At 29.3% G+C, this 117,928-nt stretch overlaps 2 protein-coding genes across 5 annotated transcripts; one reads left to right on the forward strand and one right to left on the reverse strand.

The window, feature by feature from the left end:
• Nucleotides 1-33,842: 33,842 nt before the first annotated feature.
• Nucleotides 33,843-113,709, reverse strand: LOC127277854 (histone deacetylase 6). Of its 4 annotated transcripts, none has more exons than XM_051299248.1 (12): nucleotides 113,435-113,708; nucleotides 69,231-69,648; nucleotides 68,127-68,224; nucleotides 67,091-67,264; nucleotides 66,813-67,005; nucleotides 66,439-66,498; nucleotides 39,006-39,095; nucleotides 38,353-38,459; nucleotides 36,102-36,242; nucleotides 35,927-36,033; nucleotides 34,165-34,334; nucleotides 33,843-34,015 (listed from the first exon to the last, which is right to left on the reverse strand). In XM_051299248.1, the coding sequence occupies exons 2-12, from the start codon at nucleotides 69,630-69,632 to the stop codon at nucleotides 33,989-33,991; spliced, it is 1,569 nt and encodes a 522-aa protein (XP_051155205.1). In that variant the 5' UTR covers nucleotides 69,633-69,648; nucleotides 113,435-113,708; the 3' UTR covers nucleotides 33,843-33,988. The 4 variants fall into 4 exon arrangements, with proteins under 4 accessions (XP_051155205.1, XP_051155204.1, XP_051155202.1 ...); XM_051299245.1 differs by lacking the exon at nucleotides 33,843-34,015 and adding an exon at nucleotides 113,201-113,309 and having other exon boundaries at nucleotides 34,084-34,334; nucleotides 113,435-113,709; XM_051299247.1 differs by lacking the exons at nucleotides 33,843-34,015; nucleotides 113,435-113,708 and adding an exon at nucleotides 82,958-83,126 and having other exon boundaries at nucleotides 34,083-34,334.
• Nucleotides 98,781-100,581, forward strand: LOC127277857 (rho GTPase-activating protein gacO-like). Its single transcript, XM_051299251.1, has 2 exons — nucleotides 98,781-98,805; nucleotides 98,972-100,581. Exons 1-2 carry the CDS (start codon nucleotides 98,781-98,783, stop codon nucleotides 100,579-100,581), a joined length of 1,635 nt encoding a protein of 544 aa, XP_051155208.1.
• Nucleotides 113,710-117,928: the final 4,219 nt, after the last annotated feature.

Genomic DNA, 117,928 nt, shown 5'->3' on the forward strand with positions numbered 1-117,928 from the left:
TTTTTTTGGTACCCTAATAATTAAAATGTAAATTAATCAAGAACTTTTTTTAATGAGCTATTTTTAACCTATATTCAATTCTAGAAATTTATTGAGATTTTTTTACATTTATTCATATACCCCTTTTCCCCAGATTAAACGAATTATTTTTGGCACCCTAAGAATTTAAAAAAAATTAATCTATAATTTTTTTGATTTAATTAGATATTTTTAACCTGTTTTTAATTTATTGTTTTTTTAATTACTTAGGGCCAGTTTCACCAACTCCGGTTAAAAGTTAATCATCGATTAAAGCTAATTTAAGCACTCATGATTGGTCAATTAGGGATTTAATTGATGATTAACTTTTAACCGGATTTTGTGAAATTGGACCTTAATATGATAATTTATTTATTGGTTATTTTGTTTAATTAATTAATTTATTTATCCAATTTACATATATAATATATATATATATGTCATAGATACATAATAATATTATTACGAACCTTTAATTCAATTTCTTTATAATTTTCTAATATTTACACTAATCGCTCTATCTGTAGATCAACTTCTTATATCCTACCTAATTTTGAATATTTTTTCTTTAAGAAATTTAAATCTGATATATATATATATATATAAATATATATATATATATATATATATATCAATTGAAATTAAAAAAACAAATGTGTAATGTTTAAACTTTGTCAGATACGTTTGTCAATATTTGTTTCTGTTTTGATAGAATGTTGTTAAATATTTTGAACAAAGCTAACAAACGCTAAAACGAGGTAAATTTAATTTCTTTTTAAACTATTGATTTTTAAAAAATTTTACAACTTGTCACCTATCTTAAGTTTTTTTAAATGTGAAAATAGGGTTAAGAATAATCATAATTTAAATAAATTTTTTTTTATTTTATTAAAAAGAATTATTTTACTATTGCATAAATGTTTGTATTACTATATATTTTTTAACGTTTTAATTTTATATAATTAATAAATAAAAATCGATGAATAGTAATATAAATTCAATATTTAATGAATTATCAAATTCTTTACGTTTAAAAATAATGATCTAAAAATATTTTCAAATTTTAAGCAACATGCAGATAAAAGTTCTATTTTATTAATGAATCAGAGTTTATTACAGATTAAAAAATTTGAAAATTTTGAATTTTTATTATATTTAAAATGCCTATTTTCATTGATGGATACAGCTATAATCCAGATCCCAGAAACGAAAACATCCTTAGGTGAATATTAAAATTTTTAAAAATATAGTTTTACAATTTAATTAAATATTTCTCAAAATCCTGGTTGACACCTAAAATTTCATCTCATTTTATTTATACCTCAGTTACCATAAATATAACACAATACAGGCCTTAGATTAAATGACTTTTATAGACTTTTTTCAATGAATGAAACTGTTTTCGACATTTTTACAATTTTTTTTAACAAGATATTTTTATTATAAAATATACGTTTTGAAATTGAATTATGTAAAAAAATGAACTATGATTTCACTTAAAAGTAAATATTTAAAATGACATTATTCAAGTCCTTCTAAAATTCAATTATTTAAAACATTTTTCAATTGAATATTCTCTAGAATTCAATTATTATCTAAAACTTATAAATAATCATCAGTAATTCATATTTATGAAAATTTTAGTTAAAAATCTCCTGAAATTTTTTTATTTCTAAAAGTATTAAATCGAACTCTACTTAAAATTTAATTGTTTTTATTAAAATTTTTATCTAAAATTCTTTGCTAAATTAATTATTATTTCTTATAATTTTAATCAACATCTTTAAAAATTTAATATTTAAAACATTTTTTGAATCAAAAATTCTCTAAAATTAAATTATTATTTCAAATATTTATAAACTCTTCGGCAAATAAACTGTACGAAAATTAAAATTATAATTTCATGAAATTTATTTATTTTCAAAAATGATAACTCCAGCTCTTGCAAAAATCAATCATTTCTCAAATTTCAAACTAAAGTTTATTGTTCAATTAATTATTTATATAAATTTAATTACATTTTTCTAAAACATAATTATTTAAAACATTTATCAATTAAAAATTCTTTTATGAAATAATTAATTTATCGATAAATACTGAATATTACAATAAACCTAATACTAATAAAAACCACCTTAAAAAAGTATTTTTATTTGTTTATTTAATTTCACTTATTTCAAGTTTTAGTCATACAAAAGAGCAGTTTCGCATTATTATATAAAATATAAAATTAGACATAAAATTTAAATTTTCGTTAATTCTTTTAAAGCGTGCTTTTCACGCAACAACCCCTATAGCATCCAAACTTTTTGATAATATTGCAAAATCATTTCCAACATTGATGAATGTTTGGCAATATTACTGGGTTAGTCCTTTATTGGTATAAGTAAACAAAAAAAATTTCATAATAAAAAAAATGTTTAAAGATAACGAATATATGATTCTAACCCTTTAATTATGATAATTAAAGCCGACCTACATTTTATCACTTACACTTAGAATTTACTAATTTAATTGCAACACTAAAAAAATTATATTCTAGATTTAAAAATTTCTTCTTAAATAGGCGCCAAGAATATATTATTTACTGTAAGAATATTTCCTCACTTACTTTAATTCGGCACTATTCTTGGCGCCTATTTAAGAAGAAATTCTTAAATCTAGAATATCATTTTTTCAGTGATATAGTATACTTTTTGATTATGGCAGGTGTTCAAAAAGAACAGGAAGGACTGCATGTAAATTTTTATTAATAAAAGAAAATGGGCATTTTATTAAAGGGAAAGAAGAAAATCATACATGCAGTATTTTTAAAACTTTTGGAGAAAATAATAGAAAGGCTAGAAAATTAATGGTTGAAAAGTGCAAAGACATAACTCTTGAACAAAAAACTATTTTCGATAATGTCGTTACTGAGTAAGAATTTAATTATTATATTACCACTAATTTTTAAGTTTCTCAATTATTTATTTTATTATTTATAACAAGATAAATAGTTTTAATTTAAACTGCAATTATTAATTTTAAATTGTATTGCTTCCTCATGGAAAGCATTTTAATATGAAAAGTTTTCAAGTTATATTTTATGATGTAACTTTGTATTTTTCGTCCTCAAGAATCAAAAAAAGTCGTTCCGTATGTGTGAGTGTAAGTGTATACAGAAAGAAGGATTCTGTACTAATCACTTTCATTATGATTCAACTAGCTGTCGAACCGCCTACGTCGGGTCTCGACATCTAGTGGTGCGTGTCCGATAGTATTTTCGTACAAAAAGTATTAGTATTTTCATCAGGATCGTCTGTAAATTGTTCAGAATTTATTTACATTGCTTAAAAATTATATAAATATTTGATTGTTATTTAACCAATGTCAATAAAAACTTATATCTTCCTTAAATTTAAATTATGATTTAAACTAAATTTTACCAAATTAAATTTTTTTATGAAATTTAAACATTTCAATGATATTGTTTCCAAGATGCACCACCAATTTGGTTGGGCCACCAAGAAAATTTTGTTGGTATTTTAGTAACCAAATTATTTGTTTGAGTCAACCAAAAAATTTGGTTGAGTGTTGTTTATTGGTATAACAAAAATGTTTGGTTAGCTCAAACAAATTTTTTTGTTAGGTCAACAAAAATATTTGGTTGATCGAACAAACAGTTATTTTGTAAAATTAAAAATGTTATTCTACCTTATTTCTTTTTTTGTATCCTTTTTATTTATTTTATTATTTATTTATTATCAATTTAACGTTTAATTTATATTTATCCAATTGAAATATTTGTGGACTTTGAAAAATCTCATCTCCGCCTGGGATCGAACCTCTGTTTTAAAACTGAAGGTCGGGAGCTCTGACCACCGGACTACCCATCCTTGTGAGTTCCATCCTTGCAAATCAAATTATTTGGTTGCCACAACCAAAATTTTGGTTAGGACAACAAACGATCATTTGGTTTTTTAGACCAAACTATTTTGTTGTGTTAACCAAATTATTTTGTTGTCGTAACCAAATTTTGGTTGGAATTTAAAAATGTTTAACCAAATAATTTTGTTGGCCTAACCAAATGTTTGGTTGAGATAACTCTACGATTTTGTTTCAGCCAACAAAAATTCGGTTACAAGAACCAAAATTGTCTAACCAAACAATTTTGTTGCAACCACTAAATTTTTCTTCTCAGTGTAGAGGTAACCAGTCATACATCTCACCCACACAGCACCAAAAATTTATCGAATAATCCATCACAAAAATACATGTACTCAAAAGAATACTATGATTAAAAAACGATAATATACTACATTTTCTATGGCTCTTCTATAATATATCCGTCGAATTTTTGCAGTTGTGTTGTTACAAATCTGTAATTTATAATTATATATATAATAGATATAGATAGATAGATAGATTTGTACAAACAAAATAATTAGAGACGTATAAATTCAATTATTACAATAATTTTTATTGTTCGATTTTTTGATTTTCAAATTTTTGAACCAAATACTTTCAATTTGCAATTTGGAATTTTCTTATTTTGACGTAAAAATCTTAATCAGAGATCCCCTAAATTAAGTTTGAAAGCAATTGGTTACAATAATAGTTGTTTCGATTTTTTAACCCCAAAAACTGTTTTATAGCCATATTTCAGTTTTACCTTGTAATTTTTATAAAATTATGCTAAAATGTGACTAAATAACATTTAATACCGAATTATAGAAAGTTTAGAAACAATGTATTAAGAAATAAATAATCTGAAAATTTTTGATTTTTCGAATTTTTAAAAAAGTAGCATATTTTCCATACAAATTAATATTTTTTATTCGGATATGACAAAGATTTTAAGTTAGGCTTATACCTAAGAGACCACCAAGTTTCACTTTAATCTGTCAAACCGTTCTTACGTAATGCTGGAACAAAATATTGCGGACATAGATACCTACAGACACAAATTTTTTTATGGCCATTTTTGACTCCTTGTTATTCATAACGACAAACTATGTCAAAAATTTTGGATTCTGAGGAATGTACTGACAAAATTCTGATTTTATTAATACAGATTATGATTGATTATATGATATTTATATAAAATGTACTATGACCCCCACATTAATTAAGATTAACTAATTTTTTTGCATTTAAAAATTTTTTTAAAATCGTTCTTGTCCATAACTTTAAAAAAAGGGGTAAAACACCTACAAATGTTTTTCATTAATTCAGTGTGTCCAGCGGTCAGGGAAGTCAGGGAAATATTTTAGTCAGTAAAAAGTCAGGGAACTTTTTAATAATTTGCCAAAAATAAACATTTTTTTGTACTTCTCGCTAGACACCCTTTTAATTTTATAGTCTATTAAGTCTTATCATCTTCTGAACTATTGGCAAACATTCCACTGTAATTCAATCCAAAGTTACTGACGTTTTTAAAATTTGCAAAAATCTTTTTTCCCCATAACTTTTAAAAATGTTTAAATATCTAATAGTATATTTTTATATATGCGGAAAAAAGAAATTCATGACTTGATATCCAATGGTGGTAAAATATAACAGCTCTTACTTTGTTAATCGTTTATTTTAATGTCACTTATTATCTCATTATTTTATTTTTATAACATTGGACAGTGATCATGGAATGAACACAAAAAATACTTCTCCCATTAGGAAGCAAATCATACTTCAACTTGTCAGCGGTTTTTCTTTATTATTTTAAATAGTAGAATATATGAGAGGTTAGGCCACTGGGAACTTTAAAAACAAATCGATTTCTTCTATAAAAAGATTCCGGGTCTCAGAAATAAGAAATAATTATTATGAAAGTAAAACATTTTTAAAAGCTAAAATTTTAAATCTGTGCAACGCTCTATTGTGCACTCTTAATACATACGCTGAAAAAACGATATTCCAGATTTTAGAATACCTACTTAAATAGGTGCCAAGAATAAGAATATTATTTTTATTGTAAGAATATTTCCCACTTAATTTAAGTAGGCAATACGTACTTCTCTAGCTTTTGAGTTGTAAATAACGTTTTTTTAATTCTACCCCCACAGCACCGAAACTTTCCTAAAGATTTCCCAAAGATTTATTTGAAATGTTTGGAATATTTAATTGCAATGTTTAGTGAAAATTCTATAAAAATTTAAATTATTAAATTCCTGAACATTTAAATGAAATTTTCGCCTATAATTATAATTAGGCAAAAATTTCATTTTAATGTTCAGGAAAGTTTCGCGCGTTATACAATAAAAATACCTTATATTAAAGAATGATGGAAAATGAAAAAGGAGAAGGTAATTATGTACATTGAGAACATTGCTTATTTGCCTGCCCAGAACGATTTTCGTCATCCGGTCGCCACGTAGGTAAATGTCTAGACCGCGCTGAAAGAAAATGTTTGAGAAAACTTCACATTACGAAAAACGTAATTTACACTTATAAAATTTAGAATTCTGAAATAAGGAATATTCTGAGTACAACCTAATTAGAAAAGTGTATTACATTATGTGTTATTATAAATGTGTATGTTTGTGTGAATGAAATATATTTATAATATAAATATTAATTTAATTTTAAGAAAACTTGATAATGATAAAATATATTATAGAAAAAATTTTTATAGATTGTGGCTAGGGCTGTAACTCTATCTCTACAGGTTTCTTAATAATTTCATTCTACTTCTACAAAAACTTTTAAATTTGAGTCTTTTTTTGTGTTTCACAGTCACCTAACCACTTAATACATTCGCTCTTAAATATAAAAAGATAACAACTAGTATATTTAAAATGAAATCAAGAGTCTCCTTAAGTATACAATCGGCGAAACCGATTGAAAATTGCTAATAACTTCTTTAAAGAAACATTTTTAATTATGCATTATGAGGAAGCCTTAGCATCATGAAGAAGTTTTTTGGCCGTCTTTTAATGAATATAATGTTTAAAAATTACAATAAATTTTTTTTAAATAATTCACATTACAACTTTGATTTTAATTAAATTTCCATAAATTACCTATAACTTTCCAAAATTAGTTTTAAAACTTTTATTTTATGTATCATAAATTACCTTAAAGTTTCATAAATTACCATAAATTACCCTATAAATTTCCAAATAAATTTACAAAATTATATTTTTCTTTTTAAAATTTTGTTTTTTATATTAAAATTTTTTTTATATTTTTATTATGTACAAAAATAGATCATTATATTACATGGGTGCAGTTGCATTTAATTTGTTTAAAATATACCAAAATTATAGACAATTTGTCTGGTCCATTACAGATATTTCATTCTTGACTATCATACTTGAAAGTTATATTATGATTTTCATTTTAATTAAAAAAAATTCTATAATAACAGAAACCAAATTGTACGCTACGCGAAGATTCACCCATATATATATATTTGCCCTATATGTTTTCGAAAGGTTTTTTCCTGCTCTTTCGAATGGTGTAAAAAAAATTTTTAAAAATTCAAATTTTGACCCTTTTTTTGGAAATTAAATCTTTTTTCAAATTTTTTTTTAAGTTTTATTTTTATTTCCTTTTTATTTTTTTTTATTTATTTATTTTGAAAGCTAAAAATGTATATTTTCATCAAAAAAAATATTGAGATGTCCTTTTTTGTTATTTATGAGATATTAGTTAATTAATTAATTAAGGTTAATAAAAAAATGATATATTTTATAAACAAATAAAGTTATCGTAATTCTGACGTTACTAAATGAAAGTTAACAAAATTCCGCATCCAACGAGCCTTATATGAAGTACTTTGGGTTACTGGATTGTTAATAAACAATTGGCTAACACGGCAATTGCTTTTAAAAAATCCTCTAATCCAAAATAGTCCGTATAGGGCTCGTTGGATGCGGAATTACGTCAGCTTTCAATGGGTACCTTCAGGATTGCAATAACTTTATTTATTTGTAAAATATTTCATTTTTTATTAAAAATAATTAATTAATTAATTAATATCTCGAAAATAACAAAAAAAAACATCTCAATATTTTTTGTGGTGAAAATGCACATTTTTAGCTTTCAAAAAAAAAATAAATAAAAAAAATAAAAAGGACCGAACTTAAAAAAAAATTTGAAAAAGGTTTAATTTCCAAAAAAGGGTCAAAATTTGAATTTTTAAAAATTTTTTTTACACCATTCGAAAGAGCAGGAAAAAACCTTTCGAAAACATACAGGGCAAATTTTATTTCTTCTTTCTGTTTAAAAGTTACAAGTCTTCAAAAATTTACTATTTAAATTTTTCAAAAAAATTTAACTTCCTCCTTCTCCGACAGTTTTTGAAAAAACCTAACAATAATTCGTGGTTAAATTACTTACCCCTATGGGTAAGCTATGTGAAAGTTAAAGCCCGATTCGATCAACTTTTTTTTCACTTAGTTCCCTACAGGAATTTTACCTTATATATATATATATATAGTTGATTTTTTAAAATTCAACAACAAATTTAATGAATTTTCATTTGAATAAGATTTTCTGAGAACGGGTTGCCAAACAATCTAAATTACAAAAAGGAGAAGCAGGCAATGCTTAGAGTGAGACATAAAATGGGTTACAGACAGCCAAAATCATTATTAAATTTAGCGGAATTAATGTTCGTCGGGAAAATGTCTTCTTTACAACTATTACAATCAGTTGTAATAAGTGGAGAAGAATCAGCTCTCATTTTCTCAAGTCAAATTCTGTTACAGCAATTGAACACAGTGAAAGAAATTTTTTTAGATGGAACATTTAAAGTAATAATTTAATTATATTTCACAATTTTATTTACTTATTTAACTTTAAACTTTCATTGCCAGTTCAATTGGGCGTTTGGATCATAGAACTTAAGTTATTTCGCATGGAGTGAGGAGGCCCCGGAACGTAACTGCACCCGCTACTTCCAGGGGACTCTGCTTTTCTTTGAAATTTTCTAAACAAAATTATGTTAAATTTTCATTCACAATTATAAATAAATTTACGTGCCATTCTACGATCTAGGCGCTCAATTTTTTTCAAAAAAGGTTTGGCATTCATTGCATAAAAACATATTTTTTAAAAATAAAACTTTTTATAAACAAAAAGAAACCAGTCAATAAACTAATTCTTTAATATGCAAAGTTGTATAAATTTTCCTCCTATGTTTTTATCTGTATTGTTCAGAACTCTTATACCCTCAATTAACATACACTGGAACTTCTGACAATTGCATCTCTGACGATTGCAGCAGCTCACGTAAACGTAAAGACGGCGTCAAGGTTATACCTCTATCTATTCCACATAAGACTCGAGTACTGCAATAGTTAAAGGTTCCAGTGTAGTTTCCACACAGATTGGACAAAAATTACGTTTACCACAATCACCTATTTTACATCCTTGATATAAAAATAACTCTTTTATAAATTTCACTGTTCAAATTATAGGTTACACCTAGAATACCAAAAATGTGCCAATTGTACACAATCATGATGAGGATAATGGACAAGGTAAAAATTTTTATTCAAGAAAAAGAAAATAAAAATTTTATGGGAACATATATCCAATGTGAAAATGATTCGTACGATTTTTAAACAAGTTATAGCGGATTTCATGCAGATTTCGCAAGAATTTTCAATTAGAATTTATATGACGTTTTGAAATGTTTTTTCGTAGAAATTATGAATTATGAATTTAATTTCGTACAATGTTTCATTTGAATATACTAAATTTTTAAGTTTTTCTACATATTGAATCCGCCATTTTGAATTTTTAAAAACTGACCTAAAATTCGTAATCAGCGACCCCAAAAACCCCCGAATAAGGAATACTAAGTAAATTTATCGATTCAATTTTGGGGAAATAGTTTTATCTATTTAGATTCGGATTACAGATCACTGTATGTTAGAGAGAAAAGTTATCCTTCTTGGGGTATCACGTTACCATCTTGGAGGAATATGTGGAGGGATAAATATGTGACAACCTACCCCAAAATTAAAAACATTAATTGTGCACAACAAAAAGTGGACTTCTAGTTGTGCGTGCTGTAGGAAAGCATTTTTTATTACTCTGGGATATGTAAACAAATGATCTAAGGAGGTTTTATTTAATAAAAGAAAAATAATTTTAAAAGAACTGCTGAACTACACAGAAAAAACCTGAACTCAAAATGATAGCGTATGCTACTCATTTTGATAAGCAGCAAAAATGAGTCAGGTTGGTGGCGCCACTGCCTATGTCGTTTAGCATTGACTCATTGTTTCTGCATATCAAAATGAGACTAAGTTTTTTCTGTGTATCACGATAGTAAAGTGAAATATTCATTTTCTATCCTCAAAAATTTAAGCCTCCATTTTTCTCCGTGATCCCATATGAAATCCAATATAGGTTGGATATTGGGAAAGAAAATTCCCTACTGAAAATCCCTGCACAAGATCTTGTACAATTTCCTGTACAGGATCAGCAACTGAACTTGTACAAGTTCTGACCAGTTCCTGTACAGGAAAAAGCATACGAATTTGGAACAAGTTCATGTGTGAGATCTTGTATAAGATCTGGTGCAAGATCTTGTACAAGAAAGATACTTGTACAAGAAAATGCCAAATAAGCAGGCTTTCCAAAAATACTACTCGTTTGCAGATACAAATTCAGGTTTGGTCGCTAGATTCGAAAACGTCTTACCTAACTATCCTTGCCCCATCCTCCCCTAATAAATAAATGTTATCAGGATAGATATATATCTTTTTAATATTTGATATTAAATTTTAATATTTATTTATTTCTATTTAATATTTTGAGATGAGAAACAATTGCCTTAATATCTAAAATCAGACACAAGGATTTTCTAAAATATCAATTCCATTTTTGTAGGTCATTTTTTCAAAATTTAAAAAAAGGTTTTGCGAAAAAAAATTTTACTGTGTAAATTTGATTTTGTTTACAGAAAAAATGTATTCCCTCGATTAAAACTAAATTTTAATTTAAGTTTTAAGTTAATTTAAAAAAAAAATTTTATTTATGGTGACAAAATGACTAGCCAGTAGTAAAATTAAACATTTTTGGTCAAAAAACTACATTTATGATGGAACAATCTCTGAAAATTTCAGCCCAACCAGTTAAATAATTTTTTCCAATCATGTTAATCAAGTTTTTGTCATTTTCATTTGACATTTTGACGCTATAAATAAAAAAAATTTTTATTTTCATTTACTTCAATGTATATGAAATAATGTATAATTATTTGAAAACATTTCAGTAAATTTTACTATGAAAAAAAATTTAAAAATTTTTTTGTAGTAAACTCAGACTGTCCTCCCCACGTGAAAAGATTACCGGTAAACTCCGCGAAGTAGCTCCGCGGAATTTCCGCAGAGGAGCTCCGCGGATTTTCCGCGAAATTTCCGCAAATTTTTTTTTGAATAATAATATATTTATGTTAATATTTAAAATAATATAAAATTAAATTGTGTATATTCTACTTAAAATTACTTTTTAATTTTTAGTTAACAAGTGAGAGAAGACTTTGACACTAATTTTGTTAACAAAAAATTGAAAACTATAAAAATAGGTTCACGGTTATAGCCGGTAAAGATGTATGTATTTTTCTTTTCTACTTAAAAAAGTAATCCCAAAATTGATATCAGATTATTGCATTAAAGAGAGTTAAATATATAATAGATTAAATAGTTTTTTACTTGTATTTATCCTTTTTATAAGACAATAATAAAATTCATTTCATATAAAAATTTTATTAATAAAAAAATAAAAATGCATTTGCCATATGATACTGATTTCTATTTATTTAATAAAATTTATTTCACTCATTATATATTTTAATTTTTAGTAGGGTTAAATTAGGTTACAATTAAAACTTTCAGAAAATAACTTTATAATCTAAATACAGGTTATAAGCTTTTAAAAGGTTTGGAAAAAGAAATGATTTCCCGGTCGTTACCGTTACTTATTGATGGCTTCGTAATATGAAAATTTTATACGACATGTTTAATTTCCCCAAAAAATTGTATTCTTGCTGCTGCCTAGTTCTTGAGTGACATCGATTTGTTATTCTTCTAATGCTTCGTATTTTCATCATGTCTTGAAATGTTAAAATCCTTAAAAAATCCTTACTGATTGTAACCACGAAACTATCCTAAAGGTTATCAATATTTTTTTTCAAAAAATTGACGTGTCTAACAGTAAATCTTATCTCAGTTGTTAACTAAAGTATAAAACGTAATTTAAATAGAATGTATTAAATTAAATATTATATTACTTTAAATAATAACATAAATATATTAATATGCAAAAAAAAAAAATTTGCGGAAATTTCGCGGAAAATCCGCAGACCTGCTCTGCGGAAATTCCGCGGAGCTACTTCGCGGAGTTTACCGGTAATCTTTTCACGTGATCTTAATTAATTGATTTAAACAATTTTAAAGGCTGTGGGTGCTGTGTTTATATTAATGACAAACAGATCAAGCAACTTATATAATGAAATTTTTGGAAAAATCAATTTACTTTGTCCAAATTTTAAAGTCGCATTAAAAGATGTAACAGGAGACGCGGAAGCAGCAGTAATGAAAAGTATAAAAGATACTTATTCAGAGTGTGATTACCATATCTGCTGGTTCCATTCAAAAAAGGTAAATCATTTTTCTCTCTAAATGAATTTTTGGAAATTTTCAGGCAATTGTCGGTTCTATAAGATATTTTCTTTTTCTATTTCCCATACAAACAAATGTATAATTCTTGTTTTCAATATACAAATGTTATTCACTATTTGAAAGATGGCAAGTGAAAAAGGAGTCATACGCCAGTTTTCTGTTTTTACAGAAATCGAAAAAATATATTTAAAAAAATTGTATTGGTCATTTAAAAAAATAAGAAAAACACCCTATTAAAAGTTTCTATAGGCACTCAATTGAAAATCTATACGGGAAACCATCGAATTTTCCATATGGAATTCCATAAGTTTTTACATAGAATCTTATATGGTATTAAGTAATGTATGGGAAACCGCATGTGATTCCCACAGGTTCCCATATGTATATATTTTTATGATTTTGTGGCCTTTGGTCTGAATCCCTTATAGCCATCTTTGTGGTATTTTCATTTTAGAGAAAGGAATATTTTAAACCTTATAAAGTTATTCATAAAAATATTAAATTAAATTTTCTTCTGTTTTCAAGTCCAGTTATAGGGTAAATGAGAGTAAATTCAGCCACACACCAGCAGCCGACAACTTCTTTTTATTATTCTTAAGGGTGCAATCGCAGTTGTAACATTCAAAAAATCGATTTTTTTGCATTTTCTTAAAGCATAATATGTTTTCAGACATATGTCTACAAATTTTTATAATGATTCGGTGAAAATTGTATGAAATATACAAGCTGAAAGGTAGGCGTGTCAGGTCGGTCGAGAACAAGCTAACAGCCATGTGGGTCTTTAAACCTTTATATTTGAATTGGGATTTTAAAAACAGCATCATCTGCCAAAGAATTACTTATATGGTCCAATAATTGATGATTTTATCAGATTTCAAAAAAAATCCATCTTTATAAAAAAGTTAGTTAAAACTTGAAACACGTTTTTCTCAAAACTACATTTTGAAATAGGTGACCACTCTCACTTGAAAACCCCAAGTAGCACGATATATCAACCAGATGTCACGGTGATATCACCGGGGAATGTCACCGTGACATCAGGAAAATGTCAAAATGTCCGCCTTACGGTGATATCACACGGTGACATCAAGGTGATATCACAGTCATATCACGGTGATATCATGGTGATATCACCGTGATATCATGTTGATATTTTACAGGGATTTAAAATTTTTAATAATATTTAACAATAAATATACTTTTTAGTTAAAAAAACAAGAAACTAGCAAAATGGTTAGTAAATATATACTTTTAAATTAGTTTTATTTTATTATTAAAATACCATGTTATAAAATACCAATAAGAAGCGTCGATGGAAAATTTGATAAATTTAGACCTTAGAATGATAGATATATATTTTCAAAAATGCTTCGTTATGAAAATTGGAGAACAAAATAAAAAGAATTAAGTTAAAATTTCATTATTTTTCTAATAATATGATATCACCGTGATATGACTGTGATATCACGGTGATATCACCATGATATCACCGTGATATGTTTGTGATATCACCTTGATGTCACCATGATATCACCGTAAGGCAGACATTTTGACATTTTCCTGATGTCACGGTGACATCTGGTTGATATATCGTGCTACTTGGGACTACTAAACCGACTGTCATGAAATTTAACATGCTTTTTCAATACATAATAATCTAGTCCTTGATCGAAGGATTAATTTTTTTATGCAAAATTTTTTTTTTTACAGCTGAAAAAGGACCAATTTTTTTTTAGTGAAAATTGAAAGGTAAACTTTGACAGGTCGCCATTTCGTCAAATTTTTTTTTTTTTTTAAATCGCTCCGTCAAGGATTAGATACCGTAAAATGGGGTAAAGTCGGCCTGCGCTTTAAATCATTTTAAAGTTTAACTATTACTTTTTTCCAGAAGAAATCCGAGTTTTATTAAAAATGTAGTTATAGAATTAATGTAAATTAATAAATGAAATACAATATTTAAGTGTTTAAAGCGCCGGCCGACTTTACCCGCAAACGCCGACTTTACCCCATTTTACGGTAATCTTTCAATAAATGTAAATCCGTTTGAATTTTTGATTTCAAATGAGCCAGATTACCATAGTCGTGGTTACCACAAATCATATTTTTTAAAAGGACATCACTTTGACAGGATATAACTTTAAAAATATTTAATATTTTTAACTTTTTTTTTTAAATTCATGTTCAATATATGTATTTTTAAATAATAAATCAATATTTTGAAAAAATTTAATGGTGTACGAGAAAAAAATTCATAAAAAAGATCAATTTTTTGGCGCTACAACTGCGATTGTCCCCTTAATATTAAAATAAATCATTCTTAAAACAATTTTTATATCAAATAACATATAAATTTTCGGAAATTAGGTAATGTTTGTATTGAGCTACTACAATAACTTTGTCAAACTATTAAAATAGGTGACCGACTACTATAGTTCTATGTTTTTCATAATTATTATAATTAATTTTACAATGAGATTTTATTAAAAAAATTAACAAATTTTTCTCTTAAAAACCATTGTGTACAAATTTCGTCAAGAATTAAATAGTATAAAAATTTATGCATAATTATAAATTATTAGCAAAACGTAAATGTTAAAAAATTACATTAGTTTGCATTTAAATTTGAACAATATTTAGAATCATTTTAATTTTTTCAATCGACCTCTTCTTACTAGATATTAAAGTTATTTTTTACGTAGTAAAAATAAAAAATATTAATGATAAATAGGTATATAGCAATAATTATAAACATTTTCTTAAAGTCTTTTAGGGAATACTATGAAAGCAAGTGTCATTTAAAAAACGCAGATGATACAGTATTGAAAATGGCTTACAATTTACCACTACTTCCAGAAGAAAGATATTTTGAAGGTCTTAATATCATATATGAAAAAATCAAAGAATACCCTTTTAGAATTCACACTAAATTAATGAAATTTTTTAATTACCTGCAAAATTACTGGGGAAGAAGAACTAAAAGTTTGTGTATAGGTCATTTAGTCCATAGGACCAATAATCTAAATGAGTCTGCTAACCACAGATTTTTCACAAGACTGGGTGGTTTACACCCAGGTATTTGGAAATTCATAGGTAATATCAATAATTATAATTTAAAATAATACTTATAAAATAACTTTTTCTTATAATAAAAATTTTAATTAATTCTTGTCAAAATTGTATTCCTGGCATGAAAACGAATCGATTGATGTATATTTCTATTGTATAAAGTCAATTGAAGACTTATTAAACTAAAAGCTTATGTTATTTATATATTTGAAAAAAATTTTAACTTTATAAAAATTGATTATTTAAACAAATATGAAAAATTAAAACTAATACCGTAATTTTCTATTACGGCGCGTTTGTATCAATTTCGGTGACTAAAATTACGTGTATTTTGAAGATACCTTGCCCGCCGTAATTAAAGCCAATGGAAATCTTAAAAATGTTTTAATTACGGCAAGGGAAAAAATTTGATCTCAAATAATTAAATTAATAATTATTTAAATGTGCATCTTTATCAGTAATTGTATCAAAAAAAGATTAAACAATTTTTTTTAATCATTTTGCAAGAGTTATATTAAATATAATAGTAATAATAGTTATTTTTTATGAACACACCGTAATTGCTACTTTTACTGCTACACACTTAGAATATATAGTAGTGGTCGAAGTAAATTCTTTAACTGTATCGAGGAATCAATACATTCGTCGTCTCTCAACTAACCTCGGAAGTCACACTTAATGAGGAGATGTTAAAAAAATTATTAATTTAGAAAAAGATTTCCCTTTTTTGAAAATTTTTTTATTTTCCGAATTGCAAAGTAAAATTAATAACATTACATCGTTTTCACTATGTTTTTAATGCAGAGATTAGAATTGATAAGAATAATTGTTGTTTTAAATGTACATTTCTTGAATAAATAATCATTCATTTTTGTTTCTAATTTAATTTTCCATCTTTTCTGCATCCATTTAATTGCTTTTCCTTCATTAAAAGCCCTATAAAAATCATCCGTTTCAGTGCGTTTACAAGCTTATGATCATTTCGGATACCAAAAAGTACTCATATTCAACCCAGATAGCACGTAAGCTTGCAGCAACATTGCGGCAAGCTTGACGCGCAATATTGACAACCTTGCATATCAAACTTGCCGCAGGATTACTGCAAGCTTCAAATGTCCCACCTGACCCAAGCTTGCACATGTTGCGCCTGAAATAGATTTAAATGAAAATTGCTTGCACCCTAAAATTTCTTGCAGATTTTGAGTCTCTGAGGTTCCCAGAGTATTTTCAAAGGAAAAAGAAAATAATCGCCGGAGCCATTTTCGCGAAAAATAAATTTCAAAATTTTTTCATTGATAACACAGCCCTACAAAAAAAGTATTATGTAAGCTTGTAGCAAGGTTGCTAAATAACCTTTATTTATACGTCTAACAAAATTTTTTGTTATGTTTCGTCTAATTTATATAATTTATATAAATTAAACGAAATGTTAAAATAAATTTTTTTTTTAGGTTTAAAGCACGGTTATTTGACAACCTTGCATCAACATTGCTACAAGCTTACCGTGCAAGCTTACTGAGAAATCTTACTATAATCTTATTATGCAATCTTGCGATAATCTTATTGTGCAATCTTGAGATAATCTTATTGTTCAATCTTGCAGTAAACTTACAATGAAATCTTTCGGTAAGCTTACCATGAAAGCTTGGGTCAGGTGGGACATTTGAAACTCTGAGTAAGCTTGTGTCAAATTTGCCGTGCAAGGTTGATAATATTGAGTGGCAAGATTGCTGCAAGCTTATGTGTTATTTGGGGAGATTCTCACTATAATTCGTTTACCAGCTATCGAGTTCGTAACTGAAATCCATTGTTCTGGTATCTTTTATTTTTTACTGGGTAGCGCAAGGTCTACAGTTTCCACAATTATTAATATTTTTTAATAAAAATACATATACAAGTACATTGAAATATGTACTATTTGATAAAATAAACGTCGCTTTAAAAACATTTTAAATAACGGCTGACAAATTTTTTGAAAATTTCAATATTTTTGACTCATATAAAGGTATATAACCCCTTACCCAAGAAGCACGTAATATAACCTCAATATCAAGGTAATATTACATGTAAGATTCGTAATATAACGTTGTAATATTACAGTAATCTTACAGTGATCTTAAAATGTCCGCCTCAAGGTAATATTACCGGTAATGTTACTGTAATATTAAGGTAATATTACAGTAATATTGCAGTAATATTATACCGTAATATTAAGGTAATATTACAAGAGAATATTACAGTAATATTATGGGAACATTTCTTTACGAAAAAATCTACCCATCCAGGGAATCGAACCCCGAACTCAAAGCACACGAGTCCAGAGTTTTACCAACAAGCCAAATTGACTTATAATATATTCACGTTTTTTATGCTTTATGAATAACTCAAATCAGTCTGTAATATTACTGTAATATTACCGTTAATATTACTGTAATATTACCGTTAATATTACTGTAATATTACCGTTAATATTACAGTAAATATTACTGTAATATTACCGTTAATATTACTGTAATATTACCGTTAATATTACTGTAATATTACCGTTAATATTACAGTAATATTCCCGGTAATATTACCTTGATATTGAGGATATATTACGTGCTTCTTGGGTAATTGTTCTTAAAAAAGTTAAATCTGAAACTAATAAAAAAATTTAATTAATATGTAGATTCATTGGAAAATGTGATAAAGAACGAACAAATTCGCATGAATAACCTTCTGCAAGGTTACATACAAGGAGAATTTATGCGGAAAATGGATATCGAAAGAGACCTAAAGATTCGTGAAGCTATTAGAAAATTGGAAAATGGATGGTAAAATTTCAATATAAAATCAATTTTTACAAATTACTTTTGTAATTCCGACAAATGTCTAATTTCTTACTTCATACATTTAGTATCTCCCCTATTGAAAATTCCTATATAGGATAAGAATAAGAAAAATTTATATCGTTGAAGTTTTTTCGCACTTTGGTAATCAACTTACTAAAAATACATAGTGAGTTTACGAAAAAATAGTATAAAAAGTTTATCCGTGTGGTAAAATGTTGTCTTATTTAAGGAGAGATTGTGGTGATTTTTTTTGAAAAAATTGAATTGTTTTTTTTTCATTTTTGGTCAGTATAACTATTTAAGAACACGGTGAAATTAGTCTAAAGTATTTCCAAGGTTTAAAAAGGATATAATTTGAGTAGCTACATGCAAAAACTCGCCAAACGCGTAAACACATACGTTCTTACTAGTCAATTAGTAGTAAATGACTCAGAGGCACTTACTGCAACTTGACTGTCATTAGATAACTTTAAAATAATCTTTTAGTAGCCAAAGAAGAAACTATGTATTGAACCGCTATCGCCGATTGTGTAAAAATCACTTTTTTGTTTAATTTATACTTAAAACACTTCAAATGCGTTTTTCTCAAAAATGCGTATTTTAAACTTTGTGAAGCTATTATTTTAAATCTATTCAATCAATTAACTTTAAAATTGGACAGAATGTTTCTTGAATATATAGGTTTCTTGTGAAGTAGGATTTTTAAAATCCTACTTCCCTTTAAAAACTTTTTTTAAATTTTAATATTTTAAAAAATTATAAACAATTTAAGTTGCAAAACTTTTGTTCTACTTTACACAATAGTTAAAATAGTGGGTACACATTAAGAAACATTTTGTTCTTTTCATTTCAGATTAACTGTTGCACTTTCGGCAGCCATTTATCGTTAGTTTATTAAAAAAATTGTTTTTGACTCTTTCAGACATGTATTATTTTATAAAAAAAATTGTAAGAAAAAAAAAATTTTTTTTACTATAAAATAAATCTTTAAAAAAACCTCAAAATCACCTTAATCTCCCCTTAAGAATAACAAATCTCTAAAATCTTATTGCATTTTAATGAAAATTTTAAAAAGTGGGGGGATTGAATTTTGACGTTTATGCGAAACTGTTTCTCTCAAATCCTTATAACCAGCACAAAAGTTCTGCTCATGAATATAGTTCTGGTCGTAATCCTAGAAGAACCAACTGGGCATCATGTTGTGAAGACCTCAGAGACTCCATGGAATGCTTTCCTACTTGTTATGGTACAGAAGAGAATAAGGCTACCTAACGGACATTTCGCCTGTGACAGAGCTGAATGTGTGAGGCATCTTGTGTAAGTTAACTTCCCAGACTTTAGAGAATCAAAGCAAAACAATGGTGATTGGAATCCAGGTAAATCTCGATTTGGACGATAAAACTGGAAACTAGCGTTTAACATCGTGACTCTGTAAAATATTGATTGGGCCTTATACTCGTTTAAGCTATTTAAGGCGCGAGGAGGACGGCATATATCCAATTCTCTTGCAGAAAATATTGCAATATGTTCGTCTACCTTTGGTCAAAATCATAAAAGCACGTATAGTTATTGGTTACACTCCTGAGGCATCGAAAGTGACTAGAGTGGTGTTTATTCCGATTTCATACCGATTGGTTTAACCTCCTTCATGCTCAAGACATTGAAGAAACTAATTGATACATTTATCAGACAGGAATGTCTGATAAATCAACCTCTACATTCAGGACAGAATGCCTATAGAGCAGGCTGTTCTGCAGAAACAGCCCTTTATTCAGCAATAAGCAGAATAGAGAAAGAATTAGACGCAGGAGTTTATAAGGTGGGCACTTTCCTAGACATAAATGGTGCTTTTTTCTAACACCTATTGTCAAGCAAAACGCAATGTGGCTATAAGATGCATACCAGATCCATTGATTAGGTGGATAAGAGGTATGCTCCATAATAGAGCCCTGCAAGCAGAGTATGGAGAGGCCAAAATAAATGGCCTAATTTCCTATGGTTGCCCACAAGGCGGAGTTTTGTCACCTCTATTGTGGAGCTTAGTAAGAAATGAGTTATTAGTAGACCTCAATAGCGAGGAATTTTATACGCAAAGCTATGTGGATGACTTCCTGATTGTTTTAAGAGGTCTGTCGTTAGATACACTCTTAGTGTTTCTTAGAAAAATGGAGAGCTAGGAGAAAACAAACAAAACTCACATCCTCTATCTGAAGATCCCATAAATTAATATGGGCTATAAACGCCTTGAGTAATCCGACTACAGAATCAAAACAAGTTCCCACACACCACAAAAGCTTACTACAAGTTTACATCAGACTTTCATGTAAGTTTTGTAATATTACAATGTAAACTTATAGTAAGTGTAAGGTAAACTTAAAATATCCGCCATACAGTTACCTTACACAATAAGGCTACAGTAGCCTTACAAGGTAAGCCCACTGCAAGCTTACATGGTAAGATTACTGTAAACATACATAGTAAATTCTTTGTAAGTTTACAAGGTAAACTTACAGTAAGGTTACAGTAAGCTTACATGGTAAGGATAAAATATTAATAAATTAGTTTTAACAATATTTATGCGCAGTAGCTTCCTAGGGCACTTAAGGATGAGCAGTAAATTTTATTAAGCCGAACCCTAATAGGGTCTCTCACATATATAAAGAATACATGATTTATTGTAAATAATATTTATCATATAAAGTATAATTTATTATATGTATGTTTATAATATCGTAAGCTTACTGTAACCAAACTGTAAACTTTTAACGAATTTACTATGTATGTTTACAGTGACCTTACCATGTAAGCTTGCAGTGGGCTTACCTTGTACACGGAAAGAAGGTTGCACCTTTAATCTCGGTGTACGAAGTGACAGGTTAAAACAAACTGTAGATCATCGAGAAAGAAAGTGCTAGGCACGGGATTTTGCGCATGGCACGGAAATACTTTGCACCAGTATTTCTTGTGCGTGCACTTCTAATATTCTGCTCTCACCATGGTTTCAAGTGAATACACAGGGATTATAGGTGCAACCTCCTTTCCGTGTAAAGTTACTGTAGCCTTACTGTGTAAGGTCACTGCATGGCGGACATTTTAAGTTTACATTTTAATCTAACAAAGCTTACATGCAAGTCTGCTGTAAACTTGTAGTAAGTTATTGTGCTGTGTAAACTGGCAAATGCCTGAAGGTAATGGACCAGCTAGGTTTGAAAAAAGCTCTCATTGATCTGGGTACTAGGACACTCAGGAATCAGAGGAAATAAAGAAATGAGTATCCCGTAGAAGGTCTGAGATGACTATGGTAGACCCGGAATCTGCGGTAGTAATTATGCAAGACGCGGTGAAAGGAGTTATAGGAAGATGGTGCAGAGGATGTCATGATAAAGAGTAGGTGGAAACTATTATATGTAGATAGGTCAAGGTTCTGTTAGGATTAAAACGCAACAGAAGCTTTGCTGAGTCCCTTCTGAAACTCAACAAGATCACTGGTTAAAGCAGTGGTTATGTGGCTGACAGGACATGACCTCCTAAACTATCACCAGCACAAAATAGGTAGAAACGTCTCACCTAGGTGCAGATTGTGTGATGCAAAAGAGGAATCTTCTACACATATTTTATGTCAGTGTCCAGCTTATGCTGCAATGAGACATCAATGCTAGGGTCATGCCTTTGTAGACCCAGATTGAATTCGCAACCTCTCTGTAGAACAGTTACTGAACTTTTGGAATAGGACAAAACTCTAGGGAAGGAGACTGGGGCTGAACTTGCTGGAATTAGGTGCAATGGGTCTTGTAACTTAAGTGCCAATAAGTACTCGTACTAGGAGAATTCGGTATAACCTCGTTTTAGATTAGATGACAAAAATTAATCCCATGTAGGATCCAAAACGGAGATTTTGAGTAAGGTATTGTGGTTAATTTTTATATACTTTTATTTGGGTTTTTACATATGAAATTTACATGGATATTATTATAGGGAAATGACAAAGGGAAATATATAGGAAATTGATATAAAATAATGTAAAAGAAAATTTATAGAAATTAACATGTAATTGTAAATGATAAACCCTATGTAATTTCCTACTCCAAATCGTGTTTCACTGTTTTAAATAATCTTTGATATGGTTCTATGTGGATTCCTATAATAATGTGGGATTTTATATGGGTTTCTAAGGAGGAAATAATATGATATCCTATATAGGATCCTGTATGAGAATTTTCAATAGGAAATCTACTGCTAAAAACTAGTCTCGTCAGAGCTAGCACACGAAACAAATCGAAACCACGGCCATCTAAAAAATTCATTCATCTCACGAGTAACATATTTTTAAATATATACAAAAATGAATTTTTTATAAAATGTACTGAAAATGTTGATTAAGGAGAAGCACTAATCTTATTTTTAGACTTTTAAATTTTACCTAATTACAACAGAGAGTCTATTTAGAGGTGCTTGATTTAATGCCATTTTTCAGATATCCCACTTTAATTTAGTAGCGTACATACAAATTTTAGATCATTACAATGATTTCACATGTAAGCGAAATCAACAATCCTTACGATTGATTAAGCATCCTTTAATTATATTTAACACTTATCAACTCTCTTAAACTTCTAAAAATGCTTATGTCTTCAAATCTACATAGTTTAATAACTCAAAATGGGTGAGATATTAGTGACTTAAAAAATAGTTTAAATTTTGGATCAGTTGATGTCATTTTCAAATTTTTGACCAAGAATCAAACTTAAATAGAATCTTTGATGTAATACTACTCATAAATCGAATATATAACAATATATTTTATTTCTAGGTCAATTAAAGAATTCTTAAATCTTTTCCATGAAGATTAATAAAAGAAAGATGGCAAAGAAGATCTTAAAAATAAAATATTAATCAATAATTTATATCTAAAAATGATTAGGTAGGGGAGAGGGCTCAAAGATGGACATTTGATATAAAATTTTCGTATAAGTATATATCGCCTCGTGATTTTTTTTTTACTGATTTAGTTTATTTAGATGAAGCTTTCTATATAAATACGGATCGGAAAGAATTATTTTTCTTCCTGTAACACATATCACGTGAAGTTTTCGTTGTAAAAAGTTTTGTAACAGTTTTTATTTCAGTAGGTAAAATTATCTATATTTCTGATTTCGAATAGGTGCATATCACACTTAAATTTATTAATTTTATTTATTTTCAATATTACAGTTTCTTAATAAAGCTCTAATCCTCATAATTTAAATTTTTTCCTTTTCTGCTTCGAAATTGTGTTGTTATCAATAGAGAATATGATTGCGTGCCATAACTGTCAGAGAGAAGTACTCTTAAAGTGCCCAAAAATCTGTCGACCCTGGTACGAATGTCCGAATTGTGGCTCAGACAATTCAGCTTAGAGCTGGATTTATTGTTAATTTCTTTTAATTCATTAGAAAATAACTTATCTCTTATTAAATAAATTATAAATTAAATAAATTAATTTAATTTAATTATTCTCGTTAAAATTAATTTTCTTGCAATATTATTTAATTTTTAACATTTAAAAAATGTCAGAATTTTTAAAAAATATACTAAAGAAACAGAAAAGTGGTTTAAAAATCCTTACTTGATATTTTATTTTTATTTTACTCGTTTTTTAATGCATTTTATGAAGGTGTTGATCTTGGGGCCACTTTTTTTCAAATTGAAATTTATAACAATTTGAAAAAATTCTTTAAAAAATATTTTGTTTGCAACCTAAAATTTTTTCTTTATGGCCAAAGGATACCTTATTTATTGTACTTTCATACAGTATGCACAATTTTTAAATACAGTAAAAACCCGTTTATCCGGACTAATAGATGCAGGCAGTTGTCCGGATATGCAAAAATCCGGGTAATCGAAATTACAAAACACACTAATTTTCTTTATATAATCTTTGATATGTATTTATTTACAAACATGAAAAAAGAAATTCTTAGATACTATACATATAAATAAATTCATAAATATTCATTAAAAATTATTTTAGAAAAGTTTGCATAAATATTTTTTTAAAATTTTTAAATAAAAACGCTCTAAATTGAGGAAAAAAATACAAAAAAGGAAATGAAAATTTGTCCGGAAAAGCGGGTTTCTACTGTATCCTAAAACGTTTGAATTCTAGAGCACAAAATCAAAACTATGTCCATCTTGGAGCCCTCTCTCCTACTTTTCTATTTATCATTTCGTTGCAATTAAACTGTTAATTAAATCTTAAATACAATTTATCATAAAATAAAATCTTTAAAAAAATGATGTGTATAATTAACAATATTTAAATAAAGAAAACATTTACCAGATACAATTTTTTTGTAGATTTATAAACATAATAGATAAGAATTTACTATACGTCTTATCTTTTTTAAAAATAGAACGTCCTTCCGAAAAGAAGAAAAAGACACAGGTGAGGTTGACAAATCTTCATTAATAATATGAAGAACGATACATCCAACGCTGTTAATAAAGTTTCACCGTATTAACCAAATGATTAACCGATTTTGCTAAATAGAATTTTGATTGAATCTTATTAGTTAACCATATTGTAAATATTTGGAAATTTACCCTTCTTACCTAGAAATATTTCTAAAACAACAAGTATCAACTTTTTTCATTCTCATTTTTAAAGCATCCTGTATATTTTTATAACCTAAATGACATAAGAAAAAAAATTTAACTTCCTACGATAATTAAAATTTAAAGGACTCAAAATATAGGCGGTGACTTCCCTTAATATGTAAAAAACAAAAACATTAATTCTCAAATTAGTTTCTTTCGTAGTAATTCACTGAAGACAGTTTATTGTTGCATTTTACTAATTTTGATTGACGATTTGATATTTATTTATTATGAAGTAATAAATTATTTAAATAATGCAATTTTATAAAATTACCATTGGGTAGCGGTCCAATCATAAAACTCACACCCGTTCGCTCCAAAACACGATAAATTCGCCCAACATGAAAGTGTGCTGCTTGCTTTCATTTAACACAACTCTCTAAATCTGCATAAGTGAAAATTCACTTATTAGAAGAGAATAATCACTTATTTCAAAAATTGTAAGTCGCTCTTTCTGAATAAATGAATAATTACATATTACATAAATAAAATCTTTTCACTTACGAAATAAACGTAAAATACATTTTTCATTAAGAGAAATAATGTAGGACTCAAAGCCCTTCAGTATAAAGTACTTAATAATGAACTTAAAACTAGCTAACAATATAATTAAACGATCAAACAAACTTACCTAAAAATGAAGTTCGATCGCAATTATGTGAATAATTCTTATTCAAAAGATTACATCACAACTGTGGTATTTCGATCGATGTTGCTAGAAGCCACTAATTTTAGAATTAGAATTTTAATACTTACAAGCCTTTAAAAAATTCATGATTTAAGTGGAAAATAATGTTGCTTGTCGCGCGGAGGGCACAAGGGGGCGTAGTTTTAGTTTTAAAAAGATTAGGTTGGGTAGATGATTTTTGAGGTTATGTCTGCGGATATAGCCTCGAACCCAGTGGTCTACCTAAGTTAGTTTAGGTTGATTAGATAAGGTAAGGTAATTTTTGAGATGATGTTCGTTCTTAGTTAGACCAGTGGTGATCCTGCACTGTAAAAAATTCCAATGTTAATTTGCAACGTATCACGTTGGAAATTTTTCGATTCACCTACAACGTTGGATTTTTACAGCCAGAATGTTGATTTACAAACTGTTTGTATCATAACCACCCGTTTGTAATTTTTCAGAATTTTAGTATCAGAAATATATTTTTTTTAATAAAATAAAAGTTAACAAATAAAATATTATTCGTAATTTTCGTTTAACAATCTAGACAATAACAAATAATTTAATAATAAACGGATAAGATTAAACATAAATAAAACAAAAAAACATTATTTGAGATGCTTTTTAGGTTAGTTTTGACTTGTCCGCCTATGGATATTACAAACTGGCAGTACATGAACAACCTGTATGTAGAATTACAACAGAATTGGTATTTACATTCAAATGTTAATTTACAACGTTATACGTGAAGCGAAAAGTTTCGAACGTTTCACGTTGTAATTTAACATTGGGTTGTATAACTACTAACAGGCGACATTTTTACAACTATAAACATAGTAAATTTACATTTTAATTGTAAAATTTCTGTCAGCATGTTAAATTATTAGGTGTATCATAGTGAAGTTATAAACCGGAAATATTTTAATTATAACCCGATTGTAATTCAACATTGACCTTTTTTACAGTGTGGGGAGTTGCAGCTATATTCACGCTTAAAATTCATATCAATTTTGAGATTATGTTCGTTTGTTTGTGGGTGGAAGGTATTTCCTGAAAAAATTAAAGCTAAGTTTGAGGTTATGTTCGATTCTTCGGTTAGGGGACCTTCCTGCCAAAATTTGACCTAAATTTGAGGTTATGTCTGTCAAACATATCCTCGGCTATATTCATAGTCTTGTTGGTGTACATATATTAGTATCGATGGTCTCGCCTACCATTCAACACGCGAAGCATTCAAACTTGCGTACAGTTCAGAATTAGTCTCGAAAATTTTAGAAGATTGCATGCTTCGTGGGAATTAACTGTAAAAAAGCTTTGCGTTGCAAATATAAAAAAATGTCACTTGGAATAATAAATATTAAATTTTCAACTGTGAAATTATTCTCTACGTAGCCAGAGTAGTAGTAACTGATTTAATATTAAAATAAATCATCGACTTTATCACCGAATATTAGCTGAAATTAATAAATATCATACTACCTCTATATCAGTATTTGCGTTCGAACTTTATTTATATATTTCTCCTGGACGCAAATAACATCAGCGGCGCAATTTACAGATTGGATTAAAGAAGACAAGAATTTACGACGGCGCAATTTACATGATAAATGTAAGTAGATAAAGTAGATAAAATTCGGGTCGAAAAAAAATGTTTACATGCGTCCAAAAAAATCTTAAAATTTAAGTTAAATTTTAATATTTTCAAACCTTTAAAAAATTAACTCTTAAAGTGAAAAGTTGGAATGTGGCGGTTGTCGCGCGAAGCACACAGGGGGCCTAGCACCCATAGTATATATGTCATATAATTCCTGTTCCCATGCGTTATTTATTCCCTAGGGTAAAAATGAAAGCCATTTTCATGCTCGTCAAACAACTAAATAACTTTTACTCAGTCTTCTGCTATATGAAATCGACACTTTTATGCATTTGGAATAAAAAATTTCGTACGTTATACGGAAACGAAGGCAGCCCAATTTGTGTATGATGTTTCTTGTGACACTCCTTTTGGTTTTGAGGCGCCCTCGAACTTCATTTGTGTCAGGAAAATTACCAAAAACAAATGGCTGCCTTTCAAGTGAACGAAAAAGGATTGACGTGAATTGTATTGAATTCACGAAGAGCTTTGGTAAATTCCGTTTAGCGACAAATACGAATTGGAGCTATGTTGCAATTCTCCTGAATTCGACAAGCCTCTATTGAACTGACAAACCCTCAATTCGTTCGATTTGAGTGAAGTAGTTTTCTAAGCTTTAATTCTTTCTAATTCGTCTGCACGAATGCAATAAATGCGTCAATTCGTTTGAATTTTGTGAGTTTTATCACTTTAGTTCGCTAAACGCCGCAAAGGAATGGCGATCATCTCTCTTTCTCGCAGTTGCCACACAGTGGTCGGAGAAACCAGGTTTTACGCGAAAAAAGGGTAATTTTAAAATTGTAATAAATTAACCGGGATAAATGGATTCTTATTCACAAATTTATTGATAAAATATCAACACCTTTATAACATAAGTTATTTTTTTAATACATTATTCTATTAAAAGGGTATAAAAAAGTATGTCCGGGTATGTTCGTACTTTTCTTTTACACGTAGTGCAAAGTGTATTTTAACGATCTACGCTTAAATAGCTGCGCATGCTTGAGCCAAAAAAATGGCGGCCATTTTTGTTTCACTACTCCAACAACAGTGGTTTATAATGACAACAAGTGGATTATAACATTTAGTATTATTTTTATTTATGGTATATTTGACATCATGTGATGTCTATAATCTATAAATAAGTCAAGCCTATTGCTAAGTTACTGATAAAATAATTTTTAAAATTAATTATTAATTACTTTTATTATAGATAGTATAATAACTTACTTTAACTAAAAATAACAAAAATATAATTTAATAAAGCAAAAAACGAGTTTCTAATATAAGAAATGACTAAATGTTTGACACCATTGGCACAAAAATATTTAAAGTTATTAATATTGAAAATTCTAAAAATCACAAATAAATGATTTTTTAGTATCACATTCATGTTATTTACATACGAAAGTAAAAGAATATTACGTTTAGATCGATAAAAAATAACCACATACTTTAATAATCCAGCGAAAGTTTTGACTTTTTAGTCATTTTTGCCGTTCTGGACACGTCATCGCGCAAAGTATTTTTTAGCGTCTTACCGGTTCACCGGCACTGCCGTGCTAAGGAAAAAAGTCTATAACTACACAATCAGTGAAACGGAGAAAATCGACAAAAACTGTCAATAAAAATTTTCCTTATGTACAAAAGCATAGTGTATGAAATAAATACATTTTCTGACTAAATCGAACCCGCTCTTTTTAATTATGCAATAAAAAACAGGAATTACAAATGTTAGCAATTAGAAAATTAAAGATAATGCTTTTTTTAAAACAAATACAAGATAAAAAGTCGTTAAGAGTTCTTAATGCTTTTTTGTTTTGTAACATTATTCGAGTGCTTATATGTACTGCAAAAAGAAAAAGTCTATATCTTCTTGACAATCACATATACAATATGCATGACAAAAGGAGTCAAGCGCCAATTTCAAGATTTTATGAGAAGCAAAAAATTATTTAAAAATGTTGCTGATCGTTTAATGAAATAAGAAAACCATTTCGAGTTATTGTTTCACTAAAAAGAAAGAACTACTTTTTCAGATAAGAGAAAAATTGAAAAAATGGTGCCTCTTTCAGGTTATTTTTAATGCGCAGATTTTTTTTAAACATGAATTGCGAAAAATATCTACGTTTTAAAGAAATATATTTACACTATTAATGCTTTTCTTCTTGCAAATAAAAACTCCACTTGAATATTTTACAAAATAAGAAAGTCCTAATAGCACGATGCTTTTTTATTTTGTAACAAACCGCGCTCCCGGATGATTTTACATAATGAAAAAGAATTAACTGCTTTTAATACATTTCGCTGGGTTAGTGGAAAAAAAGGACACGTCTTGGTTAAATCAAACGGACGTGTCCTTTTTTCCCACTAACCCAGCGATTTTTCATTTGTATTCTATATCTATTTCTTGGCATTTTTAATTGAACATACAAATTTTTTGACAGTTAAGGCTTCTTCATTTTAATATTTTAACCTCTTGTAATGTTTTACAATTTAATTTAAAAATCCATTATATGATTTTTATATTTTTTTCAGCAGTACTAGACGCAGAAAATTCAGACGAATCGATTGGTATAAAAAACACAATTTTCATAAAAATGTCAGTTAGAGACTTTTTTCCTTAGCACGGCAGGGCAGACTTCACCGCGGCGAAGTGATTAATTTCCATATTTTCTTTATTGCTTGACTTCGCATACATCACTGATTTTAAAAGTGAAAAATGACAGTTACTGTGACAGGTGTCAACTGTCAAAGTTTGAAGTTCACATCAAATTCGTGATCACTGAGTCTCAAAATCTAATAGTTGAAATTTTTATAAACATTTTCATATTTTTAGAAAAAGAGACAGTTACTTTGACAGCTGTCACATGTCACAGTTTAAGTTTGATATAAAATTCATGTTCAGCTAGTCTGAAAACCTAATTGCTGTCATTTTTGTGGAAACTTTCCAACTTTTAGTAAAATTAACAATTACTTTTACAATCGTCAACTGTCGAATTTTAAATTTGACTTAAAATTCGTGTTAAGTTAGTCTCAAATCTTTTAAGGTATCATGTTTGTGAAGATCTTTCAATTTTTAGTAAAATTGACAGTTACTTTGTCAGCTCTTTCCGAATCAAGTTTTTTATTAAAGCATTTAAATTTCCCACACAACAAAAGGATATTCAGGATATCCTTGGGACGTCCTGGGGATATCGATTTGTTTTCGGCGGTTTGGATATCCCTGGGATATCTTAGAGATGTCCATGGATATCCAGAGGATATCTTAGGGATATCCGAATCGCCAAAAGCAAATGGATATCCCCAGGACGTCCCAGGGATATCCTGAATATCCTTGTGTTGTGAGGGTTCATGTATCGACAGTTCAACTGCCCTAACTACAGAAATCTGCTTATTTTCTGAAAATATATTTTTCGAAATTAATTAACAATTTCTAGAATATCAAAGAACTTAGAAAAAACGAGAAATTGACTTTACCAATAATGGTCCACTATTGGGTGCCATTATTAAAATTATATTGGCATCCCTGGCTCCCATCATTGGGCCATTAATACGCCAATGCTATTTTTCCTATTGGGAATTCATTTCTATTCATTTCAATTCATCACAAAAAATTAAAAGGCATTAAAATAAGCTGCAAAGCTTATTATTTTAATCCAATTTTGCTTATTTTAATCCATTTTGGTATTAAAATAAGCAAAATTGGATTAAAATAATAAGCGTTGCAGCTTATTTTAATACCTTTTAATTTTCTGTGATAGTGACAAATTAGTAAGTAGGATTCAAAAGAATTCAACCAAAAGTCAATTCATTTCAATTCATTTTAATTAGTTTTTTTACTGGGTTGTTACTTTGTTGCTTAATATACTATTGTTGAATGATTTTTTTATTTAAAAAAAATTGCATGTCTGTAATATAAACAAGTGCGAAAATTTTCATATTTGTAAAATACACCAGTAGTAAATATTCAAACAATTACAAAATTTGATGTTCGTAAAACACACCAGTACAAAATGTTCCAAGAATTGAAAAACTTCAAAGTTTGTAAAATACACCAGTACAAAGTGTTCCAACAATTAAAAATTTTATGTTTGTAAAATACACCAGTACAAAATGTTCCAAGAATTGAAATAATTTAAAGTTTGTAAAATACACCAGTACAAAATGTTCCAACAATTAAAAATTTTGTGTTTGTAAAATACACCAGTACAAAATGTTCCAAGAATTGAAATAGTTTAAAGTTTGTAAAATACACCAGTACAAAATGTTCCAACAATTAAAAATTTTATGTTTGTAAAATACACCAGTACAAAATTTTAATATGTAATAAAAAACAACTTACCTGACAAAAATTTTTACTTCTGTAATATACACCAAAAAATATTTTTATGATATGTATTAAAGACATATGAAAAATATCTTTAATGAGAAAAAAATACTTTCTTCAAGATCTGTTTAAAACACACAATATAAAAAAAATTTTGTGTATAAATGAGACTGATTCAATTTATTGCCGTGCGGTAGGCACCATAACTCGGTCCAGAATTGAGCTAGATTAAAAAAGCATTAGTTTCTGCAACTCAAAATTTAGAGGAATACGTAGCCGTTTTTAAAAAAATGCATTTTTCGCAAAATGGCATCGATTTTAAGGAAAAAGTACTTATTTTTACCAAAACTTCGTTTTTTAAAGTTGTATAGAAAATTTAAATATTAATATTTCGAAGAATCCATACGTGTTCCTCTAGATAATTAAATCATAAACAAAAGTCAGCTAGAGTACCCAGAGATTTTTTAAATGTAGTTTTGAGAAAAACGCGTTTCAAGTTTAATTAACAGCTTGGTCGTGATTATCAATGATTAATTTAAAAATTACCTGTAATCAGCAACGCCGGGTCCATATAGCATATCATTTCTATGCCTCTATGGTGTACTTTATGCAAAAATTTTTTATTCCAAATTTTTAAAGATTTCAAATTGGTGTAACCCCTTAACTTGAAACAACCAAATATTTTTATTTTTAAATATGTCTCTCTCCATCCTAGACTCTTTTCCTCGTACAACGATCGCTGTTATAAGGATTCGAATATCCCGCTAACCGCTAGGTGGCGCACTACTCGCGATCCGATCGTCAGATCACGCGTCCTCAAATCTAATCAGATGCGAGCTACGCACGGCTACGAACAGCTACTTGTCACGCGTTGCGTATTAATATTTTTGTTAATACTAATTTGTTAGAAAATAATAATAATAAACATTTTTTGTATATAATTTGTGCGAATTACTATTTTTACTGCCTTCAACGTGATTATAATTATTTTACAAAGTTATTGTGCGAAGAGATTATTTTTAGTAACAACACCGACGCTGTTCTGCTGATACTAGGATCGAGTAACGCTGTCCATCGCCGGTAAGTTCTTTCGTGTTATCATTATCTTTCTCTCGTCACTAGTGAATGCTGCAGTCGCTGATTTCTTTTACAATTGAGAATAGCAAGTTTTGCTCGGGTAAGTGTACTCCCTCGCTAGAGTCGAACCCTTTCCCTACTTTAATTATTGACTAAACAAATCTCTCGCGACTGGGTTGTCACAAACTAAACAAGATAGAACTTATAAATTAAATATTTGCATTTAACAAACTGCTGCCAGCTAGGGATGGGTACTTCACGTATTTTGTGTAATGTGAAAAAAAATAATAATTTTTATTTTAAACAATAAATTTTGAGAAACTAACACTAAAATAAATTTTGAGAAACTAACACTAATTACATCCTTCACATAAAAATAAAATTCAACTTCCAGTTCGTCAAAAACATTTATTGATTGATTTTACCAATATTTATAGATATAGTTCGACAAGTCGCCCAAAAATCCCAAATTTTTTTTACAATTCGACCAAGTTGCGACTTGTCGCAATTATCTAATAGAAAGTCGCATTTTGGAGCTTTAAATCGCTCAATTTGCGATATCGCCCAATCTGGCAACCCTGTCCACGTGTTTATTAAGCGGTGAATAGTTTAAACTGGAATATTTCAATTTAAAAAACATGAGTATTTTGGTCACCTTCGTATGCTTATAAAGAAAATTAATAATTTCATGCTCTTAAAGTATAGAAAACTTTACACTGAAAATTAGAAAATTTGAGTGTAGAGATTTAACTTAACGCAAATATGAAATTATTTAAGGATATTTATTTAGGTATTTTAAAACTAGACATGTTGAAAAAAAATCAAATAGCCCTGTATATTTTCTCGCTTAAATTCCATTTCTGGTTCCATCTAGAGTTAGGCGTTCCGTTTCTCCAATCTACACTACCTTGAATTTATCGTATTCCTCAATAAATAAAATAAATAAAGTATGATAATATGATTAAAATTATAATTGCTTTTTTATTTAAATATAAGAAATTACAAACTATACTTATCGCCATTGTAATAAATACGTTTTTTTCTTTTTGTAATCCTGTAATTGGTCTCTGACTGTTGTATTTATTGAAATAAATGAAGTATTTAACTTTACCATCGTGTATTAAAATTCCACAGCTTTTAAAACATTTTAAATAAAAAGATAAATATTTTAAGTTTCGAGCAAATTTTTACACAGAAGAAATGCATTCTACTAATTTCTATCTTGCCTTTTAAAATTTAATGGTATTATTTTTAAAGCATACTAAAGAAACAAAATAACTTACTTGAAGAATTAGACATCGTTTCAACACACCATATTCTTGAAGACTGGCATAAATATTTGCAATTCTGCTAGGTTTTTCAGGATGACAATCGTCAGAATTATCAAAATGTTTTAACATTCTGGAGTCATAAACTATACAGAGTTTATATTGCGATTTATTTAAATTTGTACCTAAAATAAATAAACAAATTTGTAAATATAAATTTTAACATTTAAATGTCGATTATTGGGCCTAGTCGACAATGTCTGAGTATTTTTATTAAAATTTGAAAAAATGTGCCAGTGCGCCATTTATTTAACTTCGCGCGTATCCCTTTGTAGCATACAGCTACTTAATTATTCACTATAAATAAACTCATTTTTCAAGTGTATACTTTCTTAATAAAAGTAATCATTCTATACGTCAATTTATTTAAATTTCTGTTTTCATTTCTTTCCTCGTTTGTGATTTTAATAATAAATAATTATTAGTTATAAATAAAATAATTATTACTAATTAATATAACTTTCGTAATAAAGTATCTTGTATGTAGGAATCATCCCCTACTCCACACGGAAAAAAACATTGTGCTAAATTTACATGAAGCACTGCTGCTCTTTTCGCTAGACATTATGTGATGTAAAAATTTGTATTTGAAACAAGAAATTCTTTCATGAAAACGTGTATTCATTACATGAATTTACTTGTTGAGGTAATAGAAAAGGTATATACTAATTCAGTTCCATCAGTATACTATAAACATTTAAAACTCATGAAAGAAATGCTCTCCACCTCTATATGTAAAATTTACTCGAAATCCATCCGCTTTTCGGATGGATTTCTTGCAAATAGGACTAAACCCGTGAGGCATGCGCACTGCATTTGTATCTCAATTGCAAGAAGTCCATCCAAAAAGCGCATAGATTTCGAGCAAATTTCATAATGAGTGGTGGGGAGCATTTGTAGTAAGGTTTTAATGAAATCGGGGTACATGTTTCAACCTTTTTCACATTAAAGTAAGGGATACTATGAGCGCATGGATTTGTCCAATAAAAGCACGTCTCATATGATGTAATTAACGGACGATAAATGCTGGTGCGTTATTAGCAGCACTTTTCTTCCGTGCATAAATTGCAAATTTTATACGCGATGTTTCTCTAAACATTGTAGTATTACTACCGTGGGTTTTAGATCACTACCGTGGTAGGACTATTTTACTATGTCTACAATATCTTTGTGAATTTTAAGTTTCGTGTAGAATTATTTTTACTGCTTATTTTTCTAAGAAATAGAAGTGAAATAAAGTTAATACACATTGATTATTCCAAAACTAAAAAAAATTAGAGCCTGAAAAATCACAGTTTGAGGAAAATCACCCAGATATGACATATTGGACATACTATTTAATTAGTATTAAAACGAACATAAGCTCAAAATTCAAGGTCTCAGGTTTCCAGGATTCAAGGTCAGAGATAAAAAATAACCTCAAAATTTTAGGGTGTAGGCGGCTGAAAGAATATTCCCGTGAAATTCATGTAATATTGAGGGGATATCCCTGTGATATTGAGCGGAATATTTCTGTATTCGTATGATACTGAGGGAATATTCCCGTGAAATTCATGTAATATTGAGGAGATATCCCTGTGATATTGAGCGGAATATTCCTGTGATATTGAGGGAATATTCCTATGATATTGAGGGAATATTCCAGTGATACTGATGATGGGGCATAGCCCCTCTAGTTCTATTGTTAATATATTTCAAATAATAAATCATACTTTACATTGTTTTAAAGTTGATAAAGCTTCACGAATCTCAGCTTTTTTTTCTATGCTTTGCGCAGGATAACAGTTCCTTGTTTCATGTGTAGTTTGAACAACATTAGAATTGCTGAAAAGTGATTCATGATTTACAATTATCCTTAATAATAAATGACTCAACAATGGAATTAAACTTACTTATATATACATATTGGTAAGTATCTTTTTTCACATTCTTCATCAAATATTTTTGAACAAATACTGTAAGATCCTTGAAATTGATAGCATTTCCAATAAGATCTATGCGTGTATATCACATTTAAAATGGTTTTACATATACTGAAACAAACAATAAGTTCTTTTTATTGATTTTACTATTTTCGAAATTGTTTAACTTAAAAAAGGCAAAATTTATTATATCTATTCACTTTTAACTAAATAAAATATTTTAAATTTCTAAAAATATTTTGACATTATTATTATTTATTCCAGCTGGTCTCAGAAACATCTTTGACTTTTAAACGATTAAAAAAATTAGTTGCAAATTAGTTGCCTGAAATGGACTTAAATAAAAATTGCTTGCACTCTAAAATTTCTTGTAGATTTTGAATATTTTTTGATTAATAACACATGTATACTACACATTGTTTTTATAAAAACTGTATATTTACGTATTTGTTCAAGTTCAAAATTTTATTTTTTTGAACAGGGATCCGGCGATTATATTCTTTTTTGTTTAATAATCGAAACATGCTTCAACCTAGGTCTATAGTTTATTTGGAAAGAAAACTATGCCGTATTAAAAAAAAATTTATAAATCGGTATTTCAAAATTATTATTATGTATTTCATTATCCAGATTCCATCAATCAGATAAGCATAAGGAAAAACTTCACGCGCTCGTTATTCTTCGTAGATTATAGTTAGTTTTTAATAGGGGAGGATAAGGCAAGGATAGTTAGTTGCTGTTATGCTTAGATGGCTTGCTCAAAATTCGCGTCATTCATGATGCATTTGCGTCTTAACACCAATAGATGATAGTAAAAATTGGATGTCAATCTGCCATTATTTGCGAAGTCAGGAGTTTATTTTTGTAAAAAGTCTGTTTTGCTAAAATGTCAACGTAGTGTTTATCATATTGTTTTCTATATTAGTGCTTCACTTCTTAGTGAACACGAATATCGTATTTATTTTCAAATTAATTCACGTCGTTCCTTAAAATTTAGAAAAAACTGAAATATGGGCTCATAGGGCAAGAATAGTTAGAGTTATTACGGTTCGATAAAATCCTGCTAATGCGACTGCAAATTATAAAAAAATGTTTAATTATTCTTTTTAGGTAGATATACATAATGGTGCGTAATTATATAGGGAAAACGAATTTTATTGCCCAAGAAATTGGTGATCATCTGAAAAAAAATTGGTTAAACATCAGATTCTAGTTCAGACGAATTTTAATGCAACAATTGATATTTAGAAAATGTTCTAAACATCCCAAGAAGCACGTAATATAACCTCAACATCAAGGTAATATTACATGTAAGATTCGTAATATTACGTTGTAATATTACAGTAATCTTACAGTGATCTTAAAATGTCCGCCTCAAGGTAATATTACCGGTAATGTTACTGTAATATTACGCGCTAATATTAAGGTAATATTACAGTAATATTGCAGTAATATTATACCGTAATATTAAGGTAATATTACAAGAGAATATTACAGTAATATTATGGGAACATTTCTTTACGAAAAAAATCTACCCATCCAGGAAATCAAACCCCGAACTCAAAGCCCACGAGTCCAAAGTTTTACCAACAAGCCAAATTGACTTATAATATATTTACGTTTTTTATGCTTTATAAATAACTCAAATCAGTCTGTAATATTACTGTAATATTACTGTAATATTACCGTTAATATTACAGTAATATTCCCGGTAATATTACCTTGAGGCGGACATTTTAAGATCACTGTAAGATTACTGTAATATTACAGCGTTATATTACGAATCTCACGTGTAATATTACCTTGATATTGAGGATATATTACGTGCTTCTTGGGATGTTGTTGATACTTGATATATCAATATCGAATAGTCTAAACGCAATAAAATAAAGAAAACGAAAATTTACTGATTTTCTATGACATTTTAAGCATTTGGATTCTTTCTACTATCCTTGCCACGGTACTGGGGCAAGGATAGTTAAAATTTTTTTTTTACTTTTTTACTCGTATCTCGTAGGGATTGCAGTCTACAGCAAAATTATAGCCAAATAACCAGGCTTTCCAAAAATACTACTCGTTTGCAGATACAAATTCAGGTTTGGTCGCTATATTCGAAAACGTCTTACCTAACTATTCTTGCCCTATCCTCCCTTATATATTTATAGTTTTTTTGTAAAAGATATGATAATATTATTTAATACAATGATTTTTCATATCATACCTGTCACATGGTTCTAAAATTGGAAGAAGTCTTGGGCATGGATCACCCAAAAGTGCTCGTAAAGTTAATGCAGCTCCTTCGGATAGTGATTCCAAACAATAACCACCCTATAAATATTAATAAAAATCATAAGAAAAGTTAATTAACCAAAATAAGTAAAAGAACTGCTGTAAAGTTGAAGATAATATTTTTTGTGTTAATTAAATAAATACTTAACAAAAACCTCTGCCGTCTAATGTGAAAATATACATAAGTAGTAGCTATTATTTAGGGAATTAATAAGTGAAAATTTAATCTCATCGAACTATTTTGTCCACAATCAGTATTTGACTGGCAAAGGCAAGCTGCATTTAAGAAATTTTTGCTGTTCCTGAAATATGTTAAAAAATGTTCGAACATGTTTTTTTACAACCTAGCAGCGAGGCGGCGAAAAGTGATGATTGACGGCTGAGTTGTAGAAAAACATGCTCGGACCTTTTTTAACTTATTTTAGGAACCACAAAACATTTTTTAATGGTTTTTTTAAATTTAAAAATGTAACATAATCATGAAACATGATTGTTTTATAAAAATATTAAATATAAAAAATATATTTAGTAATTAAAAAGTTTAGTTGTATCGATTTATACATAATATATGTTTCATTCACTTACCTCCAATATAACAGCAACTTTTCCTTTTGCCAAACTCATCAAGGACCACAGTAAATGAGAGTAACAAGCAGGCGTTATCTCCATTTCTCCCTAAAAAATAAGTAAGACGATTGAATATTATAGGAAAGGGTGGTCATGACGTCATAAAAACAAAATTGCCAGAGAGAGAGGGTCGTTTCTGTGAGAGCTGATGACAGACATATCGAAAACAAACCGAAATTAACAAGTTTAAAGCAAAATAATCTAAAAATGCGGCTCTTTGTATCCGAAATGTGTGCTTTCACAATTTCGATACCCTTAAGTCGCAATTTTATTGAAGAGGAAAAACTTCTAAACGCGGAACATATTATTTTCTGTGGCAAAATAATGGTGAGTTCCCTGTCAATAAAATTTATCGCGTTTTGCTAATTTCGTTAAATTAATTTATTACATGATTTTGTAAATAAATTTCATTAAAGAATTATGTGATTTTACTATATTTACTATACTCACTACGATAATATTAATGATTTTGAGGTTAGAAATATAAATGAACGCGCGGTACAAACGACGTCAATTTTGAAAGTTTGCGCAGTATAGTATACATTGAATTCAAAATAAAAAAAGAAATATTCATAAGAAAAAGGTACTACTAACCGTTAAAGTTAATTTTCTAATAAAAAATCAAAACTATATACATTAAATTAAATATTTTACTAATTAAAATATTCCCAGATAACAATCATGCGACGTTCGTTCCGCACGACACGTGCGGGGCACGAAGTGGTGGTCAGAGCGCTCGCACAAGAAAAGACGGAGCAGTGTGCAGGATATGATTCAAATGAATTAGAAAAGGACAGAAATATCACTCCTTCCTTTTCTACCTCATTTAAAACACATCCTGCACACTGCTCCGTCTTTTCTTGTGCGAGCGCTCTCATAATGCATGTATTTCGTTTGCACTTTGCAGTCACGTGTGAAGGCTATTTCAATGCAAGCACAATGCATGCTACTTCGCTGGAATTGAATGCGTGTCACCACGCACAAGCATGAAGGCATTATAAACCTTCATAAAATTTATCTATGAAATTTTAAATTCGGTAAATATATTTTTTAATCTTCATTGATGTTTTGTCCCGATTAATAATAAATTATAAAATCTTCAAAATTTTGCAAATTTTTAGGACAGGAAAGATATATCAAAAAACATCTTTAACGTTTCGAAACCGGTTAGAAAACTACCCTACTGAAAATTCTCATGTAGGATCTTATATACGATCTTACATAAATTCATATATTAAAATCCACATAAAATCCTCTGTGTCATGTGAGAATCTATACAGGATCTTATGAAAAATCATATAGGAAATTGAGACATGATTTGAAGTGGGATTCGATGAAAATTTTTATAAACGTATTCTTAAGTAATAAATTATGTAAATTCCTATGTGAAATCCTACAATTTTTTCTGGTCCCATTTTTCCCTTCAATTTCTTATGTCAATTTCCTTCGTGTTTTCTCATTAAAAAACATACTAAAATTCATTGCTCAATCCTTAACCAGAAATTTTCCTATATCAAATCATACATCAAATCTTTTTTCGATTCTTGAATAAAAAATTATTACAAAAATCTGCCATAAAATCATATTAAAAATCCTCACATGGGATCATATATATGATTGATTTGAACATAAGAAATCATATAGGATTTCATGTAGATTCTGAAATATCTATATCTAAGATTTCACATAGAATTATATAAAGGAAACAATATAGGATTTCATATAGGAATTTTCAGTTGGAAGACGGCAATTTATAAAAATTAAAAATTATTTAATTAAATATCAAATAATATTACTGCAATTCATCTGAAAAGAAAAAAAATTGTGCTTTGCAATACACCTTCTGAGTTAGAGTCTCAGCTTTTATAGTACTCAAGACTGATCTCAACTGTGAGAAAAAAAATTATCACCATCTGGCTGCGTAAGAGTGGAACTATGATGATCTACATCTATATTGGTATTTCCCATATAATTTCTCATATAATTTCCGACTTGGTATCTTAGATGGACAAATAAAACAGTGAAATCCACAAATGACATCCCACATAAATTCCTATATCATTAATTCTTACATGAATTGACAAATTTTAAAGAAATTATAAATATATTTTTCTTCCATCTTTATATAAAAAAAGGTGTAGGTATTTTTTTATAAGTGCCCAAATTTTATTATTCTTTTCTTTAAACGGAGAAAAATGGTGCTGAGATTCTAATAAAAATTCCTATGGAATAGTAATAATTATACTTTTCTAGTAAAAATTACTATTAATTGTAAAATTTACTAAGCATTAAGTAAATATTACTATTTCTGGTAGTAAAAATTACTAATAGTAATTATTACAGTCGTGTTTTTAAAAATTGCTACATATGTAATAAAAATTGCTTTAAGATTTTTAAATTTTATAACGCCATTGTAAATTTTATTAAATTTTGTATTACTTTTTAAATTCGACACTTTTTAAATATTAGTCGTAGAAAATGTAATAAGTGCGAAATATAAAAATAGGAAAAGAACTAGGCGCAATTGCGCCTACATCTAGGGTTTCGTGGCGCTTTAAATTTTAATGTCAACTAATGGGACATGTCAACTATAGGGACATGTCAACTATATGGACATGTCAACTATTGGGACATGTCAACTATTAAACATGTCAATTACTGAGACAGGTCAACTACTGGGACATGTCAATTATAGGGGCATGTTAACTAATGGGACATGTAATGTCCATTCGGGAAAATGTCCATTCAGTAAATGGAGATTTGGGATCTGTGGGGCCCCAAAATATGAATTTGGGAGCTATGGTGCCCCAAAATTTGAATTTGGGATCTGTGGTGCCCCAAAAGTTTAATTTGGGATCTGTGGTGCCCCAAAATTTTAATTTGGGATCTGTGCCCTAAAATTTGATTTTGGGAGCTGTGGTGCCCCAAAATATACTACGGACAGACGGACGCCAAAGTGAAACTATAAGGCTTTCGGCCATGGGCCACAAAACCCTAAAAATTGATTCTGCAAGAAACAACTTTTACTATTGCAGATCAAACTTTTTACTCGAAAAATAATAATCCGTACCACTACTACTGTACACCTGTGTGTGTGACGACGTCACTACGGTCATGCGCAGCGTTCGTACCCCGGCGTCAAAGTATACAATTCATGTATAACGAATAAATACTTAATTTCTAATTAATTATTTATTAATCAATAAAAATAAATATTGTAATAATTATTATGTCTATAATATTAAAATAAATTAAAAAATATAAAAAATATACTCATTAAGATTATATAGTAATTATAATTATTATTTGCTAGTACTTCAAAGTTTTATATATTACAATGTGCAATTCAAGCTTTATATAAAATTATTATAAAATTAATTTACATAATTCTTATTTATTTTATATAAAGTCAGAATAAGTAACAAAATAAGTAATTTTAATTTAATTAATTAAATTATTAATATTATTAATTTATTGTCTATTAATATTATTTCATTAATATTATTAAAAATGTTTCTATTTTAATTCAATAACTTATCTAATAAATAAATACAATTTATAATTGACATTATTAAAGAAGGATATGTGCAGGTAAACAAAAATTTTTTTATAGCGATTGCGTGGCCGAGAGGTTTAATGTAAAAGCGCGTGCGATGTTAGGTTGCGTTTAGATATAAGTTAGGCAGAGTTCGAATCTGTATAAATGTAAGATTTTTCGATATGTTTCGTTGTTAAATTATAAGTATGAATATGTTAAAAGAGTTAAACTTTTGAATTAATGAATATAATACACATATAGAATGTTAATTAATTGTAGAAAATTTTTCTGAACGCACTGTTTATTTTATTTTAATTTATTAAAATAAAACGAAAATTTATAGTTCTTTTTATAAACGTTTTTAGTGACAAACGCGCAGGCGTTTGTGCTGCACACGCGTCGGCATTCCCTCCACTCGTCGGTGTAAGGCGCGTCGTTGTAGTGGTACGGATTACTACTTTTTCTAGTAAAAATCTTAAGGAAATAGTAATAACTGTTCCGATTCATAATAAAAATTTTTTCGCTCCTAGTATATATATTCCTTTATTGAGACATTTCCGTCCATTACATAAAATAGTATACATATAAATAATTTTTGGAAAGTGTTCTTTACAATTCTTGAGTCTCTGACAGTATTAAAATTTCCATCATCATTCCCACGAATTTTTTACATTTATTATACATATAGATAGATTTAGTGCAAATGAGAATGGCAGAGAACAGATTTTCTAACCTCAAAATTTTTATCATAAATAATAAATTTTTCAATATCATAAAATATTGATAAATAAATTAAACTAAAACTGTTGGTGTTATGTTTGCAATTTTTATAACATTTATTCCGTATTTTGTGTTATTTGCAGAAAACAAAATTGACAAATGAAATAGTCAACGTAGATACTGCTGCTACTACAAATAGAAAAAATTTTGAAGAACCAAACGAGATAATTGACGTGGTAGAATTTCTTGAAAGCGATTATGTAAGTATTAAATAAAACAAATAAAAGACTTTATATTAACATTTTTTTCCTCAACGGAATTTAAAATTTTTTTATATTAAACTTTAAAAATCTTTAGTTTCAACTTTTTTTAATTTATAATTTTATTTTTTACACTTGTAGTGATCACATTAAGAAAATCTATTTAAATTCATATTAAATTGTTACAAAATTTAAATTTAAATATTAGTTTAAGTTTTCTGGATCTATTTCAATTTTCAGAATATTATCGAACAATATTTAAATTGTCAGAAAGGACAGAGTAAAGGAAAGTTATTTTGGAATAGATGGCCAGTAAGTTTCTGAAGCTCGCTCGTGACATGGAAAAGATTTTTCCAAATGAAAAACAGGTAAAAATAATCAATAAAATGACATTGATAATACTAGTAATATAAGTACTTGCGTAATTATGAATCACAAAACTTAAAACTCTCTTTTCTTCATTTTTCAGAGTATTTATTATATTCCATACTCGTCAGTTAAAAAAAAACAAAGTGGTTAAAAAGAACAGCGAACAGGGCAAATTATGATGGAAATACAATAATTATTGTAGAATATTAAGAACAGATGGACTACGTCCGAAGAGGAAAAGAAATGAGTCACCAGCTGCATCAGGTAACTACCGTTCAAATATACTTTGTTAGAAATTTTATTTTAATTGAAACGGAAACTCGTGTTTCCTATTTAATTATGCGCAAGTCAGTATAAAACCGAGCGAAACGAAATGAAAAGCGAGGGAATCGAATGAGAAGATTAGGAGTAGGGTTTTCAGAAAGATTCGCTTGGGCGATGTAACCGGTCGTAATCGTGAACGTAATTCATATGTCGTGAGTTTTAATTGTTTAAAGGCAGTATACTGCAGATTAATCAATTGTACATAAATTTTATATATATTTTTAAAAGAGCACACTATTTGAAATATATTTTGTTTATCGTCATTCGTTTATTATTTATTTAATACTCATCACTATCTGCCGTGAACAATATATAATTATTGGTGTAAAAATAATTTATAACAAATTCAGAAGTGGGATTCTTTCGAGAAAAACTGACGCAGTGTAACAAAAAAAAAAAAAAAAGAGTTATAAATTCTTTTTTTTTTTGGATAGTGGCTTTAATTGGAAAATTAATGATTCACATGCGGCCGGTAATCTTTAAGAACAAAGTGGATATTGTCGGATTACAGTGCAGTGAATATTTGATGTGCAAAGTGATCTCGAGAGTGATGTAAAGTTTCATGGCAAGTGATGAGTTTGAAAAGTTTCACGAAAAATTCCAAAACGAACAATCGTTATCAAAAATTGTGACGAGAAAGATGGTGAAAAAAGAGAAAATCGAAGCCATGATGGCAGAGATAAAAAAACTTGAAGCGTAAGTCTCAAGGCAAAAGGCGAGGAGAGCCGATTACGACCGACGACTAATGGAATCCAAAAATGAAACAGTAAACTTACAGCGTGCGATGGAAGAGGGCAGAATCAATCAAACTTTTGAAAATCCACAGACAGCAGGAACATCTCAACACGGTGCGCAGGACGCTTTGGTGCAAGCAATGTTTCAAATCAATTATAACTTACAGAGTTTCCAAACTTTAATAGAAAAACAACAAATAGCTCCTGGGCAGGGTGGAAACATTCAACAAATTTTGTCTGCTCCAAGAAGCGTAATTTTTGAATTTACAGGAAGTGAAGAGCCCGAAAAGGCCAGAGCTTGGATCGAAGAATTCGAAAGTGACAAAGTCATTCATGAGTGGAGTGATGCTGTAGCTTTAAGCATTGGAAAATCGAGGATGAGAGATTCTGCATTAAAATGGTTGCTGACAAAGTCTTCAATAATTAAAGATGTTACTTCGTTTGTGCAAGCATTCAGAGCTACTTTTCTACTGACACAAAATAGATCTGAAATGCTAAAATCAATGATGTCAAGAGTTCAAGGTCATCGAGAGTCAGTTCAGAATTATTTTCACGATAAAGTTTGGCTTTGTTCAAAACTAAAGCTAACTGTGAACGAGATACAGGATGAGATAGCAGCAGGTTTATGGCAAAAGGAAGCTGCCAACCACCTTCTAGTGCAAACGTTCGAGTCAACTGATGAAATTCTGCAATAATTGCTACGTTTCTAGAGAGAGATAGTCGACGTAGATCACGAATCGCCAAACGAAAAGAAGGAGAAACGTCGTTGAAATCAGTTCCTGGATCCGGATCATCAGCTGAGTCGAAGGAGTCATCGCTGGATGATGGAAAACGAAATTGGTCAGTTTCATCGCAGGGGGTAAGAAAATGTCATCGTTGTGGTTCTACCAAACATTTTATAAAAGATTGTACAAATCCAAAGCGAGAAATAATATGCTATAAATGTAATGCTCCGGGTCATATATGCAACAAGGTGTCCACTGTTGCGAGAAAATAAAACAGAAGGGTCATCAGGCGAAGTAAAATTGGTAAATAAAGCGGGATATGATCAATCTTTTTCCAAGTTTGTTCGTGAAGTAAAAATCAATAATATAAATTTGACAGCGCAAATTGATATGGGTGCTTCGTTGTGCACGATAAGGGCATCAACTGTTTTAAATCAAAATTTAAAAATGACTCCGTTAAAATCTAAATTAGGGGGGTTCGGGTCAAGTGAAGTTTGGTCGCCTGGGGTTGTACGAGAAACATTAATTTTAGATAAATTACAACCTAAAGTAATCGAGTTTAGAATTGTCCCAGATACCGCTCAGGAATTCGAAGTCATTTTAGGAAGGCCCTTTACCGAAGCTTTAGATGTGAAATACGAACGTATTGGAGGCGATTTGATATTTTCCAATGTAGATTTTTCGATTTTAGGAAAAGAAAGTGTCGAGTTACCAATTTTTAGTAACGAAGAAAAACAATTACAACCGGGAGTAAAAATTTCATAAATGTAAAGTCCTGTGTGGGGGATATTCATTTGCCTATTTCGAATATAGGAGATAAAGAAATAACGTTGGGAGATATGATTCTTACGATAGAGGGGACTCTCGTGAGAGTGGGGAGAAATAAGGAAATCGTAGCAAGTGAAGAAGTGACAGACGAGACAGTCACGATAGAACAGAAGTGAGAGTTATTGAAAATATTGAATGAATTCAAGGTGTGTGTTGCGGACGATGAAACACAATTGGGTTGTACTTAGGCATTGAAAATGGAAATAAAATTAAAAGCAGGCGCACAGCCATTCCGAGCAAAGCCTTATCGTTTAAATGTGCAGGATAGAATAGATTTAGAGAATATTATTAGTAAATATCGAGCTGCTGGATTGATTAAAGATACTAATGCTGAGTTTGCAAGTCCTGTGTTTATAGTTAGAAAACCTGATGGTACGCCCAGAATGGTATCAGATTATCGTGGATTAAATAAAATTACAATTCCTTTTAACATTCCCACACCGAATTTTGATGATATGTTGGAGGATCTGAGTGAAGCGCGATTATTTATTAAGTTAGATATGTCTCTTGGTTATTTGCAAATACCTCTTGAGGAAAATTCTAAAGAAAAAACAGCTTTTATTACGGAAACTGAGACCGGTCAATTTGAGAGAGCGATGTTTGGATTGGTAAACGCTCCATTATATATTTTGCAAAATTAATAGATCGAGTTCTCGGTATTGCTAGAAAAAAGAAAATCGCATTCATGTTTTTTGATGATATTTGTATTCATGCTCGAGATTGGACAGAATTACTTAAAAATTTACGAGAAGTTTTAATGTTATTGAGAGACGCTAAATTAACGTTAAATCTAAAGAAATGTGCTTTTGGAATGCTTCAAGTGTATTATTTATGTTATACCTTAGGTGCTGGTTCGATTACACCAGGTGATAGAAAAATTCGAGCGATACAAGAATTTCCGGTTCCAAAAAATAAACATGACGTTAGAAGATTTATTGGATTAGCAAGTTTTTTTCGTCGTTTTGTAGTAAATTTTTCAAAAATAGCTGCTCCAATATCTGAATTATTTAAAGAGAAAGAACCTTTTGTTTGGTCTAAAAATCAACAATCAGCATTCGAGTCTTTGAAAGCAATTTTATCAAGTAAACCTGTTTTAAAAGTTTATAACCCAAAAGCTGCTATAACCGAACTGCATACCGATGCATCTGCGGTCGGTTTAAGGGCAATTTTACTACAGGCAACATAAATTACATCTTTCGCCATTAGCAATCATTGTAGGATCTGATATCTAAAATATTACAGATAGTTACATATACGTGGATGGAGTCCAATTCCAAGTAGCATCTCCTCTACACGCAATTGATAAAACTTTTAAGTTAGTTCATACTATTTATTTAGAAACATTGGATTAAATAAATTTAATTAAATTTAATGATGCCTTCCTGTACTATTTGCGAAGTAGTAAAACATTCTGTAGAATCTTTAAAATTAAATTTAAAAATGATTCACAAAAACTATGATGATATTTTTTATTGTAAAGAGGATGACTGTTTTCGAGTGTTTAAGGGATGGAAAGAATTCCGCAAACATCTCTTAAGTGCGCATAAGTCCGAAATTTCTTTGACTTCCTTTTCACAGGATACTCTCGAAAGTAATATCAATATATGCGTTGCAGGACCTTCAAGTGAAGTCGTCGCGGGACCTTCTAATGCAGTGTCATTGGAGGATAAAGATTCTGAAATTAAATTAAATACTCCAATTACAGACAGAGCAGTTTTAGAGATTGAAAAGCAAGTTAAATCTTTGGCTGTAAATTACACTTCGAAACTTTACTCTAACCCTAAACTTAGTCGCAATCATGTCCAAATGCAGTAGAGGATCCTAATTCTGACAAAGATCGATTTAATCGAATTAAGGAAGCCGTAGTAAAACCTTTTCAAATAACATTATCCACTAAATATCGCAGGATGCGAGTTATCAAAAGTACACAAAAATATATCAGACCTCGCGATTACGTTGTTGGTGATCGCCTAGATAACATTCTGCATGAAGGCAGAATTATCCAAGACAGAACAACTGTAACAGCAAAATTTATTCCAATGAGGGAAATCTTGAAGGAATATCTGTCCATGCCGGGAGTTCACGTAAAAATTGTTGAATATTTGCAATATTTTGAAGAGGAAAAATCAAATGGCATATATTCCAATTTTGTTCAATGCGAATAGTGGCAAAAAAAATTGAAAGATTTTGGTAATAAATTTGTTTTACCGTTATTTATTTACTACGATGACTTCGAAATAAACAATCTTCTTGGCTCTCATGCTGGCATCAACAAAATAGATGGAGTTTATTTTTCAATTCCATGTCTTCCTCCAGAATTTCGAGGAAGAGTTAATAACATTTTTACAACTGTGTTATTCAACTGCAATGATAGAAAATTGAATCTAGAAGGAAACGATGCAGTTATTGGCATAATTAAGGGCGAATTGAATTTTCTTTCACATAATGGAATTGAATTAAATACAAAAGGAAAAGAAATAAAAGTTTATTTTACATTAGGGTTATTATTAGGAGACAATGAAGCTCTAAACAGTGCTAGTGGATTTATGGAAGGTCCTAATGCAAATTATTATTGCACATTATGTAAAATGAGCAAAAACGAAAATAAGCAAAATCGTCCTATTAGAAAGGAAATGTTAAGAACTCCTGAACAATATGATGCTGAGGGTTTTGAAAATAAGAAACAAATAGGAGTAAGGGAAAACTCGATTTGGAATCTAGTTCATTCTTTCCACATTGTTCATAATTATTTTGCAGATATAGCTCATTATCTGCTTGAGGGTGTTTGTAAGTATAACATGCAGCATATTTTGTACGCTTTAGTTTTTGAAAATCAATCATTATGTCTAGATGACTTAAATGAGAAACTGAAATCATATAATTATGAAAAAAATGGTTTCAGTAACAGGCCGCCTCTTTTAAAACATAAGGAAGTAAAAGACAAAAATTTACATATGTCTGCAAGTGAGATGGGAACATTTATTCTAATATTCCCAATAATTGTGAATGACATAATAATTAAAGGAAGCATTAACAAAGATCAAGAACTCTGGCAATTTTTTTCATTGTTGAGGCAAATAATGGACATTTGCTTTGCAAAATCCTTCAAAATTGAGACGCTGAATATTTTGAATTCTCTTATTAATCAGCATCATACTCTGTACATAAAACTTTTTAAAGACTCTTTGAAACCAAAATTTCACAATATGAAGCACTTTTCTTTAATTTTAAAAAATCTGGATCTTTATCGAATCTTAGCCTCTTAAGATACGAATCGAAACATAGGGAATTAAAATCTATGATATCGAGCACAACATCGTGAAAGAATCCATGTCACACAATTGAGGGGCTGAAAACAATAACAACCAGTACGCTCGGCCGGTCGCTTTGAAGCCAGTCAACACGTCAAAAAGGTGAAAAAATTGAAACTCAAAATTCGGATTTTTCAGAAGCACTACTTTATAGAAGATAAAAAAACATATCTTTTTTCTCTCAGAAATTTTTTTCTAAATCCAATATTTTTGATAATAAAAGCAAAAAACCCAAAAAAAAATTTTCTCAAATTTAATTAAATTTTGAAATATAAACGATCATTTCTTTCACAAATAGTAATAAATTTGTTTACAACTTGGTATACATACTAAATTAGGTCTAATAAAGCCATTAAAACATTAGAAAAGGCAAAAAAAATTATTGTTTTATTATTTTTAATTAAAAATTGAAAGAGGTCGATATTCACATTTTTTAACTTTTGACGATAAAATGTCTGCAGGGAATTTCAAAACTGTAAGAACTTCTCTTATAATATTTATATTATTTATATTTATTTATATTATATTTATAATATGCGTATTTTAAATATTTACAAAATATCAAGTATGAATTATAAATGTTACTAATATTAATATTGTTAACAATTCTAATACTAATGTACATACATATAAGATACTGATCACAAAAAATAAACATAACTTTCTTCTTATTTCACTAATTTCTTATTATTCGAGCCGAAATAATTTCACATACTTCAAGAAAGAGTCTCCAGCGGGTTAAGTGAACGCGATGGGCTATCCGCTTTTTCTTGAAAATTAATTTTTTTAAAAACTATAACAGGAATTGATTTGGAATTTTGCAGAAAACTTCCTGAAATAGTAGTGAATAAATATTATAAGAGAAGTTCTTACAGTTTTGAAATTCCCTGCAGACATTTTATCGTCAAAAGTTAGAAAATGTGAATATCGACCTCTTTCAATTTTTAATTAAAAATAATAAAACAATAATTTTTTTTGCCTTTTCTAATGTTTTAATGGCTTTATTAGACCTAATTTAGTATGTATACCAAGTTGTAAACAAATTTATTACTATTTGTGAAAGAAATAATCGTTTACATTTTAAAATTTCATTACATTTGATAAAATTTTTTTTGGGCTTTTTGCTTTTATTATCAAAAATATTAGATTTAAAAAAAAGTTTCTAAGAGAAAAAAGATATGTTTTTTTATCTTCTATAAAGTAGTGCTTCTGAAAAATCCGAATTTTGAGTTTCAATTTTGAGGTGTTGATTGGCTTCAAAGCGACCGGCCGAGCGTACTGGTTGTTATTGTTTCCGGCCCCTCAATTGCTGTCAAAGAACAGTTACGATTATGTCATCGCTTTCTTGCTAATGAAGGGCTCATCTCTAAATTTGAGTATGGTGATGGTTACAGCGTGAATTCTGTTTTATCAATTGATCTTTTCGAAATAATTCATGGTGCTAACCCTAAAAACTTTTTAGGACCGTGCTTAGACGTTCCATGGATTAACGTGAATAGGATAAAATATAAAATTGGTTCTTTCGTAATTGCTAATATAGACTCCAACGAAGTGTCTCTATTGAATGAATTGACATATTATTCAATTTATGATATTGTGTCACCACAAATTGCAATTCATAGTTACCTTCCCGATGGACGAAATGTAATTTCACTTCGATATAGAGTTTAATTTAAGGAGATCATTGTAACTTAGGTAAAATTATGAATGGAGAGTTGAAGTGTTTTTAGAAATTTTTCTGTCGTGTAATATTTACACTTATAGATTAATAGTTACTTTAAAAATTCAATTCTGTTTTTAATAAACACATTTTATTACATTTATTTCTATAAAACAAAAGACTTGTCTTGTTGAATAAATAATCAATATTTTTGGAAATTTTACAATTACCATTATTATAATTTACATTTACCACGTTATTTTTAATTATTGAATATTTATGAATTTTAATATAATATAATATTAATTATATTTTAATTATAATATAATTAATTAATATCAGTGTTACCAGATGAAGGGTTTTTTTCAGTCTTCAGTAGGAATTTTAGGGGGAAAGTTTACTAGGATTTTTTAGAGGTTTTTTTTAGTAGTTTTATTTCTTATAAATAAATCTTTAAAACACGTTTTCTTTTACAACAACCACAATGAATTTCTCATGTCCAGGAGTAAAACGTTAAATTATTAAGAAGAAATTCTTGGTACTTTAAATTTTCAATAAACATCTATATTTATGGGAGAGTGGTCCTATTTCGGCACTGTGGGTAAGGTCGGGCCCCCCGTGTTTCTCAGAGATGGCGCTCGCGTCGAACTTATAATTTTGTGGTGTTACAGTCTGACAGACACAAAGTTAATTTATGCACATCATTGTTATTTATAGTTGATCCTCTGATTGTGATAACTTTTATAATTTTTGTCGCATATTAAACTTCATTTTTCCCTTTTGCGCGGGAGCAACTGCAGGTAAGTAATTTTTTTTGAATTCCAAATAAGATAGCGTGCTGTATTCTTTATTTGATATTGTAACTGATAGGTTATGTCAATTTTTTAATTAAAATTTTGTTAAGTGTGTAATGTTGTGAAAGCTGTAGTCATAGGTGATGGTCCTAAGTCGGACCCAAACAGGTGGTCCTAAGTTGGCCCCAATTATTTTTTTTTATGTTTTGCCTTGTATTTTATATTGTTTTTATATTTTCGATGTTTTTGCTTCACAGCTATGGGTCGCAGCTTCAAGCGCAAGACGCCAAAACAAAACATTATGACTATTAAACGCGCTTTAGCAGCAATGAAGCTCGGTATGTCTTGTAAACAAGCTACTAAAGAATTTAATATACCACGCTCGACGTTGCAGTATCATTGGAAAAAAAATGACCTCGAACGAAACTCGTTTACTGGCATACGAATTTGCCAAAAAAGTTAAAATCATTTATCCGCTCACTTGGGACAATAAACAGTCTGCTGGTTTGGAATGGCTTCGCTCATTTTTGAAACAACATCCTAAATTGTCGCTCCGGAAACCTAAAGCCACCACTTTGGCCCGCGTTAGTGCGTTCAATCGAAGAAATGTGGCAGCTTTCTTTGCAAATTATAACCAAGTTATGGACGAAATACAATTTTCTCCAAACGATATTTGGAACGTTGATGAGACAGGTGTAGTCTTGTCTCGATGTGGTCAAAAGCAGATAGGACAAATTACGTCAAGAGAACGTGGGCAACTAGTGACTCTCATTCAAGCAGTATCGGCTACCGGAATACGTGCTCCGTCATTTTTCGTCTTTCCTCGAGCCCGCTTTTATAAACATTTTCTTCATGGAGGTCCTGTTGGTTGCGTCGGTGGTGTAAATCCATCTGGTTGGAGCAATGCTGGGCTTTTTTTGGAATTTTTAAAAACATTTCAAAAGTTTACAAGATGCACCGTTGAGAATCCTATTCTCCTTTTTCTTGATAATCATGAGTCCCATCGCGCACTGTCAGTTCTCGAATACAGTCGGGCTAATGGGATTCATATGATTTCTTTTCCCCCCCACTGTTCCCACCGACTCCAACCCTTAGACGTCAGTGTCTTTGGTCCTTTCAAAGCTGCGTTGAATAAGCAATTTGTATCGTTTATGCGTATGAACCCTGGTCGCATGGTTCAAATTTTTGATATTCCTTCCTTGGTAGCTCGATCGCTCGAAATTGGTGCCACTGAAGTGAATATCAAATCAGATTTCAGAGCAACGGGCATTTGGCCAATCGATTCTGATATTTTTCAAGATATCGACTATTTACCCAGCTCAACGACAGATCGACATAACCCAAAAAGTAATAACAGTCCGAGCGTCGCGATGGAAGACGTGGTTGAGGCAGAAGGTAACGTCGAAACGATTATGGCAAACGATAGCATCGAAGCAACGATTGATGCAGTTTCAATAATTGATTCGAATAAGACCATCAGTTTGCCTATGCAGTCTTCATCTTCAATGTTTCTAAATGACATTTTAGAAAACCTGTCACCATTTTCGAAGGCGCCACCTCATAAAACTACGGGTGCACGACGAGGCCGAAAACAAGGCAAAACCACGAGAAAGACCGCGAAAAGACCAAACAGCACCTGAAAAACAGAGGAAAATCATAAAAAAGACACAGCGCAAAGAAGCCCAATCACCGCAGCCTTCTACAAGTGGATTACATCTACGTTCTCGTTCACAACAAAATTTAGTTCGCCCTACATACTACGAATCTGACGAAAATTGATTATTCCTCTTTCAGTTTATTTTTTTCAATTTTTAATATTATCATTAGAAAGAGTTTTTTATGTTCACAAATTAAATATTGATAAAAAATGTCTTATTTTATAAACGAAAATAGAAAAACATAAATTCTCCTACATGTTATAAACTTGTCCAAATTTTGCTTAAACCCAAAGAATATGCACTTTTTTCCTATACTCAAGTAAAAAATGGGGGGGCCGACTTAGGACCACTATTTTGAGAAATGGACAAAATGCACCATTTCACTTTGCAATGCATTAAAACTCCAAAAGCCATTCTACATCGTTTTAAATAGCATATAATTTTAGGAAAATGCTCGCTGAAAACATCTATACACTCGCCAGCGTCATTAAATTCTATTTTATTACGATTTTTGGCCAAATATTTTACTGGGCCGACTTAGGACCACTCGGTTCTTATTTATTTTTTTAAACTTTGCTCAAAAATACGGAGATAAAAATTTGTTTGTGTTGTAAAAGACAAATTTTATATTAAATTCTATATAAAACGTTTATAAATGTTACCTAATTAATACATGATAATTGAATAAGTTTATTGACTTTAGACCCTTAACGCTACATTTTATATTTATTCATAAATATCGTTTTTTAATAAAATAAACTACCCCCAAAATTAACAAATTTACTACAAAAATAAAGATTAATAATTGAATATTCATAAAAAAAATATTCTGTTAGAATATTAATTTCAAAATTTGATTTATAATATAGGATAAAAAATTACGAATTTAAAAAGCGCATTCTTCTAATATGTATGTAATTTTGTTCTTTAACATTACGAAAAATCGTTTTCTAACCTATAAAAAACATACATTTTGAATCAATTTTAAGAAACTAAATATTTATATGTATTTTAAAAATTTAGAGGGAAATCTTTCCTTTTAGGGGGAAATTGAAACTAAACTATAGGGTATTTGCCTTAGCCATCTGGCAACACGGACCCTCACAACAAAAGGATATTCAGGATATCCTTGGGACGTCCTGGGGATATCGATTTGTTTTCGGCGGTTTGGATATCCCTGGGATATCTTAGAGATGTCCATGGATATCCAGAGAATATCTTAGGGATATCCGAATCGCCAAAAGCAAATGGATATCCCCAGGACGTCCCAGGGATATCCTGAATATCCTTGTGTTGTGAGGGGATTAATATTTATAATTAGATTAATGATAAAATTGTCTTTACTATTATTAAAATTATTGCGATTAAATTCAGAAATTAATATTTTAATTTTCAATACAGAAGTTTAAAGTATGATTTCACATTGTAGTATAAAGGTCTAGGAGGCATTACCTAAAGTCAAACATTATTTTTATGATTGAAACATATTTTTTTTTTTAATTTTTTTTGAAATATATAATATATGAAATGGAAGATTGGGATTTCAAATATAAATTTCTATACGTAAAATTATAAAAAGATATGATTAAAACTTAATTATCATTTTAAAATTGCTTGTTTGAAAACAGTGAACAAAACTGTAATTTTCCAATGATTTTTTCAATTTTCGAAAATATCTCTACGTATAACTGTCACATTTTTGAAGTTATCTTTCCATAAAGTGAAGTGTTATCAAAAATATAAGTAAATTAAACATTGCTGCTACTTAAAATATATTCTAAATATTGTATTTTAGACTATTAGTATCTGAAAATATATTTTAATAAGGTTTTTTCTATATTCATTATTGGTTTTATTAGCGAAGTGTCATTCACTGTCAGATTGATGGTCTCTGTATCATTTACTAAACAGATTAGTCCAGCTGACTGTCCGTGAAGTTAAGGTTACTTTTTACTGATTGGTCACTTTTACAAAACGCCTGTTTAGTAAATTCTACTGACAACTTAGTCCGTCCAAAACTAAAGATTCTGTTAAGTAGATACAACTGTCATGCACCCTAAAAAAAGTAATTTTCAATCTAGAGGATTCCTCTAAAATAAATGCATATTTTCCTCTTAATTTTGGTATCAAAATTATTATTCTTCATTTAAGAGGATTTTCCTCTTAAATTAAATGTCGACATCCAAACCTCGTAAAATTGTTTTTAATGTCAAAGCCATCAATAAAATATTTATAATTTCAATCAAATAATAAAATCTTTGCAGAAAATACATTTTTAAATTAAAATTAAGTAAAATTATAATAGTTCATTTCAATATAATAATAAAAATTGTTTTTTAATATAACATTAACAATGTCATGTTTTTGGTTAATTATCAACATTTTATATTGATAATTAAAATACAAAAAATAAGTTTTCATTAATCAGTTGTAATGATCAACGAGATTTTCAGCGCAAAAATAATTTTAAAACATGATGATATGTTTAAAAGTTAATATTTTTTATAGGACAGAAAAAAATTTCATATATGAAATTATTTAACGTTTTAAAACTTTTTTAAAAAAGTAAATAAAAAGATTTAAAAAATTCGAAAGATTCAAAAATGGGGTTATAGTATTTCTATTTACCTGAGTAGTAAAATTTCACAAGAAATATCCAAATATCATTTAATTTGAATTTAACTATATTTTCTGTATTTTTAATAAAGCAAATCCATTTTTTTGTCCTTTTTGTTGACATTTTACCAGAAATATTAAAACTGAAAGGTTAAAAAACAACTTCACAACTATCATACCCAGGGAAAGGGATCAAACGATTACATTATTTTTTTCCGTTTCCTTTTTTTAAATCTTCTAAATTTAAAACGGAAAATCTTAATTAAAGAGGAAAATACAAAAGGAATCCTTTTGTCATTCTTCCATTAAAATGAAGAATAAAAATATTCTACATTTCAATTGAATAATCTTGTTTTAAGAGGAAATATTTAGAGGATATTAGAAGAGGAATTTTCCTCTAAGTATAAGATTACTTTTTTTTGGGTGTGGAAGTAAGATTCACTACGCCCTTCTCTCCGTGCAAGAAAATCTTTCATACTTTGATTATTCTTGTCTTTGCTCCTAGTATTAATTGCTCAGGACATTTTAAATATTACGCAGCTTTTAATAAAAGTTATTATTTCTTGAGCAGTTTCCAAATTACTATTTGAAAGTAGTAATTTTTGATAGAAAATGTTACAATTATTACTATTTTTTTTCTCCGTGTATAAATTTTTTTAAAAAATTAATTGGGTATCCATTTTTTTGTTAAAGTTTGTTTAATTAATTTAAAATTTTTTTTATGAAATTTCTATTTATAAAGTTTAATGACTAGAAATGTTCCATATTTTAAATTATTCTAAAAACATAAATCTTAATACAGATGTTCAAAATCTAAATTCATTATATCATAATTAAATTTTTGCCAATAATAAAAATAGTTCTGATTCACAACAATAACAGTTTTTGAGTTATTCAAATTTAAATTATAGTTACCACCTTTGTCATGGGCATCGCTGTACAGTCATATTTAGTGGTATAAATAATTTTTTGACCGATAAGCCTGTTGTGAATCATATAAATAAATTATAACGGTCACTAACTTCATATACCTATGAAGTTTCCTGAATTTGTTTATATAAAATAACGATTTTTCATAAACAAATAAATTTTTTTTTAATTTGGGCCCAATTTTTTAAAATTTTGTTTTATTTTTACATACATGAAAATAATACAAAAATTTTGTAATAAGTTTTAGAGTGGGCCTGATGATCCTTTTATTTATATAATTTGTTTAAAAAAAATTTTTACTTTTTTTTCGTTTTTTTTATTTTGAAAATAAAATTTATTTTAATTTGCTTTTCTATTCGTTTACTAAAAGATCCTAGTACCCAAAACACTTTTCATTTCGAAAAATAAAAAAAAATAAAAAAGTAAAAAATTTTTTTAAACAAAAGCATTATCAGGCCCACTCCAAAATTTATTACAAAATTTTCGTAATATTTTCATGTGTGTAAAAAAACCGTTTTTTTCTATAAAGATTGAGAAAAAAATATATTTACCGAAATTCAAATGTCATAGGTAAATTTCACGTGGAATGGCCCATATATAAATTGTTCAAATTAAATTTATATAAATAATCTCCCGTGTGGAAAAGTGATGTGGGCCCCCAGCGGGGGCCCTTATGGATCGCCCTCATGCCATGAGGGCCGCATATGGATGATCCATAGGGGCCCCTCATGGAAACGACATGCTCATCGATGAGGGCGCCCGTATGGGCGATCCATGAGGGTGCCCCTACGGGCGCCCTTATGGGCCCTCACGTTTGCCCTCATCTTGCCCTCAAGTTTGCCATAATGTTTTTTAATCAATAATATTAATAATAAAAGTTAATTAATAATAAATAAGCTTAAATTATGAATAAATAACATATTTATTTAATAATTATTCAATTTTAAATTAAATTCTTACTCAAATTGAATTTATTAATTAACGTTCTAATTAATTAACTATCGGATATAATTAAAAGTAATAATAAATTAAATTATTAAAAAATTAAAAAATATGTAATTTATGCATACTATTAACGGATATTTTCATTTTTCAATTAATTCATACATAGAATTAATGATTAAACGCAAACCTGAGAAATAAATAAATCTAACGCATGGGGGGAATCGAACCTACGACCTACGGACTATGAGTCTAAGGCTTTACCAACTACGCTACGCACGCTACTTCAAAACGAATGCTAACTTCTTGATGCTATTTAAACTTCAAAAATACCTAACAAAGAAAAGTGCTTAACATCATTTAGTTAAAGTTAAGATATTAAATTATATTTTCCAATCAAATGCAATTTATAAAATATAATTAATTATATGCTTTATGATTATTATCATGAATCATCTCAGGTGAATTTTCAAAAAAGTGTAAATATATTTTTATTAAAAACGCGTTTTTCGTTGTTTTGAATCATTGGAAACATTCATTTTTTGTTGATAAAAAAATATTTGATTTTTGGACTTAGAAAATTTTGCTAATCGATCATGAGGGCGATCCATGCGGGCCCCTACGGTGCCCCTCATCTATTTTGCCATAAGTGTGAGTGTTATTTTCAAAAAAGTGTAAATATATTTTTATTAAAAACGCGTTTTTCGTTGTTCTGAATCATTATAAACATTAATTTTTTGGTGATAAAAAATATTTGATTTTTGGACTTAGAAAATTTTGCTAATCGATCATGAGGGCGATCCATGCGGGGCCCCTCATGGATTCGCCATATGGATCAGCCCTCATGGGCCCCCGCCGGGGGCCCCGAACTCTTGAGGGCAAGATCGTGGCTTTTTCCACACGGGCTAGTTTAAATTTTATTCGGTAATTTTTACTTTTTTTAAAGTCTGACTTATGATTCTATAAGTTTGATTGTTTCCGATTATTTTAAACAAATTCCGTGTACAAATTCCGTTATATGTTTTATAGGTTAAAATTATTAAAAATTTTTATAAGTTAAAATTTGTAATGCATACATAAACATAACCTTAAATTTTTCGTGTAGAAAATTTCGATTAAACATACTTTTATAATAATAATAATAGTGTGAAATAAAAAGTATTATTTTATATTTACGCATTTTTATCTATTAAATAGATTTTTAAATACTATAATTTAAAAATTAAAAAATTTTTTAAATAGAAATTAAATGAACTAAACAAGCATTTCAACGTCCCCTACTGAAAATCCCCACATAGGCTCCTATATAGGAAGCCATATGGTTTCCTATACAAAATCGTATACGTAATTGGAACAGGAATTTGAATAGCAAATTAAGGGGGGAACACCAGATGTAACTCAAAAAATAATGCTTTTTTCAAGAATATTTTCCAAAAGAACAATAAATCTTTTTAAAGAATACTATTTATTAGTTAAAAGTACATGTAAAAAACTGTAATTTAAAAGAAAAAAAAAATTTTTTTAACAAAAACTTTTGGAGATATGAGCCATTGAAGTGGCGTCTTAAGAAAAAAGGCGAATTGCGGTGACCAGCATTCTGCAAGTATACTTTGTCTGAAATACAAAAATGAAATTGATTTACATTTATTATAAGATTATCTAGTTCGTGATCGAAGGATTAAAAAAAAAAAAAAAATTGACAAAATGGCGACCTGTCAAAGTCAAAAGTATGATTTTCGTTAAAAAAATACGGTCGATTTTCAGCTATATAAAAAAAAGTTTTGCATAAAAAAAATCCTTCGATCACGAACTAGACTTGTATGTGTAAATGAAGCACACTAAATTTTAAATAAATCGGTTTAATAGTATTCGAGTAATCGTGGTCACCGACTTGGAAAATGTCATTTTGAGAAAAACGCATTCAAAGTTTCAACTTACTTTTTTTTGTTCAGAAGAAATTTTGTTTCCAAGTTACAAAGAGTCATCGATTCTTGGACCATATAATAACTCTTCCGCAGTGGTTGCCGTTTCTAAATCATAGGAAAAGGCCATCTGTCGTTTGGGTCAGGTATGGCTGGCCACCTTGTATGAAGCCACGGGACGCGCCGCTGCAGTGTTCTGTATATCTCATTTATTTTTCACCGGATCAACTTTGAAATTTACAGACACATTTCTAAATATGTATACTTTAAGAAAATGTACAAAAAAAATCGATTTTTCGAAAGTTACATCTGGTGTTCCCCCCTTAAGTAGGAATTATCATATGAATGCACATTATATCTTAATATCATGCGCAGTAGTTTTGTTCTACTTTTTCGGCTGCACAATAAATTTTTTTCATCTCTGTAGTCTATCAGGAACCTCTACTATTGAAAGATATGTATCTTAGAGTTGAAAAAAAAATTCGTATTATAGGAATTGAAATAGGAATGTACATTCCTATGTGAATATGGATTCATATGATAATTCCGACTTAAGGGGGGAACACCAGTTGTAACTTTCGAAAAATCGATTTTTTTTTTGCATTTTCTTAAAGTATACATATTTAGAAATGTGTCTGTAAATTTTAAACTTGATTCGGTGAAAAATGAATGAGATATACAGAACACTGCAGCGGCGCGTCCCGTGGCTTCAGACAAGGTGGCCAGCCATACCTGACCCTAACGACAGATGGCCTTTTCCTATGATTTAGAAACGGCAACCACTGCGGAAGAGTTATTATATGGTCCAGGAATCGATGACTCTTTGTAAATTGGAAACAAAATTTCTTCTGAACAAAAAAAAGTAAGTTGAAACTTTGAATGCTTTTTTCTCAAAATGACATTTTCCAAGTCGGTGACCACGATTACTCGAATACCATTAAACCGATTTATTTAAAATTTAGTGTGCTTCATTTACACATATAAGTCTAGTTCGTGATCGAAGGATTTTTTTTTATGCAAAACTTTTTTTTATATAGCTGAAAATCGACCGTATTTTTTTAACGAAAATCATACTTTTGACTTTGACAGGTCGCCATTTTGTCAAATTTTTTTTTTTTAAATCCTTCGATCACGAACTAGATAATCTTATAATAAATGTAAATCAATTTCATTTTTGTATTTCAGACGAAGTATACTTGCAGAATGCTGGTCACCGCAATTCGCCTTTTTTCTTAAGGCGCCACTTCAATGGCTCATATCCCTAAAAGTTTTTGTTAAAAAAATTTTTTTTTTCTTTTAAATTACAGCTTTTAACATGTACTTTTAACTAATAAATAGTATTCTTTAAAAAGATTCATTGTTCTTTTGGAAAATATTCTTGTAAAAAGCATTATTTCTTGAGTTACAACTGGTGTTCCCCCCTTAATTTCCTATTCAAATTCCTGTTCCAATTACGTATACGATTTTGTATAGGAAACCATATGGCTTCCTATATAGGGACCCATGTGGGTTCCCATATGGGAGCCTATGTGGGAATTTTCAGTGGGGTCACGCGTGCGTCAAATATGAGGACGCATCTGCGTGCTCAAATGATGTCACGCCGTGCAAGCCAAATGTCTAGCAATGTGCATGTATTCTTTCTATCTGGGTTAATAATATAATATATAGCACAAAATTAGTTAAATACTAATTTAAAAGGTCTCGAAGACATAGTGACATATCTTCTTCGTTTAAAATGAGATGTCGACGGAAAGGTGCTCAAAATTGTTATAGGCCTGCCAAAGAAAATAAAACAGCCCAAAAAGGCGAATGCAGCCAGGTCGAAAAAAATCTCAACATTCAACGAAAAAAGTGTATCGGAAAAAATAGATTAATTCTCGAGTGGATAGTTTCATCTAATATAGCACAAAATGCTATGACAAAAAAATATAAGATTTTACCTACAGACATTATAATATTAACGACTGATTTGTTACCCTACGAAATAATTGATAAATATATTGTCTTAATGGAAGTAAAACATTTTTTTCATGCCTGCATGAAATTTATTATTAAAAATTTACGAAAAAACAAAAAAAAAAGTTTCCTAGGATTGCAGGAAATGTACAGGGAATTTAAACAGTCTTCTCTCCATTGGGTGCGAGGAGTACTTAGGTTGGTTCCATAAAAAATGTACAAATTTACGGCGAAACCCAAAAATTTTCTTCTGTTCGACTTGTAAAGAGAAGCATTCAGGGATATTAGAACAGTATTTCTTTTAAACTTGTACAGAAAACCAAAAATTTTATACTGTTACACTTGTCAGAAAACAACAAATTTTATTCTGTTATACTTGTATAGAATACAAAAAATTTATAAAGTTTGTTATAACTTTTAAAAATTAGAATTCTTGGATTCCTATAAAACATTCCTACAAAACATGTAATTTTCAAAATGGGATCCTTTAAAGTTTTTCAGATATTAACTAATTAATTAATTAATGTTTATAACAAATGAAATATTTTACAAACAAATAAAGTTATGGTAGTTCTGAACTTACCAATTGAATGTTAAGGTAATTCCGCCTTCAACGAGCACTATATGAAGTATTTTGGATAAGTAGATTGTTAAGAAACAATTGCAATGTTAACTAATTGTTTATTAACAATATACTTATCTAAAATACTTCATATAGGACTCGTTAGATGCGGAATTACGTTAACTTTCAATTGTCAATTTCAGAATTGAGGGGTCGGATACAATAACAACCAGTACGCTCGGCCGGTCGCTTTGAAGCCAACCAACACCTCAAAATTGAAACTCAAAATTCGGATTTTTCAGAAGCACTACTTTATAGAAGATAAAAAAACATATCTTTTTTCTCTTAGAATTTTTTTTTTAAATCCAATATTTTTGATAATAAAAGCAAAAAGCCCAAAAAAAATTTTATCAAATGTAATGAAATTTTAAAATGTAAACGATTATTTCTTTCACAAATAGTAATAAATTTGTTTACAACTTGGTATACATACTAAATTAGGTCTAATAAAGCCATTAAAACATTAGAAAAGGCAAAAAAAATTATTGTTTTATTATTTTTAATTAAAAATTGAAAGAGGTCGATATTCACATTCTCTAACTTTTGACGATAAAATGTCTGCAGGGAATTTCAAAACTGTAAGAACTTCTCTCATAATATTTATTCACTACTATTTCAGGAAGTTTTCTGCAAAATTCCAAATCAATTCCTGTTATAGTTTTTAAAAAAATTAATTTTCAAGAAAAAGCGGATAGCCCATCGCGTTCACTTCACCCGCTGGAGACTCTTTCTTGAAGCATGTGAAATTATTTCGGCTCGAATAATAAGAAATTAGTGAAATTAGAAGAAAGTTATGTTTATTTTTTGTGATCAGTATCTTATATGTATGTACATTAGTATTAGAATTGTTAACAATATTAATATTAGTAATATTTATAATTCATACTTGATATTTTGTAAATATTTAAAATACGCATATTTTCTCAGTCTTTTAAATAATTTGTTTTGTTATTAATATTTTTAATATCTATGACAGTCAAGATAACAGGAATTGATTTGGAATTTTGCAGAAAACTTCCTGGAATAGTAGTGAATAAATATTATAAGAGAAGTTCTTACAGTTTTGAAATTCTCTGCAGACATTTTATCGTGAAAAGTTAGAGAATGTGAATATCGACCTCTTTCAATTTTTAATTAAAAATAATAAAACAATAATTTTTTTTCCCTTTTCTAATGTTTTAATGGCTTTATTAGACCAAATTTAGTATGTATACCAAGTTGTATACAAATTTATTACTATTTGTCAAAGAAATGATCGTTTATATTTCAAAATTTAATTAAATTTGAGAAAATTTTTTTTTGGGTTTTTTGCTTTCATTATCAAAAATATTGGATTTAGAAAAAAAGAGCCTCGGCAAAAAGTGCCCCTTTTTGTACCTTTCTCGCGTAGTGTTTTACATATGTAATAGAATGTATTCTGTTAAAAAACACATCTCTGTGATAGGATATACGGCCCTGGAGTGTTTACAATTTTCGGCGTCAAGGACGAATTCCGTAGAGAGGTCCAAGACTCTTCCTGTCCTCTCTTCAGAGACTCTAGTGTAACAAGTTTTAAGTCAATTGGATCGATTTTCAAAAATGTCGTCCGCCATATTGGATCCGACATTTTGAATTTTTAAAAACGGACATCACATTCGTAATCAGAGACCCCAAAAACTCCCGAGTAACGATTTTCACGTCAATTGGAGCGATTTTTAAAAATGTCGTCCGCCATATTGGATCCACCATTTTGAATTTTTAAAAACGGACTTTAGATTCGTAATCAGCAGAAGAAAATCTTAAGGGAACCATTTGGTCTGATTTTTTTTAACATTATTATTCGATTATATTGCATATTCTAATTTTGGACATGGCCCCCTTTGACCCCCTGTATTTCGGAAAGGGGGCACATGCTCATCTAGAAATTTTGCAGGGATTATTGGGTCATCATATGTAACTATTTGGCATAAAAAAAGTTTCAAAATTCGAGGTACGAAAAAGGGGCATTTTTTGCATGGGGCTTGCCGAGGCTCTTTCTGAGAGAAAAAAGAATGATTTTTTCTACTCAAGAATCCATATTTGAAGGGTAGAATGACAAAAGGGGTCAAGCGTCAATTTATCGAAAATGAGGTTTTTGCATAAAAAAATCAAGAAAATTCATTTACACATTTCTGTAGAAGGATTTCCTTTTTTATTACGTACTTAAATCAGTTTTTAATAAAAATTAAATTAATAAAATAGCCTCAAATTTACTTTATTGAAACCTGATTGAAAAAGAAAAGAAAGTGGTGAGTCAATAATATTATGCATAACTTAACAAATTTAAAAACATTGCTTTTTACAAATCGAAAATGCCTCGCAGATTCGAAAAAAATCTATTAATAAAAAAGATATTGTTAAAAAGAAACGATATGAAGGTGAAATGTTTTTATGAATTTCAATCTTCACATTTTTATCCATCTGTTCAATTTTGATCAAAAATATTATTTTTTTAGGTTTTATTTTAATATTTTATTTTAATTTTATTTTAATAATATTTTAATTAATAAAACTAATAATAATAATAATATATTTTCAATTTTAAACAATTTTAAAATCATTTTGTTATTAATTTTTAAATATTTTTATGATTATACTAAGTGAACAATTGAATTTAAAGATGAAAGTATTGCTCAATTCCAAAGCAAGCAATTAATTCGTAATTTTCTTGAAAACAAACAATTTTTTAAAGGAATTTTTTTTTCTATTCATTTCGTCGATTCCATAGAAAGAAACGAATTTTCCTGTTTTTCTTTAAACTGTATATTTTTTTATAATTAATGCTTAAAGAAAATGTGCGCAGTTGATATAACCTCAAGGCACCACAGTTTTTTTTAATTTTATCGTTAATATGAAGGTTTATTTCAACAAATTGTTGTTTATTTATTAAAACATACTAATATATCGAAACGGTTTTCTCAGTTTTTTTTTAAATGACCTGCAAAATTTTTAAAAATGTTTTTTTTACTTCCTGTAAAAACAGTGAATTGGCGCTTGACCCCTTTTGTCATTCTACCCTTCATTTATACATTTACAATTTACTTTTTATAAAAAATACGGGAGATTATGATACAATAATATTCAAATTGTTTTCAACTTTTACATGTGTTTTGATTGTCAACAACCCATTATTTCTCGTTAATATTTTTGCCACTATTTTGTTATTGTCTTATTACTTTCTTATAATTAAAAGTCAAAATTCAACGCAAGGTAAGATTTGCAAATCTATAAATTCAGTTCGTGGAGTGACTGCATGAATGAAAATGAATTTGAAAAATAAGGATATTAGTTATATGTAAAATAGTAAATCCATTACAAAGCAATCAAAATTAAAGAAAAGCAAATATCAATATGACGAGTGTAACGCCATCTAGTGCATTGCGTTACTTTCTTAAATAAGACTAATGACCAAATTAATAAATATACAAGCAACTAGAAAGAAAATAATTAACATATTACATTACCTCTGGACAACCTAATGCAGCATCATACCCAGCAGAAACTACTACAAGATCCGGTTGAAACTAAAACAAACAAATAATTCAGATTTCTACAATATTTCATAAGAATTCCTTTAAAAAAGTTTAACTCATGGGTGGCACGATAGGGTACAAAAGTTTGTCTAGAAATATCGCTAAAATCAAAAAACTTTTAAAAGTTGGTATATTAATTAAAAAATTAGCGGTCACTCATGTTGTTCAATGACTCAACTTATCTTTCTGTAAGTGTTAGCTATACAATATTCTGCATAATTTTCTGATATTTTTATTTAGTAAAACATTATGGTTTGGAAAAAATGCGTCCCTCAATATAATTAATTCCTTATTTTAATCCATACCTCATAGGCCATTGGTAACAAAACTTGTTGAAATATGGCAATGTAATCAGCATTAGTCATGCCGGTTTTATTAAGAGGAACATTAAAATTGTATCCTTCTCCAGGACCTAATCCAATGTAGTCGTAATCTGATTCTCTCAAATTTGGCCAAAATTCGCCATTTTCATATCTGTGTATAGAAAAATAGACTACTCTGAAAAGAGAAAATAATTAAATGTATTTTTTTTAATTTCTATATATTATTAACTTTATCATTATTATTAATTGTTTCAACTGACCTTGAATCATTGTAAAACATTTGCTGAGTCGCTTGTCCATGATGTACATCCCAGTCAATAATTAAAATTTTCTTTGCTAAATTCATATTTAACATTTTTTCACAAGCTATTGCAACGTTATTAAAGAAACAGTAACCACAGAACTCAGCCTTCATCGCATGATGGCCTGGTGGTCTGAAACAATTTTTTAAAAAGTCTTTGTTAACACATATAGTTATTCAATAAAAATTTTATTCATTCCTTTTAACAAGGAATTAACTTTTTACGTAAGTTGCATTTAGGTTTTATTATTAACTCTCTGCTTATGCTAAATTTCCAAACTCTAGAGTCAATTAACGTAATTCTCGTAGTTCCCATAGGCTTTCAAATTGATGCTTTTTGACATAACGACCACTAGCAGAAAGTTAAGGAGGATTCCTCATGAAATTTTTTTTTTTGTTTTGCAATTTTACTATCCTTAATGTATCTGGAATACAGGTTTAAAATTTTATGACGAAATTTAACTCCTACAAAAAGTTATAGCATAATACATGTACATATGTGCGTAAAATCAAATAACGAAAAAAAACTTTAAATGCGTTTTTAAATCTTCTTCTTGAAATCAGAAACAACGATTGCAATTAAACAGATTGTGTTTCAGTCAATCGATATGGAGTTGAATTTAACGGATGAACCTGACAATCGACAACAATCTTGGAATATTCGATTTTGATTGGTGTTATCCAATATTTCTACATAGTGACTAGTGAGCCTGATGTCCTTTATTTTAAACAACTTTTCCTCTAAAAAAGGACGGCCTGTGGAATAGAATTCAAAAATAAACCAACAAAACCTTACCATTACAGCCTAAATTTCATGTAGCTTATCATTTCAAAACCCCTATTGTTTGGTGAATAATAAAAGCGTTCAATTCTAATGTATATTTAAGTAAATTAAAAGATAAATTTTTACAGAAATGTAGAACTAATTTAAAAACTCTCGACGTTTGCGAAACTAAAAAATTTAATATCGACATAAAAGATTAAGTAAAAGTTACCTTATAATTGCCATTCCGTTTTGAATTTCTCCTTTACAAATGCTCGTTACAAGATTTATAGTTGATCCTACTGCTTTCAGTGATTGTCTATAAGTAGACTTAAAAATAAAAAGCTACATAAATAAAAAATTATCGTAAAGGACAAACATAATATCACTTAAATTAATTCTAAAAACGTCAGTTTTTTTTAAATGGGAAACCACTTTAGAAGATGATTTTTTTAATTGCATAAATCGTTAGTAAAACTATCAAAAACTATGCTCAGGAAGTATTAATGCGATATTCAAAGTGCATTTTATGTTACCAGTATGATAGAAACACACTTCGGTTGACCACTAGGGAGAGAACAGATAGAATGGAGCTGTTGTTTAGGTGATGCAACTAATTATAAGTAAAGCCGTTAAAAAAGAAGAAAGAAAAGAATAATAATATATGATACAGGAATAGCAGATTAAAATGAAAGGACAATATTTTAACCTTGAAATTCAATGATATATAAAAAAATCAATTATTTTTTTTTTAAAAATCATAAGTAATGTAACTTAGGAAGACTTAAATCGATTGTTTTGTACGCCAGTCCTGTCTTGAGACAGGATAAATAAAAATTCAATGAGGGAGGAAAAAATCTAATGGAAACAAGGCCATCAGGCTAATTATTGAGCGACTGTTTGATCTCGCACCAAATACATGAAAAAAAAGTTTCCGGTGAAATTTCTTGTAACTTTGCAATTTTACAGTTTTAACCTCCTAAAGAAAAAATCTTAATAGGAAAATCCAAAAAAATGGATAGTTTTTTTGTAGAATAATGTTGGAAGTTGAAACTCGTTACTCGGGGGTTTTTGGAGTCGCTGATTACGAATCCGATATTAGTCACTAGACGCTTGAACCAGGTTCAATACCAGATTTGTAATCAACGACACCGAAAACCTAAAAGCAAGGATTTTTAATTTATTTCAATGAATAAGAGCATTAGTATTGAAAAAATAATATTTTTATTGCTTTAAAAGATCCCATCAAAACATTTTTAATATTTGTGTTAACAAGTAACAAATATTTTATATCTGGTGAATTCATTTAAAAAATTGAAAATTTATTGATACTTACTGGATGGAAGTAAACAGCATCATATCTGGAAGATAATTCCTCAAGTTTATTAACATCTTTGATGCTTTCTGTTGATTTAAGAAACTGTATGTGTTCCCTATTATGTTTTAATAACAGTTCTTCTTCGTCTGCAAATCTTGATTCAATTATTTTACATCTATCTACTAATTGTAATTCATTGCAACGATCCAGAACTTTTTGAAATCTGTCTGGACATTCCTGATAATTTAAATCCCAAAGGCATCTGTGTTCAATCATAGTAAGATCATAAACAAGACCAGTGCTTAAACGTTGTAATACCTTCGAACTTATTGCATTATCGTATATATCATGCACTGGAGAAATATACTGATTTTCTTTTTGTAATTTCTTTTTATTTATTAACTTTTTTTTAGAAGCCATTGTAGATACAATTTATCTGAAAGAAAGAAGAAACATTTATACACAATGAAATTTGTTTAAGAAAAATAATCAGCAGCCTGAAGAGGATGGATTCGCATTTCTTATAGTTACATTTTAATTTCCATATTGAGAAGTATTGACAAATATTATTAAGGGGGGCGCCTACTTTATCGGGTCAAAAAAATTGATTTTTTAAAAGTTGTCTTAACTGAAAGTACAACTATCAGAGAATATGCTCTTAAAATATTACGTCAAAATATTAAGTATTTTTCGAGTTACAGCTTGTAGAACACAATAAAGCGCGTGGCCTGGCGCGCGACTCCACTCGCAGTCTCTAATACTTTTCATAATTTGTTGCGCTTATCTACTATTACACCTACCATTAAAATTACCATTTATCAGTAAAATGTCGTCTTATCCAAGAGCTTCCCATAAAACAATAGTCGTTCATCGAGGCCGCGAAAAAGACGTAAGTTTTTAATAAACAGCACTTACATGTTTTTCAATCTTTAAACTCGTTTTTCTCAAAACACTGTTTTTGTAGTTTGCGTACACGATAGACAAAAATCTATTCAACCGATTAAGGTCTACCTGGGCTTGTTTTGAAGATAAAAATTGTCTCTTCTGTATGAATTAAATTTGTTTTTGATAGAGTTAAATTTAGTGCTTTTTTTTTAAGAAAAAATGAGATTTTTTTGGCGAAAATTAAATTTTATTTAAAAAAGTCGTGTAAAAATGTCAGTTTTTACTTTCTATTGAAATCTGTTAATTCATACAGAAGGCAATAATGTATATTTAAAGAAAAAAAATTGTTTTTTTTGTTTTAGATAAGAATTGTGGACCGTAGGTTGTACGCAATGGGAAAATTTCAGCAGCGAGGCGTTATATATATGGCGTTTATTTTATTATTAAATTCTATTTTCATTTAATCAAAAAATTATATTTAAAAGATTTAAATATGTATATAAGAAAACATACACTAAATCTCGCATCGATTTATTTAAATGTGTTTGAGAAAAAAATTCCTGAAATGTACGCAGTTTTTTACCTTCTAAAGTAGGCGCCCCCCTTAAGCAATTCTTGAAGGTCACTCTGCGCCTTAAACATACATTCATTAATTATATATACAATAATTAAATCGTCGGCGAAACCAATGGCCAACCTATTTCCTTGAGCATTTAAATTGTACGCTGATAACAATTCACATATGTATATATTAAATAACAGTGGCGAATTTACGGCGCCCTGTTGTAGTCCGTTTTTTATTTCGTAATGTGAACTTTCTGTGTTATCAGAGAGCGATATGAACATTTTTCTGATTGTTATCATTGCCCAAATGATTTTAGTTAAAAAAGTTGGGAAACGCTTTTTTATCAATTAGTAGTAGGGCTGTACCAGTTCTAAAACACAGGTAATACAGGTATCTACCTTACCGACATATGGTAACTCTACTTTACCCTTGGCGGATGTTACCGACCGTTGTCGCGAGATGGCGCTGTTGCTCGAGGGAATTTTTCAATTTTAACCCGTTAGGTCACCTCCCTTACAGCTCACTTTCCACCCTCTTGGTCACCCACCACCCCCCTTATTTGCATATAATTTTTTGAAATTTAAACCTTTTGGTCGCCTACCCACCCCCCCAATTTGCATATGTCTTCCCTATGTATAAATATATACTGTCCCAAAAATTCAAAAATCATAATTAGAACCTCGAGGATCAAAGGGTTCGCGAGATACCGCGCGGGACTGTGGGTGGTTGGGAGTGGGTGGTGTACAGTGGATGACTCAAAAGTGAAAGGTGCGCGGCAGATGAGCGCGTACGGTCACCGGGCCCGTTGGTAGTCCATGTGTCAAGTGGGGATAGAGTTCAGTGGTGGGATTTGTGAATGGTGGGGACTAAATTTACCTTAGGCGATTCCCGTGGCAAGGAAAGTGATTCTGTTTCAGCTTCCAGTATCAGCAGCAGCAGACCTTCAGCACTCGCAGCAGTAGAATTAAAATAGAGAATCCCACCCACATTCCTCACACTTGGTCACCCTCTACCACCCACTCATGTCTTTTTAAGCTTCCCTCCCACTAATTTGCATGCCGATTTTATTTTCCATGGTATGTAACTATTTTACCATTCAATTCATAACAAATTTCATCAAACAAATAGGTTATAGCATTGTTTGTGAACTGAATATTTTGTGTGGCATCAGTCCCATCAGCATTAGTCAACCTTCCAAAAATATGTAATACACTGTTGCTCGGTAAACGGATTGTTATTGTCTCTCCTCTAAAATTAACCAAAATACCGGTCTGATCTACTATACGTAGCTGAACGTTATGTATTGTCCTTACGGCGACTGGAAGGTAAATGATGTGTGCTAGAACTTCTACAATCTTATATCCTGGTGGAATAGTAGGGAAAAATTCATGTATAGTGTGAACTTTTTCACCATTTATATACGCTCCAGTAATAATACTACATTCAATGCGTAGAGCATTCACTTTCAATATTTTTACAGGTAAATCGGAGTAATGTTTTAAATTTGGTATTAGTTTGCGAGCAGTGAATCCCAATAAACTACCAATATAATCTTTAGGAGTAAAATCAATCGAAAGATTTGATTTAATATTGCATCCTGATGTACTATTGTTGGAATCTATTGCTAAATAATCTTCATCTGGAATTTGACGTCTCAAATATTCTTCTATATCTTTAATTTCATAACTACCAGTAGGTATAGTAATCTCAAAATCATTTATGTAAAATTTGTTGGAACTTTCATCAATATTAGGAATTGAGTTATATGTAAATAAATCAACAAGTCCAAGTGTATAATTTTTATTAGGTGAAAGTTCAATAGGTGGGAAGTATGAAGCCTCCAGAACTGAAGACTTTCCCGTTAACTTTAAAGTAAAAGAGTCATTCATGTTGGACATCTACACTACCGTCCGAAATTGTGCGAACTCTGCTTTTTCAACAACTATAAAACTGTTCAAATCTTCAAAAATATTAAAACTAAAATTTTTTCCTCTTTATTTTATTAAAGTTAATAAAATTCTGAAAAAAATGATACCTTGACAAAGAGAATATGTTAATTTTTCATTTAGATATCTAAGAAAAACCCAATTTTCAATGTTTTTACTATTTTTTTTATTTCTCGGGCAAAAATTAATATTTTGTAACGTTCTTAGGCTCATTGAAATCGTATTTTGTTATGCAATTCAAATTATATAAAACAATTCATGTACACATTCTTCCCTAGCGTATGCAAACCGTGAAAGTTGGCTCATAAAATGTCAAAAAATTGTGATTAATATTTATATAACAAAAAATGATGAGTAAAATGTATAAATTTTAAATTTACTTACATAAATCAGAGAAGTTTAGAATGATATATTTACTTGATTTTTAAACATTATATTTTATTGTAGAATTAAATTTAAATTTTTTGACATTTTATGAGACAACTTTCACAGTTTGCATACGCTAGGGAAGAATGTGTACATGAATTGTTTTATATAATTTGAATTGCATAACAAAATACGATTTTAATGAGCCTAAGAACGTTTAAAAATATTAATTTTTGCCAGAGAAATAAAAAAAATAGTAAAAACATTGAAAATTGGGTTTTTCTTAGATATCTAAATGAAAAATTAACATATTCTCTTTGTCAAGGTGTCATTTTTTTCAGAATTTTATTAACTTTAATAAAATAAAGAGGAAAAAATTTTAGTTTTAATATTTTTGAAGATTTGAACAGTTTTATAGTTGTTGAAAAAGCAGAGTTCGCACAATTTCGGACGGTAGTGTACTTTTATACTGAAGGTTCTAATTGTTTACATATTCTTATATAGATTAAAACTGTTCTTAACGTTAAGTTGCTTACATAAGAATTTAAGACATAAATGACCACATATAAATGTATCCAAATTTTGATACCTCTCATGATTATATTTTATATAGCTACCAACACCTAGATAAACAATGAGATCCAATGATGGTGAAAGATTTCCAAAACTATCAAAATATTCAGTTTCATTGTTTTTTTTATGTGCTACCCAATGGGTTCCAGGACCTTCTTTATTATCAAGATTAATTATGGCTGATTCACATTTATAAGGTCCTGTGATAGGTAATTCATTTCTCATAAAAACACCACGAAATTTAGGTATTTTCATAAGTTTAGCATATTTAAGTAAATCATAGTCAGTTAGTGCGCGGTGAGGTAGCTTCAATATTAGTTTTTTTGAACACTCTTTGTATATTTCAATCCATTTCCTTGATGTGATTTAATATAAAGACCAAGTCCTTTATGATAGGGTTTCAAATATATACCCTTTCCTATAGCAATGGCCTCCATTGTTTCATAATGTCGATGAGCTTCTGAAAGTTGTTTTTGAGCAGCATTAGCATCATTTACTGCTTTTACAATACCACTGACTCCACCTCTAAGTGCTCCTAATGCACTAAGCCCGGCAAAAATTGGTATTAGCGGTAAAATACCGCTAACTCTTGAAGGTTCGAGGTCTTTATCTTTTGAATAGGCTATATCATGCTCCTTACAAGCCGTATCCAAGGGATAAATACCAGGAACCCCTCGTGCAAGACGTTTTGCCAACTTTGTTCCAGGTTCACAATATTGATAACCAGGAATGTGACACTCGAATGGTAATTTGTTAATAGAAGTACTGAGAAATTCTTGACCACTGCAAGAATTTTTCTTCACTTTATCGTGAGTAATCATTCCTCACTCGACAATGGTCTATAACCAACTGATTGAGGGCGACTATATAAGTGGGGTATTTATAGTTTTTTCATTAGTCAATTCTAAGATGCAGTTCAAGGTACAAGCTGTACAACTCCCGATTGCAAATGTGGATAACCTTATTGAAACTAAAGATAATGAGGTTAAACGACATGGAAGTTTATTTTCAAATAGTATTCGAGCAGCTTTTTGTGGACTATCAAATTGTGGAAAAACGAATGCACTTCTTTCTCTGATTATACATCCGAATGGTTTAGGATTTGAAAATATATATTTATATTCAAAATCATTACAGCAGTCGAAATATAAATTTTTGGAACATGTACTTAGTAAAGTAGATGGCATCGAGTTCTTCACATTCACTGAACATGAACAAGTTGTTACACCTAAAGATGCAAAAACTAATTCAATTTTCATTTTCGATGATATCGCTTGTGAGAAGCAGGACAATGTTAAGGCGTTTGTTTGTATGGGGCGACATGTTAACGTCGATAGTTTTTATCTTTGTCAAACATATGCTCATATTCCAAAACATCTTGTTAGAGATAATATTAATTTGCTTGTGCTTTTCAGTCAAGATGAAAGGAATCTCAAGCATGTTTACGATGATCATGTGAATACAGATATGACTTTTACACAGTTTCGAGATTTATGTTCAGTATGTTGGAACTGTGACAGGTGTGGATTTGTAGTTATTGATAAAGATAGAAATATGATTGATGGAAGATATAGAATGGGATTTGATTGCTTTATTCAGTTATAAATATTAAGCATTTCAAGAGAATTGCATTAGTTCAGTTTGAGACTTTCATAAATAAACATGTTTCGAAAGGAGCGAGAGACACTACATCAAATAGCTGCAGCAAGTGATGCTATACGTCGAAAGCATCGTATTCTTAAATGTGGCAGAGAGTCAGCTGAAAATATGTTGAAAGAAACCTTTGAACCATTAGTTACTCCATTGGAAAAATTAGTGAATATAACTAAAAATCCTATAAAGATTGAAAATTTTCAAAACCATGTAAAGAAAGAAGAAGAAGACTTTGAATCATCTTTTAAGACTGCCGTTAGTAAAGATACACTTTTCAACACATCTATTTATAATGTATATTTATGATGACTATAGCCCAAATAAACCTATTCGTAGTAATAAGACCTTCAAAAATATACTAATGTTATTGCAAAACTTTTGTTCAAATCTGGAGATTCTTATTTGAAGAGAAAAACCCAATTACCACAATTTATGACGGTGAAGAAAGAATTATATCCAGACTATGTCTATTGGGATGATCCAAACGAGATTGTTGATCGTCTACGCTTACTTGTCGCATCACAACAGGCTAGCAATTCAAGTCATAACAATGAAATTATGTCAATAATCGAGGGGCCGGATACAATAACAACCAGTACGCTGGGCCAGTCGCTCTGAAGCCAGTCAACACGTCAAAAAGGTGAAAAAATTGAAACTCAAAATTCGGATTCTTCAAAAGCTTCACTTTATAGAAGATAAAAAAATGCATCTTTTTTCTCTCAGAAATTTTTTTCTAAATCCAATATTTTTGATAATAAAAGCAAAAAACCCAAAAAAAAATTTTCTCAAATTTAATTAAATTTTGAAATATAAACGATCATTTCTTTGACAAATAGTAATAAATTTGTATACAACTTGGTATACATACTAAATTTGGTCTAATAAAGCCATTAAAACATTAGAAAAGGGAAAAAAAATTATTGTTTTATTATTTTTAATTAAAAATTGAAAGAGGTCGATATTCACATTCTCTAACTTTTCACGATAAAATGTCTGCAGAGAATTTCAAAACTGTAAGAACTTCTCTTATAATATTTATTCACTACTATTCCAGGAAGTTTTCTGCAAAATTCCAAATCAATTCCTGTTATCTTGACTGTCATAGATATTAAAAATATTAATAACAAAACAAATTATTTAAAAGACTGAGAAAATATGCGTATTTTAAATATTTACAAAATATCAAGTATGAATTATAAATATTACTAATATTAATATTGTTAACAATTCTAATACTAATGTACATACATATAAGATACTGATCACAAAAAATAAACATAACTTTCTTCTAATTTCACTAATTTCTTATTATTCGAGCCGAAATAATTTCACATGCTTCAAGAAAGAGTCTCCAGCGGGTGAAGTGAACGCGATGGGCTATCCGCTTTTTCTTGAAAATTAATTTTTTTAAAAACTATAACAGGAATTGATTTGGAATTTTGCATAAAACTTCCTGAAATAGTAGTGAATAAATATTATGAGAGAAGTTCTTACAGTTTTGAAATTCCCTGCAGACATTTTATCGTCAAAAGTTAGAGAATGTGAATATCGACCTCTTTCAATTTTTAATTAAAAATAATAAAACAATAATTTTTTTTGCCTTTTCTAATGTTTTAATGGCTTTATTAGACCTAATTTAGTATGTATACCAAGTTGTAAACAAATTTATTACTATTTGTGAAAGAAATAATCGTTTACATTTTAAAATTTCATTACATTTGATAAAATTTTTTTTGGGCTTTTTGCTTTTATTATCAAAAATATTGGATTTAAAAAAAATTTCTAAGAGAAAAAAGATATGTTTTTTATCTTCTATAAAGTAGTGCTTCTGAAAAATCCGAATTTTGAGTTTCAATTTTGAGGTGTTGATTGGCTTCAAAGCGACCGGCCGAGCGTACTGGTTGTTATTGTATCCGGCCCCTCAATTGAAGAATTACGGGAAGCTCAAATTATATGTTAAGAGTGAACTTGTAAAATTAAGATTATTATTATATTGAATATTGTTCTATTAAGATCACTTTTTTGTTACAAATCCTTCAACATGAATGATCAAAAGTTAACAGTTGTGTCAGAGTTACATAGCAAGCTAGGAGAAATTATCCACGTCGAAAAGTAGAAATGCGTGGAATTGATGAAACTTGGCAAGCAGATTTAGTTGAAATGATACCTTATTCTAAAGTTAATAAAGGTTTAAAATATATGCTTACAGTTATAGATATATTTTCTAAGTATGCATGGGCTATTCCTGTAAAAAGTAAGAGTGGAAAAGATGTTTCTGAAGCTATGGAATCTATACTTGTGAATGGACGCGTTCCTAAAAAATTACATACTGATAAAGGGAAAGAGTTTTATAATTCTAAATTTGAGAGTTTAAGGGGGGAACCTCATTTATCGGGTCAAAAAAATCGATTTTTTGGAAATAATTTTAATCAATTGTACAAGTATTCAAGAATATATCTTCAAAATTTCAAATCGATATCTGTATTATTGAAGGATTTACAAAATTGTTAGCAGGACGCGCCAGGTTATTTACATCCAATTTTTATGTATTCAAAACTTTAAACGCGTTTTTCTCGAAACACCATTTTTCGATTTTGTGTACACGATTGAGAACGCTGTATTGAACCAAACGGGCTTTACCATAGCTCATTTTAAAGCTAATTAAATTGTCTTCAATGTGACGTTAAGTGTTTTTTGAGAAAAAAAAATTTTCATATTTTTTTGGAATTTCAAAGTCAATTTTTCATGCATGAAAAATCACTTTTAATGTAAAACTCGGTAAGAAAAATCAATTTCGACATTTTTTTAAAAAATCGAAATGTCACATCGAAGGTATTATTCTAAAGTTAAAAAAAAATTGGTTTTTTTGTTTCAGAAAATAATTTAGAGCGCTAGAATGTACACAGACAAAATCAGGTGTCATAGCCACGGTGTAAATTTAAATAGTAAAAATGTTTTTTTTCAGTCTTCAATAATTATTTTACACTGTCAAGACATGCAATAAAGTACTCTATAAATTACAAAATGTTTGAAGTTATTTGACAAGAGAAAAAAAATCCCAAAAATGATGCATTTTTTAAACATCTAATTGAGGGTCCCCCCTTAATGAAATCATATAAAATTAAACTGTATTCAACTTATAGTAATTTAAAAGGTTCAATTATTGAAAGATTTAACCGCACATTAAAAAATATGGTGTGGCCACAGTTCAACTTACGAGGAAATTACAAATGGGAAGAAATTTTACCATCTCTTGTTAAAAAGTAAAATAATAATAAACATCGCACTATCGGAATGAAACCTAAGGATGTCAGCAGAGAAGATGAAAAGAGACTGTTGAAACGCATATATATAATTTTTTAAAAAGAAATAAAAGCGAAATGTGATAGATTTACCGACAATTTTACCATGTGAGTACTACTCATATGGTAAATTTATCATATGAACACTACTCACTTGATAAAATCGTCGGTGAATCTGTCACACTTCGCTTTCATTTATTTTTTTTTAAATTATATATTTCTTATTCCAAATTGGCTTTTTTAGACTTCGAAGCATTTATTTTATTCATTTATAATGCAAACTCGAATAAACAAACGTCAATTCAAATGTTTAAGAAAAAAGAATTCACGGTAAGAAAAAAATAATTCACCGTAACGTTCCAATTCGGTTTTTTCGCCAAACCAAATTCAGCTTAAGTTACCACCAATTCTTATCGCTTACTCCCAATTCTTTTTTTTTTACTGGGTGACTAAAATTAGTTAAAAGTTTTGTAGATGCAGTTGATTTATTTTTAATCTATTTAAAAATGACTTATTACTACAAGTTAAATCACGCCTGTTGTCATGATTGAAATATAAAAAAATTTGTGCCTTGTGTGGTAGAAAAATTGTTTGCGGATTTAAAATTACAATATTGATCATCCAACTTTTATTCCCAAAAATTATAGTTATGTATTATTATTATTTTTACATTTAATAAGTATAAAATAATTGCACTAGTAATTTCAACTGATCTGCACATCGTAATGAAGCAATTTTTCATTATAATGCATAAAAAAACAATAAATACATAAAAAGTCATGCAGGAGGATCGGTTACGATTTTGAATCTTTGAAATTTTGTTCATTTAGTGTCCACAGATTCATAATATATAAGAGTTTTTTTTCGGCATCGGGGACCAACTTTTTCTTTATTTAAGACAGGTGTGTTTACAACATGAAAAAAAGCAAGTAGTGCGCAAATTTATTTTTAATTATAAAAAATCAAGTTCAAAATTCAAAAATTTTAAAAAACCAAATTTACCATTGGAAAGAGCATAAAAAAACCTTCAAAAAACATACCTGCCAAAATTTTTTTATTGCATTTATAGACAGAAAAAATACAAATAGGCGGTGTGAGAGAAAACTGATAAAATTGACTCCCCTCAATTTCCCCCAAATTTCAAAAAAAATTTTTAGGATATTATACTATCAAGTAGGACAACAATTTCCCCAAGTTTCACTTTTTTTCGAGAAATCAATTTTTTAACTCAGGACATTACACGTAAAATGCCTCATATATTAACTTTTATGCATTCTACTTATACATATTGTACATTGAAAAATTTTTTTTTCAAAAATCAAAAATTAAAATCGTTGTAATTCAAAAACTATTTTATCAAATTCAATAATAATTGATTTTTAGACCGAAATCACCATTTGGCTTTTATTTTCGTATTTTACGACTTAGATATTTATCCTTTCACGTAAGTGTCACTTATGGCAGTGTGCACATATGCCCTGAGTTTCGATCCGATTAATACAGTGCAAGCAGACAAATGACAGAGTCATTAGTGAAATCGTAGCTCATTTCAAAACTTTTTTTAATTTTGACGATATTGGGGATAATAGCCAAGTTTTTATTTAATTTTTAATTATTATTTATAAAAGATTTTATTTTGTATAAAAAAATTGTGGCCAGAAAACTCTCTTAATTTGAATCAGTGAAATTTCACTGGTGAAATAGCTACAAATCGGTTACTGAATCATTTAGTGAAATTTTTACTGAAAATCTGTCATATGTATATCACTGATTTCCAGTGTAAATTTCACTAAATGAATCAGTCAATCTGTATTATCGGTAATGGGTAAAGCAGATTGACTGATTCATTTAGTAAAATTTTCACTGGAAATCAGTAATATATGACTGATTTTCAGTGAAAATTTCACTAAATGATTCAGTAACCGACTTCTAGCTATTTCACCAGTGAAATTTCACTGATTCAAATTAAGAGAGCGTATAATTTAACTTGGCGCCCTCGCGGATTGTATGATGCGAATGCTCCACGAAATTGAGATTGAAATTCTGTCTAAAATGTATAAAAAATGATTAAATTGATAGTATAATTATTAAAATCAATAAGTTTTATGCATTTTAAGATGATTATTGTTAAATAATTATAAAAATTTAATGTTTTTATTAATTTTAAACTATTACAGTTTATTATCAACGTTTGTCGATAGTGAATACAGCTGCGCTTTTTGGCAGGTAGGTGGCAGTACTCTTTTTTTCTTTTCTTTAAATTTTTTCTGTATTTTTTTATTAAAAGCAAAACTTTTATTTGTTAAACAGAAATAATGGTGAAAAAATGGAAAAAAATTAATATGTATATTAATCAAAAACATTGGTAAAAAAAACCATCGCCATCGCGTTTATTTTGTTTTATCACACTAGATCCATCTGTCTTTGTATGTAAGTATTTGTTAGCAATGTCAGCGAACTTTTCACATACGTAGTAGTGAAGTGTGCGAACAATAAAGACGTATTATGCAAGTCAGTGCTGTGCGCTTAACAAAAAACTTTTTTCTTGTTTGAAAAGAAGACAATTAAGTGCAGAAAAAATATGTCAAAGACAAAGTAACTTGACTAAAATTGTTCATTAAGATGTTATATGAAACTGTGGAACGTAATATGGTGTTTGGATCACGCGTTTATTTTTGTGTGTGATGTGACGCTAAACGAGGCGTGAGTCAGGGTTGAGCCACCAAAAAATTTTGCAATTATAAAGGGTTCTTGCAATGGAAATTCATGTGTCCACTTAAAGAGATGTCAAAAACTTCATTTCCATTGGAAAAAAAGGAAATACAAATAGATAATTTTTTTTCACTTTTCAGACCAGCTTCGCGATACAAGCGAAAATCTGAAAATTACATAATAAGGGCTTTTTATTTCAATTTCGTGGTTTCTTTACACATTTCCAAGTGTATTTGAATGCCATTCTATCATTTGAAGGTCATTATTAATCATTTATCTGCATATTTCATTGATTTTCTACAGTGGCTCAACCCTGACTACCTCGTTCAACCCTGACTACTTTTTTTTTTGATTGACTATAACTCCGAAACTTTTGGTCAAATATTTTTACAATGTTCAGCAAAAACATTACATTTTAGTAGATCTTTAGAACCATATGCAAGAAATCTTGAAATTCAGCATACAGGGGAAGTTATAGAGAAAAGTCAAAACTATGTCCTACCCTGACTACACTCCCCTACATTATAATTATAAATCTTTAAATAAAAAATATTGGTGAAAGAAATTATTTTTTTTTATCAAAAAAAGGTGAAAAATATTAATTTTAAACGAAAATATTGGTAAAAAAATTCAATATTTAAACAAACATAGGTATTGGTGAGAAATTTATTTTTTTATCAAAAATATGGTTAAAAAATGAATTATTTTTTCAAAAATATGGCTAAAGAAAGATTAATTTTTATTTATTTATTTATTTAATACAATAGTGAATTTTTAAAGGAAATATATATTCATGAAAAAAATAATTGTTTTATGAAAAAAATAAATTTTTTTTGATATAATAATTATTTTTTTACAATTATATTTTCGTTTAAAATTAATTTTCTTCAACTTTTTTTTTGATAAAAAAATAAATTTTTGTCACTGATATTTTTGATTAAAAAAATTTTCATCAATATTTTTGGTGAAATAATAAATTTTTCTCACTAATCTCGGTGAACTTGAATCAAGTTTAAATGAAATGTTTAGTAACTACAAATGTTTTTGCGGATTTTAAATCTTCATGTTATCAGATTTATTTTACAAGAAAAGTTAAAATGATCGGCGGAGGGCTTTTTGTGAAAAACCACTTTTATTAATTTTACAAAAAAACTTATTTGGCGTGTTTTTGTTTATTTTGACAAAATCGAAAGATTAAACCATTATAGTTCGAATGCAAAAATTTTTATATCAAACTTTATTTAATATTGTTTTATAAAAAAATTATTTTATCTTTGGATAGAGCACAGTTAAATAGGACACAGTCACTACGGTTGGTCTACGTTTTGATTTGTGGCCATAAATTTCGTTCTAGGCTTAATTTCGGATGTTTTCACATATGATTGATTCCAAAGTGCAATGTTTCTTCTGAATATCAGAAAATGATTGGACCAAAAGTGTAAAAGTTATAGACATAAAAAAAACATTTTGTCGTTACGGTCGCAGACCAGGACTTCCCAGTAAAAAAGGATTTTTTGATATAGCAGTTCGGAAAATTGAGCAAGCCGTTTGCTCAATTGTCTAAAATGCATTCGGACAATTGGAGTGTTTGTTCAATTGTCCAATGCATTATGCCCAATCATCCGTAATATTTCTCGTGTCTAAAAAGCTGCTAAAATAATATGAAAAACTATTGAAACATTGAAAAAACGGTAGAAAATGCATAATTCTTGATATATACAGAAAAAGAAAGTATAAAAATACCTCGATCGAGGAAGAGTTTTCCGAAAAATCACTTTTTAACTGACGGTCAAGAAGACTAGAGACAGGAGAGCCAACTCGCTTGTTTGTTCATAGAGAGCAGTGGACTCGATTTTGACAGTACGATTGGGCGTACTACCCCGAGGCGCACTAGTCTTCTGCGCACCTAACACATGCATAACTGTATAAACTGCATCTGTGAATTTTAAGTTAGTGTTTATTTGTTTTGTTTACAATTTTCTTGACTTTTTGACAGTCGATTTCAAAAAGACTAAATGAAATGCCGCAAAAAAGACAGTGTTGTATAAATAATTGCTCAAGTGGTGATAAAAATTCGAATGAAAATTATCGTCATCTTTACAAATTTCCAGAAAATGAAGTAAGTATAAATGAAAAGATATAATATTAAACAAATTAAATTTCTTGACATAACCTCAAGGAAAATTTTTTAATGTTCGTTTTTGTTTTGATTAGAAATTGAACAGCTAATATTTTTTAATAATAGTTTTTATAATTATTATAATTGTTTTTGTTTATTATACAGTGTTTTTATTTTAGGAATACAAGAGTAAATGGTTTAATGCCATTGGCCCTCACTTTAAAAAAAGTAAATCTAAAAATCAAAAAAACTTATTTGTATGCGATTTACATTTTTCGAAAGATTGTTTTAATATAGATTCAATTAAAATAATGGTAAATGGCCAAGAAACAACTAAACCAAGAAAATTTGTAACTCTTAAAGAAGGAAGCGTTCCGCAAAATTTCGATGTACGTTAAATTTCTTGCTTTCGGAATCTAAAACTTTTCTTATTTTTAACAAAGTAAATATTTTCTAAATGAATTCATTATTAATTTTTCCAATTGTTTATAATTATTGACAGAATGATTCTCCAAATTCTTCCAAAAATAACAAAATAGAGTTATCACCAAAGTCAGCTCTGAAAGTCAGAATTTCCAACCACGTTATGGCTCTTAAAGTTTCTAAATCACCTGACAAATTTGAAATCTCGTCTGAAAGTAAAAATTACGAAAAAAGCGATTTATTAAGAGATTGGAATTCAAGGTCAATCAATGATTTTCCTCTTCATTGGGGAATTATTGACTCTCCAGAAGGTGTAGTATTTTCATACTGTGGCGACATTTCATTTAAAACAACCCGATCGTTTGTGGTAAAAGATAACATGTCTGTCGAGGTAAGCAAATTACTTTAAGTAGTTATCACAAACTATTACAAACTACTACTTAATAATATTCTTAAAATCTATTTTCCAGATTAGAGCACATAATCATATAACAAATGTTTTTGCATTTGAAAAAGTATGTAGCTTGGATGATGTACAAAAAATTATAATTAAAGTTACCTGTGCAAGCTTGTGTGACAAGGCTTGGACTGGACAATGTAAAAACGGTTTCTTCATACCACAAAATAGTATGAAATCAACAAAATGCAAGGAATACAGAATTAAAAGCAACCGAGAAAAAGATTATGCGAAACGTAGAGCACGACGTTTAATCAATAAAGCCTAAAATGAAAAAAATAGTAGACAAAATTTGAAAAGGAAGTTAAGTCGCTCTATTACTAAGGTACGCATCAAAATACTGTTTAAATAATACTATCTATTTCATGTAATAAAAATTTCTTGTTTTTACAGGTTCAGCAAATGCAAAAAAATATTGAAGATTTAAATAAACGCTATTCGTCAATAACCGAAACTACATTAAATGAATCCATAAAAGACTTACCTATGCAGATGAAAGAAACGGTTAAATGCATACATAGATACGGGCAGACAGAAAACAAAAAAGGGATGCGGTATTCGAAAGAGTGGATTTTGGAGTGTATACTCCTAAGTATAAAAAGCCGTAAAGCTTACCTCCATCTAAGAAAACATAATATCCTTCCACTTCCAGCATTATCCACATTAAGGACATATATGAAAAATATGAAACCACGGTACGGCTTCGACCAAAATGTTTTTTCGATGTTGAAAAAAAAAGTGCATCAATGAAACCGGAGGAAAGACGAGGTGAGGATTACGATCTTCTTAAAATAAATTCTAATTGTTAACTGTTGTAATACTAAACGCATATTTTTACAGGAGTCCTTGTATTAGACGAAATGCAAATAAGCAAAAGTTTAAGCTTCGACAGTGAAAATTTGTCCATTATTGGATTTACTGATCTGGGAGAGCATACTCCCGAGCATCAAAAAAATGAACGAGGTGACCATGCATTAGTTTTTTTGTTTCAGCCGTTTAGATTGAACAATATTGTATTTTATATGTTTTCTTTTTCACACTCCTGATGGCATTTTTAAAAAAAATCATTTTAGAGCTGTAATCAAAGGAGATGGCGGTCCTAAAAGTTTTGGTTTAAAAGTAGCGAGTAAGCTTACTCCAGATCATTTAGATCCAACATTTTTTCAGAAAATGCATGTGCATAAAGCATTTGATGTAAATATCTTGTCTTACGTGTCACTTGAACAAATTACCAAATTACATATTGTGTTAAAATAAATTGAACTTTATGGGTTGCAGCTTTTCTCTGAACGTGTTATCGCCGCAATGAAATTATATCGAAAAACTGATCCCGACTTAGTTGATTGTGATCCAACCATCAATGTGACCACTCGAATTAGTGGCATCATTAATGCAATGACAAGTCGAAGTTCTCAAGGTGCATTATCCACAAGTTCTGCATATATTGAAGTATGTATATTAAAATTTTTTTTCAATAATGATATGTAAAAATAATCTATAATTATAATTATTATAATATTACAGGAAATCAAAAATTTTCGTGAGTATCTCATTGAATGGAAAAACCTTTGCGAGAAGAATAATTATGTATCTATACCGAATAATACATTCCTTGGATTTCAAGTGACTCTGAAAACAACTGTCGAGGTAATGGAATTTCTCTACCGCGCATGTGATTACAAATTTCTTATGACTGCTAGGCTCAATCAAGATGCACTTGAGGTTTGAAAATTCTCCAATTACAATGTATTTAAATTAATTCCGAATTTTTGTATATTCTAAGTTCATTGTTCCATTTTGAATGTTTTTGCAGGGTATGTTTGGAATGATTCGAGGGTGTTGTGGATCACACGACAAGCCGGATCCCTTATTATTCATTCAAGTGTACCGGTTAATTAGTTTCTACTCATTAGTGAAGCCACCAAAAGGTTCAAACGTAGGCAGCCTTGAAATTTTTGAGACACTATTAACTAATAAAGATGATGCATTGCATGAAAACAAGGAAGAATGGAAAACAATTCTTAATGATATTATAGAAAAAGGTGAAAGTACTGCGGAACATTACAATGTAAGGCACTCACATGACTATAATGTCATAGGTGTAAATGACTTTGTATTAGCCTACTTTTCAGGATTTTTGCAAGAAAATCCGGAAAATGGACTTCTTGCAACGAATGTTTAGCGTCATTGACTAAAGATAAAGGAGATTTACCAAGAGATCAATTAATAGACGAATTGAACCGAGGTTATTTAAAGTACCCTTCAGATGATCTCTTTAATCTCCTACATTCTTTGGAAAGGGCAATTTTGCAAACTGTTGGGCAGCAGCCAGTAAATTTCTATACATTCCAGCATATAGTGCAGAACGTTCTTTCACAGTCGATTATTTTTGTTGGTTGTGAGAGTCACAGAAAGTCTTTAACAAAGACAATTATAAATTATTATTTAATGTCTAGAACAAAAATATTGTGTAAACAGTATAATAAAGTTTACAATAAGGCAAGAAAAGACGAACAAAGATTTAGAAAATTATCAAAATTAGTAGATAAAAAAGATAACAAAGAAAATGTCTTCACTAAACCTAAGAAAACAAGAAAGACTAACATGAAAAATAAAAAGGATATGTGCACCATTGGTAAAGGACGTAAAAGGAAAATATTGCACAGGAATCTCAATTACCAAAAAAAAATGTAGGAATAATAAGTAACTCATGTGCATATTTACCTAGTAGTATTTTTTTTAAGAAAGTTTACTTTCCATTTACATTACATATGTTATTTAAAAAAAATAAGAAACGCTTTTATCAAATGTTAATTTAATTAACGAATATTTATAGATTGTTGATTCATAATTAAGGAAAAGAAATGGTTTTTATAACATCGTTTTATAATAAGAGAAAAAACAATTTTTCATTTATTTAATGTATAAATATATTTAAAAATAATCATCAGTATAACAATTTGTGATAATTAAGGACAATAAAGTTATTTTACAATAGTATTTCATATAATTGTCATTAATTCTACACATATGTACCTTAAATTAAAATTGATCAAACACGAATATAACAATTAAATCATAATAATATATAATTTTATTTAGCGATATGTACAATTTTTTTAAATAATATATACAATTACAAATGTAAAATCAGAAAAATAATAATTGATTGATTAAAATTATATGTTGAATTAAAATTCATCAAACACGAACATAACAATTAAATTATAGTAATATATAATATAAATTAGAGATATGTACAATTTTTGGAAATAATATATATACAATTAAAAATGTAAAATCAGAAAAATAATAATTGATTAATCAGGAATTCCTGTGCCACTCAAATTATTATAAAAATATGTAAATTAATAAATCGAGAAAGTAATAATTGATTAAACAAAAACATAAAATTACAATCGTAAAATTGAAAAAAATAAATTATTCAGGGATACCTGTGATACTTAATTAAACACAGTAATAATATATATAATTTAAATTGGCAAAATTTTGGTGACACAGGTCTATTTACATGTTAAATTCACGATTACTCACTCCAACTTGGGACATACATTAAACTACTTACAAAACAATCATCAACAATTTGTAACATATTCTCGACGTCGTTCTCTGTTTTCGGATTGTCCCATTCCATCCAATCTACCAATTTATTTTGATAATATACTTTGACATTTAACTCTGGATCTAGAATAACTGTCAAGTATGAACTTAAATCCTTTGCAAGTTTTAGAAATTTTATACCACCATCTGGATCTTCAACTACCATCCACTGTTTACATGGTAGTTTCAAATGGACCGTATTACTTTTTATAAGTTTATATGTAGAGTTTGCATCTTCAGAAATTTCGTTTTTGTTTGATTGCATCTTTATTAGTTTTTTAAACCTTTATCGTAGAGCTTTAAATCCTATAAATTATTTCAGTTGCAAATATCCTTTTTGGAGGTTATGGTTAACGTCAAATACGATGCTATAACAGAAAGAAATAAAATTGTAATAATAACAAATTATAATAAATTATATATTATAAAAGTGATAACAATTCTCAATATTACATACCTCCTTTTTTATAACATGAATAATTGTTATAAAAATCAAATCGAAAACTTTTATTATTAAAATTAACACAGTCTTGATCAAGATGAATCATCATTTAAACACTTTATTGTTAAATACACTATTCACTTTTTTATATTTTACATTAACATTTATAATTGTAAATATTGAATCATTGAATACACTTTTCTTAAAAAATAACAAACTTGCAGCTGTAGTAAGTGACAGATGGAATGGAATATACTATATGAATTTATACACACACTGTATATACAGTTATGTATGTATTAGATGCGCAGAAGACTAGTGCGCCTCGGGGTAGTACGCCTCATCGTACTGTCAACATTCGCTCTATCGTTAACACTCGAGTTGGCTCTCCTGTCTCTAGTCTTCTTGCTGACAGTATACTGCTGTACTTGAAATTTTATGGGTAAAGAAGAGAAGATTATGATAATGAGTGACACTTCATTATCGACTCTCAATATTTGTCGAATGGTAAAATAACAATGACAAGAAATGTAATTTTTGCTTATCTTTTGTACAATACAAAATTGTCATAAATACATTTAAAAATTGAATGCTATGTACATATAATAGAATTAATCAAAACGTTTATTATTAAATTATATACATAAATAAAATTTAAACAATAAATTATATGACAAGAATGGGTAAAATTATTATACTTTTAGAATAAAAGAGCCCTATTTATTGTCAATTTTTACAATTTCTTATACTGCACTAGTATCATTTTTCTTTAAATATTTCTATTCATTCTTAAATTATATATATATATATATATATATATATATATATATATATATATATATATTTTATTTCTAACATTTTTAAACTTCTATCTATTTGATGGATAATTATAATATATATTATAATACATAATATAAATAATATTAATATAATATTATTAATTAATAATAATATATAATTATAATTATACTTATGTACTAAATAATTTCAAATAATTAAACTAATTTTTTTTAATTTAATTAATTTAATTGAAATTTAAATAAAAATATTTAAATTAGTACTAAAAAAATATAAACATATAATAAAAACATAACAATAAATGAAATATAAAAGTAAGAAAACTTTTTAATTCAATTAATTCAATAATTATTCCTTTTTTAAAAAATCAGAAAGAAATCTACTATTATATTTTACCATTCGACAAATATTGAGAGTCAATAATGAAGTGTCACTCATTATCATAATCTTCTCTTCTTTACCTATAAAATGTCAAATACAGCAGTATACTGTCAGTTAAAAAGTGATTTTTCGGAAAACTCTTTCCTTTTCCTCGAACGAGGTATTTTTATACTTTCTTTTTCTGTACATATCAAGAATTATGCATTTTCTACCGTTTTTTCAATGTTTCAATAGTTTTTCATATTATTTTAGCAGCTTTTTAGAGACGAGAAATATTGCGGATGATTGGGCATAATGCATTGGACAATTGAACAAACACTCCAATTGTCCGAATGCATTTTAGACAATTGAGCAAACGGCTTGCTCAATTTTCCAAACTGCTATATCAAAAAATCCTTTTTTACTGGGTTTACGGTTGGGCCACGTACAAAATCAATGTTGTATGAAGAAAAATGATCCGTAAATGACAAAAAACTACTGAAATGGCGAATCTAATATGACGGATTGCTTTTTGAAAAAAAACTTCAAAATCGCTTGAAACTTGCTATTTGGGGGTTTTTGGGGTCGCTGAATACAAATCCACTGTTTGTTTTTGAAAATTCAAAATGGCGGATCCAATATGGCGGATTGCTTTTTGAAAAAAACTTTAAAATCGCTTGAAACTTGTTATTCGAGGATTAAGGATTAGTTCAACATGTGAAATGTAAACAAACATGAAAATGTAAGAAATGAATGACTATCTTGTGCACGCCTTTTTTAAAAACGAAATAACAATTTTTCTTTCTCTACGCAGAAATGGAAAATTGATATATAAAATTATAAAATGACATCTTATTTAACTAATTATATGAACAAATAATTATAAATATAATAAAATCAAAGTGAAATTGAATTAGACATTTTCTTAAGGTTACGAAAAAATAAGCATTTAAATATATTTGAGGCACGGACGTTGAGAACCTAGGTGGGAAAAAGAGTTGAGCGATTGGACGGTCACATCTTGGAAAGGGTAAAAATCTGAAATTATACCCCCACCAGAGGACAAAGACTAGGTCTTTTACCCCTTCCTACACTATTTTTCCCACCTAGGTTCTCAACGTCCGTGCCTCAAATATATTTAAATGCTTATTTTTTCGTAACCTTAAGAAAATGTCTAATTCAATTTCACTTTGATTTTATTATATTTATAATTATTTGTTCATATAATTAGTTAAATAAGATGTCATTTTATAATTATATATATCAATTTTCCATTTCTGCGTAGAGAAAGAAAAATTGTTATTTCGTTTTTAAAAAAGGCGTGCAGAAGATAGTCAGTCATTTCTTACATTTTCATGTTTGTTTACATTTCACATGTTGGACTTGCCCTTAACTTCAGTTATCTAAGATCCTAATTGTCTATTAGAAATAATTCCATTTTTTGGCCCTTTCTCAATCAGAGTAGATAGAAAAACTACGAAAAACCTTTACGATTCATGTCTATTGAGTATTGGGTGTATGAATTCGAAGTCTACTAAACATTGTTTATGAAAATTCTAATTGATTAATACTGAAAATATATAAAATAATATATTTCTCGATTTTTTAGAAGAGGAGAAAATGATGTTTCTTAAGAATTTTATTTGCTTCCCAATAGGCACTAGGACAAGGAATTACTTTAGGACGTTCCTAGAACTTCTATGTCCGTTCATAAGATATCTTTTGGACGTCATTTGAACAAACATGCATATCCTAAGGATGTCCCAAAGACCATTTGGTCCTCAAAGCTAACTCAAGGCTCGATTAAAGCTCAAGGTTTGCCTATTCCGCAGATAAATATCAGGTTGTATTTACTATACTTTTTAGACATTTAAATAAAATCTTAAGATAAACTTACTGAAACTTAAAAATATTAACTAAAATCATACTTGAGCTATTCTACAATGTATGGTTGTAGCAATAAGCACCAAACTTATAATTAAAATGTATCTGATAGCCCAGTAAAAAAAAAAGAATTAGGAGTAAGCGAAAAGAATTGGTGGTAACTTAAGCTGAATGCGGTTTGGCGAAAAAACCGAATTGGAACGTTACGGTGAATTATTTTTTTCTTACCGTGAATACTTTTCTCTTAAACATTTGAATTGACGTTTGTTTATTCGAGTTTGCATTATAAATGAATAAGAATAAATGTTTCGAAGTCTAAAAAAGCCGATTTGGACCCTATTGAAAAAAACACGTATAATTGTACGTATAATAATACGTATAATTATACGTATTATTATACGTATAATAAGACATACGAATTTGAAACAAGAATTATACGTATAATTATACGTATAATTGTACGTGTTTTTTTTCAATAGGGATATATTTTTGTTTATTAATATATACCTAAATATTATAAAATATAGACACGTATAATAATACGTATAATTATACGTATAATTGTACGTATTATTATACGTATAATTATACGTATTATTATACCTACAATTATACGTATAATTATACGTATTATTATACGTATAATTATACGTGTTTTTTTTCAATAGGGGAATAAGAAATATATAATTTTTTAAAAAGAAATAAAAGTGAAATGTGATAGATTTGCCGACAATTTTACCATGTGAGTACTACTCATATGGTAAATTTATCATATGAACACTACTCACTTGATAAAATCGTCGGTGAATTTATCACACTTCGCTTTCATTTATTTTTTTTAAATTATATATTTCTTATTCCAAATCGGCTTTTTTAGACTTCGAAGCATTTATTTTATTCATTTATAATGCAAACTCGAATAAACAAACGTCAATTCAAATGTTTAAGAAAAAAGAATTCACGATAAGAAAAAAATAATTCACCGTAACGTTCCAATTCGGTTTTTTCGCCAAACCGAATTCAGCTTAAGTTACCACCAATTCTTATCGCTTACTCCCAATTCTTTTTTTTTACTGGGAGTATTTCCTATCCTTCTTTGAACATTAAAAAAAGTTTACAGCAATTTGACTCTCTCGACATCGAAAATACTCACTTGTAACATAGGTTATTCTACAATTTACGCTACATACAAAAGCACAAAAGATTTATTTAAAATATATAAGAGAATATTTTCTATACATATAATGAAATTATATGGTACTTGGAATCACTATAATCAAAAAAAAATTACTTGTATCATACATGAGATATTCAACAATGCATGGTTATCACCAAATACATATCAGATTCATTCAAAAAGTTTCTGAGAATATTGCCTGTGCTTTTTGTACTCATAAAAGAACTTAGAAACACTCTATTACAAAAACAATCTCCTGCATTGTAGTTGGACTATTCTACAATGTATGGTTGCAACCATAAGCCCCACAGATTGCCTTAGTATGTAGCTCAGAGAAATTCCTATGATTTTTAGAAACTTTTTTAAAAGTAATTCGAATCAGTCTATGTCAAAAATAATTATTTATATCATACCTGGGCTCATGTACAATGTATGTATAAGAAATACAGATTTACTTGAAATGTAGCTGAAAGTAATTTCTATGATTTTTAAATCATAGGATCCGTAAAATAGATTCGGGAAAATGTACGGTATTCCTTTGACTCACTCTATGTAAAAATAATAATTACTTGTGCCATATTTGGGCTATTGTTCAATGTATGGTTGCAACAATAAGCACCAAAGACTTCCTTAGTATGTAGCTAAGAGTAATTTATATAAATTTTAGAACTTAAAAAAAATTCTAAAGTACACGGAGAGAAATAGATGGTACCTGATACTATCTAGATACACTGAAAGAACTGTTTGGTTAAACTAACCAGAATTCTGGTTAGTTTAACCAAACAGTTTTCTCAGTGTAGAACCCGTACCATCTATTCTTCTCCGTGTAGTTGGAATTACTTTATGTCAAAAATATGTAATTGTATTATACTTCAACTTTATTTTAAAGCTATACGTTTAATCGACTCGAAACGATTCAAAAGCAAAATTCGATTCGTAAAAGCATATTCGAAGCTTCGAATTGCGAGTTGACACAACTCGACTCGATTCTAATACAAATATAAACAGTCAATTCGCAATTCAAAAGTTCGAAATACGAGTTGCCACAGCTCTATTCGATCTGAATTGGAATCGAACCAGACGAAAATACGAAGTTTTGAATTATGTAATACTCTGGCAATTCGAAAATCGAATTGACCGATTCAATTCGAGTCGAGCTGGGGCAACTCGCAATTCGAATCTTTGAATTTCGAATTACCTTTTTCAAATCGAATTTTCCTTCGGTTCGATTTATACACACCTCAAGCTTATGTACAATGTATGGTTTCAACCATAAGCACCACAGATTTACTTGAAATGAAGCTGAGAGAAATTCCTATGATTTGTAGAGGTACAAAACGAAATATTTTTTTTATAAATAGAGATTAGATTTCTTATCAGAAACCCCCAAAAGAAACAATGAGTGAAACTAAATAGATTTTTTCAAATCCATCCATCATATTGGCACCGACATTTAGTATATTAAAGATCTGGCATCAGTTTTGTATTCAGTGACCCCCAAAAACCCTCGAATAACAAGTTTCAAGCGATTTTGAAGTTTTTTTCAAAAAGCAATCCGCCATATGGGATCCGCCATTTTGGATTTTAAAACACTAACAACGGATTCGTATTTAGCGAGCCCGAAAATCGAATGCCAGATTCGTAATCAGCGATCCCATAAACTCCCGAGTAAAGAGTTTCAAACTAATTTGATCAATTTTTATTCACCTATTTTCTACTTAAATTTTTTACGATTTTTTTTATCAGTTATGTCCATCTTTGAAGCGCATTTGTAAAAAGACTAATAAAGCTAGAGATGCGCGATTTGTCGCATTGAAAAGAGCACCTCTTTTTCTATAAGAATCAACATAAAAGTGAAAATCTATTTTTTCGGACATAAGGTCCCTTTTAACTGTCCAGGTCACATATTGTTAGAAAAAATAAAAAATTTTTATTTATAGCTTCATATGGAATTTTAATTGAGGATATTTTAATTTTGTGAAAAATTTATTTCTGCAATACAAAAGGTAAAAAAGACAATAACAACCTAAATTTTTATAGAAAATGACTTCACGGTACAAAACCCGCAGCATAACGGCTGTGCAAAATCAAATGTCAGCATCAATTTTAAGTAATTGATTAAGTCAATTTTATAAATTATAAATATTATTGATAATAATATATTCACATATATTATATACATATTTAATTTGTAAAATTTTATATTTATAGCATCCTTTTTAGTAAATATTAATTGATAAAATCTATTTTATAGTTAATTTTTGTGTTTTTCTCAATTGGTCAATTTTCTTCAATTTTTTTGCACTTCAGTTGTTCAAATAATTATATTTCTAAAAGTGTATCTATTCAACTTTTAAAATTTGATCGATTTTTATAAAATAGTCAAATTTTGGAAAAACTACATTTTTTAAAAAAAAGACAAATTTGTCAATTTTTCGGTGTTTTCCTTACTAAAAAACCAATAAAAATCACTAGGGTCAGTTGGGGAAAATGGGGACGAAATCGCTATTTTTCACAAATTACGGTGAGTAGCTCAACGAAGTTGTGGGTACGCCACCTTAGGTTTGTAGCTGTACAACTTTTTGGCAGACCCGCGCCCAAAAATGTACTGCAGCAGCCCAAACGTATAGTCTCGTAGCTTACCAACAGAATGCTCCGCAGCCGCCTGACGAAAGTCGGCTAGGGTACAAAAGGTTTCTCAGTTTAAGCATATTACTGTATTAAGGGATAAAAAAAACTTGAAAAAAATTTGTAGTAGATATTTAATAGTTGAACCAATTGAATTTTTTTTATTTTTTATTATTTCAGTATTTTGTCTCGCATTTGAAAAAAAACAGACTTAAAAATCATACCAATTTTTTTTTCTTATTCCTTATGACTCCCATAACAAAAATTCACTTAAATTTTTAATTTTTTTGAATTTGGTTAATAATGACAAGCTGTACCCATTTACCCCAAAAATTTGAAAACTCAGGGTAAATGGGGACAACTTGTTATTATTAACAAAATTAACAAAAATCAAAAATTCAAGTGAATTTCTGTTATAGGAGTCATAAGGAATAAGAAAAAAATTTGGTATGACTTTGATTTTCAAGTTTTTATCAGTGAGAGACCTTTGCACCGTAGCCGACTTTCGACAGGCGGCTGCGAAGCATTCTGTTGGTAAGCTACAAGACTATACTATACGACTATACGCTCCAGTAAATTTTTGTACGGAAGCGCCTACCCGCCACCTCGTGGCAATCAGACAGGGACTGGTGGTAAAGAAGTTTTTCGCATGGAAGCAGGCGCGCATATAGGCATGCATGCCTACCTGCCTTAGTGTTTCGAGAAGCGTGCTTGAAAATTCGAAACTAGTTTCTTTCGTTTGAACCGTTAAGGTAAGTGACATTTTGAGGATAGAATGCACGTGGAGAATTATTAATTGTTAATTTTCTCTTTATTAAATAATAAGATTAATATTAAATAGGGTCAGTTGCGGTAAATTTAAACGGAATTGCTTAGTTTCGACAATAACGTAAGTTTTTTATTTTAAGAAAAAATACTTCCAGTTTTCTTTTGTATAAACTTATTACTCAAAATTTTTGAGTAACTTTGATAAAATCTCATATGCTACGTGATTTTATTTATTTGGTCCGACATTGAAAATTTGAAAAAGTCTCCTAGATTAAAAAGAAACAACTTTTGCGTCGATATATTATAAAATATACAGCCCAGAAGTGCTGTTCACAATCACCCCGAGTTTTCAAATTCTCGGGGTAAATGTAAACAGTTTAATATTTAATATCTAAATTTTTAAAGGTGAAAAATAATAAGGCATTAATAAGGAACAATTAGAAATTTTTGTTTAAATTTTTAGTTTATTTTTATGCAAATGCAAGACAAAATACTGAAACAGTAAAAAACTTTTATTTTTAATGTTTTATGCATTAAGAGATAAATTGAAGTACGGCATTGACAATTGTCAAAATAAAATATTGCCAATACTCAGAACCTCTTGCAGGTGACGTGAGGTTAAAATATTGGGGTCATACTTAATTTTAAATCTGTAAATTAAGCTGCAATATCTCCTGTTTACATTTACCCTTTGTTTACAAATACCTCAAATGACCCTATTAATATTAATATCAAATTTTCTTTAAGATGGAAGAGATGAGCTTAAAGAGAAGTGTCAAAATTATAGCGAACAACCAAGAAAGATATTTTGACGTCATTGACAATTGTTTAGCAAAAACTGTCAATACATTTCTCTTATTAATTTAATTTTTCCTCAATTTTCCAAAATTTTTATACATTTTCCAGACATGTGGGAAATGTTCGAATATGATTGTGAATCCAAAAATGTTAGAAGTTCCTGCGTATTATCAATATATTTATTGATAATAGGTAAAAATTGAAAAATAAATGATCAATAATTATATTTACCTTGAGGAAGAATCAAATAATGTTGATCAATATGTGCAGCCAGATGTATGTTTGCATCATCCGCTGTCAGCAAATAATTTTCGTCCTCAATCTTGTAACCAAGCGTACTACTCTTTGGATAATATTCCAAAAACGTTGATTTTGGTAAATAATTGTCAATGACGTCAAAATATCTTTCTTGGTTGTTCGCTATAATTTTGACACTTCTCTTTAAGCTCATCTCTTCCATCTTAAAGAAAATTTGATATTAATATTAATAGGGTCATTTGAGGTATTTGTAAACAAAGGGTAAATGTAAACAGGAGATATTGCAGCTTAATTTACAGATTTAAAATTAAGTATGACCCCAATATTTTAACCTCACGTCACCTGCAAGAGGTTCTGAGTATTGGCAATATTTTATTTTGACAATTGTCAATGCCGTACTTCAATTTATCTCTTAATGCATAAAACATTAAAAATAAAATTTTTTTACTGTTTCAGTATTTTGTCTTGCATTTGCATAAAAATAAACTAAAAATTTAAACAAAAATTTCTAATTGTTCCTTATTAATGCCTTATTATTTTTCACCTTTAAAAATTTAGATATTAAATAATAAACTGTTTACATTTACCCCGAGAATTTGAAAACTCGGGGTGATTGTGAACAGCACTTTTGGGCTGTATATTTTATAATATATCGAGGCAAAAGTTGTTTCTTTTTAATCTAGGAGACTTTTTCAAATTTTCAATGTCGGACCAAATAAATAAAATCACGTAGCATATGAGATTTTATCAAAGTTACTCAAAAAATGTGAGTAATAAGTTTATACAAATGAAAACTGGAAGTACCCTACCGAAAGAGTGGTACTGAATTGGACTTGGCTTGAGTTCCACTTCAGTACCACTACCTGATAACCCATAAGAAGACATTTTTAAAGTACTTTAACAATAGTTTTAAAGGTATTGTGGCTACTGAGGGATAGCCCCCTCACTTTTCGCCCCTGACAAGCGGTTTCTATTAAGGTGAAGTTAGATGAGTTTAGCCACGAAGTCAGTCAGCAATTGTTACTTGTTCTTTATGGACGCACTTGCGTTAGCCGACCGGTCAAGGCTTTTTAATTTATTGCTTCAATTACATTTATTGTTAATTATTTTCTGGATCCAATAAATACAAATTGTTCGTTATAATTACTTGTGTCGTGTATCATTATTTGGGCGATCACGCAAAGGACAGTAGCGTCCACCTACATAACCTCAACTACTCCAATATTGTTTGAGGGAAATAATTGCATCTACTGCACAACTAGCTACAAGTGGTGACCCTCGACAACCAAATCAAGTGTCAAAAGTGTTTTCTCATCACTACGAGAAAATTTTTCTTCACGAAGTGAAGTGCATCGACTAAGTATAACGAACACGCCAAATAGTGGATCGGAGCAAGCACGCCGCATGACCGAGAATCTCTCGTTAGCTACTATACGAGAGGTTTCCTAGGCAAACGCTGAAAATCGTATTTCACAAATAAATCTGCAACAATCTTTCGACAGTCAACTGGCGACTGCATCATTCCAATCAATTTCCATGGGAAAAATCCGTTGGAGCACATGGTTGGGAAAGCGGAAGTCAACGCCATTTTTCCTGGTCGGGTGAGCAGCCAAGCTGAGCCAAGCAGAGAAGTTAGTGTCCAAGAGGGGCCTTTCCGGTAGGGAATAGCAGACGACAGCCTAAAGTCACGAGCCATCTTCGCAATTGTCGAATCTAGTCGACAAAATTCGACAATCTTCGGGTTGAGCAGAGCCATTCAACATCATCAAGCTGTGGGGTCCACAGCTTATGACAAGTGCTCCAATCGAGTCAACGCAGCTGAGGCAGTGAAGGATGATAACACTACATAGGTATACGCGTTAGTAATTGGTAAGCGTGTACAGAACTTTATATTTAAAGATTTTCTTTTTCACGTTTAATTAAATGGTTGTTTCAAGAATAGTATGGTAAAAAAAAATAAAAAATAAATAAAAGTTAGAATCATGTTTTCTTTATTCATGTTTGTCAAACAAATCAAAACGCAGGTACCCCACGCCCAAACACAGGTAACAACCCCCCGGGTGCAAGTGGCCCAGGTATTAATACACCTGTGCAAAATCAACCAGGTAATATTCTGCCTGCTCAAAATCAACCAGGTAATAATCCACCCGTGCAAAATCAACCAAGTGATTTTCCAATCGATCTGAATCAACCCGGAAATAATCCACCCCCTTCGAGTAGTTCGGGAAGTAATCAATCGCAAATATTACCGCCCATGCATATTCCACCCCCATCGGTTAATATTGTGAACAATCCACCACCACCGATAGTACAGAATATTAGCTCTGCTCCTAATATAGCAACAGGCACTCATCCCTCCCCTCAATCCTCAGTTAATCTCCCCTCAACTAGACAAGGCGATGATAGCCAGCCCCCACCTCCTCTGGCGTTCAATTTCCCGTCAACTAGCAAAGGCAATGGTAGCCAGCCCCCACCTCCTCTGGCGTTCAATTTCCCGTCAACTAGACAAGGTGTGGGTTACCATCCCCCTCCGCCACAGATGCATGCCAAGTTGATACAAAATACAGCGTCGACAGGGCAGGTGAAGATACGCGAATCTTCAGGCGGGGTATTGTTAGAGGGTGGAGCGGGACATTCAGGGGGCGTGATTACCCCTTCCCAAAAGGTTCAGCTGTCGGAACACGTGCAGAGTGGGAATACGCAAGTGGTAGAATTTGGTGCGGGAATCGTTCGCACTAGCACTATGGAGAACGATACAATGTATGAAGTAGCCTCTGATCAGTCAAGAGTGGGTTCTTCTGTGGCTCTAGAATTAAATCGTTTACAAATGGAATTAACTCGTTTACAGGGTCAAGTATCTTATAATATTCCGAGACTTCCCCCATTTAATAAAACCGACCCAACTCTTTGGTTCGCGCAAGTAGAAAGAATTTTTGATTTGCGTAATATAACCTCAGAATCTGCAAAATTTAATGCAATAAATATGGAATTAGATTCAGAAGCATCTGCGTGCGTGAGAGATTTAATTTTAATGAACCCTACTCCGGAAAACATTTACTCCTCGGTTAAGGCAAAAATAATAGCAAATTTCTCGGCGACGGCAGAACAACGGTTCAAGCAATTATTGAAGGGCAAGTTGACAGTACCGGATAAACCGTCTCAATTACTTGCAGAATTGCGTAGACTTAATGACAATAATCTTTGTCCGGAGGATTTCTTAAAGGCTGTTTTCTTCGAGTATTTATCGTCATCATGTCGATCTATTTTGGCTCCAATGCGAAATGTCTGTCTTGACGAACTTGCAGAGGCCGCGGATAAGATTTATGATGAAACTCAAAATACAGCAAATCAAGTTTCAGTCGTAGATTCAAATCCTTCCGAATTATCGAACCTAATATCTGAATTGAAAGAAGTTTCTAAACGATTAGCGAATATGGAAAATGATATTAAATCATTAAAGAAAAATCAACGCGGTCGCAGTAATTCTAGTTCGCAGTCAAATAGTCGCGATTATCAAAAAGGAAATTGCGGTAACACGTTGTGCTGGAAGCATAGAAAATTTGGTAAAAAGGCCAAGAGTTGCACTCCGCCTTGTTCGTGGTCAGATGATAAAGGGAAATCGTCGGAAAACTAGATTCACATCCTCTCACGGGGACTGTCGGGATGAGTCCAAATAATTCCAAACGTCTCCATATCACAGATGCCAATTCCGGTTTATCATTTTTGATAGACACCGGATCGGACATCTCTATAATTCCTGTAAATAAATTGAACGATAGTAAACTAAGCGATAGGATTTTATACGCGGCGAATGATTCTCAGATTTTTACGTACGGGGAAAAAAGAATGGATTTAGATCTTGGATTAGATAGACAATTTTCTTGGAATTTTTGTGTCTCTCAAGTTCCTCAACCAATCATAGGGGCTGATTTGCTTTCTTTTTATGACCTTTCGGTAAACCTTAAAGAGAGGAAAATTGTCGACATTCATTTTAATCGAAGTATAGACGGTGCATTGAGGGAAGTTTATTTAGTGGGAATTAGCACAGTTGGTAATTCTGGTGTTTTTGCAAAAATTCTTAGCGATTTTCCGAAGGTAACGGGTCTTGCACAGTTCGATTTGCCAATCTCACAGGAGGTGTATCATTACATAGATACAGTAGGTCCTCCAGTGGCGCAGAGAGCTCGTAAGTTGTGCTTAGAAAAAATGATTTTTGCTAAAAATTATTTTCAGAATTTATGCAAACTTGAGGTGTGTCAACCGTCAAAAGGTCAATGGGCATCACCTTTGCATATGCAACCGGATAAAAACGGTTCCTGGAGAGTTTGTGGAGATTACCGGCGAGTTAATTCTGAAACCATTCCAGACAAATATCCGGTACCGTTATTATTAGATTTTACTTCGATTCTTCATAATAAAAATTCCTTTTCTAAGATAGATCTTGAAAAAGCGTACAATCAAATCCCAGTATTTCCTGGGGACATTCCGAAAACTGCTATTATCACACCGTTCGGTCTTTTCGAGTTCCGGGTAATGAATTTCGGATTACGAAATGCGAGTTCTACTTTTCAAAGGTATATTCATAAAGCCTTGGACGAATTGCCATTCGTATTCGCTTATATAGACGACGTTTTGGTCGCATCCGAAACCCTTGAGCAACACGAGGAGGACGTTAAGGCGGTTCTCAGGCGACTCGAGAAATTTGGTCTTCGAATTAATATCAAAAAGTGTGAATTTGGTCGTGAGGAAATTACATTTTTAGGTTATTTAATCAATAAATTTGGAATTCGACCCGATCCGGTTAAAACGGAGGTTATAGTCAATTACCCACAACCAAAAACGGTCACCGAATTAAGACGTTTCCTAGGAATGGTAAATTTCTATCGAAAGAGTATTCCTCATGCCGCTGAATTACAAAAACCTTTAGTACAGTATTTAGGTGAGTCAAAGAAAAATGACAAGACCCCGATCGATTGGACGCCCGATTCCGAAGCTGCCGTCGAAGCGGTCAAGCTTGGTTACTTGGTTACATTTCGCAATTTACTACAAACATCGTTTATTTGCAGGGTTCAGAAAATGTCGTTGCAGACGCTCTTTCTCGGATTGATAGCATTATTTTACCCACTGAGTTTAGTTTCACCGATTTTGCTCAAGCTCAAGCTAAGGACTCCGAATTAGCCGCGCAATTGAAATCAACATCTTCCAGTTTAAAAATGACAAAAATAATTGTCGGATCGAATGACGAGGAGTTGTATTGCGATATTTCGGGGGAAAATTTGCGAATTTTCGTACCTATTATTTTGCGAGAAAAGGTATTTCAACTTTTTCACAAGTTGGCTCACCCCAGTGCAAAAGTAACGAGAAGAATTATTAGCAAAAGATACGTGTGGCCTTGTATGGCTAAAGATATTACGAAATGGGCGAAATCGTGTCTTGATTGTCAACGTTCAAAAGTGTCACGTCATAATATTCTTCAACCAGCAAACTTTGTTGCTCCGGATTCACGTTTTAGACATGTTCATATCGATATAGTTGGACCTCTGCCGGTCAGTGAAGGGTTTAAATATTGTCTAACAATGATTGATCGATTTTCACGTTGGCCGGAGGACATTTCGATTCGAGATATCGAGGCTGCGACAATTTGCAGAGCATTCGTAGATGGTTGGGTATCGAGATTTGGTGCCCCAGAAATTCTCACAACCGATCAAGGTCGGCAATTTGAATCGAATATTTTCAAGGCACTTCTTAGAACAATTGGTTGCAAGCGCATTCGAACAACGGCTTATCATCCGGCAGCTAACGGAATGATAGAACGTTTTCATCGTTCAATTAAAGCTGCAATAATGTGCCATGCAACTAGAGATTGGTCCAAAGTCCTTTCAACTGTTCTTTTAGGAATTCGTAATAATGTCTTGGATATCGGTTCATCACCCGCAGAATTTTTATACGGAACTTCTCTGTGTTTGCCTGGAGAGTTCGTGATTTACGATGATGACGCGCCTTCTCCTGAAATTTTTATCGAGGAATTTAAAAGTCACATGAGACAAGTCAAACCGATACCCGTCGAGCACAGGCATAAATCGAGAGCTTTTGTGTTTAAAGATTTAGCCACGTGTTCACATGTTTTCTATCGAGTTCGAAAAATAAAACAATCTTTGGAACCGCCTTATACTGGTCCCTACAAGATTATAAATCGCACAAGTGATAGAATTTTTGAAGTTGACGTCAATGCTACTCATAAACAAATTTCGATTGAAAACTTAAAACCGGCGAATTTTTTGAAAGATTTAGAATCGAATTCTTCGTCGAATTTTAGGGAAAAAACAAGTTGTAACAACGATCAAGAGAGTAGCGCTTTAAATTCACGGGAAACAAAAACTGTAGAAAATGCATCGAAAAAAGTTGATAACGATTCACGCGATATAAAAAATCTGATAGATAGCGATAATCCGAGAGTAGAAAAAACTAGCGACAAGAAAAACAAAAGTAGTTTAAATTATGAAAATAATTCAAAAACTCAGCATCAATCAATTAATGTTGATGATAATCAACCGTCGACATCGAAGTCAAATCAACATTGCGAAAATGTAGAAAAAAAGACTGACCTAACGATGGTGCAAAGAAAACAAAAATTTAGACCAAACATTTTAAGTAAAAAGGTCTCATTTAAAAAATAAGAGAATTAAAAGTGGGTGGTTGAAACGTTCTATTGTTTGAATTCCCTCAAAGAAATCATTTTAGTTACTTTATTTATGTGATGAATATTAAATATTTATTTCAGATTATTTTTTTTTTATTTTGAGCGTTTCAATCCACAACTAACAAAGATTCTCGCAATAATAATTTTATATTGTTATTTTACGAAACTATAAGACTGACGTAGCTAGCTCAGAATATATTTTTTTTTCAACTATGTAAAGCTTGTAATAAAAATAAAATTCCTTCCTATCCTTACAAAAAACCTAGTGTATATGTCATTGTCACTGGGGGGGAGTGATGTGGCGACTGAGGGATAGCCCCCTCACTTTTCGCCCCTGACAAGCGGTTTCTATTAAGGTGAGGTTAGATGAGTTTAGCCGCGAAGTCAGTCAGCAATTGTTACTTGTTCTTTATGGACGCACTTGCGTTAGCCGACCGGTCAAGGCTTTTTAATTTATTGCTTCAATTACATTTATTGTTAATTATTTTCTGGATCCAATAAATACAAATTGTTCGTTATAATTACTTGTGTCGTGTATCATTATTTGGGCGATCACGCAAAGGACAGTAGCGTCCACCTACATAACCTCAACTACTCCAATATTGTTTGAGGGAAATAATTGCATCTACTGCACAACTAGCTACAGTATATAAGATCAACAAACCGTCTCTCATGATATACGTGTAAAACAGCAAAAAAAAACATAATAGTTTGAAGAAAATTTCTGTTAAGTTTGGATATTATATTGCAATCCCTCCTTGAACAATAGATCCCTAGGTCCTTTGTTGAAGGATTAAAATTTTAACCCGAGTTTTATTGCTTAAAAAATTTGTAATTTTAACCTTCGCTTGACAAGATGCCCACCCAGGGTGGGCCAGACAAATTGAAATTGCCATATCTTCTAAAGTTTTGCCTTAATTGAATCGCGATTTTAAGTCACTGAACAAAATCTTAAGAACTTTCAAAAAATGTAAAAACAAATTTTTAAAAAAAATTTCTTCTTGATTATTTATAACTTTTATCAATGTATGTACGGAGATAACCGGGATGATTCAGATATTTTTTTAATTCTATTTTACAAAAAGACTTGAAATCATGCAGACTTTTTACTGTGAGTGTTTTATGATGTCAAATAATAGATATAAAAAATATTATATTGCATTTTTCATTTGTTTAAACAATTTATTGTTATTATTTATTGACTTTCTTTGTTCTGCACCTAGAAAGATGCAGTTTTTTCTAATTTTGCAATTTATCAAGCGGAATATAATGAAAGATAGATTTGATGTAAAATTATTAATTCAACAATTGTTTAAACAATTATTGTTATTATTTACTAACTTTTTTTGTTCTGCACCTAGAAAGATGCAGTTTTTTTCTAATTTTGCAATTTATCAAGCCGAATATAATAAAAGATAGATTTGATGTAAAATTATTAATTCAACAATTGTTTAAACAATTTATTGTTGTTATTTACTAACTTTTTTTGTACGGCACCTGGAAAGTTGCCGTTTTTTTCTAATTTTGCAACTCATCAAGCCGAATATAATAAAAGATAGATGTGATGTAAAATTGTAAATTCAACAATTGTTTAAACAATTGTTAATTTAGTAAATTTATGTCAAATCTGTCTGGCTATATTATATTCGGTTTGATAAATTGCAAAATTAGGAAAAAAACTGCATCTTTCTAGGTACACTACAAGAAAGTTAATAAATAACAACAATAAATTGTTTAAACAATCGTTTGAATACTAAATTCATATAAAATCTTCATGTTTATTATGTTGAGCTTGTTAAGTTGCAAAATTAGAAAAAAATTGCAACTTTCTTGGAACATTATAAAGAAAGTTAATAAATAGCAACAATTATTTGTTTAAACAATTGGTTAAATAGTAAATTCATATAAAATCTTCATGTTTATTATGTTGTGCTTGTTAAGTTGCAAAATTAGAAAAAAATTGCAATTTTCTAGGAATATTATGAAGAATGTTAATAAACAGCAACAATTATTTGTTTAAACAATTTATAATAATAGTTGTTGCAAATTGAATTATATATTTTATTTTATTTATAACCTTTGAATTAATAACTACGAAGAAAAGGTAACAAATTTATAAAATTCTTCTACTGTCGTATGTATATTTGAAAAAGTTATAAATTATTAATAATAAATTGTTTAAACAAATAAAAAATCAACAAAACATAAATAAAATATATTATTTGGTAACATATAACAATTTTGGAAAAAAACTGAATGATTCTAAGTTTTTATTGCAATATACAAAGAAGAAAACATTTGTCCCACCCTGGGTGGGATCTTGTCAACCGTGTATATAAAAAGTATCCAGTCCGGCGAAGGTTAATAACTCAACTTTAAAAAATATATATTCAGATTCGTTAATATTTCCAGATTATGAATATCTAAAATTTATCATAAAATAATTACATTTAAAAAAGTTATAATTTATCTCGTATACCTTAAGTTTGATAAAAAAATGGACATCATTTTTGAATTTAGCTGACAAAGGAAATATCAGATGCATAATAATGTATGAAAATAATATAAATCCATGAAAAACAAATATAATATTGAAATAAATATAAAGTTTTAGTTTAAACATATTGAAAAAGCTAGTCGCTTTTCACTTTTATGAGGGTATTAACGGTAACTCGACCCTTTTCGCAGGTAAATTTCCCAGTTCCATTTCAGTACCAGAATGCACTAAATTAGTACTGAGTTGGTACTGAGATCTCAGTTCCAATTTCCCAGTACCAATCCAGTACCACCCTTCCGGTAGGGTATTGTTTCTTAAAATAAAAAACTTACGTTATTGTCGAAACTAAGCAATTCCGTTTAAATTTACCGCAACTGACCCTATTTAATATTAATCTTTTTATTTAATAAAGAGAAAATTAACAATTAATAATTCTCCACGTTCATTCTAACCTCAAAATGTCACTTACCTTAACGGTTCAAACGAAAGAAATTAGTTTCGAATTTTCAAGCACGATTCACGAAACACTAAGGCAGGTAGGCATGCACTTCTTTACCACCAGTCCCTGTCTGATTGCCACGAGGTAGCGTCCCCACAACTTCTGTGAGCTACTCACTAACATTTTGGACAGTCACGCTCCCAAAATTGTACCGCCGCACACCAAAACCATAGTGGCGCTGCTGTCTCTTACCTTGTTGCGCTGCAGTCCAAAAGGTCTCTCAGTGATGCATTCAGCGATAACTTGAATTATCTTGCAGCCAATTGTCAAGATAAAAGCTTGGCAATACTCAGAACCGCTTTAGGTGATCTGAGGTTAAAAAATTGACGTTGAACTTAATTTTAAAACTGCAAATTAAGCTCCAAAACGTCTTGTCCCCATTTACCCCAACTGACCCTATATATAATTAGTTTTATATGTTAAATAGAAACTCTTTTACAGAAGTTTCAAGATGGGGATGTCTAGACTCCTTCTAGGGTTAAAAAGACATATTTTAGAACTAGTAATTTTTATTAAATAAAAAATTTTATCATTTAAAACATCAGAAAGTACGGTTAGGGACAAGTAGACATTGTTAAAAATCACGTATTCAAATTAAAATTATTATTTACACATTTAATAAATTAAAGTTAAATTTTTTGGAAATTATTGCTCGTATCAAGCATTAATATTTCCAACAAAAAACAATTAAAAATTTATTAAAATAACCAAAATATATGCGAGAGACATTGAAGTTAAATGTTTCAGAGATATGTCCATATACAAGAAACAACATAACCCTGTTGAAAATTCCGACCTCGTTTACGACGTCGTATTCTAAGTAGTTTGCGACGTAGTAAACGACGTAGTAAACGACGTAGTAAACGAAGTAGTAAACGACGTCGTAAATGAAAGCGGAATTTGGGATAGCAAACTACGTCGTTTACTACGTCGTTTACTACGTCGTTTACTACGTCGTTTACTACGTCGTTTACTACGTCGTTTACTACGTCGTTTACTACGTCGTTTACTACGTCGTTTACTACGTCGTTTACTACGTCGTTTACTACGTCGTTTACGATGTTGCAAAAATTATTTTAATATTATTTATTTAGTAATTTAGTAAGTCCAATATCCAATATTAAAAATTTTAATAATAATTTAAAAAATCAATAATTTAAAAAAAAATTTATTTTTATTATTTTTTTATAGTTATTATTATTATTTTATTTTTAATATTTAAATTAAAATAAAAAAATGGTCATCAAAATATTAGTGAAACCATTTCTTCCAAAAAAGAATTTGTCTCAAATCCAATAAAGGAGAGACATCGGGCAGAAAAAAATTTCGACAAAAAAAAAATTTTCGATCACTGCTTATATACCAATCTAAAGGCACCTCAACTGCGAGAAACAGTTATGATGTTCGCCCTCCCTGTGGCGTTGAGCGAACTTAAGTCCAGAGCTGAGCCATCAGCGCAGCGCGGAAACATTTGAAAAATTTGATTTTATTAGATATTTTATTTTATTTTAAATATGACAAATAATTAACTTAATAAATAATTAATGTCATAAATAATTATTAATAACATAATGTCATACTTAATAATTCGTTAATTAATTATTTTTAACGAAAATTTGACAAAAACAAAATTTGTTGGCCAAAAAAAATATTACCATTAAAAAATAATTTTTTTGTTAAAATTTCGTAGTAAAAAAAATTTTTTCAAGACAATTATTTGTGACCTAAAAAAATATCACGATGAGAATATAATTAACAAAAAAAATTACTCGTAGCACAGAAAAAATTTCACCATGAGAAAATAATTTTTTTTAAATTTTATTTGTAAAAAATTTATTGGTAGCTCAAAAAAAATATCACGATGAGAAAATAATTTTTTGTCAAATTTTCTCTGTAAATAAATTAATTAACTAAATAACGTACCGTAAAACGGGGTTATTTCGCTCATTGCGGGTAAATTCGCTCACCCACTTTTATGCTTTATTTCAGCTTTAAAATAAAGTTTAATACATTTATTACCAGGTTAAATTTTCGTAATAAAAAAATTAATTAATTTATTATTAAGCTAACTAGCAAAATTAAACGCGCGCAAGCGCGCCAAATTGAGGATTTAATTATTTGTTATAAAGAAATTAAAGATTAATATTATTAATAATAATTTAATTTATTAGAATATTATAACATATTAAATGATAATAATGAAAATTATATGTTTACAGGCCTCGGATTATACGACTTTTTCCGACTTTTTTCAAAAATACGACTTTTATCAACTTATTTTAATAAAATGCGACTTGTTTTTTACATTTGAAAAGAAAATGTAAATAAAATACATTTTTTTTGGTATAAAATGTAGATCTTCTTCAGATCTTCTTCAATTCAATTATTTAACAAATTTTGAACTAAAATGATTCTTCACTAAATTAATTATTTTTAATAATTTTAATGAAATACATCACAAATTCAATTATATCAAAATTATTTTTCAATTAAAATTTTTATGAAATTTAACAATTGTTTATAATTTAAAAAAAAATATCACAATAAAATTGAATTATTTTTTAAAAATTTCAATTCAAGATAAACTAAAATTCAATTATTACCCGAAATTTTAATTCAAAATCAATTAAAATTCAATAATTATCCAAAATTTTCAATTTAAAATTTAATTATTTACCAAGTTTTCAATTTAAAATGAAATAAAATTCAATTATTTTCTAAAATTTCTATTCAAAATTAATTATCCAAATTTTCAATCAAAAATGAACTTAAATTAAATTATTATAAAAAATTTCAAGTAAAATTCAAGTATTTCCCAAAATTTTTAATTCAAAATGAACTGAAGTACAATTATTTTCCAAATTTAAAATCAAAATTAAATTTCATTATTCTCAAAAATTTTAATTCAAAATTAATTGAATTTTCAATAATTTGAATTTAAAAGCATCTAAAATTTCTAAAATTTTCCATCGAAATTTTTTTTTTTGAAATTTAATAATTTCAATTATAACTCTAAGGAAATTCAATTATTTTTAACTATTTTAATAATATTCTTTGAAAATTCAACTATGTGAAACCATTTTTCAATTAAAAATGATTTTCAAATTATTGTATTTTGTCCGCATTTTCTAATAAATTTTTAGTGAAATCATCTAAAATTTTAATTACAAAACACTTAAAGTTTCAATTAATTTCAAAAATCTCAATTTTAAATCTTTGAAAATTCAATTAAATTTAAAAAATGTTTTCCAAAAATTGTTTGATAAATTATTTTTAGATCTGTAAAATTTAATAATTGTTTGAAAATTAACTATATCTTTTGAAATTTAATTATTTCTAAAAATTTCAACTTTAACCCTTCGAAAAGGATTATTATTAAAAAAAAATTTTTATTTAAAAATCTGTAAAATATTTTTGTTAAAATGAAAAACAAATCCACTTTTTTTTGGAATATAAATCGACTAAAACGACTGTTTTGTGTCTTTAAGTTGATTCGAGGCCTGTGTTTTTATAATTAATATTTAATAGGTAATCGTTGGCCCCTGGTACCTTAAAAATAAATTTTTTTCAAATTACTATCTTGTACGAAATTTCCTGGCGCATCTTTTTTCTCATTATAAATTTTTTGTATTTGTATACAATTTTTGAATCAATATACAACTTTAAAAAAATTTTCGTTGGTAAACGTTGTGTACTTCAGCTTCGTGAATTGAATTTTCGAATTTGGAATTTTAAAGAAACTTATTCCGAAATTTGGAAACACAATTATACAACTTTGGCAAAAATGAGAAAAAGAATTGTCAAAATTTGACACGTCATAAGATTACTATATTCAAAAAAATACGTGAAATCAGAAAAGGCCAACTTCAAGTTAGGACAGAAAGACAGACCAAACATTTTATTATTATATAATTATTTAATTAATTTTTTTTACAGAGAAATTTTGACAAATAAAATTATTTTCTCATCGTGATATTTTATTTGGGCCACAAATAATTTTTTTATTGAGAAAATTTTAAAATAAGTAAATTTCTCATCGTAATATTTTTTTGTGCTACGTATAATTTTTTTGTTAAATTTTTTTACAGAGAAATTTTTACAACAAAATTATTTTTCATCGTGATTTTTTTTAAAAACACGAATTTTTTTTTTCAAAGAAAATTTGAAAAAAAATTATTATTTTATCATTGTGATATTCTTTTGTGCTACGAATAAATTTTTGGTACATTTTCGTAGTAAAAAAAATCAACGATTTATTACGGTATTTAGTGAATTAATTGTTTTTAAGAGAAAATTTGACAAAAAAGTTATTTTCTTATCGTGATATAATTTTTTTAGGCCACAAAATATTTTTTTTACAGAGAAAATTTAAAGATAATTAAATTTCTCATCTTGATATTATTTTTGTTCTACAAATATTTTTTTGTTACATTTTCGTAGTAAAAAATTAAGTAACTATAATAATTACCGTAAAACAGGGTTATTTCGCTCAGTGCGGGTAAAGTCGCTCACCCATTTTTTTGCTTTAAATTTGATTAAAAACTAAAATTTAGTATTTCTATTAACAAATTTAACATTTTTACCTGCTAATAAAGGTATTAAACTTTATTTTAAAGCTGAAATAAAGCATAAAAGTGGGTGAGCGAATTTACCCGCAATGAGCGAAATAACCCCGTTTTACGGTACGTTATTTAGTTAATTAATTTATTTACAGAGAAAATTTGACAAAAAATTATTTTCTCATCGTGATATTTTTTTTGAGCTACCAATAAATTTTTTACAAATAAAATTTAAAAAAAATTATTTTCTCATGGTGAAATTTTTTCTGTGCTACGAGTAATTTTTTTTGTTAATTATATTCTCATCGTGATATTTTTTTAGGTCACAAATAATTGTCTTGAAAAAATTTTTTTTACTACGAAATTTTAACAAAAAAATTATTTTTTAATGGTAATATTTTTTTTGGCCAACAAATTTTGTTTTTGTCAAATTTTCGTTAAAAATAATTAATTAACGAATTATTAAGTATGACATTATGTTATTAATAATTATTTATGACATTAATTATTTATTAAGTTAATTATTTGTCATATTTAAAATAAAATAAAATATCTAATAAAATCAAATTTTTCAAATGTTTCCGCGCTGCGCTGATGGCTCAGCTCTGGACTTAAGTTCGCTCAACGCCACAGGGAGGGCGAACATCATAACTGTTTCTCGCAGTTGAGGTGCCTTTAGATTGGTATATAAGCAGTGATCGAAAATTTTTTTTTTGTCGAAATTTTTTTCTGCCCGATGTCTCTCCTTTATTGGATTTGAGACAAATTCTTTTTTGGAAGAAATGGTTTCACTAATATTTTGATGACCATTTTTTTATTTTAATTTAAATATTAAAAATAAAATAATAATAATAACTATAAAAAAATAATAAAAATAAATTTTTTTTTAAATTATTGATTTTTTAAATTATTATTAAAATTTTTAATATTGGATATTGGACTTACTAAATTACTAAATAAATAATATTAAAATAATTTTTGCAACATCGTAAACGACGTAGTAAACGACGTAGTAAACGACGTAGTAAACGACATCGTAAACGACGTAGTAAACGACGTAGTAAACGACGTAGTTTGCTATCCCAAATTCCGCTTTCATTTACGACGTCGTTTACTACTTCGTTTACTACGTCGTTTACTACGTCGTTTACTACGTCGCAAACTACTTAGAATACGACGTCGTAAACGAGGTCGGAATTTTCAACAGGGAACAGAAAAAATAAAAATAAATATACAAAATAATAAATAAAATAAAAGATAAATAAAAATAATATACAAAATAATAAATAAAATAGTATGAATATGATTGACGATTGTGAGAATGGCTGATTGCTACTTTTATTTTGATTGTTTTATTTGGTAAATTGTTTTTATGTTTATTTTATTTATTTTTCTTATTTTCATGTTTATATCTATAATTTATTTTTATTTATTGTATTCAAACTATTTTAATTATTATTTTCTATATTGTTTTTGATTTATTTTGCATATTGATTTTTTATTTTTATATTTTCTGTTACATTGTTTTTTGTATATATATTTTGTATATTTATTTTATTTAATTAGCTGACTACCATCTATATTTTTGTTTTTGTTATTAATTTTCGTCTCATATTAATTTAATTTACTTTCTTTGTATTTTTGTTTTTAATTTAATTTAATAATTTTTTTGTATTATTAGACTCCCTGAAGAGGAAATAAATGTGATTGCGAAACGTTAAAGAAAATTTTATTAAAATCCATTTGTCTAAATGTTATCGTTTTTTTTAAATTTAATTCATTGAAAAATTCTGAATGTTTAACAAAATTTTTTTAGAGATCTCGTACAAATTTTATACCGATCATGGAAAAAAAATTAAAATCGGTTAAAAACTGTATTCTGTAGGGGATTTTGAGACAACTAATGTTATTTTGCCCCACTGTCATTCAGAAGAATATTTTAATGTAGAATCACATGACCTTAGTCACATGCCCTTAATATTTTAGAAGTTTACTCACTATACTTTAAAAATGAAAGAAATTCTTGTCCATATAAGGTGTGCTATTAATATAACGCTCAAAACTGAATTGCGTGCATATACTATAACACACTTTCTATTAATAAATCCTGTAAAATGTAATTTTCTTATCAAGAGGTAGGATTAGATAAGAACAAAGTATAAACTTTTTGTAGAATAACCTTAGATTCACATTTTTAAAAATAATTCAAATATATCTAAATTTTAATATTACTTTATCGTTGACTTTTAACACCTAGCAGTATTTTTATGTCAAATGCAATGATGCATCAAAAATGTTAAGAACAACTGGAATGTGTTCGAAATATGTTTCTTCTTAGTTGATTAATTACTTCGATGAATCAGGTCAACTCCAGTGAACATGACTGAAATGCAAAGATTCTGTAGCAGCAGGTCAAAACTTGGATGTTTTGTTTACATCAGAGAAAGTCTATAACAATCATATAGATACAGAACAGGGAATTAAACTACTCTTGTTCGCTGTAAGGTGGTCGATTGTCAAACTAAAATATCAGAATAGCTATGTTAAGGTGGTTCCAGAATAGGTGCAAAATACGGAAGCTTCTACGCGCCACCTCGTAACGAGGCGAAACCAACTTATGCTCGTTTCATATAAGGTTATTCAAGTTGGGTGTGGGAAAGCCAAGATGGATGATGGCTGGTGCACAATCAGCCATCATCCATCTTGGCTTTCCCACACCCAACTTGAATAACCTTATTTAGCATACAGAACATTGATGTTTCAATGTTCTTGTGAAGAACACACAAGTTGGTTCGATGGTTCGACGGCTTGGTGGTTCGATAAATCCATTCATCTTTAAAATATAAGATGAAATTTGTTGTATTTAAATAATCTATATGTATAATAATTGCAATGAATTTTTTAATATTAATATAACAATAATTAGTATTAAAAATATTTAAGTAAATGAAGAAATATAAATTTATATACAGGGTGCTCAAAAAGTTGCAAGTTTCCATAGTTTTTGAACATCCTGTATATATTTAAACATAACCTTATATAAAAATGAATCTATATATTATATTTTTTTATATTATATAAAAACACAAGAATCCAACTTACTTTAAAATAACGATATTCTCTACATTTAAAATTAAAAAATTTACTCAAATTATTCAACGTAAGAAATATTTCATCTTATAATGATTTTTTAATGAGTAATATCGAACCACCGAGCCATCGAACCAACTTGTGTGTTCTTTACGACAAGAACATTGAAACATCGATGTTCTGTCTGTTAAATATGAAACGAGCATAAGTTGGTTTCGCCTCGTTATGAGGTGGCGCGTAGAAGCTTCCGTAGCAAAAGCCAAGTACACGTGAAAGTCCAAATGGCAATCTCATACGGAAGCGCCTACGAGTCACCAGCGAACTATCTTGTTCGCGTCACATTTTTAGCTGTGAAACCGAGGAACGCGTTCGATGGTTTCGCTGTTTCCTTGTTTTTGAGTGACGATAAAACACACTATACGGTTCGATGGTTCTCTGGTTTTACTTAGTTCTATCGTTATCGAAGTCTAAATTTTGTATTAAAAAAATAAATTTAAATTTAAAAACCGAAATATAATAATATATTTAAATTATATATTTGAGATATATCAGATATCTGATATCTTGTATTAGGCTTTTGCACCTATTGTAGAACCTCCATTAAGTGTCACGTCCTAGACTTCAAGGAACTAAATTTCCGTTAGATCCATGAAATAGCCAATGAGCTGGATTCTTGTACATTATTATCCACTTAAAAGCGGGCATTGAATTTAAATTCAAATTAAATTTGAATCTATTTTATTATAAATAATAAATCAATTGTAGGATATTAAATAAATAAACACTTATTTGATTGGAAAAACCCCTCTCGCGTAAAAAACCTATTTTATTCAGTTTGAAGATTGAAAATTAACAAATTTAATAATTCTCAGGTGAATTGTAGAATTATGATTATCGTTTTGTTAATTCAAATAAAATTTCGATTTATTTGATAATTCACAATAATTAATTATTCGATTATAATAATTAAAGAATTATTATTCGTCTTTAAATGTTTAAATATTATTTACAATATTTAATTGAAATTATTCACAATATAATATTTATTGTAATTACTCTAAGTTAATTACAATACTTAGTTTGGAAATCAGAAGTTACGCACAAAACGTCTTGCTTCTAACAATTCTCGAAATGTTCTGAAATTCAAGACTTTTGACTTTGAAAACCATCTTTATTTATCTTTCAAAATTATACTTTTTACATAAAAAGATACATATATTTCTTAATTTTACTTAGGAAAAGTACTATATTCAGCGCCTGTTATGCATGTAAACTTGTCTGAATGTTTCTATATTGTGTTGTCTGTTGTTTGTGTTTTTTGTAGTATTTGTGTTCTTTCTTTGGGTAAAAAGGTTACGTAATTAAAAAACCCCATTAGAAAATTTTGTACTTAAAAAACTATGTGACTAGGAAAATATAACTATTCTTAATTCTAAAACTTAAAACTACATAAACTAAATAAATACTTTAACAAAATAACAGTGGTTTTATATAAAATAGATATGTCGTTTACAAAAAGATTATATAATTAACGCATACGGTAATTTGTGTTTCAGCCTGAATGGAGCCGTGTCTCTGGTATACATCCTAATATTATCTAATGCTTTATTTTCCGAAATTTGAAAGTTGTAAAATTTGTACGTTAAGTCTAGGATATCTAAAGTAATTTCGTCGATATCTAATTTTTCTCTAATTTTTGAATTTCTTGTTCTTGGTTTCGCTTTAGAAATGATTCTTAAAATCTTGTTTTCAAAAGTTTGGATCTTTTGAATGTATGAAACAGCGGCACTGCTCCATATTGGCACAGCATATAACAAAATTGGTTTTATAAAAGTTTTATATAGTAACAATTTATTTTTCTTACTGAGTTTACTACTCCTATTAATCAGACTATGTAGAGTACGACTCATAATATACCCTTTTTTACATGTTTCACTAATTTGGTTTCTAAATAAAAGCTTATGATCTAAAATCACGCCTAGGTATTTAATACTATTTTTAGTTTTAATATTAACGTCGTTTACATTGATCTTAATGTTATTTTCATTTTGTTCCTCGCCTTTTTTGCTAAATATAATGAACTCTGTCTTTGCTGCATTAATTTTAAGCTTCCATCTGTGGTAGAACCTCAGGAGTCCATTCAGGTGCCTCTGGATGTACTCGGTCGCCTTGTACTTCTTCCACGAAGAGGCAAAAAGCGCCGTGTCATCCGCAAAGATTGCTAGTTTTGAGTTTTTATTTTTGGGAATATCATTTAGATAATATATAAAGAGAATGGGCCCAAGAATGGATCCCTGAGGTACCCCTGCTACAATATTTTTGGTGTCTGATTTTTGCTCATTATAAATAACATTAAATTTCCTATTACTTAAATAACTTGATATTAATTTAATAATGTATGTAGGAAAACCAAGTTTAACTAGTTTGTAAATTAAACCCCTGTGCCAGACGGTATCAAAAGCTTTCTCTATATCAAGGAAAACGGCTGCCGTGTGCCGATTCAAGTTAAAATTTGTTGTAATTTCATTCGTTAATCTAACCAATTGTTTGACAGTGCTATGTTTTTCCCTGAAGCCAAATTGTTCGGGGATAAGTAATTTGTTAATGTTTTCATGTTTTTTTATTCTAATTAGAATTATTTTTTCAAACAGTTTGCTCAAGGTAGGAAGGAGACTGATGGGTCTATAACTTTGCGGAAAAAGCTTGTCCTTGCCAGTCTTGTGAAAGGCCAAGACATTTGCTATTTTCCAAGCGTCTGGAAAGTACGACAGTTTAAAGCAAGCGTTAATGATATGATTGATTTGAACGATAACTTTGTTAGGTAAGTTTTTAAGAATGATGTTCTGAATACCGTCTGGACCAGGAGCTTTCTTGGGGGGTAGATATTTTAGTTCTTTTTTAATTTCACTTGGAGATGTTAATTCTATAGTATCTGCATCTACTTCTTTGTTTCGAAGGGTTCTACAAATATTATACACTTCCCTATTAGTAACATTGTCGCCCATATTTTCGGTGAGATGATGCACCTTCTCGAAGTTGTCTGCTAAAACATTCGATTTCTCTAAGTCATTATAAACCAGTAGGCCATTTGGCCCGTGCAGTTTAGCAATGCTGCCTGTGTAAGGTTTAGTAAATACTTTAGCAGTCTTCCAAAGACTGTTATCCCTAACTTTAAGATTTTTTAATTTATTATTCCAAGCTTTATTGTAAAAATCTTTGATTTCTCTCTTTATAATATTTGAAAATCTATTTTTAGTTACCCTAAGGTATTCTGAATTAGTTCTGAAATTCAAGCCGTAGATGCTCGCTTTATATACCTTAGGTTTTATCCCCTCTTAGTCATTCAACCAAGGAAAGCGTCATGTCGTGCTCATCGACCAATAAATCTCAACGGCTCAAGGCCAACTCGTGAATAATCGTTACGATCTCTGCTACGCAGTTAACGAGTAAAATCAATAATAGGCTCTGTCACTTGTGACGTCAGAGGTGAGACTTCGTAGGCCTGGAGGGACAAGAAAGCAGACGACACATTGTAATCTTATGAAGAAATTAATTTGATGTCACTTTTATTGAATTTACTCAAATCTTAGTCACTTAAAATGCTTATTGGCTTGAAAAAATAGTCTAAGGTAGTCT

The sequence above is a fragment of the Leptopilina boulardi genome, unplaced genomic scaffold (genome assembly GCF_019393585.1).
Source record: "Leptopilina boulardi isolate dan_hultmark-lab unplaced genomic scaffold, ZJU_Lbou_2.1 LbouV2_187, whole genome shotgun sequence".
Taxonomy (NCBI): domain Eukaryota; kingdom Metazoa; phylum Arthropoda; class Insecta; order Hymenoptera; family Figitidae; genus Leptopilina; species Leptopilina boulardi.

Coding starts and splice junctions, on each gene's coding strand:
- LOC127277857 (XM_051299251.1), top strand. CDS start 98,781: ATGATAACACTACATAGGTATACGC. Junction 98,806..98,971: donor AACACTACATAGGTATACGC/GTTAGTAATTGG, acceptor ATCAAAACGCAG/GTACCCCACGCCCAAACACA.
- LOC127277854 (XM_051299247.1), bottom strand. CDS start 69,632: ATGGCTTCTAAAAAAAAGTTAATAAATAAAAAGAAATTACAAAAAGAA. Junction 67,265..68,126: donor AACGGAATGGCAATTATAAG/GTAACTTTTACT, acceptor AAATTGTTTCAG/ACCACCAGGCCATCATGCGA. Junction 38,460..39,005: donor AAGTTGCTGTTATATTGGAG/GTAAGTGAATGA, acceptor TAATATTTATAG/GGTGGTTATTGTTTGGAATC.